This window comes from Medicago truncatula, chromosome 6 (assembly GCF_003473485.1).
Source record: "Medicago truncatula cultivar Jemalong A17 chromosome 6, MtrunA17r5.0-ANR, whole genome shotgun sequence".
Classification (NCBI taxonomy): domain Eukaryota; kingdom Viridiplantae; phylum Streptophyta; class Magnoliopsida; order Fabales; family Fabaceae; genus Medicago; species Medicago truncatula.
Genome location: NC_053047.1, coordinates 31,254,194 through 31,398,372, shown reverse-complemented (window position 1 = coordinate 31,398,372; position 144,179 = coordinate 31,254,194). Strand labels below are relative to the sequence as shown.

At 32.8% G+C, this 144,179-nt stretch overlaps 11 protein-coding genes, 3 long non-coding RNA genes and 2 pseudogenes across 19 annotated transcripts in view; 4 read left to right on the top strand and 12 right to left on the bottom strand.

The window, feature by feature from the left end:
- Positions 1–1,762: 1,762 nt before the first annotated feature.
- LOC11444465 (isoliquiritigenin 2'-O-methyltransferase-like) lies at positions 1,763–6,318 on the bottom strand (annotated as a pseudogene).
- Positions 6,319–26,817: 20,499 nt separating this feature from the next.
- Positions 26,818–27,294, top strand: LOC11446698 (uncharacterized). Its single transcript, XR_003012725.2, has 2 exons — positions 26,818–26,947; positions 27,048–27,294. It is a non-coding gene; the product is annotated as an uncharacterized lncRNA (long non-coding RNA).
- A 7,044-nt stretch (positions 27,295–34,338) lies between these two features.
- On the bottom strand, positions 34,339–35,712 carry LOC11441694 (uncharacterized). The gene is made up of 2 exons (XM_003619584.4): positions 35,555–35,712; positions 34,339–35,239 (listed from the first exon to the last, which is right to left on the bottom strand). Exons 1-2 carry the CDS (start codon positions 35,609–35,611, stop codon positions 34,625–34,627), a joined length of 672 nt encoding a protein of 223 aa, XP_003619632.2. The 5' UTR covers positions 35,612–35,712; the 3' UTR covers positions 34,339–34,624.
- A 10,630-nt stretch (positions 35,713–46,342) lies between these two features.
- Positions 46,343–47,699, bottom strand: LOC11439280 (uncharacterized). Its single transcript, XM_039835109.1, has 3 exons — positions 47,623–47,699; positions 47,516–47,581; positions 46,343–47,246 (listed from the first exon to the last, which is right to left on the bottom strand). The coding sequence occupies exons 2-3, from the start codon at positions 47,570–47,572 to the stop codon at positions 46,638–46,640; spliced, it is 666 nt and encodes a 221-aa protein (XP_039691043.1). The 5' UTR covers positions 47,573–47,581; positions 47,623–47,699; the 3' UTR covers positions 46,343–46,637.
- Positions 47,700–60,305: 12,606 nt separating this feature from the next.
- On the top strand, positions 60,306–64,729 carry LOC25497124 (hypersensitive-induced response protein 4). Its single transcript, XM_013596963.3, has 5 exons — positions 60,306–60,638; positions 62,140–62,260; positions 62,466–62,557; positions 62,884–62,980; positions 64,082–64,729. The coding sequence occupies exons 1-5, from the start codon at positions 60,444–60,446 to the stop codon at positions 64,453–64,455; spliced, it is 879 nt and encodes a 292-aa protein (XP_013452417.1). The 5' UTR covers positions 60,306–60,443; the 3' UTR covers positions 64,456–64,729.
- Positions 64,730–65,878: 1,149 nt separating this feature from the next.
- Positions 65,879–85,139, bottom strand: LOC120575791 (pentatricopeptide repeat-containing protein At3g62890). Of its 2 annotated transcripts, none has more exons than XM_039826821.1 (2): positions 84,954–85,139; positions 65,879–67,854 (listed from the first exon to the last, which is right to left on the bottom strand). In XM_039826821.1, exon 2 carries the CDS (start codon positions 67,507–67,509, stop codon positions 66,658–66,660), a length of 852 nt encoding a protein of 283 aa, XP_039682755.1. In that variant the 5' UTR covers positions 67,510–67,854; positions 84,954–85,139; the 3' UTR covers positions 65,879–66,657. The 2 variants fall into 2 exon arrangements, with proteins under 2 accessions (XP_039682755.1, XP_039682756.1); XM_039826822.1 differs by lacking the exon at positions 65,879–67,854 and adding an exon at positions 83,591–84,433.
- On the bottom strand, positions 67,513–68,439 carry LOC25497125 (pentatricopeptide repeat-containing protein At2g02980, chloroplastic). Its single transcript, XM_039827072.1, has 2 exons — positions 68,161–68,439; positions 67,513–67,854 (listed from the first exon to the last, which is right to left on the bottom strand). The coding sequence occupies exons 1-2, from the start codon at positions 68,437–68,439 to the stop codon at positions 67,513–67,515; spliced, it is 621 nt and encodes a 206-aa protein (XP_039683006.1).
- Positions 71,188–72,223, bottom strand: LOC112422539 (uncharacterized). Its single transcript, XR_003012914.2, has 4 exons — positions 72,131–72,223; positions 71,877–71,969; positions 71,665–71,757; positions 71,188–71,579 (listed from the first exon to the last, which is right to left on the bottom strand). It is a non-coding gene; the product is annotated as an uncharacterized lncRNA (long non-coding RNA).
- LOC112422809 (protein FAR1-RELATED SEQUENCE 8-like) lies at positions 72,274–73,794 on the bottom strand. Its single transcript, XM_024786485.2, has 2 exons — positions 73,271–73,794; positions 72,274–73,036 (listed from the first exon to the last, which is right to left on the bottom strand). Exons 1-2 carry the CDS (start codon positions 73,792–73,794, stop codon positions 72,274–72,276), a joined length of 1,287 nt encoding a protein of 428 aa, XP_024642253.2.
- LOC112422810 (protein PPLZ12-like) lies at positions 74,631–81,130 on the top strand (annotated as a pseudogene).
- Positions 83,235–83,609, bottom strand: LOC11444989 (pentatricopeptide repeat-containing protein At3g62890). Its single transcript, XM_024785627.2, has one exon. It carries the CDS (start codon positions 83,607–83,609, stop codon positions 83,235–83,237), a length of 375 nt encoding a protein of 124 aa, XP_024641395.1.
- On the bottom strand, positions 83,627–84,268 carry LOC112422811 (pentatricopeptide repeat-containing protein At5g19020, mitochondrial-like). Its single transcript, XM_024786486.1, has one exon. The coding sequence runs from the start codon at positions 84,266–84,268 to the stop codon at positions 83,627–83,629; it is 642 nt and encodes a 213-aa protein (XP_024642254.1).
- Positions 85,140–91,403: 6,264 nt separating the features above from the next.
- Positions 91,404–96,218, top strand: LOC11440693 (uncharacterized). The gene is made up of 3 exons (XR_003012912.2): positions 91,404–91,896; positions 92,636–92,766; positions 93,393–96,218. It is a non-coding gene; the product is annotated as an uncharacterized lncRNA (long non-coding RNA).
- A 620-nt stretch (positions 96,219–96,838) lies between these two features.
- LOC11440307 (pentatricopeptide repeat-containing protein At3g62890) lies at positions 96,839–103,237 on the bottom strand. 5 transcript variants are annotated; one of them, XR_005642180.1, is made up of 4 exons: positions 102,264–103,237; positions 99,249–101,739; positions 99,032–99,099; positions 96,839–98,957 (listed from the first exon to the last, which is right to left on the bottom strand). XR_005642180.1 is itself a non-coding variant. In XM_024785626.2 (2 exons), the coding sequence occupies exons 1-2, from the start codon at positions 102,921–102,923 to the stop codon at positions 100,543–100,545; spliced, it is 1,857 nt and encodes a 618-aa protein (XP_024641394.1). In that variant the 5' UTR covers positions 102,924–103,237; the 3' UTR covers positions 96,844–100,542. The 5 variants fall into 5 exon arrangements, 1 of the variants encoding a protein (XP_024641394.1); XR_005642179.1 differs by having other exon boundaries at positions 96,841–98,957; positions 99,032–101,739; XR_005642178.1 differs by having other exon boundaries at positions 96,841–99,099.
- A 22,014-nt stretch (positions 103,238–125,251) lies between these two features.
- Positions 125,252–128,413, bottom strand: LOC112422687 (uncharacterized). The gene has a single exon (XM_024786059.2). It carries the CDS (start codon positions 128,163–128,165, stop codon positions 125,640–125,642), a length of 2,526 nt encoding a protein of 841 aa, XP_024641827.1. The 5' UTR covers positions 128,166–128,413; the 3' UTR covers positions 125,252–125,639.
- Positions 128,414–143,691: 15,278 nt separating this feature from the next.
- The window catches only part of LOC11444467 (damage-control phosphatase At2g17340), a 13,321-nt gene continuing 12,833 nt past the window's right edge, over positions 143,692–144,179 (bottom strand). Inside the window, exon 12 of the mRNA XM_003619594.4 lies at positions 143,692–144,093. Coding sequence (XP_003619642.3) covers positions 144,013–144,093 — 81 coding nt within the window. The 3' untranslated portion in view covers positions 143,692–144,012. The remainder of the gene's footprint in view (positions 144,094–144,179) is intronic.

The window sequence follows — 144,179 nt, the reverse complement described above, 5'->3', positions numbered from 1 at the left end:
TTTAATAATTAAAACAAACAATTGTTTTATGCTCAATGCAATTTCTGATCATTTTACCATAATCATTTAATTTTCATTCAGAGTAACTTTGTCAATAACTCTAATATATCATATAAAATCTTAACCATAGCTGCTAATATCCAACTGTCTGGTAACTGCTCCAAAGCTACTTCCATTTCTATATATGACTGATTTTGTATTTCCGAAGAAATTCAACTTTACCATGCATCCTCCTTGAGCCCTTGGGTAAGGTGCAACACTGATGGCTCACATGTGGCAAAATAACTATCCTGTGGTGGAACTTTTAGGATGCATACATGATTCTATGTTTTGCTGAGAACACTGGTCCAGCCGTCCAGGTAATGCCTTCCATGCTGAACTCTCAGGTGCGATGAGAGCTATTGAGGTGGCAGACTCACAACAATGGAACTTCCTTCGGTTAGAGCTTGACTCAGCTTTGGTAGTTAATACGTTCAAATATAATACTGACATTCCTTGAAGGTTAAGAAATAGATGGAACACTTGTAAATTCTTACTTAGTAGCATGCACTTCTATGTTTCTCATGTATACTATATATATATATATATATATATATATATAAAAGAGTAAATTCAAATATTAAAATAAAAGTGTAACAAACACGATATCAATATACATATGTCTAGTTTTTTTTTTTTTTTTTTTCTTTTTCTTTTTCCTTTTACCATTTAAAAAGTGTGACAAACTAGATGAATATATCTATACTTACTTCTTTTTCATTATCTCAATTATACCCTTAAACAATTTTTTTCTATAATAAAGATTGTTGTTGGTGTCATTAAAAAAAAGAATTTAGATTATATTTTTTGTTGTATTGTTGGTGCCAATGAAATAGATAATCATGATTAGTTTAGTTTTTTTTATAACTTGAAAGCAACAAACATTTATATTTTTAGTTTTAATCAAAATCAAAATTTCATAAAAAAACATCGTTCATAATTTTCAGACGTTAGTGCAATCAAAAGAGAAAAAAAAGAGTATATATAGAAAGGACAATCAATATGCTGACTCTCTTTGCCAATTATGGTTTATTTATGCAACTGTGATCCAAAACAAAATAGGATAGCCTATTTTTAGGTTTGTTTCTTCTTGAATATATATTTTGGGTGGCTGCAGCTCTAGCTGACCCACCTTTTTTCTTAAAAAAATAATAATAAAGTTCTAATCTTGGGACCTCATTTTCGTTGTCTGTGGGATTTACGGCCTTGATAGAAAGGAAATGCACCAAGGTTAATGGTAGCTTTGAAAGAAGTCTTATTTGTTTTTTGTCAGATAGTCTAATGGTTAGAATTCATCTTATAAGATGAATAAGTGGGGTATCTGGAGTTCGAATCCCGACCCCTACATATAATAATGCATTGTCCTACCAACTGAGCTATGAAAACAGTGATAATTACTTAGAAGTTCTCAAAGGTGGAAGTGTGATTAAACTATGACATTTATAACACAACTTTACTACAAAATAAAAAGTTATAACTTTTTATGGCTTTCTGACAACCTGGTGGCCGTCAGGAGTTTTCCAAATCAGCCATCATGTTAAGCATGTGAAAATACACCTTCTAGGATACAATCACGGTGCTTAACAATTATCAAGAATTACTTGGTTCCCTTCATACATTAACAACCCACGAAATTAGCACAAATTATTTTCAATAGATAAAAGTAAATTAACATTCTAAATCAGCCACAATTTTTATTCCTGATTTTGTTTGCATCATTTCATCAGAGCACTCGGGCACAATGTGTGATGGCAGTGCATCCACGGCGATAAGGGTTAACCTGATCTCTGTGGTTGCAATCGTAGTATGATTGTCCCTTAAGACCACATGGGATACTATCAGCCAGAAGGGCATCATAGCTAATGTATCTTCTTCGATTTGATTCAGAATCCATCAACATTTCATTTTCTTCTCTGATTAAATCGCCCACAAGCACGGGACTTGGAAAGCTAAAGTCATGAACTTTAGAAGCTTTAGCAGATACCATGGCGATGACCATGGCTAGGAAGAAGAACATAAGCCATGGCTTGAAGTTTATCATTTTAGATAATATGGGTAAGGTATTGAGACTTTGTTGTTTGTTTGAAATGTAGAGAATAGGGGTATAAATAGTATACAAGTTCTGTACCAAAAAAAAATAAAAAATAATTTGAAGTTAGAAAGTAGGTTTTTTCTTGTTGTGATATTGGGTGAATGTTGATCCCTTGCCCCGTAAGGGACAATCTTTTTTAGGTCACTACTCCGTTGTTTTTGCTTGATATCATCGATCTGCTTGGTAAAACGAAAAAAATGAGCTTATAGCTTATAAGATTGTATGACTAAAAAAGCCTTGTTTGATAAATGTTATTTCATCAGTAGCTTATAGCTTATCATGAACTTATACTTTATTTTCCAGACGTTATTTCAAGTAGCGTTTGAACTTATAGATTATAGCTTTTTACTTTTTCTTCCATTTTTTTCCTCAACTGATGATAATGGTCATCTTTCAATGTAAACATACTAAATTTTGCACCAGGACTGCAAAAGTCCTTCATCCATTCATCATGTTCTTTTTTAGTGGTTACAATCCATTCATCATGTTCGATCAAAGGAAGTTTATTTGATTTAATAAACCAAAATTTCAATTGATGTCCAAGAATAACTATTATTATTATTTTCTAGGTCACGTTTGGTGATTGTAAATCCGTAGTTGTTGCTAAATATAGACAGGTCCTGGTCCTTTTCTAGGTCACTAGTTCAAATGCAAGATGCATGTCCTATCTATAAGTTGAATCCCACATATTTCTCTAACTTATGATAATGGTAATACCATCAATAGGTAACTAAATTTACAATGTAAAGATACTAAATTTGCATTGGGACTCCAAAAGTCCTTCATATCCACTCATCATGTTCGATCAAAGGAAGAGTTTATTTGATTTAATAAACCAAAATTTCAATTGACGTTCAAGAATAACTATTATTATTAATATTATTATTAGCGTTTAAACGGGCATAGAGTGCATGTCGAGTGCATGTCTATCCCATCTTTTTATTATGCTAATTCGTATAAATATAAATAATAGTTTTTATAAATTTTTGATTAAAATAATAGATATTTTGCACTTTCATATTGTAACAAACTATAATTATTATTTTCAATGATACCACATTATAACAAATATAATATCTTTAAAAAATATATAACATATTCTTATCCTTTTTAATGACACCAACAAAATAACATTAAGGGTATAATTAGAATGAGAAAAAGGAAAACCAAAACGGTCTATTTTGTATATATATATATATATATATATATATATATATATATATATATATATATATATACTTGCGGTGAGTACAATAACAAAAACTAGGATTTAACCTGTTTTTCTAATACCTTGAGAATGCTCTCAAGAGGTGTATTTCTATCCCTCCGTTGGCTTGTTTTTTCGTGACTTAAGCCCCAAGCAACCTGGGCCTTAAACCCTAGTTTAAAGAGCTGGGCCTGGTGATTCTCGTAGGTAGAGGGTCCACGAGGTGTTGTTGGTTATCGATTTTGGTGTTCATGAGGTTTATTTGTTCAGTGCATCTATACCGTCGAAGGAGCACATTTCCACCTTGGGATTACGGAACGGGGGCTGGGAAGGGCCAAAAGGCGTCTGTGGTGAGTAAGGGTTTGAGGGATAGGGTGGGCATGTTTGTTGGACGTAGTTATATTGTGGAGTGGTTTGTGTAGTCTGATAGTTTTGGAATGCAGGTGTAGGCATATCACCAGTAGGAAAGGGTGGCGGAAATGGTGGTTGGGGTGGGTAAACTGTGGTGGCGACCACTGATGGGGTATAGGTGGTGTATGTGAGTGGAGATGAGAAGGGGGTTACAAGAGGGTTTGTGGTGGCGTAGGTGATGATTTGTGGTTCAAAAGATGAAGCGGTAGTTGAGTGAATGGGTTATTTTGAGTGGATAGGGGTTTGTGTGGTGGTGAGGGCTTCAGTGAAATTAGGGTTTGATGGGGAAACTGTGACGGTGGTAAAACCAGGCGGTACAGTGGGAGCGAAGGTGAGCGTTGGTGAGGGTTATAGGCTGGTTTCGGTTGTAGATCTGTCTGTGAGTGCTTCGGCGAGGAGGTTGGTGAGGGCCTCGTGACGGGCTTGTAAGGTGTTGTGGAGTTGTTCATGGCGGCTGTCCATGAGGTGTTGTTGGTTATCGATTTTGGTGTTCATGAGGTTTATTTGTTAAGTGAGGAAGGTCTTGGTGGCTAGAAGACCTTCGCCCAGGCGGTGGTTGGCAGCCTGAATGGCGTCTTCTAGATCTTTGGAGGTGGTGGCGGAGGGTTTGGGAGGCATTTGAGGTAGGTAATGAAAGCACCAATGTTGCTAACGTTCAGATTATTGTATCAAATCTCATGCTATATATGCTAAGAACACAAAACTATAAACTGGAAATTTAAACTAAAAAAATAAACTGCAACTTCATTCATGATCCCCTAATGAGGCAGAGATACAAATATATAGCTAGGTGTTTATATAAATTGAAGTAGATAAGTGTTTATATATTAACATACACTCTAAAGTTGGTTGAAAAACAAACGAATCATGCTAAATTTATGGAGAACACATGATTTAGCGGGAGTCGTTTGAATATCAACCAATTAAAAAGTATGAATTGAAAAGCGCGTTGATTGGTCTGCTCTTATATATTTTACATACCTTAAGTATTATGACATCTCCTTGCAGAACACTTTCAAACATGTTTCCTCCAACATATTGTATACCTACATGAAAGTTGAAAAATATAGAAATAATCATTGAATATAAAATTGAGATGTGATTAAATTAACACATGCGTTGGAAAAAGACGCTTAGTGCTGTCAAATTGGGCTCAACTATGGTGACGACAAGATGTTGTTTGGTTTGGAGGGATGATTTTTCTTTGGGTGGGGTGGTTTTTAGTTTTTTTTTTTGGATGAGTAGCAAGCGATGGATGTTTATGGACTTTTGTTTTTCAGTAGTCGCTTGCAACGGAGTTTTGATTTAGGCGGTGATGTTGGTGTTGGCGGTTGTTTGTTATGGTTGTTGAAGGTAGGTCTTCGTTAGATGATGGAGTTTTGACGTCTTTTTTTGTGTTTCTTTTTTTAATGTTCCGCCTATATACTATATACGATGTCTTTGTTTTGTAGTTTTTAGATGACCAGTCCCTATTCGTCTTGTGCAGGGATCAGATTTTTTAATAAAATTTGCTGTTAAAAAAAAAACATGCATAGGAATAAAATACCTGGAGTTGGTGGTGCATTTTCAATCACTTGTGGTAGGTCAAAATTGATTGCCTTTATTGATGGGTATTTGGCAATAATCATTTAGAGACTTTGTCCGTTGCCTCCTCCTACATCATCTACCACAGACCACAGTTGATACCTCCTCTAGTCCTTTGTATACTTCAATGACTCTTTTCATTTCAACATAGGAGTTTTCAGCCATTTAGTTAAATAGTTTATTTATTTGTTGATCTTTTCTGAAGTACTCATACATAGATATTCCATTAACTTTCTTGAATAGGTCACACTCAGGATTAACTATTATCTCCTTGAAATTCGACCTACAATACAAATATATGATTATTGTATATATCAACATGCATAACCAACACCTATACTATTACAAATGTTACATATATATACACTAGTGGAAAGACTGACACTAATTTACCCCGGACCTTACATATATTATGCATTGTCCATAACAACTGAGCTAAGCTCACGAAAACAAAAACAAAAAAATTAATCTAAATGTTTATTCTTGTTAACTATACTAACTGAATCCAACAATTACCAATACTTTTACCAAGCAAGGTAGAAACACTTACCACATTCCAAACAAAGCCTTGTGACATGTAAATGGTGTGAATGAGCCCAAATAACCACCATCATTTTCATCGTTAACAAAATATTTACCAGAAGGTGTGACCCGATAAACTCTCACAGTCGTACCATCGTCGTTGGTGCGAATGGAAACAGAAAGAAGAGAGTATAGCAAGAACACACAACATACGGTCGAGTCTATTTGGTAAATCGGAGTGTTGAGTTGGTAACTTTAAAGCAATTTCGTAGGCCGACATAAATCCACCATTACTAGCAATGATATCAAATAATTTGAGCTCAATTGCAGCATTAAGAATTGCAGGAAAAACCATAGTAGAACCTAGAACCATAGCAGGAAGTGTATTACTACTGTCATGATCTATTTGTGGAGTGTGAATTTCTACAACATGGTTCTCTTTGCCATTGGAATAGGAACTCATGTTTGTCTTTTTTGGGGATTGTGTGTTTGCTATGCTATGCTATATCTCTCTTGATGCACCGTTGGTTATTGCTAACTATTGTTTCTTTTTTGGCTAACATTTCTATTATATCTTGTACACGAATAACATGTGTTGTTTTTTATTGGCAAATTAATTTAATCTGGCACATTGCTACACAAATTTTGCTTTTCAAATTATTCATGCATCAATTTTGGCACGTTGTTATCTATACATAAATGTTAGCCATTAGAAAATTTTCATTTTAATCTGGCACGTTGTTATATACGAAAACCAAACACAATACTTCACAAAATTTTAACATGTATTCCTATAGTAGTAAATCAATTATATCATTATCTTGAATTATACAATGTAAAGTGTCGTATCTGATTTTCGTATATGTGTCAGTTATTTTTATAGGTATATTTAGCACGTTGCTTTTTTAACAATTCTAGTAGTAGTAGTATAGTCTACTATTTTAGAGGGAGATGAACCCAAACCTTTGAGAGAGCATGATCTCACACATACATACCCGTGTGATCAACATGTCCAACTTGACATCTGGTAGGTGGTAAAATCCCACGAACTCATCACTTAGATAGAAAACGCTAAAAATTGAATAAGGCTTGACTGTTAAATAATTCTAACAAATAAGTATAGGGAATTCGAAGGAACCTAACCACTGCTATTCTGCAATCAAAAACCAGGTTAACTCCTAAACTCTTGCTCAGTTACAAACAAACTAAATTGCAAACCTCTTTACCCTCTTTATCTTTATTTATTTGTTTTTATTTAATTTCTTGTTCCCAAATTGCCTAGTTGGAAAGACAATCCTTGTGGATATTATACTCTACTTAACTTTATTACTTGGTAAACGATTTGGTACATTTGCCTAAATCCGACCATCAAGCATCCCTAGGGGTGTAAGCGGTTAAGAAAAAACCAATGAAACGAAAGTCCAAACTGAACCGAACAAATCTAAACTGACCTTGTTTCGTTCAGTTCTCAATTTTTATTTTGAGATCTAAGGAACCGATGCTAACCCCACTCCCCATTTTACTAACATTATCCCTCCTCTCTCACACACACACACACACACACACACACACACACACACACACACTTATGATTAGGGCCAAAATTAAAGCCCAACATAAATTACTTCTTAATGCATTCACTTTCTGCCATCATCACTTTATTATTGACATTATCAAGTCCTTTTATTTTATAATGTCATTAATCCATTCGCTTATGATTTGAAATTTTTGTGTTTGATGAATGATGAAGGTATGAATCATGGATGATTGAAATATTTGAGTTTGATGAAGTTGTGTTTGATGAATAATGGAAGATTGGATCTTGGATATATGAAATATTTATTTTGAAGACGTGGATGTATGAAATGTTGAGTAAGGTTAGTTATGAAAAGTTGTTTGAAAAATAGAGAACACGAAAAAACACAATATGAAATACAAAGTTTCATAAAATATTTTAGTATGATGTATGTTGTATGCATGAAATACAAGTTTGTGACAATATGAATTTTTTAATTCTATTTTCAAATAAACTGATCAACCGAATTGATCTAAACCACACAAAACTGATTAGTTTGGCTGGGTTGCTTTTTTGAAAAAGAGTAAAAACCGAACTGATAAAGATTTCATTGGTTCAAACATTTTTTGACTGAAAACTAGTCCAAACCGAACCGTTACACCCCTTGGAAGCCCTATCTAGTCTACCTTACCAAGAATAAAGGGTAATTCTACGTAGGTTCAGCCACCGTGTTCCTTGTTACTATAGTTTCTCTAATTCGGATGGCTGCCCACTGTTACCTTATACACTTCCTAATTCGAGTAATTCACCGTTAGATTAGGTATCTCACTTCCCACCATGTTCCTAGTTATTACAGTTTCCCTAATCCTACATGCCCAGGGCACATGGTTCACGCCCGGGGGGTGCATAGAAGCATTTTCTCGCGCGTAATGTCTTCCATATAATTTGTCTTGGGACTTGGAACATAATTTCTCCTTCTTGTAATGTCTTCAGAAGCCTCTTAAAACTTTATTCATTGTCTTCCCAAATCCTCTTGGATGGCTTGGCTTTGCCGATTTGCATGATTTTATCTTGAATTACATCAAAAAACACCTTAAAAGTGCTTGGTTTTAGGAAAACTAGAATTACATGACTCAAAATGTTCCAACAACCATATGCAATTGTTCTAAAACTTCTCTAACTTGGATAAAAACTAAATAAAAATGACTAAAATATATGCGAAAAATAATGTTATAGATGGCATGTCATCAACAACACAGTCACATGTTGCCTTATGTTTATTTTTAATTAGAAGTTGAAGAACTTGAAGGAGAGCCTCAAATTTGGAACAAATTTTTTTTGGTAATATCCAGGATAGGGTCAGATCTACCGAAGAGGTTTTACTTCTTATCCAAAAAAAAAATTCAACTCATGGTCATTTTGATGATTTGCTAGATCAAGGAAAATTGGCTCAGATTAAGCTTGATGAAGCTCTTAACCATTGAAGAAGTTTTATAGCAAGATAAAGCTCGAGTTACTTGGCATGCTCGAGGGGACAGAAATACAAAAAATTTCCATATGCTGACTTTACTCTCATCTTCAAACGAAATTAAAAATGATGTTTATGTCCTCAACAAGGAGAGTGCTCCTGGGCCATTGGGTTTGGTGCCTTTTTCTTTCATACTTATTGGAGCACCATTAAAACTGATGTTGGACATGGTGCGCATAAAGCTAGAGTTCCTTCAAGATGTTGATTTCTTTACTGCAAAAATCATGGGCTCTATGATAGTATGTTTATAGGTTTTCATCACTAGGGTTTGGATCCCAAAGTCCAACTCTCTCTGCAACTTCTTCTAACTGTCTTGGTGACAGTTAGGTTACGGTTGAATTAGTTATAACCGTTGGAACTAGATAGCTTGAGCTAGAAGTTATCTTATATAATGCATTCTTGTGTTAGTTGAATGCATTAGGAAAATTTAGTTTCAAGGCTAATAAACACAAAGAGTGAAAAACAGGAGTGAAATCTAGTGAGTTTGGTGAGATAATGAGTCTCAAGTCTTGTGATTTCACACCAGTGTAAGCATTGATTCGTAGTGGAGTTTTTGCTCGGATTCTGATCTCCGGACGTAATAGTACTTTGCAAATGTTGACAGAGTTGAAAACTACAAACTTATAGCAATTGCTAATTTCAAATTCAAAATAATTAGCAAAATCTTAGTAGACAGACTTGCTTAGATTCTTCCCAACATTATTTCAGAAGAGCAAAGAGCTTTCATGAAGGGTAGAAATATCAAAGATAACATATGTTTGACTTATGAAACTATCAAACCTTATGTATAATAGAAGTTTTGGAGGCAACTTGGCTCTTAAAATTGATATTGCTAAGGCTTTTGACACTCTAAGATGGTCTTGTTTGCTCAAAGTTCTTAGAAAATTTGGTTTTTGTGCCAAATTTTGCAATTGGATAGATACGATTCTAAAGTCAGCTCGCATATTTATATCTGGAAAACAAAGAGGTTATTTTCAATGCAAGAGATGGGTGAGGCAGGTTAGGGATGGCAATAGGTATCCATTGGGTATTGGGTAGGGTACCATAGTGTCCATCCCCATGCCCATGTTTTAAAAAAAATCCTCATACTCGGGCCTATACCCTCGTCGTGGGCAACAAGTTTGGTACCCGTCCCCATACCCTATGGGTATCAAAGTTCCCGTACCTGCACCCATTACCCGCACTTTCCCAACAAAAAGATAATAAATAACAAAAAATATCACAACATAATTAAAATATGATATGAAATCTTCTAAATCAACATATAAAATATTACGCATCATATTATTTAGCCAAATAAAAAGCATCTAAAATATAAAAAACAAGTGCATATTACAATAAATATAAAAAACTTAATTAATTAACTAACTTTCATATAAATAAAATTATTCACATGGTCTATATAATGTGCAAGCATGGGGTGGGGTGGGCACTAGAGTGCCAATACCCGCACCCATACCCGTTCAAATTTGTGGGTAATTATCCATGCCCATACACATACCCAACAATGCAGGTATTTACCCTCTCATCGTGAGTATTTTTTGTGGTATCCAGTGGACTTTGGTCAAATTGCCATCCCTAGGCAAGGTGGCCCCCTTTCTCCCTTGCTTTTCTTTTTGGCTAAAGATGCTCTAAGTAAAGGAATTATCAAACTGGTCCTAGATAAGAAGATCAAGCTCGTAAAATGTTAAAAAATATGACTGTACCCAGGGGTGGCCTTGAGCACGGGCCGAGGGAGCGGCAGTCCAGGTACCATAATTTTAGGGGCACCAAAAATTATATTTTTACTACCTATGTGTATATACTCCTATAAAAGAATTGAAATGCTAGTTGCTGACAAAATTACAGAGGCACTGCAAACTCAAAACTAATAAATAACGTGACTAAATGAAATATAAAATGAAATCAGTCAACGACATGTAATTTTTTTTTCTAATTACATCAATAATTTTAGCAACTAAATCGATGAGTCATGAGGGAAAAGCAAATGAATAATCTAATTGAGGCAATAAAATTAAAATAATGATATGGAGTGTTAAAGAATAATAAAGAGTTAGATTTTTGCTTTTGCATATTAAAAGTTGCAATATTTTACCTAATTGATGAGTCTCTTTACTCTCTAATTCTTATTGTATGTGACTAACCTCTCTATCTCAATTTGTAAACAAAAAACATATCTCCATCTCAATTATGAAACTATTAACACAAGAACAATCAATTGTCAAAAGCATAAGTGTCGTATAACATTGATCATAACTTCATAAGATAGGAATATGTGCCAATTGCAATTACCAAATAATTTATTCATTGCATTTAAAGATAAATTGTTCAGGTGGAGCAGTCTCTGAAAAAGACTCTGAGGCAAGTGCTAGCAATGTCTCCCTTGTTTTGGGAGATGATCATGATCTTATCTAGAAGATAAAGTGTGTCCTTATGGTATTTCCACTATACCAAGCAAAAGGACAAGGTATTGCTAGCGGATTCAGAATAACACACGGGAATTAGTTGGCATTGATGCAAGGTGTGTGATGAGATATGTCGATGGCTGAAGAACTTCCTAAAAGCAAACACGGGAGTTGCATCATAATCTTTCAGCAAGGTTTCGGCGTGAAGAAATTCTTAGAATGGTTCAATTTCATGTGAAGTATACTCTTTATTGTGGAGTATGATTATCGGTATAGACAATGGAAGCGGAAGATGGAAACTCTTACAATCAAGGTGGAGATTGTCAAGTTTCTTGAATAAAGAAGGAGGTTAAAAAATATTAGTTATTGAAGATGTCCCACATTGCTTAGTTTGGTGAAGCAAGAGGAAGACCAAGACTATGGCCCCGTTTGGATTGGCTTATTTTGAGCTTATATGGGCTTATCTACTCCCATAAGCCTTTTTAAAGGTGTTTGGGTAAATAAAAATAACTTATCATAGTTTCATAAGCTGCTTATGCCATATTTTAATAAGCCTAAATTTTTAGCTTACCCTCCGGCTTAACAAGGAGCTTATGAATTTATGTAACCTCCTTCGATTCTCTCTGGGTCCACTTTTTCAAAACATATATTTTAATTTTTTTGTTTTTGTTTTTAGAAACAAACATATATTTTAATTATAATGTTAGTTATCTTTGGCGGTGCATGAGTAACAAAATTGCTATATACTTATCTTACCAAAGTAACACACATAACTAAGATTTTTTTTTTTTTTGAAGGAAGATTTTTATTATTTTTTTGTTACGTAACAAAATGAAACTGAACAAATAAAACAAACTTAACTTGTCTTTTTTTGGTAACAAACTGTACACTATTATCTTTGATTTTTGTGGTTCGATTCTTTGATTTTTTTGTTAAATTAAAAATATTTAAAATTTTGATAATTGTTTATGTAATGTCAGATCCAAACACTTCAATTTATGTAAGTACTTTTTAGTGTACATATCCAAACATAAATAGCTTATCAAGTATAAGAGCTTATGATGTAAGCTCTAATGTTATAAGCCCTAATGCCATAAGCATCTATATAAGTTGTTTATCCAAACGGGGCCTATATATTGAACCTATGTTCTTTGTTTTTAGATGCACTAATCAATAGCACTTTATGCTTATATCTGACTTAGATTAAATATTTTCTTTGTGAGTGTGGTTGTACTGGGGTATTGGTGTAAAAATTTTCACATAGTAATAATTCTCTGATTGTCGGTTTAGACAATCGTGGTTTTTTCTCTGATTTTAGAGTTTCCACATTATATTCTTGTGTTGTGATTGTTTATTTTTTTTCTTCAGCTCTGTTATTTCCTAACAAAGAAAACACGATTTGTGATTTATTAAGAAAAATTGTGAAAAGAGATTCGATCGTGTGAGAGCAATCGTCAGTGGGTGAAGAAGACACGAATGAAAGTAAGAAAGAGAGTGGTAGGTATATGTAACACATCAATGCGTGCGAGGAAATGAGAGAAAATTAACATAGAATAAAACAAATTTTATTTTGATGCAAGTAAAACAAACAAAGTAAGAATGGTGTACTAACATGTAACATTTTCTCTTAATTGTAATAGATCATATCTGGTATAATTTTTGTTCATATTACCATGACATTTTACTAAATATCATTATTAGTAGCGAGCCCATGATGCAAGCTAGATACCAAGTTACACATGTCATAATGAAAAAATCTACCATGTACATTGAAAAGCTTTAGATATTTAAGAAAGAATATAAGAGAGTTGTTGTGCCGTGACAAAAGTCACTGGTTTAAAAGCAAATTTCCGGTGGACTTCCGGTGTAACCTAAAATTCAGTTTTGCTCTCCAAAATTTACACAACTACGTGTTTGAATTGTGCACTCGAGGCCAGCCTCACAAACAATGTCCATAAACATAGAAAGTTCATACATCAGTGTCACTGAGGCATATTGCATGGGTAAGAGCTAAGAGGGATGCCCACAACACTAGATATTTAGAATAATGTTGTCTTGTCAATACACTGTTGAGGAAACTCCATGAGTTTGATCCAAATCTACATGTTCGTCCGATGTTGAAGAATATAAGAGTTAAAATCCTTCATCAACTTAGAGAGACAAATCACCTCTTGTTTGAGATTAACGGTGCCCATAGCCCACATATAACGCCCCAAAATTCTTGTTAGTAATTCTAGTTAATATTCAAGTGATTAATTTTATTTTAAGTGTGTTTGCTTTGATGTGATAATTTTCTATGTGTTTTTTTATTAGTTAATTATAATTATAGATGCTAAATCTATTTTCTAATAGGGGAAAAATATATTATTTTTAGAATGTAACTATAATAAGTATTAATAAAATGGTATCAAACAACTTTAACTTCTTAAAGCCCTTACTTTTAACTTTGTTTTACAAGTAGCTTTGAGATTGTAAAAAAAGTAAGCCCAAACTATGCCTTATACAACTTCTACATTTAATATGTATTAATTTTGATATAAATGTTATAAAAAGATCATGTGATGGTTTATTTGGTAAATAGAAATCCAGCTTAACTCAGTTAGTAGAGATATTGCATATTATATGTAAGGGCCGGGGTTCGAATTCTGGACACTCCACTTCCTCACAATTTAATTGTGTGAGCTCTAGCCACTAGGCTACTTAACCAAAAAAAAAACAAAGTATTCTCACCTCCTCAATATGTTTATACATCTAATTATCATTTACTACTATCTTTTAGGAAAGGCTAAAGTAAATAAAAAATATAATACCTCAACCCCATATTATAAGTAAAAAATTGTTCTAATAAAAATGGTGTATTTGGTCCAAAGTTAGGTCTAAATACATTAACTATATTTGACAAATTATTGGTTATAACTAGGGATGGAGTTATTACAATGAAGTTTAATAAAAAAAAAAAACACATGAGATGAAGGGGTAAGCGTGACATATTGAATAGAGACATTTAACATTAATTATAATTTTACAAGTGACTTCTTGTAACTCTTAAGCACTAAAAATTAGTTAATTGAAGTCAACAAAGCATAATTGTTTTACTTATAAAGCCATCAATTATTTTACTTTGATCATCTTTCTTCCTATTCAATATGTTTGTTTATGTTTTGATCATATTTCTTTCTCTATTTCTTATTGAAGCGTCCATAAAAAGTATGGCAATTTTCATACCATTTTATATTTTTTAATTTTGTCTTATACACAATATATTATCACATTTTAGTAATTTTCTTTTTCTTTGATGATGCAGCTAAAATTGCATGTGTTACTGACAATGATTGTCCAAGGGCAATAAAACCTGTAGTTATGTGGTGTATTAATAACTATTGTCACTACTATTTGTATGGGTATCAATAAGTTAAAACATAATATGTTACCTCTAAACGAATTAATATTATTTGTGCATCATAATATTTTCTCTTTTTTGAGGAAAATATTTTCGATTTTATAATTTATTTCAAAATTGATTTATATTTTTATGGAATTTTAATTTAATTTGTATGCAATGCACTCTCTTTTTTCTTCACCAAATGTTGACGCATTGAGTTTTTTTAGTAAGATTTTTAATGACACAGTTGTCTCTGTACTATATATTCCCTTGGGTTCTAGTATAATCCCTTTAATATATTTTTTTATTTCCTTAATTTTTAATAATATATGTTCATTTGAGGTATTATCTATGCTATATATAAAGAAAACTACCACTTTTAACATTATTGAGCTGGATTTTTCTTTTTAAAAATACCCTTAATTTTCAATACAAATAACACATGTAACAAATAGATAAGAATAAATTTAAATATTAAAATAAAAGTGTAACAAATACAAATGTTCAGTTGTTTTTACTTTTTCATTTAAAAAGTGTAACAGACTATATAAGTGTATTTATACTTACTTTTTCATTATCCCAATCATACCCCCTTAAACAATAAATTTTCTATATGAATGTGTTGGAACAAAATGTGTTTTACCCTTTGAGAGTTTTGATGAAAACAACGTATTAAAAATTGTCAATTGGATATGCTAATATTTGTTCAAGTGTACAGGATCATAGACAAAATTTGACATCTTAAAAAGGTCTTGGAAGAACAATAGAGAGCAAAGAAATCAACAAAAAGGAAGCTTTAAGCGTCTGAAGAAAACTGCTCATGAAGACAAAGTGCTCCTGAAGTAGTGACGTCATCAGAAGCAAGTTCATCATAAGCTGAAAATCACTAGAAGCTGCAGTTCATCAGGAGATGTAACAAAAAGCTTCAAAGGCTGTTCAAGGGATTTAATCTCATCTAAGTATTGCAGAAGACTGGAAAAGTGAAGCAACGACTAGTTTGAAAGGATTTGAAGGCATTGGATGTTTGTTCTTCAAAGAGCGTTGACAAAGTACAATTGTACAAAGTGTACAACCACTACCTCCACTGCTCTGTTTTTGTCTCAGCTACAAGACAAGAAAAACAGCTCTGCCTACAAAGATGTTCCTTCACAATGTGAATGCATTTGAAATTGATCCTTCTTAGGACAATAACCATATCAGGCAAAAGATCATTGGTGATTAATCAAAGCTTCAAATGACTTTATTTTGATTTGCTGACAATTCACAACGTCTCTTTCACACCTCTATATAAAGGAGTGAAGACTTAGAGTTTTGTACAGAACAATACCAAGAATTACAAGTGCCAAAACTCTGCTGAAATTGTTATGCAGTCAAAAGTTCACTTAGAATTTCTTATCAACTTTCATATCTTAGAAATTCTAGAGTCTTAAGAGTTTGTATCTGATTTGTATTGTGAACACCACTGATTGTATATCAAGTGTTCAACCTCAAACATTTTTCTTGTAATTCTGTTTGAATTAAGAAGTCTCTCGCAGTTGTGCTTGAGCATTAGAAGTCTCTTGATTGTGTTCAGGAGCATAGGAAGTCTCTTGCAGTTGTGCTTGAGCAATTTGAAGTCTCTTGCTAGTTTTAGCAGTGAGCAATTGTAATCAGATATTAAAGAGTGAACTCTCGTTGGAAGTGCAAGGGGACAGGACTGATTTCCGGTTTGTGGAAGGAACCTATATAAATTGCTTTGTGTCTTTCTTTTTTCTCTCTCTCTCTCTCTGTTTTATCCGCTGCATCTAGTTTTGAACATCACTTCAGAAGTAGAACTCTATCTGCTTCTGATCAGTGTTTTCAGCTTAGTAGAAAAAGAATAAAAAGGTAACACAATTCAGAATGTATTTAAATATTCAATGCATTTCATTAGCTAAATATGCTAACTACATAACGGTACATCATCTTAAATGTGGAAGCGAGCATCACATTGGGTTACCCTCGCTAATTCATGAGCATCTCCGTTAGCTTGCCTCCTATTAATTTCAGAGTTTTAGAATCTATCTTGGAACAACTGTCTACAAACATTAATAATAAATCCAAATTCCCTATGGTCATCTACGTCTGTGTTAAAAGAGTCGACAACCTTCCTAGAATCTAAAGCAAAATCAACATTATCAAAATTTCCAGCATCTTATATAACCCAACTGCTTCTCCTATTGTAACATCATAAAGACAAGAGAGCCAAGTATGTTTGCAAGCACAAACTTACCACCATCATCACGAATAAACATCCCAATGCTTATTTTTTGAACAATCATCCCAATGCTTATTATGTTTAGAGAAGAAGAAAAGGAGGTATTTATGTTACATTTATAGCGACCTCTGGCTGGCTTTTCCCACCAAATTAACTCTTGCCGGTTTAAATTTGATTGGTGCATTTGTGTATGCACAACACTACAACCATGTATAATTTGAGCCGATCTCCAGTCATCAATAAGGTGTGTTGCTCTTTCCACTACATGAGAATTCTTCTATTGCCAAAGCTTTAAGATTCATCATTTCCATAAGCTCGACAAGACCGTGCAAAAAATTCTCTTTGACTCAAATTGAACTGGTGTAATAAGTTAAAAATCACCCCATCCATGTTCTAATTTTTCCTGAGACCCTATTGATTTTGTCCCACAAATTGGCATCATGCTAAACTTGCATAGCGCTATAACATTCTAAAAGGACATGAATGCTATCTTCGAAATTACTTCCACAAATCACTCGGGGAGGGGAAGAAGGGGAGTGGTCGATGATGCATAAAGCATGACAATGAGCGGCTCCTAACACCTTCTATGCAACCAAATCACATCGGAATGATAGAGATCTTAAGACAGGTATGTGACTACATGGTTGTAGGAAGGCTTATAAGAATTATTTGGTACTACCTATATTAATAATATGCATATTCTTTTCGGTAGCCCATTCAATAAAAACTCTACGGTTAAGAGTGCTTGACTTGGAGTAGTCTTTTATTGGGTGACATTGTGAGAAGTTTCCTAGAAAGCTTGCGAGTGAGGAAAAAACACACTGAAAAGTTTGTGTTGGTTTGTGGGGTCATTCAGCAATCCTGAAAGCATTATGTGATGTTACAAGTGGCATCAGAGCAGACCTCTGTAACGCCCTCTTAATTATTTAATTATTTTATAGAGTTTAGAGTCCACTTTATATGATTTATGTGATTTTATATGATTATGTGATGTGTTGATATTTTATTTAAAGACTTATTTTATTATTTACTAGAATAAGATTTGAAAATAAAATAAGTATTGAGATGTGGGGCTGTTTTGGAATTTAGAAGAGTTTAGCGGAAATAGAAGAAATAAGATAAAGTGGATTGAGGAGAGATATAAGGAGGAAACTAGGTTTAGAAAAGTTTTTACGTGAAACTGCTTTTTGGAGATAAAGGGAGAAAACAAGAGAAGAGGAGAACCAAGAGGGAGAGAGACCGCTGATCATCAATACTAAGGTAAGGGTGAGACTAACCTTCAATAATTTTGAGTATGTGATTCTGAAGATAAATTTAACATGGTTGTAGGTTGAGGTTTTAGAATTTGAGAGATTAGAATTAAAAGATGAAATTGAAAGCTGAGAATTAAGGAAAACTAGTTTAGGTTTCGAATTGAGTTTCTAGTCTTAAAAAGAGTGGATAATACAGTAGGTTGATGAATAATTAGTGTTATAATGATAAGGTAATCATAGGATAATGATTAGGGTCATGTTTGGAGAGTATTGGATCGAAAACGGAGTTGAAAAGATTTCCCCAAAGGCGAAATCGCAGCTGAACTGCGATTTTGCTGTCGGTGTGCAAAACGCATTTTTATTGTCTCAGTTTGACGAGTTTAAATTTCGAACTGGGTTTAGGTGCCTTCACGAAAGTTGTAGATATGGATGTTATCTGTCACTCGGCTTTGGAGGCACTCGATTTAAGCACATAGAACTCAAGTTATGATCAAATTACTACACATGGGTCAGCAGGGATCAGCACAGTCGTCCTCTTTTCCCGAGCATTGGAAAATCAATTTTTCTGGAATTTTCTATTCTGAATTAGGTTTGGGAGTATTCATGAAAGTTTTAGATAATTTTGTTAGCTTTCCAATGGCTTTAGTTTCACTTGAAAATGATTTTTGGTTTTTGAGATATGATGAAAATACTCCAAGGAGGTCTTAGTGAAATCTATGAAAATTCAGCATAACTGTTTCTAAGTTAATCCAAAACTTATGGAATAATTCCAAAGCTCAAAACTAGAAGTACTATGAGTTCAATTAGGGTGTTTAAGAGTATTTAACCTATGTTGTGAGTCGACCCTTGGGGTAGGAATGAAGGTTGTTAATGATTATAATGAGGTTCAGAGAGGATGAATAAAATGATTTATATTGATGATTTACTTTGATGATTAAATGTGAAAATATTTATATATTGTGAAAGACGTTGATATGAAATTGTAATTGTTATATATGATGATTATTATTGATGGTGACTTGCTGCATATGTTTAAATGGTGTTGTCTTGCTGTTGTGATGAATTAATACCATTAAGATGTCAAGTTGTTAAGTTGTAAGATGTTGATCCAAATTATTGGAGTCATATGAGATATCTAAGTTGTTAAGTCATAAGATGTTGAGTCCATTGCATACTCATTTAAGTTGAGGGTTTGATGCCCTGTAATGTATATTTATACATATTATGTTGAGGGCTTAATGCCCTGTAAGTTGAGGGTTTGATGCCCTGTGAGCCTATTTACGCTTATACGTTGAGGGTTTGATGCCCTGGATTAGTACCACATGCATGATTATGAAGTTGAAGTTGCATATGTTGATTTCAAGTTGTAGAAGTCGCATTGTCGTTGTCGTTAAGTTGTCAATTGTCAATGAGTTGTTAATAAAGAACTAAGTGAAGTATTAATATTTATTAATCGTGGTTGTTTATGTTATTATGAGATGGTGATTATATTGTGTTGTTTATATTATTATGAGATGATGATTATGTTGTGTTGTTTATATTATTATGGGACGATGATTATATTGTGTTGTTTATGTTATTATGAGATGATGATTATGTTGTGTTGTTTATGTTATTATGAGATGATGATTATGTTGTGTTGTTTATGTTATAAGATGATGTATATGATGTGATGATTTATGATGTTATATGATGATGGTTATGATTTGATTATTATGTGCTATGTGATGATGTATATAATGCGATGAATATGAAGTTAATAATGATTATAAGTTGATTGAGTTATTAGTGAAATATTATAAGAAGATTTAATGTTATTAATTGATGAAGTTTAAGTTGTTAAATGCTTTTGATGAATTATATGCTTATTATTATTGAATGTGAAATCTCACCCCTTCTACTTGGAAATGTTGCTCTTCGTATGAGTAACTTGCAGGTGATCGAGAATATGTAGTTGTTGATTGCTGTCGTGAGTGGCTATCTCTCACTGTGTCTTTAGGTGCTCTGATACGTAACGGGATGGGAACTTTGTGGCTATTTTCTATTCCTTACGTATTGCTTATGAATATACATCATTAAGTTGTTAATTGGATTTTTATGAGATGTTATGATGAGGCCTTTGTGCCAAAGACTATTTTAGATGTTTAAATAAATTTCGCTGCGAAGTTTTGAATATTATGTTGATTGAACTTTGAAGGAAAATTAGTTAATTATTTCCGTTTATGATTTTTAAGAAGTGTGACATTCCGTTTCGTGATGATTATTCTGATTATTTTATGAAATTTTTATGTTGGAAAAACGGGGTGTTACAACCTCTCCCAGTACGATGTGGTTCGGGGATGAAATAAGCGGAAGCTGGTGGTCGTGCAACACTCGAGGTTGACGAGGGCGAGGGGTGATCGCCGGTGCATAAGGCTTGACAATGAGCGACTCCTGACAACTTTCAGGCAACCAGATCACATCATAATGAGAGGGATCTTGAGACTGTGTAGGTATGTGACTACATGATTGTAGGAAGGCTTATAAGAATTGTTTGATACTACTTATATCAACAAGATGCATCTTCTTTTCGGTAGTCCATTCTATAAAAACTCCATAGTTAAGTGTGGTTGGCTTGGAGTAGCCTTTGGATGGGTAACCTTCAAGGAAGTTTCCAGGAAAGCATGCAATTGAGGACAAAACACGCTAAAAAGACTTGCGTCGGTTTGTGGGGTCAGTTGACAATCCTGAAAGCAGTATAGGATATTATAATAAATGGTATCTAGCAACACATCATTGCTATCCAAGTGACAAGAATGTCAAGTGATCTGACGAAACCTTTTCCATGATAATATTCATGTGTACAATTATTCCTTTGTCATAATATCTATATTTATCACAAGGCATAGATTTTGTCATCCTTGTATAGATCAATATTTATATTTCTTGATCCCGAAATATACTGAATAACGAATAAGTCTATTATCTCATATTGACTTAGTTCGGCATGGCCATACAACTTTACAATCATATTTCATAAAGAGGCCTAAAGATATATCTCCTATTATGAGGAGGGACAAATCTCATCTAGGACACTCATGTCCCTCAACATGATTCATCAAGTACCTATTAGCCAACGTTATGGTTCTCCTTCTATAGATAACATTATAATGACAATAAAGCACTTGAGTCCACATCTAGGGATCATAGTAGTTTTAGGTCTAAGAGTGATATACACTATTATCACTGTGAGAATATCTTATGACATTTTCATAGCATAATATGTAGTATTCTCACGATGGATCAATCCAGTATAAATATTACTCCTAATATTTATACCTATTATAAACTTAATATCTCATATCTATAACACATGAGATGTGGTCATCAGTCTACATACATAATAGTCTCGACGCTTTATTATTATCCCAGTTCTTATTAAAGCTTGACTACAGATACATTTAAGAATAATGTTCTTTATGTTAATGTAATCTCATGATTAAGTCAAACTTAATATACCATTACACGAACTATCTATTCTAGGAACTTTATTAACATTACAACAAATATAATAAAGAGTGGCATATATTATTTAATAATAAAAGTCATGATACATAACATAAGATTAACATAACCTATTGGCCTCTAGGGCATACACCAACAAGTCTTTGATTCGCTGCCAAAGCTCCATATCATGTTGAATCCTTGGATTACTGTGATACGCAATACCAACTTCATGTGTGGCTAATGAATTGTCAATGGGATCCGAGCTAGACACAATGGTCGTAGCTGCTGGAATCACATCAGGTGTCAGCAGAATTTGTGTGCCTAAGTTGTTGTCCACGTGTACTGAGTCTGCAACAAAGACGGGCGGCTGGGAAGGGGTCTGGAACTGAATTAATGGCATAGGCTTGTGTGACTGAACTATCTATCAGTGCTACAGGGAGTGTGTGCACCACAATATGGTGCAGATGCAAAACTATGGCTGAGGGCATGTCTTTAGAAGAGGAAGTGACTTCCTCGTGCACTACAATGTTCAAAACCGGCGAAGAGCTCACCTCCCTAATCGAATCCAAGGTAGCGCCATCAAAATTCTCATGCACGTCAACATGCTCTACATAAGTCAAAAGTGGAGTAGCAGCAACATAAATCTTTGGAACATTGTAGTCTCGAGATTCCAGCTACGTTCTCTACACTTCAAGGGGGTGCACGTCATCATGCACAACATCGGTAACCAAGTCCAAAACAGAAGTTCTCACGGAGAAGAAAAAAAATTAAATGTCGTGAGTGTAGCATTCCTATCAAGTGGGAGTTACTTAGTTGTCTTTCTCTATAAATAGGAGTTATCATGGAGAGAAAAAAAGTCAGATACTTCATTTTTAAAATTTACTCATAAGCATAAATGTACTCAAGCTTTCTCATAGTTAGAATTAGAAGATGAAAATTTTCATAATATTTATAGAATTAGAAGATAAATTTTTTAGCTGGTCATGTTATATTAAAAGTACTTGTGTGATTCTTGTTGGAGTCAGAGGAAGAAAAGGAACATATACTGTGAGAATTAGAAAGTGGCAATAATGTTTCTTTTCATTGCAATAATATTTCAATACATAGAACCTCTAGTTATATTGATGCATAGAAAGTTCTAGTAAATAAGTGAATGCATCCAGTAATATTAAATGACCCTATCTAGAACTTGCAGATACATGAATGAATTCCAAGAAAGTATTTCATTAATCCAACATCTGTCATCTCATATTCTTTCATCATTGCTTTCTTGAATGACTGCACCATATCATGATTTGTTCCTGCATAAATTAAATCATCAACATAGAAACAAACCATCAAGAAATTAGCACCACTTCTTTTCATATACAGAGATGGTTCAGATGGACTTTTAACAAAACCATTTTGCAGAAAGTAAGCACATCAATTTTGTTGTTCCACGCTCTCGACGCTTATTTTAAACCGTAAAGAGCCTTGTGTAGCTTATAGACTTTTCCTTCCTTTCCTTCAACTTCAAAACCTCGTGGCTACTTCACATAAACTTCTTCTTCTAGTTCTCCATTCAAAAAGGCTGATTTCACATCAAGTTGAAAAACTTGTAATTCTAGCTGTGAAAGTAAGGACATGCAATTCTGATTGTCTCCATGCGTACTACGGGAGCAAAAGTCTCATTAAAATCTACGCCGGGCTGCTGGGAATAGCCTTTTGCCACTAAACGCGCCTTATACTTTTTCACACTTCCATCCTCATTATACTTGGTTTTATAGACCCACTTCAAACCAATTGCATCTTTTCCTCTTGGAAGATCTACTAGCTGCCAAGTATGATTCTTTTCATGGCTTTTCATTTCCACATCCATGGCTTCCCTCCATACTTCTTCTTTTATAGACTCTTCAAAACATTGTAGCCTCTTCCCTCCATAATGATGTTGTGATATTAAGATGTAGATATATGAAGATGTTGTATTTGACGATGGTGCTATTTAAAGATCTGTTTTACCGAGTAATTAAATGATGTGTAATGTTGATGTGGTCATTTGACATTCATGCATTTATTGTCGAAGATGTAGTGTATATCTATATCTGAAGATGTAGTATTTGACGATGATTCAAATATAAATCAGTAACATACCTATGATATCCAAAATATTTAAAGATGAGGTGGACAAAATCAGTAACATACCTCTGATGTCCGAAATATTTGAAGATGGTGATAGTTTTGGTACCACATGCATATAGAGCCGAGTTAGGCACATTGCATATATATATATATGCAAGTGTATTGATGATGTGTTATGTGAAGATGTGAATATTTGACAATGTGCAAATCTAACGATGTGTTATACGAAGATGTGAATAATTGAAGATGTGATATCGAATGATGTGCTTTTATTGTAGTAAGTGTGAATCATGTACATTTTGCTACATGTCAACTTGATGTATTTAATTGTCGTTAATGTTTGTATATGTTGATAATATGATGATTGAGACTTATTAATTTTGATGATATTAATATAAACATTTATATGCAGAATGTGAATATTGTCTATTTTTGATGAATATGTTGTTAACGTATACATGATGTTGTTGCTTATCCCTGGTCTATACATTCATTCGTATTATCCTTGTGTTGAATATTTCTCACCCTCTAAATTGTGGTTGCCACCTATGCCTATTGAGGGTAGACTTGCAGGTTGAGGACGCTTAGTTACTGTGAGTTTTTCGAAGATGGTTTTGAAGCCTACTCGTCTTTTATCTCTCATTTTTGGGAATCTGGTCTAATGATGCTATTATTTAGGATGGTTGGGGTTTAATTTGTACTTATTAGATTATTTGCCGAACCTTGAGTTCAATTTGATGATGTATTTTTAAGACATGTTATATGAGTTTATGTTGTCGAGTTTTATTTTCTACTGCGGCGTAATATTTATATAATGAAGTATGTTTGGATTGAATTGATGATGTGTGACACCATGTAATATGTAGTAAATTTAATATAAAATCTTAAAAAAAACCATCAAAAATTATTTTCATTAATAAATAGTGTGCTCACACCTCTTCGATGCGTTTATACATCTATTATTTTTACCATTCACTTCTATCATTTACGAAAGGCTAAAATATAAATAAAAAATATACTCCCGCCATCTCTAATTATATAATAATTGGTCTAATATAATGGATGCATTTTTTTTTTTTTTTGAAAAAGCTAAAATAGAATTTATAGCAATGAATCTTAACCAGCACAAGGAGTGTTAAGCTAGGAGTCTTACAGTAGCAACAAACAAAGGATGGTTGGAAGCCCCCAATGAAAACCCCTACACCCATGAAAATAAAGAAAAATTCAAAAATCTATAAGAAACGCCTCCTAACAAAGGGCTATCTCCGAAATCAATAAATAGAAACACCAAAATATAGCTAACACCACGATCAACAAAACAACATAAACAAAATCCTCAAGCATCGTCACAAGTCACAACTGCCACAAAAAACAACTTCTATCACCCACATTCCGCTGCTCGCACACAACCCTTGAACACCAACTTAAAAACCTACACCACAACCAACAACCTTTGAAAAACAGCCGGGAAAAAAACCTCAAACACCACCATTAGCTCTCCTAAGCACCTTCACCCAAAACACATCTCATAAACAATCGCAAAAGCCAACTAAAAATCCTTGTACCATCACTAAACACCACCACAAAAATCAACACCATTACCACCACCATCACCAAAACTACCATTGACCACCACAAAAATCACCATTAACCTTCACCTAAAAGCAACATCAGCCACCACACGTAACGCCATCCAAAACCACCACGAGCCCCGCCACTAAAGACCCAAAATCAGCACCACCAAGAAAACCACCATGAAGTACCATAAACCAACACAACCAAAGATCCATCGAAACCATATAAGTTCATAACCGAACCTAGATATGATCCATCACCACCATCGTGACCAATCCATCACCACCTATGTTGCGAGCAAACATAACATCCACCACAACCAAGAGAGAAAACAAATCAAATAGTTTGAGACCCACGAAAACCAAACAATAACATGCAAGCATCCAACGACACCCACAAAACCCACCAACGTCTCAGCCAAATGAAGCCAAACGAAACAAATAAAAAACACCAAAAACACAAATCAACCTTTACGATGACAGAGAGCAACCGCCTGTCGGAAAGGTACGGTGGTGCGAAGGATAGAGACCCTCGTCGCACCACCATCCATTTGATCTACATGATGACAGCAGCGGATTTAAAATTTGTGTGAGGAAGAAAGGAGTACAGCGGTTCTAGGTTTAATGATAATTTTGTAAGGAAAAGTATTGCTCAATCTCTCATGGATACATTTGATTCTAGGCTTAATTACACTTTTGGTCCTCGTGTTTTGGCCTACTCACGAAACTGGTCCTGCCCTTTTAAAACAGAACAAAATGGTCCTTCAAATATCATTTTTGTTGCATTTTTCGTCCTACCCCCCATTTTATTCTCCAAAAACGCAGAGAAATGACAGTTTTAGACCTACCCCCTATGCTTAGCCATGAAATAAACAAGGAATAAAGCATGTGGGTACAAAGAATCCACTTTATTCAACACACTAACAAAAAAAAACCCTAATTTCTAAGATATGTTTCAAATTAGGGTTTTTTTGGTTAGTGTGCTGAATAGAATAGATTCCTTGTGCCCACATGTTTTATTCCTTGTTGATTTCATAGTTGAGCATAGGGGTAGGTCTAAAACCGCCTAAAATTGTCATTTCTCTGCGTTTCTGGAGTTTGAAAATAGGAGGTAGGACGAAAAATGCAAAAAAAAAAATGATAATTGAAGGACCGTTTTGTTCTGTTTTAAAAGGGCAGGATCAGTTTCGTGAGTAGGCCAAAACACGAGGACCAAGAGTGTAATTAAGCCTTTATTCTATTTAAAACAAAATAAGTAAAATGATAGACGTGACATATTGATTAGAACCATTTAATATTAAATATAATTTTGTAAATGGCTTGTTACAACTCTAAATTACAACAAAAAAATATGTTAATAGGTTCATATCTTAATCCTAGTTGGCTTTTTATTACATTGGCTGCGATAAAAAAAAAATTCAAGGTACTAACAATTATTTAATTCAAGTCAACAAAGCGTGAAATTTTACTTATAAAACGAACAAAAAAATTTACTTTTATCACATTCAAAGGAGGAAAAGTATGGCTCAATCTCTCATCTTTGTTTATGCTTTGATCATATTTCTTTTTCTATTTCGTGTTGAAGCGGAACATCGTATACCATTTTTCACACCTTCTTATACTTTGATAATTTTTTCTTACACAATATATTTTACCACCTTTTAGTAATAATTTTTTCTTAATTGAAACTGCAGTTAAAATTCGTTGTGTTACTGATGATGATTGTCCAAAAGTGGAAAAGCCTCTATATATGTATTGTGGTAATCATTGGTGTGCTTACAAGTTACACTTTGTTTAGGAATTAGTAAGTTAAAATGTAATGATGTTATATCTAAGTGAATAATATTATTTGTGCGTCCTAATATTTCAATTTCTAGAATTTACTTCAAATTTTAATTTGTACTTTCTCTAGATTTTCAATTTAGTTGTATTTTTTCTTGACTTGATATTATCCCACTTAGTGTTCCTATACTAGATGGAATTTAACATATACCAATGGCAAAAACTCGTTGATATAGCTTAAAAAACCATTGGTATTGGTCATGAAACGTATACCAAAGGAAATTTATTAGTTCTGTCCTTTTTGATTTCCTATACCTACACGATAGATTTACCTACCACGTGTTTGGGTTTAGGGCGACATTATCGGTTGGTATAGGTCATTATCGGTTGCGTTAAATAAATATATTATTTTGAAATAAGAGGTTGTTATTGTTTATAATCTGTACCACAAAATATTTAAAGAAAAATGGGATAATAATTCTATTATATTGTCAAACTAACAAGTCTTGCAAACTTGTGAAATGAACAAGTCTTAGAAACATATAAAATTAACAAAGTAAAGTTTTTTTTTTTTTTTTTTTTACAAAAATAAATGATATTCATTCATTTAAATTGACAGAATACATCGATATTCGATAGAATGCAAATTCGCTAAAAACACAAAGGATGAAAATGCGAACAAACTCATAACATTCATGTTAATAACATACGTCTCCGGATCTGCAATGTTGACGACACCAAAGTTATTGGTTGGATCTACACTAGCACTAGTAGAATCTCTCGAATTTCCTGCGGATTTTCCGGCGGAATCTGGTGAAAATTCCGCAGAAAACACCTTTCCTGCGGCCGAAGATTAGCACTCCCAGGTAATACCTTCGTGGATAGTTGTTTCCTGAGGATTTTAGAAACCGCAGGAAAATTTCCTGCGGAACTTTCCTCAAGAAAAGCGAACAATATCCGCAGGAAACCTTTTGGTCAGAGTGGCAGAAATTCCCCTGCCCGTGAATGATTCCTGCGCATGTAATACTGCAGCAGATTCCTCAGGTAATTCTGCAGCAAAGCTGTTTCGGCAGGAAAATCCTCAGGAATCTGAACTATTCCGCAGGAAAGCTCTTCGTCCACAAAAGCTATATTTTCTTTATTTTCTAGTAATGAATTCCAAAAGCCATAATAAGTATCAAATTTAAATTATTTGTTTGATAAAGAAATTATAAAATGTAAGAGGTAAAAAACCCAACATTTGTCATAAAATACATAAGTCTCCATCAATATGAAGGTATAAAATATGCATAACATACATTTCAACAAACACTAAAATATGACAAAACACTAGTTATATTAAGGAACATGATTCATGTGAAGAAACTACAATGTAATTTTTCCCTATCTTCTACTCTTAGTCTTGCAGCCTTGTAATTGCCCTCTCTTTTGCTCTTTTGCCAATTGTTTCTCAAGCCTTGTAGTCGCCTTCTTCAACTTTTACCCAATCTACAAAACCATATGATTGATGAAACACAAAAAATAATAAGGCCTCTGAGAAGAGTAAAAGAAAGACTATATAGGCACTTCATTGTTTAGGCATCATGTTTTTTAATTGAAAAACATTTTTCCTTAAAAAGAAAAACAGAATTCTGGTAGTAGAGAGTCAGGCTCAGACACAACAATAACACTCATAACTCATAAAGTTTATGCAAGTTAAAGGAACTCACGGTGGGGTCAGGCACTTCATATTTGTAGACTTGATAATGTGGCCCAGAATATAATATCTAATATTCTTACCAACTGAGTTAAGATCAAAGAGTTCTAAGTCAATTTTTTTAATGTACTCATAGAAAATAAATATGTCTGGTAAAATATACAAATATTTGCTCATATTTATTATTTTTTGGGTTTTTTAGATACTTTGTGGCTCATTTTAGATACTATTGTCTCTCCTCGTGAGCTTAGCTCAGTTGGTATGGACAATGCATAATATATGCAAGGTCTGGGGTTCAAACCCCGACCACAAAAAAAAAGATACTATTGTCTAATCACTAACAAAAACAGTTTTCTAACACCACCAAAAAAATATACTATTGTCTAATAAAATATACAAGTGATTACTTTTTAAAAAAAATAGTTAGGTATTTGATTGTATTTTTTAATTATTTTTAGGGTTTTAATATCCTTTTTTTGTATTGTTAAAGACTCAAGTAATATTTCACACATTGTGTCCAATTATTTTTGTCGATATTTATGGTCTAATATTATTTCTCAAAATAATTTGTTTTAAACAAGCTAAATTATTTCACTGAAATTGACATGGAGATAATCGAACATGAGACCTTGAGGAGGAACACACTTCCATATCAAAATCCAATACCACGAAGCCAACTCAAGTGGGTTTAATTTAACAATGAATATGTGCATAAAAATAACCAATTACAATTGACAAAAATAGTTTGACATAAGAAATTCAAAACGTTACTATTTTAAAATTGAAGAAAGAAAAAAATAAACAAAAACGCAGCAAAATCCGTAAGAAAAAACATACGAAAATCCGCAGGAATATCGGGGGAATTTCCTAAGGATTCATGAAAGAAAACGAAAAAAGAAAATAAAAACACTTCCGCAGGAGAAACCAGAGCAAATGTTTTCGTTACCTGCAGATTTTCATGCGGTGATAGCGACCGCATGAAACATGTCCAGAGCAGCAAGAACAGCAAAATCGGCAGGAATTCCTGCGGATTAATTTCCTTAGGAAAATCCGCAGGTAAAGAGAGAGTTTCTAGTAGTGTGGAACGAAGTTGATCTGTTAATCTGAACCGAACAAATACATAAACGAAACAAGAAAGACAAACAACCTCACGATGAAAGCACAAAATAAAAAACAAAATAGATGTGAAAATCATTTATTTCAATAAAAGGGAAAATGAAAGACAAGTTGGAGAGATGATTTTGGGTCAAGATAATTCACTATGACAAAACTATGATTGTCAACAAAAAGTCAAAAATCTAGTCCGGATGCACCAAAACTTGAAGAAAAACTTTGATCTGAAGACAACCTCTGATGGATGAAGTCAACGCTCTGAAGAACATCAAAAAAAAAATTGTCTTCTTCTGATATGGACTTAATATGAGTGGATTTTACTATGATCCATGAACGAAATAATGGAAAATACAAATTGATCATCAAAGTATACTAGGCTGTTGCCCCCAATACACCGTACATGGCATATTCTCACTTATTTCCATCTGAAGAGAACTTGGGGCTTAAAAGTACCGATTGAGGAAAAACCAAATTAGTCACCGCTAACTTTTCTAGTGTGTTTCAAATTACTAATAGAAAACTTTTTAATCATATATCTAGGTATTTCTAATACCTTTAATTCTTAATAAACTTTAGGCTTAATTACTCTTTTCGTCCCTTAAGTTATTATTTGGTATCGCTTTGATCCCTTAAGTAAAAAAAAGATTGTTTTGGTACTTTATCTTTATCTCCGTTACATGTGTTGGTCCCTTCCATTAGTTTTAATCAAAAAAAACGTTAACTGCTATCCACGTGTCATTTTGGCATGGTTGAAAAACTTAATTTATTTTCTTCATCTTCTCCACTTAAATTCTTCATCTTCTTCCCCCATTTTCTGGAAAATAAGAACACCACCAACAACACATTCATGAAAAAGAAAAAGAAAAAAAGAACAACACCAACAACAAGAACAAACAATAACAACAACCCAATAAGTAGCAACAACAACAAAGAAAAAAAGGACAAATCTCCAAACAAAATCAAATCATCTTCAACACCTTCATTCATATTCAAACCTAAAATATAAAACATTTAAAAACTCAAATTCATCATCTCAAAAACACCAACACTCAATCTACCTCAGAACAAATTGGAAATTGGTGCCCTTCTTCAACCTTGGATTCAATTGGGTGTTGTGCTAGTTATCCCAATTGGATTTAGCACCAAAGTCACTTTTCTTGATAATTAATTTTTGGGTTTTTATTGCTGGATTTTTTCAACTGCTAGTTGTAGTTGTTGTGGATGTTTTGAAGATTTTAGTTGATTTTTCCATTGTTATTGAATCTGGAAAAAAAATAAATTAGGAAATACATATGAAGATTTTGGTTGATTTGCTTTAGGAAGATTGAGAAATTGTGTTGTTTAGATTGAAAGAGATGTTTATGAATGAAAAAAATTGGTTATTGATTAAGTTATGAAATTGATTATGTTTATATATTTGTTGAAGATGATTAAGTTATGAAATTGATTATGTTTATATATTTGTTGAAGATTATAATTTTGGGGGTGTGTCAATCCACACTACATGATCTACTGAGATCTAGCTCAGTAAAGTAATTGTCATGATTGTAATCATGTGTCTCTGAAGTGAGAGCTACTTAGTTGCCTTTCTGTATAAGTAGGAGTTCTCAGAAAGAAAATATAAGTCAAATACTTCATTTTTTAAATCAACTCATAACCATAAATGTCCTGAATCTTAATCAAAGTCACAATGATTAAATATTTATTGTATTTTGGATTTGGTTCATTTTCTTATAGACCAAAAATACCCGCAAAAAATAACATAAATTGGGAATATGCAACGTTGACGATCTAGTTATTGATCGAAGTTGATTTGTCAATCTAAAACAAACGAACACTATACCAAGATAGGAAATCACTAAAAAAAATTGTCTACTGAATACAAAAATATTAAGGATCCTAGTTAAACACTGATTTGTGAATTTGTCTATGAGAATTCAGAAAAAATGAAATTACGTATGAGCTCGTATAAAATTGCTTTATATATTTCTATAAATCAGGAAAACCGTTCTAATATTTGGATCGAAAGCTCCAGAGACAAATTTATAGGTAAATTTCATTAGCTTTTTATTTACGATAGAGGATTATACTAGAAACACACACATGCAAATAATTAAACTATATAGAATTGGTAGCCCTAGAGGCATGCCAACACCAAAATAGTTAAAATAAAAGTTTGCATAATATTATTGTTAGAATTAGAAGATGAAAATTTTAGTTGGTCAGGTTATATTAAAAAGTATCTCTTGGAACATTGGTGTTAAGTTTGAAGGAAAATTGGAAGATTAAACATCAAGTAATTATACTTTGATTTAATGTTGTGTGAATTGAAAAAATAGAGTGTGGGGGTCCTACATAAAATAGAACTTACACATTAGTAGTGTTTAAATTGCGGTATTTAATTTTAAATACTTGATAACGATAAAAACAATAGTAATTATTATTTTTATTCGTGAATATCACTTCCCATAAATTTAGCATATGGTTGTTGTGGTAAGAACAAGGATTTAATTGAATTTCTTATATTTCCTTCATTCAAATTCAATAGTTTGTTTCCTCCACTTTTGTGGATTTGTTTCTTTTGATCCTATCCACAAGTGTTGTTGAACTGATTAATGGATAAACTCCATTTTAATCTTATCCATTAGAGTAACTGCTGTCACAATTTTTGCTAAAACAGTTACCAAATCTCTATATAAATAGAGGACTCCACTCAGTTAAAAAATCACACCAAAGAGTTTCATTGAGTTGTCGGAACTCTTTCTCTCTTCTCCCTTTCTTGACTTGCGTTGACGAGTTTTTCTTCTCTTCATCTCCTTTTCTTGTCCCTTCGAAATTAAGAATGTTCTTAAGACCATAGTCTCTTTCCGATATAATGTCCCTTCGGAATTAAGAATGATCTTAAAAACATAGTCCCTTTGATAATATATGTCCCTTCGGAATAAAGAATATTTTTAAGATCATAATTTCCTTTTTAAGGAATAATGTCCCTTCAGAATTACGAACGATCTTAAGAGTATAGTTCTTTTCGATATTTTCTTCCCTTGAAGAAGTTAAAAGTTAGAATGGTGTAAAACCATATTTGAGTGATCATAGTAGTATCATAGTTGGAGAAGTTAAAATTAAAATGGTGGTAACATCTTATTTGAGTGGTGTTAGTACCATATTGGAGTAGTTTTAGTATTAAAAGAGTGGTTTTAGTACCATATTTAAGGTGTAATTCTCGAACCGTTTTCTACGGTGCAGTAGTTAACCGCACAGTTGTAGATGGACTTGTTTTATTCTGGAGGCGGCGTGGTTGATAGTCGGCCTTGCACAATTTTGGACAGTACCATGAAACATGTTAAAGAGGGCGACCTGGTCGTGACTCAACCTAGTAACAACTTTGATAGATATTATCTTTTAAAATAGAATTTGGAAAACCAAAATACAACAATTTAGAAATCCAAAAACAAACAGTATCTGTGTGATTCTTTCTGCTCTAGGAAAACCAAACAGTGATCTAAATCAAATCAAGTTGCTTCCTCTGCCAAAAACATTGACAACAAGGGGAACCCCATGATTTAAATTTTTGTCTACTGGTCTCTATTAATTTCTTAATCTGTCTTATAAGATATATATTTGGTGGACCTCGTGGGAAGGGTGTGGAATCTAACTTTCCATGTTGCTTTATTCTATATATAACTTAAAAAATTAATTTACCTAGTTTCCTTGTTAGCTCCAATGGATCAATTACAAGATTTTAATAAGAAGAAATGAAAAATAAATAAAAAATGAACGTGCGGTTCCTAGAGGGGTACATGCAAGTTACACAAAATATATGTTCAATATAATAAAATAAGTATTATCTCCGTGAACTTAACTTAATTGGTAGGAACATTGTATGATATATGCAGGGGTTGAGGTTTGAATCCAGACATCCTACTTCTTTACATTTAAGATGTGTGAGCTTTAGGCAACTCTTGAATGCTAATTAAATCGTTTGCAAATAAATAATTTATGCAACTAAAGGAATATTATACGTACCTTGCTGCTTGGGGATGTCTTATTAGGTGTTTCTTTCACATGATATTTACTAACACCTTATATTTGTCATCACAAAACTTTGTATCTTACCAAATTACTAATTCAAATAGTAACTAGTCAAGAATCATAACATTCCAATTTTCGAGTTATACTCAATTTCCAATAGAAAAACATGCAAGAGTTTCTTTTCAAGATTTTCATGTACCTTTCTACTCAATATCAAGGAAATTTTTTGTTAGATGTATTTTGTTGTAGACTAGTGGCCCCTTCCATGTGTTACAAAGAAAACAAGGACAATATTAAGTCTATAAAGATTGCATTTCATCTCTTTTAATTTAGAGTATATGCAAAACATGAAGAGAAAAAAATTAAATCAATTTTTGTAATATATATGTCTATAGTTTTCTTTGTACAATTGAATTGATAAGACTCACTCCTGGTTTCCTTATAATAGAACAAAATTGATCAATATTTCCTATTCCCAAAAATTAAATGTAGAATCAGTCGCTGATTTTGAATTCTCTGCAGTCACACCATTACCGATATGAACTGTCAAATCAAGATTGAACAGCTTATGTTCGATCTCGCATTTTGAACACAATTTATCGAATTTGGATTACAATACGTCCGATTTTGATCCAAGAACGAATGTAATCAAGCATAAATCACTTTTCCTTGAGGAAGTCTAACTCTATAAACATGTTCTTCACCAGTACATTTATCAACCTTCACAATCCAACGACTTCGAGGGCTGTTACTGATTCCAGATTCAAATTTAGGACTAATAGCATTATTCTCTCCAAATCTTGTTACCAACAACCCTTGTCCAATAGGAAGCAATTGAGTTTTTGATCCACAAGATCTCCATGACCCTTTAGAACTAAATGCATTGTAACCAACAACAACTGTACCTTTTTGTTTACAACAACCAATTTGAACACATTTAACAATCTCTTCATGATTCATAAGGTTGCAATCAATTAACACAAAATCAGCTTTGTTTAACACCAATAATTCTTGTGCTCCTTTTCCAATCATGAATTGAACTTGATTAGAAGCCGCTCCTAGGATTTTTTTTGATGTGATTAGATCTTCGATGGTAGGAACAATGCATATTACTTTGCCATTTGTTTGATTAGCAGCAGCAACTAATGCAAGTGTTGTTGGATCTGCTGCACCAGCACAAGCTACAACCATTAATTGTGCATTGTTTCCAGCTGCTATTGCTGATATAAATTCAGCTACAGCAGGTTCCTTTGCCTTTTGACCCTATTGAAAAATAACCAAAGATTAGATCAGAAAGAAAGAAAAAACAATGCTGTTGGTATGAGAAAGTCGAGATGAAAATTTATTAATTGTGATTTAGTGACCGATTTAGCGATCAGAGTAGAGAAAAAAAATATCAAATTAGTCGATAACATAACAACTAGTGGTTGGCGACATTTTTCAAATCGCTCTCTAAATTGCTAAATCGATCACTAGAGATGCTGAAACAATTTGGTTATAACATAAGTCGCAAAATAGCGAATTTTATGTAGTAAAGGTAGAAAAAATTGTAACAAGATATTATTGAAGAATACTCACCATTTTCATAGTGCTGAGATAGGCTTTTGTGGCATTTTCTGCTGACCAGTAAGCCATTGTTTTGATTTATGTAACTCTTTTTGAGTCCTCTAAAAATTTTCTTTGATGGTTTTGGAAGATAGGATTTCTTCAAATGTTTGATGCAAATAAATTTGATTTGGGAGGTTACACATATGGGTCTATATATATATATATGAGAAAACATATGCTGGACATATGCATGTGGTGTTCCAATTGGCTAAGAAAGTACAGAAAAATATTATATTATTCATAAAAATAATAAATATACTATATTATAATATAATGGAATTTAATTTAATGTAAAACAAAAAAATACAACTAATTTTAGGTACAACTTGGGCAGGTTTATGTCAAAAGTGTTAATTTGTCAAAAAGAAAATGTAAAAAGTATTAATTACTTAATTAGCTATACTCCAGAATATTCATCCCTTTACCGTTTTTCAACATAAGACTTAACTATGAAGGAAAAAAAAAAGACTTAACTATGAAGAAAAAACAATATATGAGGTAAAGAAAAAGGCTAGTAATCACAAAAAGATAAAAGGAAACTTTTTTATTTGCCATACAAAAATACGTGTCATTTGAAAACTAAGTAAGTGCATAAATATACCTCACTTTATTTTGTCCTCATTTGACAACAAGACTTGAAAAAAAATAATCTGACAAATGTATTTACAGTAAATTCCAAAATGGAAAAGGTGTCATGATTTGCTTATATGTAGATGATATGTTGATCTTTGGTACAAGTATAAATGAGGTAGAAGAAACTAAAGCTTTCTCATCCAAAAAATTTGATATGAAAGATTTAGGAGAAGCTGATGTGATTTTGGGGTTCAAAGAAACAGACATGCATTGCCGACTCCACCATGGCTGCAGAATTTATTGCATTGGCTGCAGGGAGCAAAGAGGCAGAATGGCTAAGAAATTTATTGTATGAGATACCAGTTTGGCAAAAGCCAATGGCGCCAGTATCCATACATTGTGATAGTAGTCAATCCACACTATCAAAAGCTTATAGCCAAGTTTATAATGGGAAATCAAGGCATATTGATTTAAGACATATCTATGTAAGAGACTTGATCTCTAATGAATAGTTGGTTCAAAGCTTGCCTACCATACTATCTGAGAATGAGCGAAAACTTAACTTATTAAGTAATGGTTCAAATCGTAAGATACCATTATCTAAATGCATGGAATTTTCGGATTTATGAGATTTAGTATTTTGAAAATGGTGGGGGATTGTTGGTGATTTCCAAAATAATGGATTCACTTTAGATCAAAAGTTGTAACTCTTCATGAGAACCTTTCATATACATTATAACCTTTAGCAAATGGGTGCTTAATAAACCTTAGCATTGGTTCAAGTGTATATTATTATAACCTTTGACAAAGGGGTGTTTAATGAACCTTAGCATTGATTCAAGTGTATATGGCCATAACCTTTGACAAAATGGTGCTTAATGAACCATAACATTGATTCAAGTCAAATGAGTGTTTTCTCTCATGTGAAAGGTCATCTAATGCACTATAAATACTTGGCATTTAGGCATTAACTTGACACACAGTTTTGGAAAGAATTTTGTTACATTAACAACATAATTCTTCACCATTCTCTTACTATAAGTCATCCATCAATTCTCTGATGCATGAGTGAATTGTTGGAACCATAAATCTGTAAAATACTGTTAGGAGATACGCTTGGTGTGGTTGTGCAATACACGTCAAGGAACTCGTAGTATCCTGAAGGGGATTCGCCGGTCATTCCTATTGCATCCAATATACAGTTATTTGTGGGGGCGAATCGAACCTAAAGGTTAGTATGGCAACCCCATGTGCTTTGAGTTTTACATGCATAATCATTAAACATTTCAGGTTTCAAGTGCAACAGCCTCTCCCAACAAACAAGATATATAACACATCACCACCCTTACGCTACCCTAAAAGCACCATCTCAACCATTGTAACCATCTTGTTATCAGAAAGCTCAAAAAGGGAATTGAATCTATCTTTCAAAGTTACTCCTTCCAACCAAGGACCCCACCAAAATAATATGGAATTACTATCCTCTAATTCATACACAAAATTATCATCAATCCAAATTCTTACATATGTGTCAACACCACGGTCAATACTAACTAAATTGTTTCACCACACTCTATCTCCCCCTCTGCGTGTAAAAAGTGGTCAACCTCCCCAAACTAGCTGTCAATACTCTAAACCACAAACCAACATGCTCCTCCTTCAATCTCAACCACCATTTACCTAACAAAGTCATATCGAACTCCCTTAACCGCCTAACCCCAAACCTCATATCTCTTTATTAGAACAAACAATATTTCAATTTATGCAAGATATTTTCCTAACATCTTCACTTCCCCCTCATAAAAAATAATTAAAAATATATTTGATAGAAAATGATACATGTGGGAGCTTTGAAGAAGGAAAGAAGGCAAACTGAAAGATAAGACAAAACAGACTTTAGAAGAACCAATCGACCACCCAAATAAGATATGTTTCTGCAATTCAACAATCTAGATATAATATGGTCAAGGGGTGGTTGCCATAAATTCATTATATGGGAATCACCACATATAGGAAGCCCCGAAAGGAAAGAAATGTGCCTAGTTTTACATTTCAAAAGAGAAACAACCTTAACAAACCAATAAAAAACCGGGTTAACAGGCCTTTATCCCCTGTAAAAAAAAAATTTTGGATTCGGTCCTTGTAAAAAAAATTTTGTTTTGAAAACTCCCCTAGACCAGCTGACTGTGCATTTTTGCTGATGTGGCATGCTGCGTCAACATTTTGAATGACGTGGCGCGCTGACTGTATAATTTTTTTTCTGGGGTATACGTGGCATTAATGATTATTTTTTTAAAAAAATAAAAAGATTCTTAAAAAATTTAAAAAAACGAAAAGTATTATAAAAAAAATGAAATAAATTCTAGAAAAATAAAAATGATTAAAAAAACGAAAATAATTATGGAAAAATTAATAAAAATCTGGTAAATGAAAAATAATGAAAAAATCTAGAAAATTTAGTAAAAAAATTCAGGAATAATTTAAAAAATCTGGTAAAACGAAAAAAATATAGAAAATTTAATAAAATAAAATCTGGAAAAATTAATATATTTCAAAAAATTCATATTTCCATATTATTTTCAATAGAGGAAAAATTTAAAAATTCTGGAAAAATAAAAAAAATTCATATTTTTTTTCGAAACTAAGAAGTTTTATTTTATAAAAAAAATAAATAATTCAGCAACTTAAAATATTTTAAAATTTATGAATCTAATAAGAATATAATTAAAAATGAAAGTTCAGATTTTTCTTTCGAAATTAAAAAGTTTGTTTTTTATTTTTTATACAGAAAATAAAAAATATTGGAAAGTATATTAATAATGAAAAAAACATAACATTAGATCATGAAGAATAGAATTTTGATATATATTAATTTTTTTTATAGAATTTTGATTTTTTTTTTATAATTTTAATTTATTTCAGATTTTTTTTGAAAATTTCGATATATATTAATTTTTTTTTCCAGATTTTTTTATTAATTTTTCTAGATTTTACTAGAATTTTTAAAATTTTCCAGATTTTTTTCATTTTTATTTATTTTTCCATAATTATTTCGTTTTTTTAATCATTTTTATTAATATTTTTATTTTTCCAGAATTTATTTTATTTTTGATAATATTTTTTTCGTTTTTTTAAATTTTTTAAGAATTTTTTATTTTTATTTTAAAAAAAAAATCATAAATGCAACGTATACTTTATAAAAAATAAAAATAATTATACAGTCAGCGCGCCACGTCATCCAAAAAAGGTGACGCAACATGTCATATCAGCAAAAATGTACAGTCAGCTGGTCTAGGTGGGTTTTCCAAAACAAAAAAAAATTACAAGGACCAAATCCAAAAAAATTTTTTTACAGGGGACAAAATAAAAAATGACCTATATTACAGGGGGTAAAGGCCAATTAACCCTAAAAAACCACATTAACACCAACCAACATACTCTTATTGAAATTAACTTCAAGGCTTGATATTGTCTCAGCCTTGAATAAGAAATTGTCACCTATATTCTATATAAATCAATTTTTTTATCTTATCATGTTCGTTTGTATCTCAGCTCATGTTCAAGATAATTTTTTTTTGTTATAGATGCAAGAAAAATATCTTGAGTTACATTTTAATCCATAAAAAAAAAAATAACACTTTTCAATCTTTGTAAACTTTTGTATCAATATTTTTAATCTCTGTTAAATTTCCTATCATCATTTTTAATCTGTATAAAAAATTTCCGTCAATATTTTATGTCCCTAAAAATGCAAAGGAAAATGATACAGGACTAGGAAGTTAAATTTTTTATAAGAATTAAAAACCAAATTTTAATTTTTATAAAATCATTTACTTAATTAACCATTTATTACTTAAATAGAAAGAAAAAAAGCAGGATCTGAAAAAGTAAATATTGTCGATATATAAATGAGATGACACATATATCTAACGTCTTAAGGTTTTGGAGAGACATGTGATCTTAAAATTCTCTTTTATGATTAATCGGACTCTCCTCATAACCCAACAATATCTTCATGTGATATTTTATCGTGAAAATAATATCAGTGTGATATTTTTTCAAGAAAAATATCTTCATGTAATATTATATTTTGTCTTTGTTTATGATGATAGGTACATATGCCAAAAATTAAGTTTTGCTAGAACACACCCACTAGTTTTTATGCGGGAGTGTTTTAACAAGTTATAACTAAAAAAAACAAGTGAATGTGTTCTAGCAAATCCTATAGACGTTTGCTAGAATACACGCACTTATTTTTTAGAAGGAGTATTTTAGCAAGTGAATAACTAAAAAGTGGTTAAATACACCTTAAGGTATATTTTTTCTAAAACACTCCCACATAAAAACTAGTGGGTGTGTTCTAGCAAACCCCGTATAAAAAACAACATTTGCATTGCATCCTTCTCTTGTTAAAGCCCTTCTTCTTTTAGCCTTGACAATAGATTCACTTTGCTCCTTATCATCCGTCTTATTTGGCAAATAACCCTCTTTCGAGCAAACAAAATACTTCCAACGCTTCACGCCGTTTTTATTTATAGTCGATGATGATGAACGCACACTAAATCCGATAGAGAGTGCGTATTTTTCGTAAAAAAATTTACCTTCTTGTAACGTATCAAATACTTGTCCAATCTTAGGCTTTAATTCATCATCACAGTTTGGCACACATTCATATTCCTAAAATTAACAAAATAAATATCTTCAATAAACATATTTTATTAAGAAGTCATCAACAAGATATAATCAACAACACAGGCTGCAACAGGAAAAAAGAACAATAAGTCATGAGGAATTTAAGCCATACTAATTATAATATACCTGAGGAATTTGAAAAGAAGTTGATGTATCTTTGTCCATGAAGAATGATGAACGTAACTCAATAGAAGTGAAAGTTAATCTCGTGATTTTTTGGAACCCTAATTTGTGATGTCGCAGAAAATGCGATGAAAACAGCTTTGAAAGAGACAAGGATGCAAAGAAGAAAAGACAAGGAAGCAAGGAAGAAGTAGTGATGGTTTTGGCAGAAAGAGAAAGCATTTACGTTGAATGAAGGGAAGAAGATGGAATAAGAAACGTTACAAGGGAAGGAAGCGCGTGTGTTGTTTTGCTCAGCAAAATAGTGTCACGTGAGTTACTAATGTGAGAATTAAATCACAGGCATCTATTTAATCCAATGGCCACTATTTCATGCTCTCACCCTCTCATTTAAAAACTCCTCTCATTTGAAATGCCCTCATATATATATATATATATATATATATATATATAATTTCAACTTTTTTTTTATCGAAAGCTACATAGACCAACTTTATAGCCAGATTCCATTAGCAATTATGCAACCTTTATGTATTGAAACCATATTAGAAATACACATGCAAAGAATTAAACTATATAGAATTGGTGGACCCTAGAGACATGCCAACACCAAGACAATATATCTTCAAAATTTCAAATAAAAGTTTGCATCATTTTTAATTAGGTAAGATAAATAATATTAGCTGGCCATGTTACATTAAATTAAAAATTACAGAATGATTCTGTCTACTATGGGAACACATAGATTTAAATCACAAGAAGTTGCTTCCTCTACCAAAAACATTGATAACAAGGGGAACCCTGTGATTTTATTTTGTGTCTAGTGGTTTTTGATTAATTTCTTAATTCATTTTGCTGGTGAAGATGCAAGCAATTAATTGGTGGACCTCGTGGAAAGTCTTGAATCTAATTTTCATTGTTTTTTTTTCATTTATTTAATTAACTTACAAAATTAATTTCCCTGGTTTCCCTGTTATATCCAGTTGATCAACTACAAATATTAATAAGAGGTAGGGGAAAATAAAATAAAATGTGAACGTGCGGTTCTTAGAGATACATAGTCAAAACGCACAAAATACATAATGGAATAAAATATAGGGCTTTTTTAAAAGATTAAAATGAGGTACATAATTGCAGAGTATCTTCCTAGTACAAGATGTATCAAAAAAGAAAGTCAAAATATACAACAAGTGTTCAACATTAGCCAATACTCAAACATAAAAAATAGTTTTCTTTGCTACGAAAAGTCTATCATTTCTTTCCTTCCAAATCACCCAAGAACTATCAAACCAGATCAAAAACATGAAAGAACACATTGATTATGCATAACCTAAAGAGGTACCAATTTGAAGAAAATGATCCATAAGGATAGATGGATCTGCTGAATAAAATACAGGGTTAATATATGCTTACCCACTGTAATATTAGTGGTTTCTGAATTACCTCTCTATAAAAAAAAAATTGTTTAGATTCCAACCCTGTAATTTGAAGATTCAGTGGTTTTGAACCTTAATGAATTTTAACCGTACAAAATCGATGATATGGTAGATGTGGAATGCCGAAATCTTCTAAAATTACAAGGGGCGAAAGTACCTTAAGTTTTGTAATTTGATGTCATGAACGACCAAAACCAAAAAATCTTCAAATTTAGGGTTGGAATCTAAGCAATTTTATTTTTATAGGGGTAAACCAAAAACCGCTTATATTATAGAAGGATAAACATATATTAAACCTAAAATAAATGAAAATTGTTGGGTTTATTGATTATTGGGTCGATGTTTTTTTTTGGTCTATCCACCAAGAGGGATGAGAAACACTATCAAGAAATTCTACAGTCATAAGCCAAAACCCCAAATAATAATTATTTAGATACACACTAATAAAATACATATCATATAACTATTTTTAAAATCTATTGTTTTGGACCAAGCAAACACTTAAAAGGCCCGATTTTGATAGGCTCAAACCAAACAGACCGAATGGCACATTTAGGTTAATTACTCGTTATGGACAACCTTTCTGCGAGGGGAGGGGGTTCGTTGTATCACTTCGGAATACTCATTCAAACTGAATGGTAACGTCCATCCGCCCTCCCAACACGTTCCGCGAATTTCGCTTAGCGGTTACGATTTTGTAACCGTCGAGTGCCACGGTGTGCCCTACAACGACTCCTGCACTTCACACTATATAAAGGGACATTTTACATTCCCCAAATGTATGATTTTATTCAACTCTAAGCCCCCATTTTCTTTTCTTTACTTACTTGAGCGTCATAGTGTCTGCATGTACGCATCCCATGTCATTCCATAGCTTACATACGCCCAGAACAACTGCAGAGGATGTCATCTTTTTAATTAGGTACGATTAGTGGCGCTGTCTATGATAAACTAGATTATCCCCAACTTTTCTTTACTAAAGATCAAAATTACTCAAAATCCCAAAACACTTACTCATTAGGGTGACTAACAGTGCTTAATCTCAACTCCAGAGTGAGGTCCACCACCTTTGTTGTAAAATTAGGCATAAATTATATCAATAAATAATACTCAATATATAAAATGAAAGAGAAAAAAATATAAACAAAAGAGAGTTCAATAAACTTATCTTTTTTGAGATTGTTGTTGTTGAATAGATCACCGACCACAACTTTATCAACATCTTTGACAACCAAATAAAATCTGCTACCGAATCAATTATCAAGGTCTATAGAACGAACAAACAGTGAGGTAGTCTGAGACGTGCTGATCACACTGTCCTTAAGAATTTTCCACGTGTTTATACGCTAATCCCCCAAGATTTAACAGACCCTTCTCAACGTTGAATCGAGGAATCAGATCTAACAAGCATATATTTTCAGGAAGATGATACCAACTAACTCAATAGTTGGGAGGAGAGGAACAAAAAATTATGAAGAGAAGTGAAACTATTCTTTTGCCCGTGAGGATTGAGTAAAACAAAAAAATATTCATACTAAAGAAAATGGAATTCTATATTTATAAAAGGATAGTGTGAGATTAAGTTATTATAACATGGCAATAATTTCATATAAATAGGCACACGTTAGTGACCGTTTTTAGTGAGAAAAATAAGTCATGGCCAAGCTATAATATAGACACATTCAAGAGATTTAAAGGAAAGACAGTTACAAAAATTTGGAATTAAAACTTGTCTATAAAACCAAGTCAAACATATAATTGATAATATGATAGTAATTTTCTATCAAAATATTTTTATCTATATTTCTCAAATAAAATTATGGGACACAAATTTGAAACTTTTGAAATATACTCAAAATTTACAACAACCTTTAACGAGACGGTCTTACTTCGACTCCAACTCCTATGGAAATCCTAATGGAGGAGCAAAACCGCCAGATTCTGTAGCTAGCAATCCCTCTCTACGGGGCTCTACAATATGGTATGTCGCGACCTAATGAAGAAGTAAGCAATGTGTATGTCTCAGACGCCATGCTCAACATCATCATCCAAAATCTACATCTCCAGACTCAAATGATCGAAGAAATGATCAAAAATGACACATCAAGGAAATGGAGGATGCTCACGCTAAAGTAAGGTCGAAGATCCACGCGCTCCCCTTCCCCCAACGTAGTAGAAGGGGAAGGAGCCCTGTCCCAGAAAGGTCTAGGTCCCCTAGGCACTCTCTCAGCGACCAATGGAGACCTTCGAGGTTGCATCACTCTGAAAGACAACCCAGGCGCTTGCGATCCTCTTCCTCTTATGACGAAGATCGCATTATGTACGGTTTATTTACTCGCATGATTAGAGAGAGCTGGATCGCCACTAGACTGAAGAAACCCCCTCATATGTATACTTACAACTGGACAACAGATCCAAACGAAAACATTGAAAACATATAAGTCATCCTCAACTACGAGAACGTTTGAGGATCAATCATGTGCAAGCTATTTGTGACCACCTTTAGGCGAGGAGCCATGACATGGTACAAAAATCTCAAGAGGAACTTGATCAACTCCTGGGATTAACTTTTTCACGAGTTCACCACGCACTTCACAGCTTCAAGGACTCAACCAAAAACGGTTGCGTCCCTCGAAGCTATAATGTAGGAAAAGAATTAACCTCTTCGAGACTATATCCAAATGTTCAACAAGAAGTTGTGCAAGTTTGAGGAGCGAAAGAAAAGATGAAAAAGTAATTGATCGAGAAAAGCCTTCGATTAGGCATTGACATTAAGAAGGTTATCCAGCTCGACAAGCCTCGATCCCTCAGCGAGTTCCTTATGATATCAAATACATATATCATGTACGAGGAGAAGTTATACGGTGCTAATCTTAATAAAGCGAGGAAGGAAGACCCTCAAGTTGAGTCCTCCAAAAATCCCTTCCAAGAGAAAAAGAATGAAGGGAAACCAGCTAGATAAGGAAAAGGACATGTTGGTCATTTTGTTATGTACACACCTCTCGTAGTGTCAATGGAAAAAATACTTGCTGAGATCACTTCCGCTAACATGAAGGAAGCAAGAATCAAGTACCCTAAGAATTCTCCACCGAAGGTAGGTCCAGATAAAAGTAAATATTGTCGTTTCCACAAGTGCCACGGGCACACCACTAACGATTGCATCCACCTTAAATATACGATCGAAATCCTTAAACAACGAGGTCGGCTGAGGCAATTAAATATAAAATGCCTCACCTGAAAGGAAAGATGTTGAGCTAGTGGCTGATAAGGACCCAACGATTGCGATGGTTATAGATTGACTGGAAGACTTCCCCCACCTCCTAGAGAACGTCGATGTAACCCCTACTCATGAACTTGGGAACAGTTTCCCAACATCAATGTGATCACACGATTGCGATGGTTATAGATTGGCTGAAGAGATGTTGAACATAAATTAGCTAGTCATCACCTCTGCTCAGGCTGCTAAACGACCACCACTTGCATTCTATGACGATGAGCTTTCTGGTGGAGCTCCTAACTCAGCACTCCCCCTGCTCGTCCAAGCATACATGGCTAACTTTGATGTTCACCAAATCCTGGACGACACCGGGCCTTCTTGTCACATCATGTACACCAGCCTATTCAAGACTCTCCAGGTTGAATAATAAAAATCTCTCTCCTTATGTTGGATCCAAACTCTACGGATTCAACAGTTCCTCGACAAAACCCAGGGGGTATGTGGAACTTCTGGTCACTTTCGACCAAGGAATGGCGAGAATGATCGTGAAAATTAAGTTCTTGGTGATTGACTGTTCGTCCCTCTACAACTGCATCATCGGGAGGATTGTTACTTATAACAGAAGGATTGTCCCTTCCGGCTATGGAGGAGCAAGATGGATTGTGAAAGCTTACAAAAAAAAATTAAACCAATTTTTGCAATATATATTTCTATAGTTTTCTTTGTACAATTGAATTGAAATACGAGTCACTCCAAGTTTCCTTATAATATAACAAAATTGTTCACTATTACATTTCCCAAAAAACTTAATGTAGAATCGATTGTTGAGTTCAAAATCTCTGCAGTCACGCCATTGCCGATATGAACTGTCAAATCAAGATTGATCCGCTTGTGTACATTTTGAACATGATTTATCAAAGTTGTAGTACAATTCGTTCGATCTCGATCCAACAACGGTCCAAATCCTAATCTAGTTGACCTTGTGCACCCTAAATAACCAACATGAATGTAATCAAGCATAAATCACTTTTCCTTGGGGAAGTCTAACTCTATAAACATGTTCTTCACCAGTACATTTATCAACCTTCACAATCCAACGACTTCGAGGGCTGTTACTCATTCCAGATTCAAATTTAGGACTAATAGCATTATTCTCTCCAAATCTTGTTACCAACAACCCTTGTCCAATAGGAAGCAATTGAGTTTTTGATCCACAAGATCTCCATGACCCTTTAGAACTAAATGCATTGTAACCAACAACAACTGTACCTTTTTGTTTACAACAACCAATTTGAACACATTTAACAATCTCTTCATGATTCATATGGTTGCAATCAATTAACACAAAATCAGCTTTGTTTAACACCAATAATGCTTCTTTTCCAATCATGAATTGGACTTGATTAGAAGCTGCTCCTAGGATTTTTTTAGATGTGATTAGATCTTCGTTGGTAGGAACAATGCATATTACTTTGCCATTAGTTTGATTAGCAGCAGAAACTAATGCAAGTGTTGTTGTATCTGCTGCACCAGCACAAGTTACAACCATTAATTGTGCATTGTTTCCAGCTGCTATTGCTGATATAAATTCAGCTACAGCAGGTTCTTTTGCCTTTTGACCCTATAGAAAAATAACCAAAGATTAGATCAGAAAGAAAAAATAATAATTGCTGTTGGTATGAGAAAATAGAGATAAAATTTATTAATTGTGATTTAGTGACCGATTTAGCGATCCAGTTAGAGTAAAAAATGTCAAATCGCTCTCTAAATTGCTAAATCGATCACTAGACACACTGAAACATTTTGGTTATTAAATCGGTCGCAAAATAGCGAATTTTAAGTAGTAAAGGTAGAAAAAATTGTAACAAGAAAATATTGAAGAATACTCACCATTTTCATAGTGCTGAGATAGGCCTTTGTAGCATTTTCTGCTGACCAGTAAGCCATTGTTTTGATTTATGTAACTCTTTTTGAGTCCTCTGAAAAATAAAATTGATGGTATTGCAAGAGAGGATTTCTTCAAATGTTTGATGCAAATGTTATTGTGTTGAATTTGGTTTGCAAGGTTACACATATGTGTATATATATATATAGGAGAAAACATATGCTGAACATATGCATGTGGTGTTCCAATTAGCTAAGAACAGACAAATAATATATTTTTTATAAAAATAATAAATATACTATATTAAAATATAATGAAATTTAATTTAATGAATAACAAAAAAAGAGAATTAATTTTAGGTACAACTGGGGCAGGTTTATGTAAAAAGTGTTAATTACTTAATTAGCTATACTCTAGAATATTCAACCCTTTTACCGTTTTTCAACATAAGAAGACTTAACTATGAAGAAAAAAAAATACTTAACTATGAAGAAAATACAATATATGATGGAAAGAAAAAGGCTAGTAATCACAAAAAAGACAAAAGGAAATATTTTGATTTTCCATGAAAAAATATGTGTCATTTGAAAATTAAATTATAAGTGTATAAATATACCTCAATTTGTTTTGTCCTCATTTTAATTTAGAGGAAGTTTTTCTAATAGAGATGTAAAAGTGCTAATTACTTAATTAGCTACACTCCAAAATATCATTCCCTTTACCATTTTCAACATAGAAGACTTAACTTGGAAGAAAGCACAAAATTTGATGGAAAGAAAAAAGGCTAGAAATCATTTTAACTTCACATGGAACACTATGGCGTTTAAATTTTTTTTACAATGAAACTCTGTTAACTATTTTTAGTATAAAGATATATGGAATAATTTTTGTTTTTAGTATAAAAAATATATACGGCATATGAAAACTAGTTTTTACAATTTTTTTCATGGAAAACTTATATCTTAAAAAAGAATTAGTGTTTGTCTAGTGATCGATTTAGCAATTTAGAGAGCGATTTAACATTTTTTACTTTAACTGGATCGCTAAATCGGTCACTAAATCACAATTAATAAATTTTAATCTCGATTTTCTCATACCAACAGCATTTTTTTTCCTCCTTTCTCATACCAAATTCGATTGCATCAAATAATTTTTAATACACACGCTAATTAATTTCTAATATTAAAATTAGTATATATGCTCTTTTTATGAACAAAATTATTGAACCTTCATAATATTCTTAAAGGCTTAAAAGCTCTCTAGAAAGGCTTAAAGCCCTCTAGAAAGGCTCAGACGCCCTCTAGAAGGGCTCCTGAGGCCTATGCGCGCCCTTCCTAGGGAGCCGTCTTTCTTAACTTCTAGAAACCTCTAGAAATCGCCTAAAAGGCCAAAAGCCCAGCTTCCTTGAGGCTGAAGTCACGCTAAAACAAGCCCACAAGGAGGCTATAAATACCACCCTTAGGAGCACTCTCAAGGCATCCGATAATCAGTTTAAACCCTAGAATTCAATACTGAACCCTAATATCTCTATTGTGCTTTTTGCAAGTACAATTATATATACTCTTCCATAAAAAATAAAAAAAAAATAAAAAAAAATTGGTGTACATGTAAACTTTGTTTAACGGAAAATAATTATATACTCATCTTCAAATAATATTTTTTTTAGCAAAAAAATGTTATGTTTGTTGGGTATTTGATGTATTGGCTTCATTATTGCTAAAACAAATACTCTTGTTTGATGTTGGAAATGTTGTTCCAATATCCTATCATCTTGTACGATGTTGGATATAATGTTTCAACATCCTGGCAAGGTTCAGTGTGCCTTGGTTTTGTGGCTTGGTTTTCACGCGCTTTAACTTTTTAAGGAAACCACGCCTTATCTCTTGTTCACCAAGTATCGTATTTTTGTCCAGAATATTCTGGGTGATTTGTTTCTAAAGTATAAATTATATTTTAGGATTCCTTGGTGCTGTTTTTGGTGGTTCCTAAAGATGTTCCTACTTCTTAGGAATTGCTATATTTGTTACGTGGATCAGCTGAAGGATCTACTATTGTTCTCAAGCCCAACAAGCTTATCAAGTCCGTGCTACTTCAGTATATATACATGACAAGAAGACCTAATTATTCGTTCAAGTCGTCATTCTAAAGAATAGAGTTTTAAGGGTTTTGAGTCTTTGTTAATTGTAAACCTTTTCTTGTATCATTTTGATATATGATCAGGACTGTGTTTTAGTTTGTTATTTGTGAACCTTTCTTGTATCACCTGATGCAAGCTTATGATTGTTTATTGAGTTGTAAGTTGTTGCTACACCAAAGCTTTGAAGCAAGGTAGTAGTTTGTGTTTGAAGGTAACTTCACCATATTGAATAGTAATCTGATAATCACAGGGGTTGTGGTTGATTGAGGGAAGTGAGATGAGATCTCAGATCTAAGAGTTCTTAGGTTGAAGTCAAGACGGGTAGGTCCTAGGTCTAGAGTTGTAAACGGAAAGTTTGTTGAGAACTTAGAATAAGGACTACACTAGTGGACTTTCTTCCTGGCTTGGTCGCCCCCAGAGTAAGTGTGTTTGTCACCGAACTGGGTTAACCATTCTCTTGTGCCTTTATTTTCTTGTCTTTTTCTTTTACGTAATTTGTGTTAGTTAGCACGATATTGAAATATTAAGTTCAACACTCATATTTGTTCGTCTGGTTTTGGAACATTACACAGAACATCTTAAACTAACGTGGTAGAATTTTAATATTGTTCTCCATTTTTTATTAATATAAATTCATTTTCATTAAAAATGATGAAGGTCCATCTTTAAATATACCAAAGAATTTTGTTAGTTTCTATGTTAACCAACTGGAACTTAGGTGTGTGCTTCCTGAAATAAAATACATTTTTAATGGTAGCTACTGGCTAGGCTGATAGAAGATTAAACAAAGTTGAGATTTTCTTAATAAAAAGTTAAGCTAATCCTACTCACGTTCAAGATTCATGATGCATGTATGGACTAACATGTATAAAAGGACAAAGACAATTTAGGAGTTAATTAAATGCAAATCTGTTTTAAGCCATTAGGAAACTAGATGGCAGTTTCCAATTTGGATTTTCTACAATATGAATTAGGTAGTTAAGGCATTCTTATTGAGGAAACTCTATTGCTAGTTAAATTTCTTATTTCCATGGTATGACAATTTTTTCTTGTTGAGGAGATAGTATGACGATTTTTTTTTTTAAGAAACTAAAATGGAATTTTATAACCACAATATAGTAGTCTCGAAAGCATAAAGTGTGTTGTAGAGACTACTAAAAGAAACCGAGAGTCTCAGAGTTACAACACAAGCACCAACAGTTTTAGCCGATACCCAAACAAACAATAGGGTTCGACCACCACTGTTGAGTACCATGCACAATAGTATAATGATTCTTATAACTAAGACCATCGGCAAATAAACAAGGATGGTTATGGAAGCACACTCTCTCTCTACTTTTTTGAGTTCTCCTAAATAAATTGTATTAAAATAAATGATTTTTCGTTAAAATTTAGTTATTAATGCGACCAATTTAGTAATTTTTTTGAGGTTATGGGTTGAAGAGATAAATTGCTAATTGCAAAATTGATAATGTATAAATATATGTCTAATTTAAACACCTAAAATGGATGCTCCATTGTAAATGGTCTAAGTATGTGAGTGAAAATATTAAGCTACTATTTCTTGCTTAAAAAAGTGCGGGTCGGTGGCTTGTAGATATATATTGTCTTATAAAGTTCTTGAAAACGTTTGCTAATAAATGATTTTTATTGAAATTTAATGATTTAGAGTTATTGATATGACTAATTTAAAAAAAAAAAAAAAAAGTGAGATTGTGGATTGAAGAGATAGAATGCTAACTGCAAAATTGATAATATATACATATATGATCAACTTAAATACCTAAAATGGATACTCCATTGCAGATGGTTTAAGCATACGAGTGAAAATGTGAAGCTACAACTTCTTGCTTAAAATGGATATTATTATATTTCGATTTTGTATTTTACATAAATCAATATATTTTTTTATGTTACCATGTTGGTTTCTAATTCGGTCCATGTTCGAGATAAAAAATTTGCTTATGCATGCAAGAAAAATATCCCGAGTTACATTTTAATTCTCTAAATCGCACTTTTCAAACTCTCCAAACTTTTCTATCAATATTTTTAGTCTTTAATAAAAAATTTATCAGTATTTTTAATACTTATAAAAAATTTCTGTCAATATTTTTTTCCCTAAAAATATAAAGAAAAATGATACAAGAGCTAGAAAGTGTAATTTTTTTTTCTAGGATTAAAAACCAACTTTTGACTATTTATAAAGATAATTTAATTAAATAACCAATTAATATTTGACTAGGAAAAAGCAGGATCTGAATCACAATTATAATAGTCCCATTATATTCTTCCGTAGTAGTTGTATTGTCCTACTAGTACAAAGACACAACACAATTTAATTTGTTCTTGTTTAGTTTCAGAAATAGTTAAACACCTCATCATTATAGCTTAGGCTTTTTATGTCATGAAACTAATCATTGATTTAGCCATAGAAGCTTAGGCTTTTTATATCTGTTATGAAACTAATCATTGATTTAGCCATAGAAAATTCCGTTTTTTATCAAGATTAGGCTACCTTTTAAATTGACAAGTTCATAAATTAAATCCGGTTTTTTATGAGAATGTCATGTTGTCAACTCTCAACATCATCTTAGTTGTTTCTATTAGTATAATGAATATATAAACCATTATTTACATTTAAGTAGAAGGTAAGCGGACAATAACTATGTCGTTAGACCTTTTTAAATGGTAAAATTAATTCTTTTAAACACAACATTCATAGACTTAAAAGATATAACATTGTTATGCATATTTTCAGTTTAATTGAAAGACAAATTGATTAATGGCCATGTTATTATTAGCATATGCTATACACATTTTTCATATCGAGCTTGAGTAGTAAATCTTATTTACTAGATTTTTCTCCTATACAAAATAGTTATTCTTTCATAAATATACATATTCTTTCATAAATAACTATTTTTACATCGATTATGAATGAGTTAAGAAATTAACTATTAAGATATATATATTAAGAAAAGTGTCATATATACTTGAGACTTTAAGGTTTTCTATGCAGTGTGGTGGTTTCCCTCACTTGTGGTCCTGGATCATTATTCTTATTCAATTACTTCTACTACTATTGTCCGGATTCCCCATAATTATATGTGAAGTATGAGTTAGAAGTCTCACATTTGATGAAAAAGTGAGATGTTTTAAGGTTTTGAATGATCATGCAATTTAAATTCTCTTTTATGTGATTTGTTTTAACTCAATGTAATGATCCATCATGCTCTCCTCATGACCTAACAATATCTTTGTGTGCCTTTCAAAAGAAAAAGAATAAAATATCTTTGTATGATACTTTATCCACAAAATAATCTTAGCGTGATATTTTTCAAGAAAAATATCTTCATGTTATGTTGTATTATATTTAGAAAATTCTATGGTGAAGTCATGAGAATGACTTTTCTGGTGAAGTCAACACTATAGCATCAAAAGTGTAGTGAGTAGCATCCATTGTTTGTTAGTGGCATCAAAAGTTCAGTCCTCATAGTATCATTAATTCATCAGATTAACAAGATTACTTAATCTAATTTTATCCTACTTTGTTTTAAGTGTAACATCCCATAAAGTGTAACACTTAAGATCATCGCATAATATCATCAATTATGTTTGCATGTTAAAGATGTCAACGATAAAATAGTACATGTAAGTCCAAGGTGTTGCAAGCATTACTAGATGAATTACTATTGATCATTAATCAGTAATCAACAATTTAAAAATGAATTGAACATTAAGATCAAAATTAACTTTTTCAAAAAAATCAATTTCCTGACTGCACCGTAGAAGCTCCCATTATATTTTGTCATTGTTTATGATGATCGGTAGATATGCCAAAAATAAATAGAATGTTATAATTTAAGAATAGGATCTTTGTTTTTTTTTTTTTTTTTTTTTGAAACAAGGATCGTTGTTAATATATATATATATATATATATATATATATATATATATATATATATATATCATTCCACTTTTTTAATCGAAACATAGACCAACTTTATAGCCAGATTCCATTAGCAATAATTATGCAACCTTTATGTATTGAAACCATATTAGAAATACACATGCAAAGAATTAAACTATATAGAATTGGTAGACCCTAGAGACATGCCAACACCAAGATAATAGATATTCAAAATTTCAAATAAAATTTTGCATCATTGTTAATTAGGTAATATAAATAATATTAGCTGGCCATGTTACATTAAATTAAAAAGTACAGAATGATTCTGTTTGCTATAGGAAAACCAAACATAGATTTAAATCACATCAAGTTGCTACCTCTGCCAAAAACATTGATAACAAGGGGAACCCCATGATATTATTTTTTTGTCAAGTGGTTTCTGATTAATTTTTGAATGTCCGATTTTGGTGAAGATGCAAACAATTAATTGATGGACCTTGTGGGAAGTGTTGAATCTAGCTTTCATTGTTTTTTTCTTCATTTATTTAATTAATTTCCCTGGTTCTTAGAAATAAAATAAAATAAAATGTGAACGTGCGGTTCTTAGAGATATATAGTCAAATTGCAAAAAACTACATGTGCACTGGAATAAAATATATAAAAACTGTTGGGTCTATTGATTCATGGGTCAATGTTTTTGCGACTAGAGTTAAAAACATACTTTTATTTCATTAAAAAAAAGACACTTTTATGGTGTATAAGTTTTGGATATTTTGGCATACATACATGGGAGGAGGGGGGCTGAGAACTTTTCAATCACCAGATTATTATAATCTTAATTCTATTGTTGGATCAGAAGGAAAAGGTCTTACCATTTCAGTATCATTTTGAGAAGAGATCGGGTCAGGAATTTAGGTTAGAGAGACCGAGTTGAAAGTATAATTTAATGAAGAAAAAATAAATTTGTAATGCACAATATATACAAGATGTTTAAGAAAGTTGAGTATCTTGAAGTTTGTTAAAGAATGGCAAGAATAAAACGATCATTGACACAAGAAAAAATATGAAACAACAAAAATGTTTAAGAAAGTTGAGTACCGAGACTAGTAAATTATTGGTAGTTGTTGAGAGCGTGCATATAAAATCGCATACAATGATTGGAAATTTCTAAGAGCAATTGTAAGAAGGAATCATAAATTGGAATTCTAGTTAAGGACTACGATTCTTCTATGGATTCTAAGAACAATTGTTGAGTGCTCTCATTTGATACACCCTATATATATATATATATTTTAATCAATTGTGACATTAGAAATTATAAATACAATTGTGTAACTATTTAGGGTTATCACTCTCAACTCCAATAACAAACGCCATAGTCATGAACATCCAAAAGCTTCCCCGTGTGAAGTACTCCTGTTCAAATCTCGCAAATTCTCATGAACATCGTCAATCCCCAGTAATTCTCCCGGACGAACTTATTACCGAAATACTATCACGGCTTAACGTGAAATCTCTGATGCGATTGAGGTGTGTAAGTAAGTTATGGAAAACGCTCATCTCTGATCCCACCTTCGTCAAAATGCACCTGCAGGTATCTAAACGAAACTCGTACCTCGCACTTCACATGGACAACGGATATTTCGGATATACATATACCGTTGCACCCATCTCTGTGAGTCTTTTGCTGGAGAGTACGTCGAAGCCCATCACACGTACTGGAAATCATTACAGCCGATTCCATGCCCGTTACTGTTGTGGGATTGTTGGTTCGTGCAATGGATTGATCTATTTGTTGGTTGGTCTGTCATCGTTATAATTGTCCTCAGAATAATCTTATAATCAAGCAATTTGTGATCATCTCCCTTGATTTGGCGAAAGAGACATACAAACAGTTGTTACTCCCTCAATGTTGTGATGAATTTCCACTTGATAATCAAACTCTTTGTGTGTTGATGGATTGTATTTGTTTTTCTCATGATGTTAAAAAAACTTATTTTGTTATATGGCAAATGAAGGAATTTGGAATTGAAGAGTCATGGATTCAATTCCTTAAAATTAGTTATCATAATCTTCAAATAGATACAGGTTATGTTCGTCGATTGGTTCCATTGTGTCTTTCTGATAATGGTGATACACTAATATTGAGAACCAAAAGTGTAGTCCAAGCAATCCTCTATAATTTGAAAGATAATAGACTAAAGAGAATTGAAAGTACCTATGAAATTTGGTGGTATAGTGCTAAGGATTATGTTGAAAGTTTGGTTTGGTATCGACCTGTTGAAAGTAAGTTCCTCTTCGATGATTTACTTGTTTGAATTTGTGTTAATTCATATGATAGTTTCGACTTGATCGTATTGGTGAATGATTAACTATCTTAATTGTTAACTTTTTTCAGTTCTCTTTTTATATATCAAGCATGTCTGTGAGCTTAAAATTGATTATAACCATATGGTTTAACTTAAAATTAGCAAGGATTTGTCAATTTTTATTGACAATTATATCTTCATATTTGTGTCGCAGGCCGTGGGCACTATGCGAAACTCTGTCACGTTGTGTTTTTTAGTAGATGTCCCTAAACTTTGACGTAGTGGCCATAACGCTATAGCGTTTTGGTGGTCGGCCTCTGCGCCCTGCCATCCAAATTCTAAGCTTGAGTGCATTTTATAGTGTAATATTGCGAACATGAACAACAATAGTTTTTCAAAGCACTCATTATCATGAATTTTGTCATATATAGTTATTTATACGCTCAAACTAATAAAGATATTTAATACCAATATGCAAGAGAAAAATACATATAAATGTTTTGAGAGTTTGCACTGTCTATTCCTTATGGGCAATATTTAACCAGCAAAACCAAGGTTGTAGAGTCCAAATGATTTAGGTGCTGAATTCTACTTAAGAGATTCTAGCTGAAGCCCGCAACTTTCACTAATATGGTTAGCAGTAAGATATTAGAAGGATGTTGTTCACACTTCACTCAATGCTAGAAAATACTAGAAATTTATCAATATAACCTCGTCAGCAGCTCTGTTGTTAATAGCGGCCGCACCGGCCACTATAGCGGAGCGGGAAAATCAAGACCACCGCACCAGGCCACGTCGGCGCGTGTGAGAATTGGAAAGCGGCCAAAATGGACCTATAAATAGTAAAACAATAACTTGTACTGGTTGTATATAATTGGTATTAGCCATTTTCGATTTTGCTATCCCTTTTATTTCATATTATGAAAACTTCATGAAATTTTGAGTAACATTTAAGGTATTTTAGTATTTCTTTTTGAATAGTATGGTATCAAGTATTCTTTTTGAATAGTATGGTATCAAGTATTAAATTTATTAGTGGCCGCACCACCGAAATAGCACACGCTACGCGCCCCGCTCCCGCACCGCGCCAATTATTTGGTTGGTTGTGCCGCGCCACATTTCCACATTGACAATAGAGATCGGCAGTTAATTGTCGATGGATTTTAACCGCGGCAGATAACTGTAGATTAACATTTACGTCTTTTTTTGGTGTGTTTCAACCTTGTTAAAAGTGTATACAGAAATTTTCAAGATATTATATGAGTGGCATCTATGAATTCCCATAGTTGACATATGCCACCTCATCTGTTGTCAAAATAAGCATGCCATCATGCACATATGCTATTTTTTCTAAGCTCATACCATAGCTAGATTGATCATGTGAGTTGTGACAACGAATTTTGGACTTTTTGCTGCATGGATGTTATTCGAATATAAAATATTCATTGTATAAATAATAGATGTAATGTACGTGAGTAATGTATAGTAACCTTTACAAAAAAAAAAAAAAAACTATAGTGCATATAACAAATAAGGAGTTTAGAAATTTGGTTTGGAATGAGCATAACTCTTCCCAACGTAAATTGACACAAGGATGAAATTAAAAAGACGTTTAATCTTCTCCTTCCTCTCAAATTTCAGTCTTCTTTTTCCTCTCAAACCTTCCCCAATCTATCCCATACCTTGAGCCCTTGAACCAAAACCCATATCCTTCAACAATTTATTCTAATTCCATTACTCAATCATATTGTGTGTTTTGATTGTAATGTTAAGTTGAAATATTATATGCTACTTAAGTTTGATTAATTTAGTGATGTTTGTTGCAATTGATTGCAAATCCATTCATAAAGTTTATAGATAAGAAAGGCAAGAATACATCTTTTTCATCCCTCTTTTTTTTTTTCTTCCACAATTTCCTCTTATTCTTCCAGATTGCTACAATTACCATACATAAATAGTCCGATCCCTTTTCATCTTTTCTCTCACATTCAAATTCAAACTCTAATTTCTCAAATTTTTGTGTTTGAATTGTGTAATTTTGTGTATTTATATAATTGGTGAAGAGAGTTTATGTTGTTTTAATGTTTTGATGAAGAGTGGGTCTTGTTGTTGTTGATTGATGATTATTAGTTTTGTTTAAAAAAAAAATTGTTTGTTTTTTTCTTTATTTTCCTTGGTTTGGTGTTGATGATTTATGAATATGGTGATGAAGATGAAGAAGACAATGAGGGAAGAAGAAGAATAAGATCTTGATTTTAAATTTGAAATTTTGATTTTACGTTTTTTATTTTAGTCCCTGTGGTAATTTACGTTTTTTATTTTAGTCTCTGTCTCATGCCATCTCATCAAATGTGCCAACTCATGACCTGCCACCTGTGCTCCATTAGCCACAATGGCATTTTTGTTGACAGAAGGTGACGGCAAGGACCATTTTCAAAAGGTTAAGAAGATACAAGGTTTATTTTAGAAAAATAAAACTTACAGGGATGAAAACAAAAAATGCGCAAACTTATAGAGACCTTTTACATATTTAAGCCATAATTTAATTTTTGAACTTAATTCTATGAAAGTAGTGGATAGCTATTATAGTAATCGCATAGATAAATATGATTTTGAAGCTATCATTAGAGAATGTCGTAGAACATTCTCGACTTTTTTTTACAAACTCTTAGGTTGAGTTTATTATGAAACAAGTATATGAGGTTGTTCATAGTTTAGCTAAGGCGGCCACATCTTTACCTAGTTTTCAATAACTTATTGAAATGCATGATTGTATCGAAACTGTTAATGACAATGAAATGAGATAGTTTTATTCTAATAAAAAAACTAACCTTTCATAAAAAAATAAAAAATAAAAACTTTTATAAAATACCCATGTTTGTTTTTAAGGAAACAAACCCATGATATAAGAGATGGATCCAAGACTAAGCTTTTGGTGTGGTTAAATAATTATATAAAAAAAAAATTGGCCAATAAAATTAAAGATCATGTACTATTTCACCAAACTAACAGTTTTAGTAATTTTAGTTCAATTAGTTTTATTAATTTAAGTTTATTTGTTACACTAACAATTATTAAATGAAACAAAATGAATCACCAACTTTCTTGACATTTTATTCCTATAAGATTTAAATAGGTCTTTCATCCTTACAAATATATGTCATTTGAATTTTCGTCCTTGAAGTTATTAATCCTTTCATTTTGTCATTGCAAATATTAATCATTTGAAAAATGGTCCTAATTACATCTGATTAGTAATTTCATGGACGAAAATTCAAATGACTTATATTTGAGGGATTAAAGACCTATTTAAACCAACCACCTCGCCCAATCACCACTTGGGCACCACGTCGCTAATGACAGCCCAACTCAGCATAAAAATCTAATTATGACCAAAAGTCAAATGATTAAATTTTGCAGTGGCAGATTGAAAGAATTAGTAACTTCAGAGACGAAAATACAAATGACCTATATTTGCAGAGACGAAAGACCTATTTAAGCCTTCCTATAAACATTCTTCATAATTAAAAAAAAAAAGTTTTAAATTTTTTTGGTGTAGTCCTATGATAGACCCATGGCACAATATCTTTCTAGTTCTTTCAAACTTAAAATAAACGCTGCAGTGTACTTTAGATATTTGTTATAGTTAAATGATGTCGGTTAGTATGACAAATATGGTAAGGGGCAGTACTACTACCATATCATTCTTGTGATGGTTATTCAATATCCCCCTCAAAATTCTCATATTTTTATAAAAAGTCAATCAAAAATTACAACCAATTGAGATTACACAAAGAAAGAAAAAACAGTCAAAATCTATCTTCCAATCAATTGAACAATAGGTAATAGTTTTGATTTTGCTTGTAACGAATAACAACAATAATTTTTTAATTGTATCTAAATTTTAAATTGTCTCAGATTACATATTTTTTTAGTTAAAATATTCTTTGATGTTTAAACAGTGACTCAATACTGACAATTAGTAGTATATTGAAACATATTAATCAGAGAAATAATAAAGAGTGTTTCTAAGTATTAGTTAAAAAGATAAAAATTGAAATATTGCATTGAAAAATTGTGAAAAATAATAAATTTATCTTTTTAAAGGTTAAAATATTGTTAAATTCAACGAAAATCTACTACTTTTAGTTTCTTTAACAAGTGTCTTAGAACACTCGTTAAAATAACTCTATTAACAAAGTATTTTTAATATAAAAGACTATTTTAATTTGGGCGGCCTGTTCTTGAGTTAATCATTATATTTTTTATTCTTACTCTTCATATATTGAACATTAATCGATTAATGATTATGATAGTAGTTAATTTTTTTTAAAAAAAAAAAACTAATACGATCATGGACTATTTTAAAATATTAATATATTTAATAACTATCGTGTTTACTCGTTAAGCGTTGATTAAGCAACCATCTATGTTTTCCAAGTCTTTCATGTAAGTCGTGTAGGATACAAATCCACAAAACACTCAAACAACGAAATTAAAATTCTATTACCATAAATAGAAACAAACAACAAAAACATAATCATAAACCAAAAAACCGATTCAATTGATCAATCAAAATGGGAAACACGTTCTGTTTATTCTGTGGATGTGTTGAACAATCAAGCGTAGGAATTGTTGAACAGTGGGGTCGTTTTCAAAGAGTTGCTCAACCTGGTTTTCAAATCTTTAACCCTTTTGCTGGTGAATGTCTTGCTGGTATTCTTTCTACCAGAATTGCTTCTCTTGATGTTAAAATTGAAACCAAAACTAAGGTATTCTTTTTTTCTTTGTGTTCTTATTGATATAATTTTTGTTAGAAATGATCCTGGTAATCTCGAGTTCGGTCGGATTTGATTTAAGTTGGTATTTTAGGGGTTGACCGGGTTTAAGTTAAATTTGTTGAATAATTATTATTTTCTAGGTCATTTTGTTAGGGATTATGAAAAAAAAAGTGATTCTGGTACTTAATTAGAATTTAGATATTAATTTTTAGATATTTTTATAGCAATCATAAGTTGCTTTGTGTTTGTTTAACGAAAAAACAGTGATTTTGATACTTAATTAGAATTTAGAGATTAATTTTTAGATATTTTTATAGCAATCATAAGTTGTTTTGTGTTTGTTTAACGTACTGAAAATCAAATTTGTTTAATCAGTTATCAAAAATGATTTTTTTCAGAAGCTAGTTAGCCTGTTTGTTACAAACTTACAACTTCTTTTTTTTTTTATTTTTTATGAAAAAATCACTTTTTCTAAACAAGATAATCACTTTTAGAAGTTTTCAGTAGAATTTATGGATTAGTTTTTAGATTTTAGATATGTTTAAGGCAACCATAAGTTATTTTGTGTTTGATTAACGTACTGAAAATCAAATTTGTTTAGGGCCCGTTTGGATTAGGCTTATTTTAAGCTTTTGAGTATTATTCAGAAGTTTGTCGGTGTAGTTTGTGAAAAAACAGTTATGAAGATGCAATTTTCGTTACTCTGAAAACTTCTAAATTATCATAAAAGTTTATTTATTTGCATAAGTTATTTTTCATATGCTCAAAAATAAGCCAATCCAATTGGAAAAAAGATTTTTGATAGAAGCTAGTAAGCCTGTTTGTTACAACTTTTTTTTTTGGAAAAAAATACTTATCTAAACAAAATAATCACTTTTAGAAGTTTTCATTAACTTGTTACAGATTTTCAAAAAATCAAAATCTGAGAAAAATCAATAAACTCAATAAGAAGGTGTTTTTAATAGCTTCTCATGAAATCATATTCTGATAACTGATATTTTTTAAGTGATTTTCATTATGGTAGACAAACAGTAAGCAGCTTCTGCCTTTTTAAAAAAACTCTAAATTATTGAGTACATAATAACTTTTTTTTATATACTGGAACAAACGAGTTCGAGTTATGTGAAGTAGTTTTTAATTCTATGTTTTGTTTGTTTTTCAGATTCTCATTTTTGAAAATCTATATCAAACTAATGAAAACTCCTAAAAAGTGATTATTTTGTTTAAAAAAGTGTTGTTTTTTCATCAAAAAATTGTACCAAATGGTCTCTGAGATATTGAATGTGGATAAGATCAATTTGATCTTTTCATTAACTGCTTAAACCTGACTTATTTGGTTTTGTGTCTCAATTGGATAGAAGAAGGTAGAATTTGAGCTTAATTGGAACTTATTAATCAGTTGACTTTGATTTGTGTATTAATTTAATTTGTAATTGTCAATGTTTTATTACGTGATAATAATAGTGCGAGGTATTTTTGTGTCTGGCTCCAGGACAACGTGTTTGTGCAGTTGTTATGTTCAATTCAATACCGTGTAGTGAAGGAAAATGCTGATGATGCTTTTTATGAGTTGCAAAACCCACAGGAACAGATCCAGGCTTATGTTTTTGATGGTTCGTGTTTTACTCTTGTCTTTGTTTATAATTTTGGTTGTTTATCTGCGTGCTTATATTTTTTGTAATCATGATCGATGAATATTGTTTATTATTACTTGTCAGTTGAGTAGGTTGAATTCATGACCGATTTATCACTCAGATCCGTGTCACTTTCTCATATCAGTGAGTCACCTTATCAATATCTTTGTTGTTGTTGTTGTAGTGGCTCGTGCTATTGTTCCGAAGATGAATTTGGATGAGCTGTTTGAGCAAAAAGGTGAGGTTGCCAAAGGTGTCATGGAAGAACTTGGAAAGGTGATTTTCACTGCTTTTATCAAATCATGTTAATTATAGTGAAAAATATATGATCCTTTTCATTGAAATATGTAAGCATTGGTAAGTGAAAAGAACCTTTAGACTTCTTACACAAGAGTTTCGTAAATGGTGGGTTCTGCGGTGGACTACCTTAATAGGTTGTCCGTAGTGGATATGTTCTTATAACGCCTCTTGAAAGTAGAAATTCAGTCTTGCTCATGCTTACGGCTGTGATAGTGATTTTATCGGTGTCTGTTTGACAAAAACTAAAAAAATAATGAGTATAAGTATCTCCGCATTTACTCCTCATGAATTTCATGTAACAGGTGATGGGAGAATACGGATATAGCATAGAACACATACTGATGGTTGATATTATACCTGATCCTTCTGTGCGCAGGGCAATGAATGAGATCAATGCAGGTAACCATACTGTTGTTTTAAGACTTTGTTTGATTTCTTCCTCTGCACATATCGAGTAGTAAAATATATGTTGTTTACTCGATTGCAGAATTTATGGATTAGGTTCTGAAAGATTACTCTACATATTCCGATGTTTTGCTACTTTAATTTCTTTCGCGTGATTTTATTTGCATGATATCTGACGTGGGCATCTTAATTATTTGGTTTTGTGGAACCCCTTGGGTGTTTGGGTGTTGATGAAATTAATCATTTTCCATATCATATGCTCTTTTTTCAATAGACAAATGAAAATTGTTTGTAAATTAGTGGTTATGCAAGTTTTTTCAAGGTTTGAACTTTGGGTTACCAATCGAGTTGTCACTTGGGACATCCTTTGTATGCTGGTTATACCTTAAGTTCAGTGTGTGTGTGTGTGTTCACTCCTGCACATGTGTTTATCCCATCTCCTTAGTGTTGTTAAATAGTGTCTATTACACTATAGCATAGTGAAATTTGAACAATTCACTACTGTTCTACGATACGCTATCTTAGAACTCTTATTAGTAAATGTTATTAGTGGTGGTTATTATAATATTATTAGGAGCAGTTATGTTAATTGTAAGTTAAGTTTTATTAGGTGTGTGTATGTAACTATAGATGGTAGTTTGTTATTTGAATTAAGTGCGGAATTTATAGTAAGGGAGAAGGAAGGATCTCGATTCCTGTCAGTTGTGTCATTCAAATAATTGTGTAAAACTCCTCTTAAGAAACTGCTCTGTCAGTTTCGTTCAGAATTGTTGTAACAATATGTATGTAATCTTTGCTCTTTGGAGCATTGTTTCAAGTGTGATTCCCCAATACTAACCTAGTACATTGGGTATATCCTATTAATATTGATACCAGTTCTAACAAGCTACTTAGTGCAAAATGATGTCAAATAGCAGCTATATCGGTGCTAAACCACTTTTGCATAGCGGAATATGAACAAACTGACATTTTTCATGATCGCTGAATGACAACACTGCATCTGTTTGTCCATATATGCAGTCTCTTTATGCGTGTTTATTGCATCCAGATGTCATTTATGTAGCTGAACTAACGAGTTATGATTTAACTTCACAGCTCAAAGGCTGCTACTTGCTAGTGAATTCAAAGGAGAAGCAGACAAGGTGCTTATTGTTAAAAAGGCAGAAGCAGAAGCCGAATCAAAGTTTTTAGGCGGGGTTGGTGTGGCAAGGCAGAGGCAAGCTATCACAGATGGCTTGAGAGAGAACATCTTGCAATTCTCTAACAAGGTAGAAGGAACTTCAGCGAAGGAAGTTATGGATCTTATCATGATTACTCAATACTTTGACACAATCAGAGACCTTGGAAACAATTCAAAGAATACCACAGTTTTTATACCTCATGGACCTGGCCATGTTAGGGATATTGGTGATCAAATTCGCAACGGTATGATGGAAGCATCGTGTGCTCAAGTTACTGATGTTGAGTGATTTTGTAAAATTGCATTTTATCAAAGTACACTCCTGTTTCTTCTATCTTTATCACAGTGTCACATACATAAAATAGTAATTTCTTGGTAATATATGGATATGTCATTTGTTTATTTATGTTGGATTTTATGAAGAACAGTTTTGAACAGTTTGAAGTTGTAAATGAAGATGGTTGAGTTGTCTATACAATCTCTGTAGCCATGCTATATATTCCTTGACATTGTAATCTTATGAGAATTCAAAAGATGATATATAATCTTCTGCTTTATATTAACTTATCTTTTTCCTATAGTATCAAAAGTATAGTTGTTTTTATATATATGGTTGTTGATTTGACAATGTCACCACTAATCATAATTAATAATGTTTAAAACTGTGATTTGTGTTCAATGAATGACTATTGAGTAGCAATATCTTGTTATATTCATTTATCATCCACTGAACGCAATTAACAATGTGTTAGAATTGCGTTAAAACCAACCAAATTGTTGACAAAAATTGTTCCATTTTGTGTCAAAATAACAGTCCGGTACTTTCTCATTTGTGTATGTCTTGAAGTGTTGCTATGTTATTATGCAATCAAATTTCGATAGCATATGACATATTCCAGTAGTCCAAATCCAAGTGTCATCTCTAGAACCAGCTGCAAAATCCACTGCCAGAAATGATAATATGATAAGGAATAATCCAGGAAAACTGTAGCTTCCAAGATATATACTGCTCAACAAGATAAAACTGAAAAGAATCAAATGAAAGATGCTATGCAGATATATTGTGAACACGGATCCTCTGAATCCGTGCAGCCAAATTTCGACAGTTAGATCAAGGTAGAAACCAGATTCAACAGTCTGCTGTATCAACAGAAGAGTATCTGGGCTGATCTGTTGTAGGTGTTAATCTTACCGAAAAGCTATTGGTATAACAATTATAACATTACCAGTTCCAGCAATTGCAATAAAGTTATCTCAACGAGAATTGAAATTGTTACAATGAAAGGGAAACATAATCAAGTTAATAATAAAGGAAACATTGTGAAAAACATTGAGCATAGTCATAGAGTAATATTAACAACCTTGAGGAATCTGATAATCGGAAGTTCGGCTGAAAGGTAAGTGAAACTTGGTTAAAGATTGCTTTACCCAGGGTTCGAACTCATGTACTCCCGATTGATTCAATATTCACTGAAACCCGTAAGAATGAATGATGTCAAACAAAACAAATGCATACAAAAGCCTGTTGATGGGCTCATTTCGTCCAACATGATAACCCTACCTTGCAAACACAGGAAACAATGCTGCTTGTAAGACACTAACTGTACCTACAGATTCCCTTCATGTATAAATTTTATCATTATTTTCCTAAAGGCTCAATTGATTGTTAGTTCGCAACAAAATGCTGACGGAGACCATGAATGACTACGTAATAACTTCAAAGTCCAAAATGATTTCGCTTATTTATCAAAAGATACAGATGATGATTCCTATAAATACAGTTCAACAAAATATTGTGACAAATGGTGGTTTCCTACACCAAGGTTCCCACTAGAAGGTTTCTGCAGTAATAGGAAGTTTGTTAGACTCAAATACTAGTGCAAGCCCGAGCAAGAAAATGCTCAAAACTTATTAAAAATGGAAATCAATGAGTCAAGAAGAGCTAGTATATGCTTGGTAGAATTTATCTTCATTCACACTGATATTTTTCATATAAAACAAAGTTTTGTTTATTTTTCTTCCTTTACATAAAACAAGACCAAGTTAAGGGAGAAGAGTATTACAGTAACAGACAGATGAATTTCTTTCAACCTCATCAATTCCTAGAGAAAATGGACAAGCTATGAGAACATAATATCATAGTCCTAGATCTCCAAAACATACCTGTGATTGGAATCAGAAGCACAAACAGGAAGTAAGTTTTCATTTTACAAAGATATAAGCACAAGATCCACCAAATCTCAGTCTAGTCCAACTTAGTGTACAAACAATCCACATCATGCAGCAGAAAAAACTCACTAGATGCATAAAGCAACAGCGATTTTAGGGCTTTGCCAGTTAACCAAACTATCGAGACACTGGTTCCTCCTCATACACAATGCAGTCAGGGACAAAAGAATTGAAACTGCCTCACAAATATCACTGCAGAGAGAACAGTTCACTTGTTGCAGCTTTTGTATCAGGGATTAGGGTTGAAGAGCACTTTCTTTATCTACCAATAGTCTTTGCAAGAACAAACTCCATTTTTGAAGTGGTGATACCTCATCCTATCTCGTACTATAATTACTCGATCATAAACCTTAGAGATAAATTTTGTCGCATGATGACAATCCGCACAAACTCTTAAATTTTTCACTATGCAAATTGGAGTTCCTGGTGCTGTGTTCATCAGTCCAAAAGCAATAGCCAACTTCTCACTGTGTACAGAAAGAGCAGTCTCTTTATCTTCCTCATCATCAAAATCAAGCAAAACTTCCCCTAACTCGGGAACATACCCGGCAATCTTCAACTTGCTTATCATCTCATCCAAAAATGAATAAATCTCCTTACTCTTAGGATGTGATCGATCACCAACAAGGAATTGATGGAATATCCCATTCAATTCAATTGAGCTGAAACCAGGAATTTTTTTCCTGTCACTGTTGATTTCATTTTTCTCTCTTAGCATCCTTGCTTCATTCCATCTTTCTGATGTAGAATATATATTACCCAGCAAAACATTACAGCCTATATGGTTAGGATCAATTTCTTTAATTATCCTACCTATTCTATATCTGCGCTCCATATCTTTATAGATTCTACAAGCATTCAACAGTGCTCCCCAAATCGCAACATCCGGAGCCATTGGCATGCTCAAAATCATCTCTTCAGCATCCTTCAAGAGCCCGGAGCGACTAAGTAAATCTACCATACATCCATAATGCTCTATTTCAGGATTAATTCCGTAATCGCTACCCATCAATTCAAAATATGATTTTCCCTCCTTAACCATATAGCCATGGCTACAAGCATTTAATAAGGCAATGAATGTTACTTTATTAGGAGAAACTCTTTCAACCTTCATTTTTTAGAACACATTTATAGCTTCTTCAGGTTTTCCATGCATTGCAAACCCACCAATCATGGCATTCCATGGCCAAACCTTTCGCTTCACTTTGTGTTCACAGAAAACACTTGACGCAGATTCTATCTCTCCACACTTTGCATACATGTCAATGAGGCTAGCAAGAAGTCTATCATTCATCTTAATCTCGCCCCTGCGAATGTACACATGGATCCAATTTCCCTGATCCAATGCAACAAGTTTCGAACAGGCTGCAAGAGTGCTTACCATGGTATATTCATTTGGTTTAACCTCGGATTGCAACATTTTGTGGAATAAGTCCAAAGCCTCCATGAAACAGCCAACCTAGAGTATGCATAAAGTAACTTTAGACAGAGTACATATACAATCAAGTTAAAATAATAAAATATAGGCAAAATACATTTTGCGAAGTTGTTTAATTGTACGAAATCAATCCTTTATTTTTTTTTGTTCCTTGATAGGTCCTTTAAGTTCCAAAATGTGGACGTCGTTTCCTTTTCTGTGTTTCAGTTTAGCTGCATTTTGATACTGATGTGTAGATTAAAAAAGCCATTCCTTGGCTCGAATCATATTACCGGATCCAACATACGCACCAATCATAGCGTTCCAACTATACAAATCTCTATATACAGCCAAATCAAAAACCTTCCTCGCATCCTCCACATCTCCCCACTTTCCAAACATACCAATCAACGCATTCACAACAAACACATTACAATCCAACCCAACTTTCACAGCATGTAAAAAAACCTGCTCCCCTTCCCTCACACATAACCCATTTCCACAAGCACCAAAAGCAAACACAAAACTATACCGATTCGGGAAAAACCCTGAATCCCTAGTCAACAATTTAAACACTGCGACGGAATCACGATACGAATGGTTTGACATAGAATGTGCTTTGATCATGGTGTTGTAAATGAATAAATCTGGGTGAGGAATTTTATCAAACAGTTTGTATGCATAAGTAAGAGAAGCTAAAGCAACCTGTTTAACAAATTTGTTGGCTATAACACGGTGTGAGATTTGTGCTGTGGTGATTAAGTTTGCATGGGTTTGTTTAATTTGATTAATAGATTTACATAAATCAATTAAAGAGCTATGTTTTGAATGGTTAACATAATGAAAAAGGTTTAGTGTCACAGCCAGTTTGTTATACCTTTTTTTAAAACAGATTTTTGTAGTGTAATATGTTTTTGTTATAATATTTTTAACAATTATTTTTTGAAGGAAAACTTTAAATAAAAAATTTGTTTGAATAGTTTATCTTCAAATGTCATTCTAAGGTTTTGTTTGATAAAAATAGCGGATAGCTGATAAACTATCTGATAGGTGATAGCTTAATATAAAATGACATAAAAGGACATTCTTAATTTGTATTAAAATTTATAACAATTAATATTTAAGATATATATATTCAGTAATTTAAATTTATTAATTTAATAAATATTTTATATATTATCAAATTAATATTTTGCTAAAATTTTATTTTTTCTATTCCAATTTTTAGACTTTATAAAAAATTAAAGTATGAATGATTTTATTTCAGTTTTTATACTTCAAAAAAATTAAACATAACATTGAACTAAAAGTATTTTGATCATAACAAAGCTCAATGTGTCATCGTGGGCTTAGCTTAGTTGATAAGGACAATGTCATAACATATGTAAGGTCCGGGTTTAAACCCGAGGCACCACCAAAAGCTCAATGTAACACCTTTTCAACAATAAAAATAAACTCTCTAAAAGAACGAGAGGAAGAAGGAGAGGAGAGAAGAATGATGTGCGATGGAAGAAGGAAACGCGATGGAGGAGAGAAGGAGGAAATCTGGAAGAAAGAAAAATATTTCCCTTATATATGTGCCATGTGGGATTTGCCACGTGTGCATCACTAACGGGCAAATGACAGACCAGCTTTGCTATTCAGTACGGATATTTCTGTGCGGAATTTCACGGACGCGTGTGAAATTTAACGATCCACGCGCTGCAATTGCTTAAGTCCTACTTTTATTTTTTAATAAAAATTCAGACAAAATAAATTCTTTTGTTTAATCAGTTTTCAATATCTCTTCTAACAAACTATCAGAAGCGTTCTTCTCTCCTTTCCTTCTCTACGTTGTCACTCATCACCATCCACCATATTTAGTTTTCTGAAAGGAGCAATTTCTCCGTTGATCATTTTCGTCCGCCGTCGCTCAGTCATCGCCAACCACCACAACTCGCCAGGAAACGCCGCCGAAGTTGGTAATCTCCACCGCGATTAAAACATTACGTCGGAGACAGTAAAAGTAATTAAAAATGAAGTGAAACAACTCAAACAAAGTGGTAATTTTATAATTAGAAGATGAAAACATAAAATTATTTTGAGATTGAGATTGATATTGATATTTAAGTCTAGATATAATCTAAATGCAAAGATCATGTAGAGATAATATGTGTATGATGAATATGTATTTCGGTTATGTATTGTTTTGTTTATTCCGCCCATAAGTTATTGTGCTTATTTCTGACCTTTGCAAGTAATGGCTGTCAGTTAGGTTCCAGAAAACAACTGTTGTGTGTATGTATATTAGAGCAATAGCATAATAAAACAAGAATTGCTCTGCATTCAATATATTGTTCCTCTGTTGATTGGTTGTACTTTAGAAGACAATGATAATATTGTTGCTTCTGTCGTAAGGTTATGGTCAAAAGTGAACCAAAAGATTATGATCAATAATTAAGGAACAATTTTGGTTTTATAAAACAACTGTTATTTGTTGGTGTGTATATGATAGCAGTAATCTAAGAAAGGAAGTATAATTCTGCATTCATCATTTTGTTTCTTAGTTATTTGGCTGTACATCAGAATATGACTTCTGCAAGGTGTTAAAGCAGGACTATTCTATGATATAATCTCCTAAAATTTACGTTTCTATAAATTATATTGATTAATTCTCTGTGAATTGGAAGTTTAAGGGAAGTCAAATACTTATTTTGTATAGTTATTTCTTTGATTGCGATTTTTTGCAGCTTTCATCTCACCTTTTCTCGGATCTCCTTGATTCCATTATAGTTGATGTGGCATCAGAGTGTCACAGAGTAGCCAAGCTAGGGCTTGACACTAATTTGGTTGAAGAAGATGAAGAATTGAAGTTATTGTGCAGGATGTCTCTTCCTTTGCTGAAGTGTTCAATGCAGCCTGTAGACCCACACCAGGAATGAATAGCAGCAGAGAGCCTATACCAGAGTCCTCAAAAGGTTGGAAAAGCCCTCCTTTGGGTGTTTTGAAAGATGCGAGATGCTTTGAAGATGGGCACACATGTTGGGGTCTGATCGTTAGAAACCATGAGGGTGCGGTCATTACGGCAAAAAGAAAGATTGAAAATGTGTCCATGACTCCAATCCTAGCTGAAGTTGTGGGACTATGATGGTGCTTTAAATTGGCTTTCAGGAAAAAGAGAAAATTAATATTGAGCATTTGGATTTTAGGAGGTCTGTTAAGACTATCCATGCAATGTAATATTACTCATGTCTATGTTATACATGTCAATGAATAAAAAGTCCATCTAACATCAATTTGTGTACTTCAAGTTTTAATATTCTTTAGTATTTCTTTTGGCATCAATAACATGATATTCCTTCCAAATAAAAGGCTATAGATTTTTTTTAATCGGCAAATTATTCTCGTCGAGATTGTGTAAGGAACACGAAAATCTCGCGGATAAAATCAAACAAGAAGTAACGAGTACACATGAACACTAATACAAACACCTACCAAAACCACCCATAACAAAGCTAAAATCAGAAGCTTTATATTCCAAATTTGGTTGCTGCTAAAGGGTAAAAAACACTGAAGCAGAAACAAAACTGAACCAAAAAGAAAAAAAAACACATAACTAGCACTAAACAACCCATTCCACCTAACAATAATGCTTGACCAAAACAGCCGCACACATGCTCAAAAGTGAATACTGCAGACCCTCATGCCTTGACTACAGAAAAACCAGACAGCAGTTCAAACCAAAAACAGCAGTGTTATGGTTTTGTGACCTGAGAGTAATAAGGAGCCTGCAAAGAATATATAATTAACCACTTATGTTCATTATAAAAATGTCAAATAAAAACAAAACAACACCAAAATCTATATTTGCACCTTGTTTACTTGACCAAAATGTTCTTGATTTGGATTGAAGGAAGCTACAGTATTCACACTACCATTTTCACTGCTACAAACATAGTTATGCTCCTGTTATAGATATTAACATGCAAAAACATAGATAAATAGTATGCAATATCATATTGAATATTTCAAATAACAAAAAGCCAATCATTTTTAATTAAATGAAAGTAAGAAATCAGGTTTACTTGAATATTGTCTTGTGTCCCAGTCCCATCAAAAATTTGATACCTAAGAAACTCTTCATTTGTAGTATTTTGAACTACATGCAATCTTAGTCTCTGTCATAAAAAAAACTATAATTAGACACACCCACATGTACACACACACTACTGTGTTTAACTACATAAATAGTACCATTCAACCATTTAAAACTATGTTCACACTAAAATATTTACATAGAAATATTTACACTAAAATATTTAGTATATGCTTTGTTTACTTGAATGCTCTCTTGTGTGCCAATTCTATCACCAAGTTGAGATTTGTAAAACACTTCGTCTTCAATTTCTTGACCTCTAGATGTACATTGGCCCTGCCATAAAAATTATTAAATTAGACATCTCAACTATTATACCTATAATATCAACAAATTGCTATAAATTTCATACTCACCTCTTCTTGAACTTGAATATTTTTACTACTTTGGTTGCTTTTTTTAGTTTTCTTTTGTGCAAGCTTCTTCTTCACAATCTGATCAACTATAGAAGTCTTCCTTTTTGAAGGAGGACGCCCTTTACTTCGAGCTAGTTTAGGATCAAGAATGATAGCTTGATTTTGAGCTGAACAATCTTCTTCTACAATTCTAGGAGATGTTTCATTACATGGTAACTCAATTTTCATGTTTTGAATCAAGTTCATCACTTTCACTAAATCATCTTCACTATTTATCCTCGTTGAAGCAAACTCATAAAAGGCATCACAAGCTTTACCCACACGTTGCAATTCAGTTTTTCCAGCCAAATTATCAAAACCGCATTTAATAAGTGTATACCTCCGCTTTATATCCTTCCTCCACCGTGCCAAAATATAATTAGATGGCACAAAATCTGTTTTCCCTATGAGCTTAAGCACGCAAAGGATGTGCCTACATAAAATGCCTTTAAATTCAAACAAGCAGCAGGTGCATTTTAACACAAAGTCTTTTTCATTGAAGAACACCATCAACACAATATCTTTCATCGTGTCATATACTTTCTTACTTTCTGTAACAGAAAATATTGAATCCAAACCCTCCAATCTGTTGAAACATGCATGACAGTACATCATAGAAGCTATTTCCAATTGGAATTCCTGAAACTTTGCATTGGTAAATGCTTTTTGGAATTGGAACTCAAAACCAAAGTGACTAATACAAAAAATAACTGTATTAAAAGAACGAAAGTCAGCAATTTTTTCCTTTTCAATTTTGTCTTTCAATGCATTATCATATTTCTCAACAAATTGCTTCAATGTTGTCTTTGAGCTTACATATCCATCAAAAAACGAGTTCATACTTTCACTTCGTTGTGTAGTTGACATTCCAGCCTAAAATGTGTCCCTTACATATGCAGGGACCCAACGATGTCGCTCAACAAATAACCCTTTCAACCATTCGTTATCCTGTAGTTTGTAACACTCAATCATATTTTGCCACCTCGTCATAAAATCACTTTTGGTAAAAGAATCATATACAATATCATGCAAAAGTGTTTTGATAGACTCGTAGTCAGAGTGGCTACCAAACTTTTCTAGAATCTTTTTCATTAAATGCCATAAGCACCACCGATGACGAGCTTTCGGAAAGACAATCTCAATTGCATTCTTCATTGCTCTGTCTTGATCAGTGATTATGTCATTTGGAGAACTTCCATGCATACATTCCAACCATATCTTAAATAACCAAGGAAAAGTTTCAGTATCCTCGTTTGACAACAGAGCACAACCCAACAACATAGACTGACCGTGATGATTTACTCCAACAAAAGGAGCAAAAGGCATGTCATATTTATTTGTTAAGTAAGTGGTGTCGAAAGTTATGACTTCACCAAAATATTCATATGCAACCCTACATCTTGCATCTGCCCAAAACACATTTTGTAACCGAATTTCATCATCCACATCCATCACATAATAAAATTGACTGTTTTGCTTTTGTATCCTCACAAAATAATTTTGTATTGCTTCAGCATCTCCTGTCCCAAGTCACAGTCGTCTTACTTTGTCTATGTAGTTTTTGCAGTCTTTTTCTCCAAATGTGAGATTTTCATACCCATCTGCTTCAACAACAAAGGATCGGAAATTTCTACTTACATTAATCCCAGCTTGGTCATTGAGTTCTAACCTCCTCTTCATTTGTGCCCCTATATTCTTGTTCGATCTAAAATACCTTGCTTTCCCTGGACTTAGATCATGATTATGCTAAAAAAAAAACACTTTTAATTTTAGTTGTTCCGTCTAAAGAAATACACGCATTCAATCTAGCCTTACACTGCGTTTGAGTTATAGGATTTGGCTCTAACATATTCTTTGGGCGACTCACATACTTTCTAGCTCGACTACATGCTAAGGTAAAATACATTTTCCCCTCATCTCCTTTTTTTGAACTTATTTTTTTAACTCCAAAACCCACCCGTTCAACATAATTCTTGTAATACTCAGTAATTTCCTTTTCAGATCCGAATGACATCCCATCACAAGGTGTTTCTTCTTCACAAGTACCATTTGCTTCTAAACAATCATTAGTTTCCAATTCATCACAAGACTCAAATCCTTTTTGCACTAATACAACAAATTAGAAGAAAAAAAAAACCTATATTAATTGACTAACACAATAAAGTAAATGAAAAATCAATCGATCAGCACAAAATTCCTTCTAATAATCTATAAAAACAACAAATACACAAAATACTTACTTGTAGGTAAATTAAAACTGAAATACTCTGCTTGAGTGCTATGAATCAATGGAAGCTATGATGGTAAGCAAAAACAGAGTTACATGAGAATGAATATGAGACCTGATTCAAAGAGACGAGCGTGAAAAAGAGAGCGACGACCCTATATCACAACAATTGAGATTGAATGTCAATCAGATTCTTTGATTAGCGGAAAAGAGGAGATAATTGCAGCGGGAGTGGTGAACGTGGGTTCTTTTTTGTATGTTTTTGTTTTGGTGAACGGTGGGTTTCACTTTCATTTCTATTAAGGGATTTTATTATTTATTTAATTTAATCTTGTTTTTTTTTTTGACAAAGAAACTGCAGCGCGTAGCACTAACACGTTTTCACGCGTCCGTAATTTTCCGTATTCAAAGTTTTCGTACGATATATCATTTTCCATGACAGAAAGAAAGGACCAAGTGTAGTTACGGAGGTGTACGTATAAAGTTATGGGACTAAGGTACCGTTTGCCCCGGCTTTTTTTTTTCAGTTTTTCTACGTTTTTAAGGAGAAGCTAGGCCAAACACAATATCAATAAAGTACCTTCGAAAAAAAGTATCTTTTTTAGAATGCATAAAATTGAATGGAATGAGCTTTAATCAAAAGTTGTTGAATGCTACTTCAAAAAACTATTTCTCCCCAATTTATTTCACGAACACCTCTCTTCAACTCCCGCCGGCGACCTTTTGTTTTATTTTTTCAATACACTTTTTTCTTCCATTTTATTTTTTTTAACTGGTCCATTTAATTTTTTAATGAGGTTCCATTTAAGTTTATTATCTATTTTTTTAAGGAATTTTATTATCTTTTTATCACTTATATATTAATTTCAATATCTTTTGATCATCACAACCACGCAAATATTTGTATTCATGCTGTCAATGAATGACACCGAATATTTTTATTCCCTTTCTTCAACCACGGAAATACACACACACATTAGTGTTTAGAGTAATATTTTATGTTCCTCTTTCTGTTTTTTTTTTTGTTATGCTAATGCGTATAATTTTTGTTAGTGTTGTGTAATGCGTATAATTATTTTTATAAAATTTTGATTTTAATTAAAAGTACAAGTGTAGTTGCCTAAAAAAATTATACTTATATATAATTTACACATTTGTATTGTAACAAACTATGCATATCTTTTTCTTATTAAAAAAACTAAACATATCTTTTTCAATGACACCAGCAATGTAACAAATATAATATTATATATATAAATTCTTATCTTTTTGACCAACACTAAAAATATGGTATTCTTATAACAAAATTTGTTATAGAGTATAATTGGAAAAGAAAAAACCAATTATTCTCATTATATATACACACATATACATATTATAGATATGATTGAGCGTGACGAAGAAAGCAATATAAATGAAGAAATCAGTTCATATAATCCAGGAAGAGTGCAAGATGGAGGCTACATGAATAAAGTTAGAAATCAAATAGGAGTTGCGTTGATGGAGAGTAGAAATATTTGAGTTTGTGATGATTTATGTCTTTAAAAAAAAATGATTATTGTTTTTAATTTTCCAAACTACTTTGATATTATTTATGTTATTATTTGAGCCTCCTTAAATTATTTATCCTATTCAAATATTTAACAAGTCGTTTATATGATGATACAAATTTGTATTCATGTTACACAAAATAAACGTCATTGAGTAAATATAGTATTGGTAAAAATATATCGTTTATATTTTAAACATTTTTTCCCTTCAAAAAATATTTTAGACATTTTTTTATTTATTATGTTAATTCATAATGAATTCAAAGTTTTTTTATTTATAGACAATGCATAAATATATGCAAGGTCCCGGGTTCGAACCCCAGACACCACAAAAAAATAATAAATTCAAAGTTTTGTACAATATTTTGCCAAACAGCTTTTAACTCAAAAATAACTTTAGAACTAAAAAAAAATAAAGAAACCAAACAGCCTTAACCTTTTTCTTAAAGAGCTTTATTTTAACTTTGTTTTAAAGTATTTTTTAGACCGAAAAAAAGCCTGGCCAAACGGTACCTAAATCGGGAACAACAAATAAGTTAAGGGAGGGATCATGTAATTAATTAAGCCTATTTTTCACAAAGAATTGAAACCGTGCAGCTTTAAAAAAGCAGTCTCTCGAATATCCAGCATAAGAATGAGATTAGGGTGAGCGACGAGAGCATTAGAAAAGAAGAGAAGAGAAGAGAGTGATCGTATCTCAGTCACCGAAATCGATATCGGATGATGAAAATGATTCTGTTGAAGGGTTAGGGTTTGGGTTTCAAGCTTCCATTCAGGATAGATGCTTTGGACAACAACTCATCTTCAACGGTTTTCAATAGAATCATTTTCATCTTCCTATTATTGATTTCAGTGACTGAAATTACTTTAATCAGTTCCTTAATAGAACACATACTGATGGTTGATATTATACCTGATCCTTCTGTGCATATGGCAATAATGAATGAGATCAATGCAGGTATTAAAACTGTTTTTAAGACTGTCTTTTTTCCTTTTGACATTTTTTTTTGTTGTTGAAAAAGAAAATACGTATGTAGCAGTAAATGTATGCATGCAGTATACTCGGTCACCAAATTTAGCGATTTGGTTCTGAAAGATTACGTCGTATATTCTGAAAGAATCCGGTACCAAAATACAATTTAATTGTAGAAATTGACTTTTATTGATGGAAGAAATGTTTACAACAGAAACTGATTTACATTATAGACACATAAACTAAGGAAAGAGATTTGATCAATTTCATGGGAATGAGAGGCTTCCTAAGGCTATGTTGCCTTACTTTATTGCTTTGATCCCTAAAGTTAGTTTGCCCATGGAGTTGAAAGATTTCCGGCCTATCTCTTTATTAGGATGTCTTTATAAACTCTTGGCAAAGGTGCTTGCTAGGAGATTGGCCAAGGTGATGAATTTCATTATTTCTCAACATCAATCGGCTTTTTTAAAGGGGAGGAATTTGGGGGATGGAGTATTGGTGTTGAATGGAGTTGTGGATTTTGCTAAGAAATCAAATTCGGAATGTCTCATTCTTAAGGTGGATTTTGAGAAGGCTTATGATTCTGTGGATTGGGGTATTTTGGTGTATATGATGGAGAGGGTGGGTTTGTATCCTAAGTGGATAGCTTGGATGAAAGCGTGTGTATGTGGTGGTAGTATGTCCATTTTGGTTAATGGTAGTCCAACGGAAGAAATTAATATTCAAAGAGGATTAAAACAAGGTGATCCCTTAGCACCTTTTCTCTTTCTTTTGGTGGCGGAGGGTTTTAGTGGCTTTGAATTTGTTTGAAGGATTTAAGTTGAAGGAAGAAGGGAAGGTGTACTCGCATCTTCAATATGCCGATGATACTATTTGTGTGGGACAAATAACGGTGGAGAATTTGTGGACCTTGAAGGCTTTGCTTAGGGGCTTTGAGATGGCTTCCGGGTTGAAAGTTAATTTTTATAAGAGTTGTTTGAAGGATATTAATGTGGAGCCGGGCTTTATGGAAATGGCGTGCAATTTCTTGAATTGTAGTCAAGGTTTCTTTCCGTTCAAGTATTTGGGGTTACCGGTAGGAGGAAATCCGGGTAGAATTACCACTTGGGATCCTTTGATAGATCAATTGTCTTGGAGGGAGGATTGTTCTTCTTAATTCCGTTTTGAATGCAATTCCTATCTTTTATCTTTCCTTTTTCAAAATGCCGGTTAGTGTGGTGAAGAAGGTGGTTAGAATTCAAAGAGAATTTCTTTGGGGTGGTTTAGAGGGAGGGAGGAAGATTAGTTGGGTTAGTTGGAAGGTGGTGTGTCAACCGAAAGAGGTGGGTAGACTTGGAGTTAGGGATGTCTCTTTGGTGAATTTGAGTCTTCTCGCAAAGTGGAAATGGCAGTTATTGCAAGGGGACAATACACTTTGGAAGGAGATTCTAGTGGAGAGATATAGTCCTAAGGAGTTTTTGGAGGAAGGGGTGGGCGTGTGGCCGGTCAATGCTTTTAGGTGGTGGAAGGATTTGGTGTCCTGAGCAAAAGGTAACGAGGTAGATTGGTTTTATGAGGTGGTTAGAAAGGTGAGTAATGGAGCTACAACGAGTTTTTGGAAATTGGCATGGAGAGGAGGAGAACCATTTATGATTAAATTCCATAGACTTTTTTTGATTTCAACTTTCCAAGAAGCAACAATTCAAGAGATCTGGATTCCGGACTTAGGCGGTGGGAGGTGGAGTTTTAGTTGGAGGCGTCAACTATTTGTTTGGGAAGTTAATCTCCTTGATGAGTTGTTGGGGGTGTAGGAGAGTTTTGTGTTGGGTGGGGTGGAGGATGAATGGCGGTGGAAGTTGGAGGAAGACGACACCTTCTCGGTGAAATCTATGTATCTCAAATTGGAGGGGAGATGGTTGGCGGAGGTAGTGTGTCCAGAGGGCGAGAGGAGAGTGTTTAGACAAATTTGGAAGACCGGGGCACCGTCCAAGGTGAGGGCCTTTGTTTGGAAAGCTCTTCTTGATCGGATTCCGACGCGTGTTAATTTGGGAATTCGGAATTGTTTACCTCCCGGTGTTGGAAGTAATTGTGTTCATTCTACGGATTTCTCCGAGTCTACCTCACATCTCTTCCTTCATTGTGATTTGGCCCGGAATGTTTGGTTGAGTTTGATGTCTTGGTTGGATTTGAATTTTATAATGCCTTCGAACCTTTTTATCCATTGGGAGTGTTGGAGTGGGGGTCCTTTTCATAAGAAAGTTCGGAACGAGTTGCGGATGATTTGGAGGTCGGGATTTGGGTGATTTGGAAGGCTAGAAATGAGTGCAATTTTAATAATGCTATTGCTAGATAGGATGAGTTAGTGGAGGAGGTTAAAGTGATGTCTTGGAGATGGTTGCTAGGTAGATCAAATTCTACGGTTTGCTTGTTTTATGAGTGGAGTTGGGGTCCTCGAGAATGCCTTTTGAGGTAAGGTTGCGGCTGTCCTTTGGTGTTTGTGCGTGTCTGGCTGTTGGGGGGCCTGTGGCTTCGGTTTTTGGCCTGCTGTCATGACAGAACAGCAGCTGTTGGTGCTGTTTCTGTCGGATGCGCAGCTGGTTTTTGGGCCTGTTTTGGCCGTGGTAGGTGCTGCCTGCTTGGGGTAATTGCTTGGGGCTTTTCAGGAGGCGTAGTGGCTTAGCTATGGGCTTGAATTTTGGTGCTGTTATTAGATTTCAAAGTCATAGCAGTAGCCATGCTATTTGGTTTTGTTCGTTATGGGGCTTCTTCGCCGTCTTCGTGTTGGAAGTGGTGGAGCAGTTTTATTTTGGGTGGATGTTATGCCTATAGGCGGCATTTTTGTATTGTTCCTTTTGCCACCTCTTTGCATCTTGCGAGAGCTTCGGCTTAGTAAATTTTGCCGATTAAAAAAAAAAACTAAGGAAAGAGATATAATACACCATTACTATCCAAGAAATTCGGAAGTCTTGTATGTTGTTTATACCTTAAACTCTATGTACGTGTGTAGCACCCCTGCATATGTTTATCCCATTTGCTCAGTTTTGTTAAAGAGTGTCTATAACACTATAGCGTAGAGAAATATGAACAAATCACTATTGTTACTGTTACATGCGATACCTATTTATCACAAAATATCGTCAATTAACAGCTATTGCGGCACTATAACACTGTTGCATAGCGGATAATGCATAAACTGCTATTTTCCATGATCCGTGATTGACAACACTGCATTTGCTTGTCCATTTATGCAGCCTTTGTATGCTTGTTTATTACATTTATATGTCCTTTATACAACTTGACTACAAAAATATTTTTGAGATCAAAATTTTGATGTCAAGCAGTGTCCTATGGTTTTTGTGTGTGTTTTTTTGAAATGAGTGTAAGTTGTAAAAGATCAAAAGTAAGTGAGAGATAGAGATAAACACATATTGTGTCACACGGTGTCTGTATTTTGATGTTCAAATATTACAACTGCTTAACTAATGAGTATTTGTTTAATTTCACAGCTCAAATGCTGTTACTTGCTAGTGAATTCAAAGGAGAAGCAGACAAGGTGCTTATTGTTAAAAAGGCAGAAGCAGAAGCCGAATCAAAGTTTTTAGGCGGGGTTGGTGTGGCCAGGTAGAGGCAAGCTATCACAGAGGGCTTGAGAGAGAACATCTTGCAATTCTCTAACAAGGTGAAGGAACTTCAGCAAAGGAAGTGATGGATCTTATCATGATTACTCAGTACTTCGACACAATCAGATACCTTGGAAACAATTCAAAGAATACCACAGTTTTTATACCTCATGGACCTGGCCATGTTAGGGATATTGGTGATCAAATTCGCAACGGTATGATGGAAGCATCGTGTGCTCAAGTTACTGATGCCGAGTGATTTTGTAAAATTATATTTTATCAAAGTACACTCTTGTTTCTTCTATCTCTATCACACAGTGTCACATGCATAAAATAGTAATATATGGATATGTCATTTGTTTATGTTGGATTTTATGGGATTTTATGAAGAACAGTTTTGAACAGATTGAAGTTGTAAATTAAGATGGTTGAGTTGTCTGTGCAATCTCTGTAGCCATGCTATGCATTCCTTGACATTGTAATGTTGTGACAATTCAAAAGATAATATATAATCTTCTGCATTATATGTACTTCTTTTTTTCCCAAAGCATCAAAAGTGTAGTTTTATTTTTCTGTTTTATGAGTGTATGTGTAAGCAATTGGACAAACTGTGTGGTATGTGGTGCCAATCTTTCGGTAAGTTTTAAACGTATCTATGGTTTCTCATCGGATTTATTTTTACAGGGAAATGTTAGTATATTAGTTGTTATATTAGTATTTTTTTTCTTCCTTTTATCAGTGTTTGAATCTCAGTCTTTACTCCTTCCACTCTTGGTCCAAATTCTATTTGGAAATTTGGAGGCAATTTGGGATTATATTTTCAAATGCAAAGATGAACCAGACACTGATCAAATCAAATATAATGTTTTGTGATGCATATATATTTAACAATAGTACACTTCTATAACTGAATTTCAACAAATAATTCTCCTTCATAATTATCATTGTCATATATGTCATATTACACTCTTATGTCAATGTAAGAATCTTAAAAAAAAAAAAAAAAAGAATGAGCGAGTACATCATCCTGTTTTTAGCTTCCAGTCTCAATTTATTTTCTTCTCAAATTGATTTGCTTGTTCACATTTTAGTCTGACATATTCCAGTAGTCCGATGTCATCTCCGTATCCGCCTGCAAATTCCAATGACAAAAATTATGATATGAGAATGCAGGAAAACATTTTATGTCATACAGATATATGTTGTTCCCCAAGCTATGATTAACCGAAAAGAATCAAATGACAGACCCTATGTTGATCTATTGTGAACACGTGGATCCTCTAAATCTGTGCAGTTTCTCTCCTGCACTCTCTGCTTCCCTTTTATGTTCCTATCTCTCACATGATTTCCTTCTCTCTCATCATTACTTCTTCCTTTTTTATTTATGGTTTCTCTCTCCTCACACACAAAATCACAACAGCAGCATGTGCTGCTGCTGCAGAGGATCCATATCCTTTCCTTCTCTCTCATCATTACTTCTTCCTTTTTTATTTATGGTTTCTCTCTCCTCACACACAAACTGCTGCTGCAGAGGATCCATATCCGATTGAATATATGACGACAACACGAAAGAAAGAAAAAAAGTGGTCTTCACATGGATATCTTTGCCATGCGAAAGTGGCAGAGAATGCTGTTTGTAAGGTCACAAACCTTAGCTAAAGATTCCCTTCACATATAAACTTCATCATTATTTCCCAAAAGGTTTAAACAGATTGTTAGTTTTCAATAAAATGCCGACGTTGAGCATGAATGTCAACATAACTTAAGTCCAAAATGAGTTCTGTTAAACTACACAAGGGATCCCACCAGAGGATGTGCCAAAAAGGCTCTGCAGTATTATAAAGTTTGTTTGAAACTTTGAATCAAATACTTAATGCAGCCAACGCAAAAAATGCTCAAGCTTTATCAGAAATGGAGATCCATGAGTATATAAGCTTAGTAGAAGTTTTCTTTATTAACATTCAGATATTTTTTACGTTAAACAACAGATTTTGTTCTTTACTATTCTTCTACAAAATACAAGACCAAGTCGAGGGGACTCGATTTATCAGAGTATTACATCTAATTTACTTTCAACCTCATCAGTATCTAGAGAAAATGGGCATGTCATGACTACATAATGTCCTAGATCTCAACATCATACCTGACGAATCACTGGAGATTTGGAAGCGAAAGTGTAACCAATAAGGGATAAATGTGTTTGTGCCAACAAGGACCAAATTGTAGGGAAAACACAAAAAGGAACTACATTTTTTTTTTACAAAGATTTACAAGCACACACTCCACCAAAACTCACAATGATCCGACTCAGTGAACAAACAATCCACATCATGCAGCAGAAAACCTCACTTAGATGCACAAAGCAACGGCGGTTTTAGGGCTTTGTCAGTCAATCAAACTCTCGAGACACTGGTTCCTCCTCAGACACAATGCAGTCAGGGACAAAAGAATTGAAACCGCCTCACAAATGTCACAGCAAGGAGAACAGTTCACTTGTTGCAACTTATGCATCACGGGTTAGGATTGAAGAGCACTTTCTTTATCTACCAGTAATCTTTGCAAGAACAAACTCCATCTTTAAAGTGGTGATACCTCATCCTATCTCGTACTATAATTACTCGATCATAAACCTTGGAGATGAATTTTATTGCTTCATGACAATCCCCACAAACTCTTAAATTCTTCACTATGCAAATTGGAGTTCCTGGTGCTGTGTTCATCAGTCCAAAAGCAATCGCCAACTTCTCACTGTGTACAGAAAGAGTAGTCTCTTTATCTTCCTCATCATCAAAATCAAGCAAAACTTCCCCTAACTCGGGAACATACCCGGCAATCTTCAACTTTCTTATCATCTCCTCCAAAAATGAATAAATCTCCCCTACTCCGAGGATGTGATCGATCACCAACAAGGAATTCATGGAATATCCCATTCAATTCAATTGAGCTGAAACCAGGAATTTTTTTTCCTGTCACTACTGATTTCATTTCTCTCTCTTAGTATCCTTGCTTCATTCCATCTTCCTGATGTAGAATATATATTACCCAACAAAACATTACAGCCTATATGGTTAGGATCAATTTCTTTAATTATCCTACCTATTCTATATCCACGTTCCATGTCTTTATAGATTCTACAAGCATTCAACAGTGCTCCCCAAATCGCAACATCCGGAGCCATCGGCATGCTCAAGATCATCTCTTCAGCCTCCTTCAAGAGCTCAGAACGACTAAGTAAATCTACCATACATCCATAATGCTCTATTTCAGGATTTATTCCGTAATCACTAGACATCAATTCAAAATATGATTTTCCCTCCTTAATCATATAGCCATGGCTACAAGCATTTAATAAGGCAATGAATGTTACTTTATTAGGAGAAACTCTTTCAACCTTCATTTGTTCAAACAGACTTATAGCTTCTTCAGGTTTTCCATGCATTGCAAACCCACCAATCATGGCATTCCATGGCCAAACCTTTCGCTTCACTTTGTGTTCATGGAAAACACTTGATGCAGAATCTATCTCGCCACACTTTGCATACATGTCAATGAGGCTAGCCAGAAGTCTATCATTCATCTTAATCTTGTCCCTCCGAATATAAACATGGATTCACTTCCCTTGATCCAACGCGACAAGATTTCAACAAGCTGCAAGAGCGCTTACCATGGTATATTCATTTGGTTTGACCTCGGATTGCAACATGTTGTGGAAGAACTCCAAATCCTCCATGAAACAGCCAACCTAGAAAAAACATGAAGTAACTTTAGACAGAGTACATAGACAATCAAGTTAAAAACAATAAAATATAGTCAAAATTGCACCAAAGGTCCTTTGAACTTAGTTTAGAAGTTTCAAACAGCTCCTATTTTTATTTTAAGTTAGTCCCCTATGTTCTAAAATGACAAAAATAATAAACCAAACTTCATTTTTCATCTAAGTAAGTTACCAAAAGTCTTACTTAATCAATCAAACAGGTAAATCACATCTTCAATTCATCAAGATAACATCTAAATTATATAAAAACGATTGTTACAATATCTAAACTATCAAAATTAACAAGATGTTTTTTATATTTATCTACGATTGTAACCTCGTTGTTGTCAACGATGGTCTAATTCTGGTATTGAACGGTGAGACATACTATACAGCATAACATTCAATGACCATGTACACAGCTAGTACAGTTTACGTTAAATGTAATATACCTTCAACTGTTAAATATGTTAATAACATTATTTATCTATTTTACTTTCTAAAATACCTGAACATAACCAGCTATTATAGTACTCCATGACACAACATCCCTCTCATGCATTTCATCAAACAAATTCTTTGCTTGAATCATGTTACCGGATCCAACATACACACCGATCATAGTGTTCCAACTATACAAGTCTCTATCTATAGCCGAATCAAACACGTTCCTCGCATCGTCCATGTAACGCCCACTTTCGTTTAATTATTTATTTAATCGAGTTTAAGCAATTATATTATATTTTTATAATATATGTGTGAGTTTTGTTGAATTAAGATGATTTAAGTTGATTTGGATGATTTGTTGTGTTTTGGTGATTTGATAAGATTATGAGACTTATTTTATTGTTAAATAAAATAAGATTTGATAAGAAAATAAAAATATTTAGTTGAGGGCTGTTTTGAGATTTTAGATAGTTTTGGGGGAGAAAGTGAGATAAGATAAGATATTAGGAAGATGTATATAAGAGATAGACCTAGTTTTAGAAAAGTTAGTACGTACGACTGTTTTTGGAGAAAAGAGAGAAAAAGCTAAGAGAAGAGAGAACCAAGAGAAGGGCTGCGATTTTCTTCATACAAGGTAAGGGTGAGACTAATAATTCAGTAATGTTAGTTGTTGTAATTCTGATGATTAATTGACAAAGTTAGGATTGATTTAGAAAAGTTTTGGAATTAGGTCAAAACCCTAAAAATTGATGATCAAACGGTAAAATTGTGTTAGATTGATGTAGAAACCGTCCTATAACCTTAGAATAAGTTTAGGATGAATTCTGGATTTGAAACTAGGCGTAGAACTAAGTTAGATGATGATTTTCGTGTAGAAACTGCATTCTGTCCGAGCCAAAATTCATCGCTCGCCATAGCGAGCTATGATCCTTGTAACACCCCGTTTTCCCAATATACAAATTTCATAAACAATTATCAGAGTAAAAACCATAAACGGGATATCACATAGAAACGTAATCCAAATACAGTTAAATAATAATTTAACCTTCACAGTTTTCTTTAACATAGCAGCGGAATTATTAATTCAAAAATCATAAATCAGTTTGGCACGTAGGCCCCATCAAAATAGTTCATATTCCATGACATAATAAAATAACATATTATCCACGTAAGAGAATGAAGCATGTTATAGCTTATAACCCCATCCCGTTACGTATCAGAGCGACCTAGACGACACAGTGAAGGCAAGGCCACTCACGACGGCAACTGCACACTAAGCACGATCACCTGCAAGTTACCCATACGAAGGGCAACATTTTCAAGCAGAAGGGGTGAGATTTCATAATACAATAACATTAATCAATGTAATTGAGAATCATAAATTAACATCATATTCATTCCATTACTAACTTTGCATAATTGCTAAACAGTTAACACGTAATCATATATCCAATCATTAGGAATAACATATCATAATCAATAAACACATATCACGTAATCACATAATCAATCATCATCAACAAGGCATCTTAATCATGACAATGTGACAATGCTCTTAGACTCATTATATGCATGTGGTACCAATCGTCATCATAAGTATTAATATACTTTAATCGTGCGGAGGACAAAGCTCCTATAAAACGTGCGGAGGACAAAGCTCCTAATTTTCGTGGTGAGGACTAAGCTCAATGATATGCTATGCATGGACACATATGGACAAAACTTCGTAATCACTTATCAACATGCATCCAATAATTTGGAGCTAAACTTCATCATATACTTATGCACTTAGTTAAATAACGAAAGCAGCATAAACAAGTCACATAACAAGATGATATCATTATATCAATGGCACATAAATTGCATTATTATCAAACCTTCATATCTTGCATGAATATACAATACATTAATTCATATTCAATTAATATCAATATAACTTGAACAACTCTACAGGCTGCATTAAACGTCACCACTAGGTCTCAATACCAATTAGGGGTTCACTCTTGATCAACTCGTGCGACACAGATCGCACAACACTCAAGCAACTACATTCTGGTTGTACTCGCGAGGCGAGAGTACTTACTCGCCATGGCGAGTAACACTAATCTCCCAAACTAATGTTGTTCTGGGTTCAATCCTGTCCTAAAATCATTCCTAATCATCTCTAGGTATGTTTAGGCACTTAAAGGCACTCAAGGTCCAACTAAAAAGTCGAAAATACAAAATATGACATGCACTCTGCCTAAGCTCGCGAGGCGAGAAAGGGTTGCTCGCCATGGCGAGTTGGACCAAACAACTCGCGAGGCGAAGGAAAGGGGCTCGCGTGGCGAGCGATGAAGTTCATCACTCGCGAGGCGAGGATCATCACTCGCCGTGGCGAGCGATGAACAGAAGCACGGGCAGACTAGGGTTTTTCTCAAAAATCCATCACACAACATGGTTCAAAGCCTAATTTTGATTCCAGAATTCATCCTAAACATATTCTAAGGTTAAAGGACGGTTTCTACATCAATCTAAACAAGTTTTACCGTTTGATCATCAATTTTTAGGGTTTTAACCTAATTCCAAAACTTCTCTAAATCAATCCTAACTTTGTCAACTAATCATCAGAATTACAGTAATTAACATTATTGAATTATTAGTCTCACCCTTACCTCGAATGAAGAAAATCGCAGCACTCTACCTTGATTCCTCTAGACTTGGCTTTTCTCCCTTCTTCCAAAAGTTTTCACGTACAATGAGTTTCTAAAATATTAGGTCTTCTCCTATTTATACCTCTTTCTAATAACTTATCTTATCTCACTTTCTCCCCCAAAACTATCTAAAATATCAAAACAGCCCTCAACTAAATATTTTATATTATTTTCAAATCTTTATTCTATTTATCAATAAAATAAATCTCATATCATAATCAAATCCTCCAAAACTCATAACTTATCACGTCATCAATCAAATCACCAAAATCACCACAATCATCAAAACATATCAAAATCATGCATATATTATATAAATATAATATAATCACCTAAACTCGATTAAATAAACGATTAAACGAAAGTGGGCGTTACAATCCTCGCCTCGCGAGTGATGATGTTCATCGCTCGCCACGCGAGCCTTAACCTTTCGCCTCGTGAGTTACTTGGTGTAGCTCGCCACGGCGAGCAACCTTACTCGCCATAGCGAGCTTGACCAGAGAGCATGTTGAATTCTGAGTTTTTGACTTTTGAGTTGAACCTTAGATGCCTTTGAGTACCTTTAGGTAACTACTATTGATTAGGGAATGATTTTAGAACAAGATTGAACCTGGAAAAAACTTAGTTGGAATTCTGGCTTGTACTCGCCATGGCGAGCTGATGCTCTCGCCTCGCGAGCACTTCCATAACTGACTGTTTTTTAGGATTGTGAGACTTGAGTTGTTTGGATTAGTTAGGAAAAGAACTTTAGGTGCTAATGAGACCTAATAATGATATTGACTTAGAACTGTGAAGCTTTTATGAATTGTTAAATGATTATGAAGTGAATTATGGATTGAAATATACTTGCTTGAATTATTGTTGAATGATCAAGAAACTATTGAGAATGATTTGTTATTTAACCTGATGTGATTTGATTATGCTGCAATTGTTATTAAACTAAGCTGCATGAATATGAATAAGTTGATGATGAACTCCAAATTATTGGAAGTATAAGTGATAAGTCGATTGAGGTGTTTTGTTGTTAGAGTCCATGCATTAGCATTCATTGAGCTTTGTCCTCACCATGATAGGAGCTTTGTCCTCTACACGTTTTAGGAGCTTTGTCCTCCGCATGATTAAAGTATATTAATACTTATGATGACGATTGGTACCACATGCATATAAGTGTCTAAGTTGCATTGTTGCATTGTCAAGGTTTAAAGGTGTTTATGTTATTGATGAAGATTGAAGTTGTGATTATGTGATACTTGTTTATCATAGATGCAAAGTTGATTAAGACATATTATGTTAGTTATGATTTTTGAATTATAATGATTGATATTATTGTATTATGAAATCTCACCCCTTCTGCTTGAAAATGTTGCTCTTCGTATGAGTAACTTGCAGGTGATCGTGCTTAGTGTGTAGTTGCTGTTTGTGAGCGGCTTTGCCTCACTGTGTCGTCTAGGTCGCTCTGATACGTAACGGGATGAGGTGTTTGATATGCATGCTTCATTCTCTTACGTAACTATTATGTTATTTTTATAATGTTATGGATTGACTGTTGAAATATTTTGATGGGGCCTACGTGCCAAAACGTTTTATGGATTATGAAATAATTTCCGCTGCAATGTTTAAGTTATATGGTTAAATTGTTATTTAACTGGTTTGGATTATGTTAAATGTGATATCCTATTTGTTTATGTTGTTTACTCTGATAAATGTTTAAGAAATTTTCATATTGGAAAAACGGGGTGTTACAGTCCACATGTCCCCACTTTCCAAACATACCAATCAACGCATTCACAACAAACACATTACCATCCAACCCAACTTTCACAGCATGTGTAAAAACATGCTCCCCTTCCCTCACACATAACCCATTTCCACAAGCACCGAAAGCAAACACGAAGCTATACCGATTCGGAAAATAACTCGAATCCCTTATTAATGATCGAAACACCGCAATAGAATCACGATATGAATGGTTTGACATAGAATGTGCTTTGATCATGGTGTTGTAAATGAATAAATCTCTTTGAGGAATTTTATCAAACAGTTTGTGTGCATAAGTAAGTGAAACTAAAGCAACGTTTTTGAGGAATTTGTTGGCTATAACAGGGTATGAGATTTGTGCTGTGGTGATTAAGTGTGCATGGGTTTGTTTAATTTGGTTAATGGATTTGCATAAATCAATTAATGAGCTATGTTTTGAATGGTTAACATAATGAAAAGGTTCAGTGTTATGAGCCGTTTGTTATATTTTTTTTCAAATATATTTTGTAGTGTAGGTTCTGTTTGGGAAACCAAAAAAAGAGCTTTTAGTTTTTAGCTTATAGCTTATAAGCTCGTTTGACAAAAAAAGTTCTGTTTGGTAACACTTTTTCACCATGAGCTTATAGCTTATTTCACGAGCTTATAAGCTATTTTTCAGAAGCTATTCCAAGTAGCGTTTGAGCTTATAGCTTATAACTTCTCACTTTTTCTTCCAATTTTACTCTTATTATTTCATTTAAATTGTATTTTTATCCATTATAATTTTTATAATAAGCTACGTAATAAAGACTATTATCCCTTTATTCCAATTTTTGTATATATATCAGCTGGTCTTTTTTTTTTTTTTTTTGAAAAAATATATACCTTCGTTTTTTTTTTTACGGAACAAAATACTATTATTCTATTAGTGTTACTTTTTATTTTTATTTTTTTGAGGTAAGTAAGCGTTATTTTCTTTATTCTCTGTTATTAGTATTACTCTATTAGTGCTACCTTTTTTTTTGTTTTTGAGGTAAATGTTATTTTCTTTATAAAGTAGAAACACTTAAATGATAATAAATATAAGATAAAATTTTAGTGAATAAAATTTAATTTAATTTATAATACATAGGATATATTAAATTAATAAATTTAAAGTATTTTTTTTAAAGAAAAATTAGTATACAAAATTACAAATACTTAAATTAATGATATAATTTTTATTATGAATTAAGAATACCCTTTATATCATTTTACATTTATCAGCTAGTTGAACCGCTATTTTTACCAAACACTTCAGTTAGCTTAACAGCTAAAAGCTATCCGCTATATTTTTGTAGTGTAATATGTTTTTTTATAATATTTTTAACAAAAAATTTTTCAAGGAAAGCTTCAAATGAAAAATTTGTTTGAGTAGCTTATCTTAAAATGTCATTTTAAGACTCTATAAAAATAACGGATAACTTATAGCTTATAGTAGATAATTGATAGTTGATGACTTATAGCTGATAAGCTAATTAAAATGTTTGGTAAAATTAGCGGTTTAACTAGCTGATATTATACAATTTATACTTTTGGGTGGTTTGCCCCTTGCACATCTTGTGCGGGTGAATCATTGTTGTTAATATTATACCTCATTTTAGTTTGTTAAAAAAAAAAAAAAAAAACTAGTTGATAAATGTAAAATGATATAAAAGGACATTCTTAATTTATATTACAATTTATATCAATTAATATTTAAAGATATATATTAGTAATTTAAATTTATTAATTTAATAAATATTTTATATATTATCAAATTAATGTTTTGCTAAAATTTTATTTTTAAATTTATTCCATTTAAATTTTTAGACTTTATGAAAAATTAAAGTATGATTGATTTTATTTCAGTTTTTATACTTCAAAAAGATTAAACATATCATTCTTTAAAAAAAAATAAAAAAAAATTAAACATAACATTGCACTACAAATATTTTGATCATTACAAAGCTTAACTTTTCAACAAAAAAAATAAAAATCTCAAAAAAATAAAAATAAACTAATGTAGCAACATTTTTTCTATTTTCTTGACAGGATGTTATTTTATACAAAGAATTGAAACCGTGCAGCTTTAAGAAACAGTCTCTCTCTCGAATCCAGCATAAGAATGAGATTAGGGTGAGCGATGAGCGATGACCGTTAGAAGAGAAGAGAGTGAGCGTATCAAGGAACTGATTAAAGTAATTTCAGTCACCAAAAATTGATTATCGGAGGATGAAAATGATTATGTTGGAGGGTTAGGGTTTGGGTTTCAAGCATCCATTCAGGATAGATGTTTTGGACAACAACTCATCTTCAAGGGTTTTCAATCGATTATCGGAAGATGAAAATGATTGAAAACGCTTGAAGATGAGTTGTTGTCCACAGCATCTATCCCATAATGGATGCTTGAAACCCAAAACCTAACCCTTCAACATAATCATTTTCATATTCGGATAATCGATTTCGGTGACTGAGATTATTTAATCAGTTCCTTAATACGCTCACTGCATAGAACACATACTGTGCGTAGGGCAATGAATGAGATCAATGCAGGTATTAATACTGTTTTTATTACGTTGTATATTGTGATGTTTTACGACTTCAGTTTCTTTCCCATGATTTTATTTGAATGATATTGATAGAATTCGGTACTAAAATACAATTTAATTGTAGAAATTGACTTTTATTGATGGAAGAAATGTTTACAACAGAAACAGATTTACATTTTAGACACATAAACTAAGGAAAGAGATATAATACACCATTACTATCCATAGATACATTCCAAACTAAGGAAAGAGATAGTCTATAACAATATAGCTTAGAGAAATATGAACAAATCGCTATTGTTACTGTTACATTACATATCACAAAATATTGTTAATTAACAGCTATTGCGGCACTATAACACTGTTGCACAGTGGACAATGCATAAATCGCTATTTTCCATGATCCGTGACTGACAACACTGCATTTGCTTGTCGATTTATGCAGCCTTTGTATGTTTGTTTATTACAGTTATATGTCCTTTATACAACTTGACTAGAGAAATATTTTTGAGATCAAAATTTTGATGTCAAGCAGTGTCCTATGGTTTTTGTGTGTGTTTTTTGAAATGAGTGTGAGTTGTAAAAGATCAAAAGTAAGAGAGAGATAGAGATAAACACACAGTGTCGCATAGGGGTGGACAAAAACCCGTGGCCCGGAATGTCACACACGGTTTCTGTATTTTGATGTTCAAATAAGACAACTTCCTAACTAATGAGTATTGGTTTAATTTCACACCTCAAAGGCTGCTACTTGCTAGTGAATTCAAAGGAGAAGCTGATAAGGTGCTTATTGTTAAAAAGGCAGAAGCAGAAGCCGAATCAATGTTTTTAGGCGGAGTTGGTGTGGCAAGGCAGAGGCAAGCTATCACAGATGGTATGTGGTGATATATGGATATGTCATTTGTTTCTGTTGGATTTGATGAAAGAACAGTTTTGAACAGTGTGAATTTGTAATTAAGAAGGTTTAGTTGTACTCTGTAACCATGCTATACATTCCTTGACATTGTAATGTTATATGAGAATTCAAAAGATGATATGCAATCTTCTGCTTTATATGAACTTATCTTTTTCCTTAAGCATCAAAAGTATAGTTTTGTTTTTCTGTTTTATGAGTATATATGTAAGCGATTGGACAAACTCCATGGTATGTGGTGCCAATCTTTCAATAAGTTTGGAATGTATCTTTGGTTTCTCGTCGGATTATTTTTTCTTTTATAGGGAAATGATAGTATATAACTAGTTGTTATATTAGTATTTTCTCTTTTATCAGTGTCCGAGTCTCTTCTATTTGGAAATTTGGAGGCAATTTGGGATTATATTTTCAAATGCAAAGATGAATTTGTTGGCTATAACAAGGTGTGTGATTTGTGTGCTGTAGTGATTAAGTTTGCATGGGTTTGTTTAATTTGGTTAATGGATTTGCATAAATCAATTAAAGAGCTAAGTTTTGAATGGTTAACATAATGAAAAGGTTTTGTGTTAATCATGTTTTTGTAACAGGTGATGGGAGAATATGGATATAGCATAGAATACATACTGATGGTGGATATTATACCTGATCCTTCTGTGCAGAGAGCAATGAATGAGATCAATGCAGGTAATAATACTTTGTGGTTTTTAGACTCTGTTTCTCATCTTCCTATGGCCATATCAAGCAGTAAAATGCATGTATGCAGTATACTCAATCACAAAATTTAAGTATTGGGTTCTGAAAGATTACTCTGCATGTATGCAGTATACTCACTTTGTGCGCATTCGCCCCTGCACATGTGTTTATCCCATCTCTTTAGTGTTGTTAAATAATGTCTATCAGCATAGAGAAATATGAACTAAATGCTCTTGCTCTGCAATACACTAATTAGTACAAATGTTGTCAAATAGAAACTATAGTGACACAATAACACTGTTGCATAGTGGAACATGAACAAACCACTATTTTCCGTGATCTGTGATTAACAACACTGCATCTGCTTGTCCATATAGGCAACCCATGTATGTTTGTTTATTGCATTTGTATGCCCTTTATGCAGTTTGACTAAGAGAAATGATTTTTTCAGATAAAAATTTTAATGTCAAACACTGTCATTTGGTTTTTGTGTGTATTTTTTAAATGTGTGTATGTTGTAAAAGATAAAAAGTAAGAGAGAGATAGAGATGAACAAATGGTGTCACACGGTGTGTGTATTTCTTTGTAGCATCGACACTTTGGATCGAAGGCATGTCCGGTGTCCGACATGTGTCATCGTCTGACACGAGACCGGCACATGTATTTACACTGAACTATGTTATTTTTTCTCATGTCAATGAATGAATGTTAAAATCAAAAAATGAGTAAGTCAATCATCCTACTTTTTAGCTTCCAATCTCTATATATCTACTTTTTTTTCTCTCTAAAATTGAGTTGCTTGCCCTCATTTTGCTGAGCTTAGGGTTTCAATGCCATATCTTGATCCGCCTGCAAGATTCAATGCCAGAAATGATGATATGAAAATATGAATAATGCAGAAAAACTATTGCTTCCATGTTTGATAAGGTGTCAACTTCTTGTCATATGGATATATGCTGCTCACCAACCTATAATTAACAAAAAGAAAATCAAATGACTGACCTTGTGCTTATGAAGCACGGACACCTGGCACGACACTGTCACGTCGACACCGATAAAATTTTGAAAAATTAACATAATCTAAGGTAATCACAAGTGTCAGTGTAGTGTCATGTCAGACACAGGACACACTTTCAATCAGAAGTGTTGGTGCAACAGAACCCTGTGCAGATCTATCGTGAACACGGATCCTCTCTATCTTTGCATCTAAATATCGGCTATTAGATCAAGGAATAATCCAAATTTTACGGCAGATAGTTGGCTGTACCAGTAGAGGATCTGAGTTGATGTATTGCAAGTATTAACCTTACAGAAAAGCTGTTAGCATAGAATCCAGATTAAAGTTGAAATATTTTGGAAAAATAAGACGTTTGATGATGGTAAAGAAGAGCTGCACATTTATTTTTCCACAACAATTATACATTACTAGTTCAAGCATGTAGGACACTTTTTTCACAAACTAAAACTAAATATGATAACTTCAATCAAATTATAGAGAAAAATTCTAAGCAAATTATTGCAATAAGTGATATTATTACAATGAAATCATAGTCAAGTACATAAGTTTTCATGATTGACGGTTTACTTGGTAAATGATAAAGGAAAAATTATGAAAGACATTAAGCATAGAGTAATATTACAAGCATTCCCCAAATCGCGACATCCAGAGCCCGGACCGACTAAGTAAATCCACCATAACCTAGTTTTCATAAATTTTTCAATACTTCTCCATGGCCTATCAGAAACAACACCCTTAGAACTTGAAAAGAAAGAAATTGTTTTTATCAAGCCACTGATCACGGTTTCTCCTTGTACTTTTTCTGTCTATACTGGATTGTAAAGACATTAATAATAACCTTTGTCAAACTGTTACATGTTTACCGTGTTCGTGTTTACCGACGATCTTCATTGGAGAATCATGATTCGGGTTTCAACTTCTGTGTTATTTTTTACAATTAACACAAAGCCTTTGAGAGTACTTCTGTGTTGTTTCAGTGAGGATTGTCGGTATACATGAACAGTTTGACAAAAGTTATTGTTAATATCTTTACGATCTAGTATAGACAAAGAAATAGTACGAGGAGAAAGGTGATCAATGGTTTGAAAAAACAATTTCTTTCTTTTTCAAGTTTAAAAGTGTTGTTTTCTGTCAAGCCTAGAGAAATATTAAGAGATTTAAAAAAAAAACAAAGTTATGTTTCACATGCAAACTTTTGGAGTTCAGAAATGGTTACAACAAGATCAGCTTAAAATCTCAGATTTGAAGTATCATGAAGTGGGTTTGCAAGGTTGTAGTGAAGCAGTGAAGAAGTTGAATGCTTTCTGCTAGACAAGAGAAGTTCAAAATAGGGAAGATGAGAAAGAAACTAGTGATAAGAATCCAAGTGATAACTTTGAGAAAGTGATAACATAGGCATGCATTCATGATTTTATTGAATCAGTTCATGCTTTTTGAGTAATAAATATTGATTCAGAGGAGTATGTGATTAAACTTGCTGTGAATCTGGTTAAAAAGATCTCCAAAGAAACTAAATGGCCATATATCAAGACCGTTCTCTTTAATGTTTTGTTTTTCTCAATATACTATCAAAGTTTCATGATTGATAATTTACTTGAGATGTAATGGTTCACTTAAATTATGAGAAATGCTCTGATATCAAGGTAGTTTAACAGAAAAATTAGTGCAGATAAGCAATGGCATGTGCTGGTGGTAACATAGAGAGAGAGAGAAAAACATTCAATTTGAATACAATTATGAGTTTATAACTTTGGACACAAGCAGTGAATTAATTGCACAGGATAGCTGGAATCAAATCTCGTCCACGAAAGTTGTGTGTATGACGATAACGTGAAAGAAAATAATATTGTGGAAATATTTTAGAAAGTAATATAGTAAAGTGACATCATAATATGATTTAATTGAATATATGACGACAACACGAAAGAAAGAAAAAAAGTGGTCTTCACATGGATACCTTTGCCATGCGAAAGTGGCAGAGAATGCTGTTTGTAAGGTCACAAACCTTAGCCAAAGATTCCCTTCACATATAAACTTCATCATTATTTCCCAAAAGGTTTAAACAGATTGTTAGTTTTCAATAAAATGCCAACGTTGAGCATGAATGTCAATAAAATGCACAATCTTTATCAGCAATGGAGATCCATGAGTATATGCTTAGTAGAAGTTTTCTTTATTCAGTAAAGTATTTATTTACACAAACTTGATACAAGAAATAGCCTTAAAAGCCTCCCACAAAGCAACTATTCCTATAACCTGATACAATGAATAACAGACAGACCTTGCCCAAAGAAAAGTAAATTGCAGGGCCTATACTGGCTAGGAACAAACAGAAACAAGACTAGACATAAGCTCTATTAACCCAGCTGAACTCAGACGACGCCGCAGAAACTTAAAACCAAGAAATGCCGAACTATGGGAACGCCTAAGCCAACTGATCAGCACTAGATTGAATAAAACAAGCAGCAGTAGCCACACACCAAGTGATTCCGATAACTTTGACAAGCCTAAACAGTGACACCGAAGCTTGAAAGGCTAATAACGAAACCCTTTTATCAGCAAGTAAAACACTAAAACTCCATATTATAAACATGATCTGAAGCACCAAACCTTCAACTGATCTAGATGTGCCCAACCTTCCTTCTGGAACACCGATGATATCCCAAGCCATTGACGACCTCCAATCAGTAGAAAAAAGAGAAAATCCACGTAAGAACTAACAGGCCACCGTCAAAACTAAGTAACCTCTGAAACAAATTATCCAACTTCCAGCAAAGACGATAAACTTATCTCTGGTGAGATCAAAATACAGTCCCAACAAACCTGAAGCAGCTTTTGTACATCAGCCTGCCTGATTTACACAGAAATGGAACCTCAACACACAGGAATAATACACGAGATGAAAATGCTGCTGCAATTTGATATCCTGTAAAATATCTGAACCTGTCCTCTCGCTGCAGAATACTCCAGAACTCTATCAAGATGACATTTATCCGAGTCTGGCCCATCTCCAAACGCGCAAAACACACCTCAACCTCAGACTTGCGATTCCACACAGCCGAGACAAGCTCTGGGATTCACGAACCATTGATTCAGAATGTACTCCAAGCAAACTTCCTTGTTTTTTAATAATTTGTCATTCCTTGCCTTACAAATACTCCAAATGCAGGCAAACCAAATCACACCAAGTCTACTAGCGAATACTCTCCCATTACCAATCAAACCTTGAAATTGATCTAAATGAGGCAAATCGTCATTTTGAAAAGCTGTAGAAATTCCAAGCCAATTTCTGATCGCATACAATGTACCTGCAAACACCAGACTCTCAAAGAAAAGGTGAGCGATTGATTCTTCAGCACCACACTCCCCGAACTAAACAACTCGTTGTGCCAAAAAGGCTTCTGCAGTATTACAAAGTTTGTTTGAAACTTTGAATCAAATACCTAAGGCAGCCAACGCAAAAAATGCTCAAGCTTTATCAGAAATGGAGATCCATGAGTATATGCTTGGTAGAAGTTTTCTTTATTAACATTCAGATATTTTTTACACAAAACAACAGTTTTTGTTCTTTACTGTTCTTCTACAAAATACAAGACCAAGTCGAGGGAACTCAATTTATCAGAGTATTACATCTAATTTACTTTCAACCTCATCAGTATCTAGAGAATGGGCATGTCATTACTACATAATGTCCTAGATCTCAACAACATACCTGACACATCAATATTGATTTGGAAGCAATTGCAGAAATCACTACCATTTTCAATTAATCAAGTAACAAAGAGCAATGTCGTAGGTAGGGAAGATGAATGTGGCAGAACGTGTTTATTTAAGCCAAAGATAAAATCCAATACTTGAATATTCATTGAGTAATAACCTAATTTTAAATAATATGTTAAAACCTTTCTTGCAACCGGTTGCTTTTCTTTGTCCTTGTATTTTTCTCACTTATGACATTTTGCTACAATGGTTTAAATACTAGAGATTGAGACTTCTTTTTTCACATGCCCAACTGTTTTGTTAAAATGATGGCTCACTTTTTTTTTTGGTACGTCAGTTTTTTTTTTTAAAAAAACAAGAATAAATTAAATTAAAATAAGAGGCATAAGATATGCCTATAACAGTACAAAGAGTTCGCCCAAACAGACACAAACTAGATACAAGAAACAGCCTTAAAAGCCTCCCACAAAGCAACCAGCCCCATAACCTGATACAATGAATAACAAACCTTGCCTAAAGAAAACAAGACTAGACATAAGCTCTCTTAACCCAGCCGAACTCAGACGACGCCGCAGAAACTTAAAACCAAGAAACGACGAACTATGGGAATGCTTAAGCCAACTGATCAGCACTAGATTGAATTAAACAGGCAGCAGCAGCCACACACCAAGTGATCCAATAACTTGGACAAGCCTAAACAGCGACACCGAAGCTTGAAAGGCTAATAACGAAACCCTTAATCAGCAACTAAAAAACTAAAAATCCATATTGCAAACACAATCTGAAGCACCAAACCTTCAACTGATCTAGACGTGTGCAACCTTCCTTCTTGAACGCCGATGATATCCCAAGCCATTGATGACCTCCAATCAGCAAAAAAAAAAACAGAGAAAATCCACTTAAGAACTAACAGGCCACCGTCAAAACTAAGTAATCTCTGAAACAAATAATTCAACTTCCAGCAAAGACGATAATAGATCTCTGGTGAGCTCACAACACAGTCCCAACAAACCTGATGCGGCTTTTGTACATTAGCCTGCCTGAATTACACAGAAATGGAACCTCAACACACAGGAATAATACACGAGATGAAAATGCTGATGCATTTTGATATCCTGTAAAATATCTGAATCTGTCCTGTCGCTGCAGAATACTCCGAAACTCTATCCAGATGATATTTATCCGAGTCTGACCCATCTCCAAATGCACAAAACACACCTCAACCTCACACTTGTGATTCCACACAGCCGAGACAAGCTCTGAATTCACGAACCATTGACTCAGATTGTACTCCATGCTATTTGTCTTGAATCTCAGCCAATTCCAGCAACTTCGTTTCACCGATTCAACAATATTTTCCAAGCAAACTTCCTTGGTTTTGAATAATTTGTCATTCCTTGCCTTCCAAATACAGGCAAACCAAATCACACCAAGTCTACCAATCAAACCTTGAAATTGATCTAAATGAGGCAAACCGTCATTTTGAAAAGCTGTAGAAATTCCAAGCCAATCTCTAATCACATACCATGTACCTGCAAACACCGGACACTCAGAAAAGGTGAGCGATTGATTCCTCAGCACCACACTCCGGAACTAAACAACTCATTGTGCCAAAAAGGCTTCTGCAGTATTACAAAGTTTGTTTGAAACTTTGAATCAAATACTTAAGGCAGCCAACACAAAAAATGCTCAAGCTTTATCAGAATTGGAGATCCATGAGTATATGCTTAGTAGAAGGTTTCTTTATTAACATTTAGATATTTTTTACACAAAACAACAGTTTTTGTTCTTTACTGTTCTTCTACAAAATACAAGACCAAGTTGTGGGGACTCGATTTATCAGAGTGTTACATCTAATTTACTTTCAACCTCATTAGTATCTAGACAAAATGGGCATGTAATGACAACATAATGTCCAGTATCTCAACAACATACCTGACGCATCACTTGTGATTTCGAAGCGAAAGTATAACCAATAAGGGCTAAATTGGGCAAACATTAAAAGGAACTACATTTTCCTTTTACAAAGATATACAAGCACATGCTCCACCAAAACTCGCAATGATCCGACTCAGTGAACAAACAATCCACATAATGCAGCAGAAAACCGCACAAAATGCACAAAGCAATGACTTTTTTGGGCTTTGCCAGTCAACCAAACTCTCGAGACATTGGTTCCTCCTCAGACACAATGCAGGCAGGGACAAGAGAATTGAAACCGCTGAACAAAATGTCACTGCAGGGAGAACAGTTCGCTTGTTGCAACTTATGCATCAGAGATTAGGGTTGAACAGCACTTTCTTAATCTACCAGTAGTCTTTGCAAGAACAAATTCCATCTTTGAAGTGGTGATACCTCATCCTATCTCGTACTATAATTACTCGATCATAAACCTTGGAGATGAATTTTGTTGCTTGATGACAATCCCCACAAACTCTTAAATTCTTCACAATACGAATTGGAGTTCCTGGTGCTGTGTTCATCAGTCCAAAAGCAATAGCCAACTTCTCACTATGTACAGAAAGAGCGGTCTCTTTATCTTCCTCATCATCAAAATCAAGCAAAACTTCCCCTAACTCGGGAACATACCCGGCAATCTTCAACTTGCTTATCATCTCATCCAAAAATGAATAAATCTCCCTACTCTGAGGATGTGATCGATCACCAACAAGGAATTCATGGAATACCCCATTCAATTCAATTGAGCTGAAACCAGGAATTTTTTTCCTGTCACTGTTGATTTCATTTTTCTCTCTTACCATCCTTGCTTCATTCCATCTTCCAGATGTAGAATATATATTACCCAACAAAACATTACAGCCTATATGGTTAGGATCAATTTCTTTAATTATCCTACCTATTCTATATCCGCGCTCCATATCTTTATAGATTCTACAAGCATTCAACAGGGCTCCCCAAATCGCAACATCCGGAGCCATTGGCATGCTCAAAATCATCTCTTCAGAATCCTTCAAGTGCCCGGAACGACTAAGTAAATCTACCATACATCCATAATGCTCTATTTCAGGATTAATTCCGTAATCACTAGCCATCAATTCAAAATATGATTTTCCCTCCTTAACCATATAACCATGGCTACAAGCATTTAATAAGGCAATGAATGTTACTTTATTAGGAGAAACTTTTTCAACCTTCATTTTTTCGAACACATTTATAGCTTCTTCAGGTTTTCCATGCATTGCAAACCCACCAATCATGGCATTCCATGGCCAAACCTTTCGCTTCACTTTGTGTTCATGGAAAACACTCGATGCAGAATCTATCTCGCCACACTTTGCATACATGTCAATGAGGCTAGCCAGAAGTCTATCATTCATCTTAATATTGTCCCTCCGGATGTAAACATGGATCCACTTTCCCTGATCCAACGCGACAAGATTTGAACAGGCTGCAAGAGCGCTTACCATGGTATATTCATTTGGTTTGACCTCGGATTGCAACATTTTGTGGAAGAAGTCCAAAGCCTCCATGAAACAGCCAACCTAGAAAATACATGAAGTAACTTTAGACAGAGGACATGCAAAGTCAAGTTAAAAACAATAAAATATAGGCTTCAATGTTTTTTGTCCCTACAAATAAACCATTTTTTAGTTTTAGTCCTGTAAAAATAATTGTTCGTTTTGAATCCTTTCAAATATACAACTTGTTCCCTTTGGTAATTTGGTTCTTGTTTTGTTTCAGTTTTTGTAAAATTTGCTTATATTGGAATCGGTCCCAATATTTTAAAGGGACTAAAACAAGTATTTCAGGGATCAAATGTTCTACATATTATCGAGATAAATTTCAATGTAATCAACTATTCCAGGGACTAAACCAAAATAACAAGGACCAAATTAAAAAAGTTGTATATTTGAAAGGGACTAAATATATATATTTAAACCTAAAATATAATATACTCCCAACTGTATACTGGTGCAACTCCCAGTTCAGAGCAACCGGACAATCATGTAAAAATGTTAGAATCATCATTAACAATTATTTATTTTACTTTCTAAACCTGCAATACCTGAACATAACCAGCTATTATAGTACTCCAGGACACAACATCTCTCTCATGCATTTCATCAAACAATTCCTTCGCTAAAACCATGTTACCGGATCCAACATACGCACCAATCATAGTGTTCCAACTATAGAAATCTCTATCTACAGCCGAATCAAACACGTTCCTCGCATCCTCCACACGTCCCCACTTTCCAAACATACCAATCAATGCATTCACAACAAACACATTACCATCCAAACCAACTTTCACAGCATGTGTAAAAACCTGCTCCCCTTCCCTCACACACATCCCATTTCCACAAGCACCAAAAGCAAACACAAAACTATACCGATTCGGAAAATAACCTGAATCCCTTATTAATGATCTAAACACCGCAATAGAATCAAGATATGAATGTGGCGACATAGAATGTGATTTAATCATGGTGTTGTAAATGAATAAATCTGGTTGAGGAATTTGATCAAACAGTTTGTGTGCATAAGTAAGAGAAGCTAAAGCAACGTTTTTGAGGAATTTGTTGGCTATAACAGGAAGTGTAATTTGTGCTGTGGTGATTAAATTTGCATGGGTTTGTTTAATTTGGTTAATGGATTTGCATAAATCAATTAAAGAGCTAAGTTTTGAATGGTTAACATAATGAAAAGGTTTAGTGTTAATCATGTTTTTGTGAAGGTTTTGTGTTTGAATATTACAATTTACAAATATCAATAATGCTAAAAACGGTAGTTGCTGAAGGTGCGGAGAATAATGTGGAGGCTGGTGTAATAAATGACTACGCCACCGCGGTCCAAGTTGGAAGGCACAATGATGGAGGAGGGGACGATGCGACTGTCGGAGAAGGGAGGGAGAGTATGCTCAGGCAGCGGAAAAGAGTTCAGTTGGAGTTACAAAATTGAAATATGGCTCAAATATATGACTATTACTTTTTCCAACCTCCTATGTTCTCGCGCACCCCGCAAAAAAGACACAAATATTCTTGTTAGCAAATCCGAAAAATGAAAATTTTGAAATATGATTTTTGGTGTTTTTTTTATGTCAAAGGTCTCTATTAGACCGTTATATAACCCCAGCATAAACTGCAAAGCAATTGCAGAGGTTATATGAAGGTCAACAATGACCATGACATCACAAACACTCCTAAAAAAACTAAAAACAATTGAAGAAAATGTAAGAAAAGAGGTGAAGTAAAGAATGAAGGAATTTGTTGAAGATGGAAGTATATTTATAGTCTAAAATAAGTCATACGTCATAAGTACAATCAATGAAAACGTGTTTGTGGTGCTAACCGTCCAAAAATGCATTAATGGCTCCAACTAACCGGTCAAACCTTTGGTGAAACTGATGGTTTCTAGATTATATAATCCGAAAACAACAAAAACATTCCGGATTATACAATCCAAACAACACCAAAATGCCTATTTGGAGGGTTTTTTTAGAGAGTTTTCATGGAATGTGACATAGAAAATAATTAATAAATGCATAAAAAAAAAAAAAAAAAAAGTAAGCAACTTAAAACAAACATAAACAACAAAATATTCTAGGATGGTGTTCGAAGAGGTGCTTTTGAACTCGATCCAACTGACTTGCCAACTGACATATTTCTATCGGCATGCAAACTGGATCGAGTTCATAAAAACTTTTTTGAATTCAGATCTGCAACATAACGATGAAAGACAGGGTATGTGTTTCAAGAGGATTGTTTTGAGTTAGATCATGTTGTCTTTCCAACTGAGATATTTATATCACCAAGGCACCAAGATCTAACTCATAGCAACCTCTTGGCATTCAAAGAGGAGAGGATTGTTTTGAGTTTTATTTTTGTGTTTTGCAGCAAATAAACCAAGACAGCAAGATCTATCTATATATTTTGGACAGCATGCTGAAGATCTTCATCATGTAGTTAAATAGAGAGCTAACTATTTTCGACCGCATGAGAAAGATCCTCAGCACACTGACAAAAATTTCTATGGTTTCTTTGGCGTGTTTGTGTGTTTTGCCGGAGATGGTAATGAAAACCGAAATCACCTTATTTAAAGAGGTATCTGGACGTTGTGGACCACGAAAATTGTCGGTGCATTGTGGTCCATACAAAAGAATCATATGTTGAAGGAATTCGAATTGTGTAATCCGAATTGCACTTACACCCTATAAAATTGAGTTAAATTCGAATGATTTTGGCATTTAAATGAACATCTTTGACGTAAAGTAACACATAATAAAAATTTAGATAATATATATTATTTAAAACATAATATAACATCTTAGTTGAACAACATATTACTAACACGTAATTAAATAAAACATAACACATCATCACAAATTATCTAAATTAATATCTTCGTGTTGTGTGTCCATTAGAGCCCTGATCTCTTCGTAGTTCCTTGGCCGGATCAAACTTTGTTGAATATGTTCAACAGATCTGACCAACGAAGCGTCCAACTCGATCGGCTCTCTAGTACTGAACTAGCCAAAGATGAAGAACATGTTTCTCACGCCGTCGTCGTTCATGAGCTTCATCTGGGTGAACCGCACACTCCCGAGTGAGTCGGTCGACGGATGTTGATAATCAACACCATCCATCCTTCGTTTGTCTTTGTAGTTGAGTTTGAGATTGATTTGATTCAGCTGACTCTTCAACCCGGGGAGGGTGACATCAATGGAAATCCTGAACATATGGGGTGGTTTCCATGTTAAGATGGTCTTATAGTTCGTATAGTGGTGAAAAAAAATATTGAACGAGAAACTAAGATTGTTTAGAGTTACAAGAGAAGAGAAAGTTCTAAACATATTTTAATTTTTTAAATTATGATTTGAACATATCATACCTGATTAACATGTTTTATTGACGTAAATTTGATTTTTTTGACATGTATCTATTTGATTATTTTTTTTATCTATTGTACCGAACAATTTAAACTATATAAATGCATCCTAATAAAACCCGTGCAACGCACGGGTTATATACCTAGTGACAAATTAGAAGGATACTCTTAAGCTTTGTTTGCGGGTTTAGAGGGGAGGGGAAGGAAAAGATTTGAGGGGTGGAAAATATGAGGGAAAATGGAGAATCATTTCAATTTTTTTTAAAAGAGTAGTTTTTTAGAGAATAATAAATTAATGCATAAGATATGATTACTATATTTTTAATTTTAAAAATAATATAACAACATATATTAAATTTGAAAAATTCATATAAATCCTCTAAAACTCTCATCCAATACAATTTTTTAGTTCCCCCAAACGAGGAGAGTTTAGTATTATGAAGAAAAGTTAACCCCCCAAAGCCCTCCCCTCCCATTTTTCTTTATTTCTTCCACTTGTTCATTCTTTTTTCGCAAGTCTTCCCCTCCCAACTCGCAAACAAAGCCTTAAAGCACAATTAGAGAATCTACGTTAGTAGCTCTCAACTTTGCTAGCATATTGCACAAGCATTTCCTTCACGAAAGGTGTGATGAAGAGATATTGTTCAATCTTTTTTCATGAAAATTCCAATAATCTCTAGCCATGGGCGGACCCAGACTTTTGATATTGGTGTGGCAACTTTGAAGAAAGTACATATTAATAAAGCTAACTTGGTGACAAAATAAACGCAACAATAAAACTGTTTAAAAGTGTCTATTTTACCAACCTGTCACTGATTCGATTCCCATCAACCATTTTTATCTTAATGATTTTTTAATTAAAAAAAAAAAGTCAAAAACGGGAAATTTTTTTTTTCTGACCCACTTTTCAAAAAAAAATTCCAGTCTGACCCCCTTTTGAAATTTTTTTCCAAAATGACCCACTTTTTTTTTTGTCTTTTAGTGGCGTTCCCGCCACCTGGACTGGGCCGCCGGTCTGACACATGTCACATCGTGACTGGTCAGCTTTTTTTTTAATTTATTTGAGAAAAAATTTCAATTTTGCACCCAGGGGGAATCGAACCAGGCGCATATGGATCATTACCATTTCAATGTTACCACTAAGCCAATATACATTTGATGTTAATTTTTCGCATCCAATATATATACCATTTTTTAAATCAGTTTCACACACCACAAACCATCCAGTTTTTCATTTTTGTTTTTTTAATTGGATAATTTAGGATCTCCGACGAATATATATATAATTTATCGGTGAAAAATTATCCGACGAAATAATTTTTTTCATCGATAAATTATATATATATATATATTATTATTATTATTATCCGACGAAATATATATTTTTCACCGATAAATTATCCGACGAAATGACATATATATTATTTCAAGATATATATATTCAAAATAAAATCTAGATTTTGTTCATATTCGAGTAATTTTTCAAAATAAAATATAGAATCCAATTAAAATTATAAAATCTCCTATATTTTTTTTTGTCAAATAGCCTAGTAGCTAGAGAAATTTACCTTAAAATCTAAGCTCATGGGGACCCTATATTTTTATTTTTTTTATAAGACTTATATTAAAAAAACAAAAATGATTTTTTTTTTTTAGGGAACAAAAATGAAAAATTGGATGGTTCATGCCTCATGGTGTGTGAAACTGATTTAAAAAATGGTATATATATATTATTGGATGCGAAAAATTAACATCAAATGTACATTGTCTTAGTGGTAACACTGAATGACAATGACCCATATGCGCCTGATTCGATTCCCCCTGGGTGCAAAATTGAAATTTTTTCTCAAATAAATTAAAAAAAGCAAAAACCGAAAAAAAAAATAAAAAAATCGGTCCCGCCGTTTCAGGTGGCGGGAACGCCACTAAAAGACAGAAAAAAAAAAAAAAAAAGTGGGTCGTTTTGGAAATTTTTTTTTAAAGGGGGTCAGAGCTGAAATTTTTTTGGCCAATAGGGTCAGAAAAAAAAAAATTCTACAAATATAAGAAGGGAGTTAAACTCAAGATGCACTGCAGGGTAATTGAGCGTTTTCCACTAGGCCAATTTAGTAAACATAATAATCTTTCAACATATATTATATTATATCCAACGCACTATTTAAGATTAGTATATTTAAAAAAAATCATATTTGTTTGCTACTTTCGCAAATATATTACTCACGACATACAACATATTCCTTTCTTAAAAACTGCACATTTTCTTGACGTAAAAAAAATCTAAATTTTGTTTAGATTTATTCATTTAGAGAAGAAAAAATGTTTTTATTTTATGAAATTATCCATCGAAATAATGGATGGCTCCTAATATTACATTTCACACTCCTAATAACAAAACTAACTAGGAATCACTCATCATCCTTTTTCCTAAATTAGACATGTCCTTTAGTGGTGTTTGAGTCGTGAGATTAAAAAGTTTCATTTCAAAAACTAGTTTTGGATGAAGCCTATGCATGTCAAAATAGTTTTTCATTATAAACTACATTTATTGTTTTTTCTCTTTCTTTAGAAATCATATTAAAAGTGTTATTTGAACAACCATTTGGTTGACAACTTTTAGGACAACCATAATTTATAAAAAAAATATTGGTATTTGCACGAAAACCAAAGCAATAGAGAGATAAAGTAAAAAGTAATGTGAGTATGAGAGAGAAAGTTGTCACAAAAGTTGTCATAAAATGGATGTTCAAATATCATTTCTCTAATCAAAATAACTATTTTATTTTCGGTATAAATGTCATTTTCAAAACAAAAAATTACACAGAAACATAACTAAAATATCAAAATTAATTTGGTTTAGTCCCTCCAACATTTTTCTTCAACTTTTGATCCTCAAAAGTTTTTCATCACCATTTTTTGTCTTTACTTTTAAATCAAATCATGTGTATCATTAAAAGATATAAAAAAAATTCGCAATCATGTTCAGAATATTATATCAATCTCTCTAAAAAAAGTCTTAGTTTTTCTTATTAAAACATTAATTAAACATAATTTTTTATGATATTTAGCGCTTAAAAAATCATATTTAATTTATGTTGTGTTAAAGAAAACAATTCATTTTCCAATGCATTGAGTACATTAAGTTTTATGAAAAACTTTCAATTTTAAGTCATTAAAGAATATTATTGGGACACTCATCAACATTTCATTAAAAAAATCGGTAGAATATTTATTGGGACAAAAATCATATTTAACCCTAAAAATAAATCAGAGAAGAATAATTTTGGGACAAACGAGAGGATGAGTCGGTGAAAGCCATTATGGGGTATATAAGTAGCAAGTCCATTTAAACATTTTAGTTATTTTCAAGTCCATTTAAATTTTTAGTATTTTTCAACCCATCAAATTATATGTATGAGTCTTTATGCTATTGTTGCCCGAAAATTTCTTATTGCCCCCCACACTTGTCACGCGCTCTTCGAAAATCCAAAAATACGCCTCCAATTTTCTGTTTTTAAAATTCGAATGTGTTTTTTTGGCCTTTTTCAAAAGACAAAAATTTAGTCACAATCGCTTTAGCCGCAATTCGATTGTGGCTAACTGATTTTTTTAAGGATTTTTACCAATTCAGATTCTAGAATCCAAACATAACAAGTTTTCGAATTTCAGGATCCGAACAACCCTCTTACATGCTTCGAAGCATGTACCTACTTAACAAACTACACATTAATATAACATCTCTCTCCTATGAATTTGAGGATTTTTTTGTTTGAATCGGGTATTCTTTGCACGCAACTGTAGAGATTAGTCCCTCAAGTTGTTATCATATTTATTGGGACAAAAATCATATTTAACCCTAAAAATAAATCAGAGAAGAATAATTTTGGGACAAACGAGAGGATGAGTCGGTGAAAGCCATTATGGGGTATATAAGTAGCAAGTCCATTTAAACATTTTAGTTATTTTCAAGTCCATTTAAATTTGGGTTAAATATGTTTTTGGTCCCTACATTTTACACGATTTTGAGAATAGTCCCTACATTTCAATAAATGTTTTTAAAATCCCTACATTTTTCCTCCGTTAGCGTAAATAGTCCCTGTTGTCAAATTTCTAACGTGATGTCAATGTTGGTGGTTCAATCTCGCCGGAAAACGGCGGGGAACTTCACCACGGTCTTTCTCCGCAACGTCGTAGATGCGGATCGCCGGTGTTCGTGACATTTCCAGTGAAATATGTTGGTTTAGATGGAAAGATTTGGAGGCCGAAAGCGATGATGTTATCGTTAAAAGTGTTTGCTGTTGCGGGTGTGGAAGGTGTTGTGGTGGAGATTTGGTGGGGTGGGTTTGAACTTGTTATGATGGCTTGTGTTTCATCAATATGACACTGAAGGCAGGGACCAATTGCACCAACGAAAGAAAAATGTAGGGATTTTAAAAACATTTATTGAAATGTAGGGATTATTCTCAAAATCGCGTAAAATGTAGGGACCAAAAACATATTTAACCCTTTAAATTTTTAGTATTTTTCAACCCATCAAATTATATGTATGAGTCTTTATGCTATTTTTGCCCGAAAATTTCTTATTGCCCCCCACACTTGTCACGCGCTCTTCGAAAATCCAAAAATACGCCTCCAATTTTCTGTTTTTAAAATTCGAATGTGTTTTTTTGGCCTTTTTCAAAAGACAAAAATTTAGTCACAATCGCTTTAGCCGCAATTCGATTGTGGCTAACTGATTTTTTTAAGGATTTTTACCAATTCAGATTCTAGAATCCAAACATAACAGGTTTTCGAATTTCAGGATCCGAACAACCCTCTTACATGCTTCGAAGCATGTACCTACTTAACAAACTACACATTAATATAACATCTCTCTCCTATGAATTTGAGGATTTTTTTGTTTGAATCGGGTATTCGTTGCACGCAACTGTAGAGATTAGTCCCTCAAGTTGGATAGAACTGTAATTGATGGACAACTCACCCACAAGATGTTTAATATTTTGGCATTCTTAAGATTGTATTTCAACATATAATCTATTGTTAAGTTGGAAGCGATCTTTGACCATCACATTCAAGTGTTCTTGGGTGACTTAAGGGTTAAAGTAAAATAGTATATATTATTGCATTTCAATATATAGGATGCCCTTTGTGTTAATGTTTTTGGTACTTTATCGGTTTTTTACATAAACGTTTCCTGTCCTTGCCATTTTGGAAAAATAAGAGAATCATATGCTCATGGTTTTTTTTTTTGGGTAGTGATATGCTCATAGTTTAAGTGTATGAATATATATATGAAGGAGTGTAATTCTATTAATTATATATATATGCGCTCTAATAAAGGAAAGTTGCAAAAACAAGAGAACACACAATGAATTGATCCAAATGGTAAGGACTTTGGCTCCTTAAACATGCGATGAGAAGTTCGATTTTTGACTCATGTGTATGAAAAAAATACAGTTATGAGGGAAGAATCTACCTTGTGTGTCTCACAAGTTCTCCAACGAAGATCAATCACTATTAAATGATTATGGAAATTTCGTACCAATATCTCAGTAAAAACATAAAGCGAAAGTTACAAAATATCAATAATATAAAATTAGATGATAGAATGCTTAACAAAATGGGATGGAAAGTACAACTAGATCTTTAGATAATATGATAGGAGGTAAAGCAAATTGACCGGAATTTTTTTCCTCTTTGATAAATTAATAATAATTCTTTTGTGATACTACTTTGATATTAATATAATCAAACATCAAGAATAGGTCCTTCAACTGTTCATTACCTCAACAACACTATTTAACCACGCAGCTTTTTTGAATCCAACTATGTATTTTATCAAAACACAAAACAAATACTTTCAATTAAAATAAAATTCTATCCTCAACATTTTTAAATAATTCCCAACCAACTTGGAGCTGATTTGGAATAAATTGTAAAAGAAGTTAGCACAATCAATTTTAAATATTAAATAAAAAACTGTTTACACATGTGCATGCTCCTACATAATATAATTTTTTTTTTTTGAAGGAACGTAATATAAAATTTGTTTGCTAGAGTATTTTACACTTAACAAAAACAAGACAAACATGATATATTATTGCATAATACTACAAAGAAATGATATGATTAACAAACAACACAATAAAGCCTAAGAATCTTTGTCATGTTATTAGGTCTAAGTGGTCCAATGGAATTACATTTACAAATGTGTTTTTTTATTTTATTTTTTTGCTAGTAGTACAATAATAGGTTTTGGTGGACAGTTGTAGGCATTGTTTGGGAGTACAGTAATAATTATGAAACTAGAGGAATACAAGAAAGAAAAAGTATAGAAAAGCTTTGTAATGATCATACACGATAAGCATTATTAGGTAAGGTAAGGTAAAATCTAGATTTGATTGTTGCACTAATTTCTTCTCTATGAGTGTTAAGTTCTAACTAAAACTACAAAAAAAATATTAATTAACATGTTACATTTTAAAATAAAAAAAATTAGCATGTGACTTTTTTTTTCCTATCAAATTTTGAGTATGGTTTCTTTTTCTTTCAATAAAGAAGGTATAAAATTTATTTCGTCCATCCCATAATAAGTAAGCCTTTTGTAAAAAAATATTGTCCTAAAATAACTGATTTATTTCATATAATATTATGTGAAATGAACAATTGCCTCTGTTAAATCTGAGACGGAGGGAGTAATAACTTTGAGCTTGGATACCCTTTTATTACCTTAAGGAAAAAGGAAAAAAAAAGTAAAATAATATTATTAAAAAGAAAACTATAAGCTTTCAAGTGGGAATGATTAATGGCTTGTCACTTTCCAAAAGTAGTGTAATCCAATTGAGTACTAAAAATCTTGCTGATTGGTGCCATTATATATGTTATTCTTCTATTGTTACCTTCCCCTTTCTTTTTATACCAATTATAACTCATATTTTATGTAATAGTCTCTATCTAGTGTCTATTGTCTAATAATACTAGGACCCATCTTCACTTTTTAATCAATGTAATTTTTTTAAAATTTTAGGGTAATAAAACTAATAGTACAATATAATTATTTTTTTCTATTGTTTTCCTTTAAAATTGGGGCCACTAAAATAAGAGCCAATTATGCCATAGATTGGTGGGATAAACAGTGTAAAAAAAATGAGATTTCATGTAGAGAGGATTTGTTTTGGCAAAGATTGTAGGGTCATACATTAAGTGGGAGCAGCAAAAGTAACACACCATGTGATAGAAATTGCTCATATAATTACTTGTACTTAAAGTTAACTTCCTTTTAAGTGTATGCAGTAAAATAACAACCGTAATTAATGTCTAATTTAACAAGGTATTAGTTCTATTTATCATGTGTCATTATAAACAATATGTACATGTCCATTCACAAGTGTTATGGAGGAGCAATGGTAGGAATAGTAAGGTTTAAAGAGATATACATTATCGTTTCTCTCTTTAAATCTAACTACTTCTCTTGATACTACAACATAACGTGTTGTCAAGGATAATATATATATAAGTGAAATTAGATTTTAGACATCTTATAAGTGATAAAAACGCGATCGAAAGGGAATACTTTACTAGTATAGTTAGTTAGATTTTTCGGTAAAAATTAGTTATCGATAAAGTTGATAGATATTTCACATAAATGGTATGGTAAAGAAATAACATTTCAATTCATTTTGATCTTTGACTTAAGTTATACAAAAAGAGATGGTTGGAATTGTAGAAATTATTTATAATCCAATTAATTACAACAAAAATGGTAGCAAATATAATTTTTCAACATATATATTGATTTTCATTTGAAACTAATATCAATCAACTTCTAAAGTTGGATCTAACATAAGAGGTTAAACTCTCGCATCTCAATTGGGAGAAGTACTTGCGTTTAATGTTTTAACAATATCTCGAATTAGATTACTTTCATTGAAAAATATACGAGAAACAAAAAAATAATCACATTTGTCCCGTTAAACTTATGTGAAACCTACAAAGTTTGATGAATTGAATTACAATAAAGCATGTCCTAAATTATGTGCTAGAGAATCAACTTTATATTTACTCGAGCAGAACTGAACTCAAATTCCTTAATTAAGCAAGATCTCGTGTTTAAACTCATGTAGATGGAAAATATGTGGATGGGTGGGGAAACCCGCCATAAGGTAGATGATTAATGATCAAAATAATTGTGAATACTTTGCACCAATAATAAGATTAAAATAAATGTGTTAGAGAACATTTTTTTTTTTTTTAAGTTTTTATAATTGTGTTTAGAAAAAAAAAAAATTAATGCTAATAGTACCTTTTAGATTTTACTGTGTCTCCAACAAATTAGACACCACCCCACTAAACCTTTTGTCTTATGAATGATATGATAGTATTGGCCTTTGTTGTATTATTTGAAATTGATACTTGACCTTTTTGAAACCATATAAAATCAAAATATCTCTAATTCACTTTCAATCTAAGCCTCATAATTGTTATATTTTTGTCCTTTTGATTTGAACATGAAAGTTAAAATAGTGGATTGCAAAGCATCGTAATATACATATTTAAGTGTTTGACAAACTAAAGCACTAGATATTGATAACCTCCATATAAATCACTAAGAGTATAAGTAAATAAATTAATGCAGCATTGTGAAATATATGTGTGTATATATAGTTAGGAACACGCAGATTCAAGAACAATATCTATGAATTAATATGCTTTGATGATAACAAGATTTTTAGTAAAGGAACAATTATTCCAATAACTGTGTGTTCAAGTGTGTATGTTACTATGTTAGTATAAAGAAAAATACAAAAATATACAAAAGGGGTGTTCTCCAACCCTCTTTTCACTTGTTATCGTGTATATTCACTTTTATTTTGTCTTTGACGGTGTATTTAATTATCATGAGTAACGAAACACTTTAGATTAGGATTTTGGAGATGGATCTCTATTGAATTGTTGGATACATGTACATGGAAATTTTCTTTTATTAATTCTATTTGAACTAATAATATTTAATGTATATATTGTTCTTAATGTTTTTCAATTTCTTTGATCTTGAATCAATTTAGGTTAGCATTTCTATAAGGTTAGCCTTTCCAACCAAAACCAAGATATATTAGTTACTAGGGCATTTCGCCGAGAGATCATGAATTAACCTTGTATAACTTTTCTTAATTCACTTTAACGCTCGTGAGAATATAAATTCCATACTAACCCTAGGGGTCAATATTGCACGAATGGGCCTTGAACCGTAATTATAATAGGTCTTACTTTGTTAGACATTTTACTTTTTTTCATCATGTGGCAATTGAGCATAAACCTCCAATAGTAATTGGACTAGGAAGATGTTCAACCCAACAAGGAAATAGAAGAGATTCTTAGAATCCTAATTTCTTTAATCATTCTTTTTCACTTACTTTTATTTTCTTTGCAAAACAACTTTTGAGAAATCCCCCAATTTACTAATTTTCAATAGGTTTAGTTAAATTCCCGAGTCAAAAATAACAATCATTTTGGAGACGATTACTAACTATTTTATTATTTAAAATGATTTGGTGCACTTGTCGAATTTATCATCAGTGGTGTTGGTGGAAGCTGATATTGATGCAATCGTTAAATCCTTTCAAGTGAAGACCACTAACCAATGTAGGTGTTCAAAACAACGCACTTAAAATAATAGATATGTGTTTTTTAATCTCACCCTATCTTTATGTAATTAAGGTATGCTTTTTTTAATCTCACAAAGCAATATATGGTTGCATGTTAGTATATTGATGTGTGCTTGCTTCCTTTAAACAAGCTATTTAAATTCTAATCTTTAAAATTTAACTCGATCATTTATGTTGTATTGCTAGTCTTTTAAGCTTGGAAAAGGATAAAGATAGGAATGTTTGTTTAATTTGGATTAAGTCATTATGCTTAAAAAAGATAATGATGTTAAAATTCTCGGAATAACATTGAAGTGCATAGAAAAACTTCATAATATTAACGTTGCATGCTTTGATCTAATGTATGAACCTCATAAGAGTATTGGACTAAATGGTCTCAAGATATGCTACAACATGCAAATTGAAGTTATAACTACGTTATACTCTTAACTACCCTTTATTAATTGATTCTCAAACAAACTTTTATTTGCATTATTTATTTTAAATCTTTATTTTAAATGTTGAAAACCCAAATGATAATTTGTCTTTTTACAGAAACAAGTCATTTATTTAGGAAATTGTTGAAACCATAAACACCTCAATCTTGAGGGGTCAATCTTTTTACTATTTGTTGAGGTTAAAGAGTCTCACATCTGACGAAAGATGATCTAAACAATAAACATGTGTTTATAAGTAAGGGCAATCATCATCTCTCAAGCCGGTTTTGCGAGGTTGTTTTAGGTCCAATCCAATTTTAAGATGGTATGAGAAGATGGAATCAACAAAGCCTTCATTAAGATCCATTAGGTTATCTGCTATCAGGTTTTTGCTATCGGATCACCCATCATTTATTTCCACGAACCAAGCCCAATAATACTGGTCGTGAGAGTGTATGTTAAAGAGTCTTACATCGGACAAAAGATGATCTAAACATGTGTTTTATAAGTGGGGGCAATCATCACCTCACAAACTGATTTTGTGAGGTTGTGTTAGACTCAATCACAATTACCAACATTTGACAAAGTTGTACATTTATACTTAAACGTTTTAAGATTTCCAACACATCCATTGTTCAAATTCTCAGTAGAAGACACTCTCAAATTTAGTGTCCGACAATTTCACAAATATCCTTTCTACAATACATTTTACACATTACAAATGACCCTGTGGAGGGGCAGGTAGGGCTAATTGATATGGCAAGCAAAACCATATTAGATCTTGATATACAGCCATGTTTTTGATAGAAAATGAATTGATTAATAAGAAATCATTTTCGTCCTTGTTGTTGTGATGGGAGAATAAAAAAAATTGTCAAATAGTCTAGCGGCTATAAATTCACATTTTTACGAACAATAAATGAGGTGTTCGAGGTTCAAGTACCGACCTCTGTATATATTATGCATTGTCTCTATCAACCGACCTAAATTCACGGAGATATGAAAAAATAATTTATTAACATTGTTATAATTGTCAATTTACCATCATCACACACAAATTTTCAAATCTACCAAAATACAATACCAAAGGTTAATTAAAGTTTACAAGGTCAGTTAGCAGATAGGCATAAAAAAGACAAGAAGGGAGAGGGAATATCAACTATTTAAAAAATCAGTACCAAAATGTTCCCTTTTGGAATAAAGTCTATACTTTTTTGAGATTAGAAGTTAATTTTAAAATAAGAACATTAAATTATTCACCATAGTAGAAGTGATTAAAACACTATAGTTTTGGCTAAGAATCTTGGTACATTGTTGCCTACTCTTTACCTTTTTCTTTCAAAAGATATCTTATGTTTTTTTTTTTTTAGGATTTTGCTTTTCAATATGGAGTCTTGATGCAACAGATGAAGAATGTTTTTGGGTCAGAATTAGAATGAAATCACACGTTTCATTGCATGAAAGACGTTGAATACACACACATATATTAAATCAAAATACGTATAAAATAATAATGAAATTTTGCAACATAAATTAAAATAAAACTATTCAAACCAAACAATTATACTCAACTGGTTAATGAGCTCTATCAAATGATGAACTGTTCGTGAAAACCTAAATTTAATTCATGAGTGATACAATTCATGATCAGCGTTTACTTACATGTCGTCAAACTTTAAATTAACGGAGTTCATTTTCCGTGTAAATCGAAGGGTTAATGAAAAAAAAACTTTTGATATTGCAAATCAAAATAAAAGTATAAATCACAAAACTTTTCTTCATTCAATAACCGAGATGTGTTGACCGCAATGACTAAAAAAATCTTATGTGTGCATCCAATCCAAATCCTTAAAATACCAGTCAAAAACACACTAAAATTTTGTCATATCACATATTTAACACAATAGAATGAACTTTTTATTCCCTAAAAAAAAAAAATGAACTTCTTATGTCACATAACTCGCATGATTGTTGCATTGATATTTAACATCTCAATTAGATATCTTAGATACGAGTTTGAATCCACAATTCTCCCATCCTCTACATTTATTATTTAAAGTAACATTTATATGGTTGTCTTTTTATTTATATTCGATCTACTAGTCCCTTAACTTAATTATTTCTTGCAAATTGGTCCCCTAATTATAATTTGTCTTAAATTGGTCACGTAAGTTTTCATCCGTTACATGTTTTCGTCCCTTCTGTTAACATCTGATTCTATTAATATTTTAAATTAGTCTTTGTTTTTGCTTTTGTCAAAAGTTTCTCAATTAGGTCTTTGTGTTTATGTTTTGGTCATATGACGAGTGACCTAATTGATAAACTATTGACAAAAACAATAACTATTTTAAAATATTGGTTAAAATTGTAATTCAAAAACGCTTTATTGTTAGGTTTTGTGCCTTGTTTGTCAAGTAACTACTTTCACTTGTTTTTAGGAAGTTAGTTAGACAGTTAGCACTTACTTCTTATGCAAGCGATAGTTGGAACATGTTGTATATATACTTGGTTCCTCGTTCAATAAAGCTAATGCATTCGGTTTTCTTGATTATCTTAATCTCTTTCTTTTCTCAAACTGTTTCTTATCCTTCAATCACACAAATCACATAAACCCTAGATCAATTTGTTCACCAACAATATTAACATAGTTAAAGATTAATTTGAGAGTGACTTACGAAGACGGAGATCAATTTAATGGTTTAAGTGATCAATTAGTATCTTCAATTATGAAAAGAAAGGACGTAAATGGGAAAAGGGAAAAGTGGATAGGAGGAAATTTCATTTTTCATTCCGTATTATATGCAACATTGTACTAATGGTTAAATCATTTTTACCAAACATTGCAATTTTGACAGATTTATAAGTTTCACTATATTCAAACACCAATTTAATAAAAGGTTAATGATGGGGGAACATTGAAAGTATGAGATTCTTGTAAAAAGATAATCTTGTCCTATACCAATCATCACATTCCTCTCATATACACAACAACCAGACTGGATTGAAAAATGAAATTATACCACACAATATATATACAACTATATATATATATATTGTGTCAACGAATTCGTTGACACCAAATTATTAACCGTTGATTTCGTTTGATCTGAAGGCTTATATTTGTTGAAATAAAAGTATCGTGTGACCATATCTTTGAGATTTCCATGCCATAAATATTCATAATTTTTTTTTGGGAATTAATTAGTTCTATCAATTTCTCTATCTTCTCCGATTGATCATTTTCCATGCTTTGACTTTTCAAAACTATTTTCATGGTGTTCATCTTCTTCTAATCAAAAACGAAAACTTATCTTTTCAAAACAAGTGGTTATATCTGATTAAAAACGAAAGCTAATGATTAGCAAAGATAACTTTTCAAAACGAAAGTTTATCTTTTAATTAAAAACAAGTAGCTATATTTGATCTATGTTATGCTAATCCAAAAAAAATAAAAAATACCACCATTACAATATAATAAAATGGAGGATGAACAATTTTTGAAAAAATTTACTTAGTTGTTCTTTTCCATTTTCATAACAAGAGGACCATCTGGAGAACAAAGGAAAACATGTAGATCAAATTAGGAATATTTATTATTCCAAAAATAAATTAAAAATATTTATGGCATGAAAATCTCCAAAAGATATGGTCATATGATACTTTTAATTGAACAAATATAAACCTTTAGATCAAACGAAATCAACGGTCAATATTTGGTGTCAACGGATTCGTTAACACCTGGTGTCAACGGATCCTGACTATATATATATATATATATATATATAAAATAATAATAATAATAATAATAATAATAACAACAACAACAACAACGACAAGAACTTAGCCTTATTCCACTAAATAAAATCGGTTCTATGGATTAAATTACACTATATATCATTTTTTTATTCAATTCATTAATTTTTAAGTCTTTCCTAATAATTTTCTAATAGTTTTTCTAAGTTATCATCTGCATCAAGGATCTTTCTCTCAAAAAAAATAAAAAAATCTGCATCAAGGATCTAATTGTCCTTCATTTAGTATAGTCTCCTTACTATTAGAATATCACTTATCTTTTCTAGTAAAGGTGTTATCTATAACTCTCTAATATTTTCTTTCAGTCTTATCACACATCCAACACAATATCCTCATCTACGTTATATTTATTTTATTCTCGTGTTAGATCTTCATTGCTCAACACTCTATTTCATAGAACATCGCTGATGGTACAACCGTTTGATAAAAAAGTTCTTTCCATTTGAGTGGTAATTTTGTGTCATATATATATCAAAGAAATGCTGAAGAATATCTTTAAAAAATTGGTTAAAAGTTCTAAAATAGATAAATTTGTATTAAAAAGTAATATAATTATTGTTAAAACAAAAATAAAATCTTGTATTTTTAAGACAAAATTTCTATTAAAAAATTTCTTATCAGTGTTGTTAGAACACTTGAAATGTGTTTTTGTATATGGTTGGTCAGTAGTCAGAAATTGCTTGGAATTGCCGACATGATCCACTGTCACTACACACCAAATTGAGTAGAAAGATACATCAATTCTGAAAATCAGCAATACAGCATCTTACACAACACTAATTACTTCAGTCAGTTCTACAACACTTTTTCATTTACATCTTTCTTTGACTTTTTTGACAGTCCATTAAGGAAATTCAGAAACTTTTCATTATGAACTGCCCTTTGAGGTTGGTGGAGATACATTAATTAAAGCCTTCATTTCATGACAAGAATTATACCAATATGAATCATGATGATTTGATACAAGATCTATAAACTTAGATGCCATGTAACTGTTCTATTTGAATATGTATAAAAAATAAAATCACAAAATTATTTGAGTGAAATATTTTAATGATATTCCAGATTTGTTGCATAATGAGAGCATGAAGAAAATGTGGTAAGTAGATGAAGGAATGTTTAATGACTTATTTTAATGATATTTTAAAATAAATTCAATTGCTCCGTTCAACTGATTAAACCGAGAATCGATCAATTTATTGATTGGTTTGATGTCAATCGTCTTGGTGTCCGGTTGAATGTGATGAAATTAAGTTAAACCACAATTAGATGAACTAGTTTTATTATTTTCCATTTTTATGTACAATCAATAGTCATTGAATCAATATCAAACAGTCCATAATCTAAACTCGATATACTGAATTTTAAAGTAAAATCAAAATCTATAATAGAATTTAAACCATCAAATCTTAACTATATAATCCGTCGATGTGGTAGTAATATATAAACTGAGTATTGAACCACTCACATTTATTTTTCTTTGTTTTTATCGAACCAACATTAATCAAATCATTGTCTCAACTATGAGAACGAAGAGGATCGTAAAATTCTAATATATGTGCTTGGATATTTCAATTTCACGGTCACACAACACATTATTTTACATACTATCACGGTCACACCACACATTACATGTAAAGCTACTATATAGAGCTTCTAACTACCAGGTCGATTTATGCATCGGAACTCGAGAATTACAAGTCTAACGCTAAACCAAGCCAAGACTAAATGATTTTTATGTATCGATCCACATCACATTACCTTCTTGACAGAATTTGCAAACATAAACAATAATAAACAATCATAGGTATTTCCTCCCGTCACATTTATAAGTAAATATTATTTTTTTTCAAATTCATTATACCTTGATGATATAATAGTCAAGATACATTAATTATTTAATAAACTTAAAAATAGAATCTTTGTTTATAAATATGAGTAGAATGAGTGTGTGTATATATATATATATATACGTGTGAGTGTGAAGAGAGAGAGAGAATGTGTATGTATTGTATTGATGTGAAGTAAGGCCAATGAAACCTCATTCTCCTTTGACCATGAACAAAACAGTGACATGTATAACCACTCCCCAGTTGTGGGGACAAACAAATACACCAGGAGATATATGCCAGATGCAGATTATTATTATGTATCATTACAATGCTTGTTATTTCCTTTGTATACACAAAGATTCTTATCTTCATCCGAGGTTGACACACGTCAAAACCATCTTTGGTTTTCCACACCCACCCTACTACTTCTTCAACCCTATTCCAATTCATGCACTATTTAAATTTTGGGACCCTGCTATACTTGTGTCAAAATAACGTGACTCTTATTCAACATGAGCATCTAGTGATCACATAAGTAACCACATGTATAAATTGTGTGCATTCATGCAAGTTAACAACACCGGCGGAGTTTGCTCTTCTTAAGGTATCTGGTTTGATTTTCTACAGTGTTAATTTTGGTGGGTAAGTTCATACATAGCTTTGTTCAGGTTTTAAATGGAAACCCCACAAGTAAGAGTGGATATGGTTCAGTTCGGGATGAAAACTGAACCGAACTGAACTAAACTGTTTGCTAAATCTAAAATAACTGAACTGAACTGTTTGCATTTCGAACTGAACGGAACTGTTTCAAACCGAACTGAACTGTTCCAAACTGAATTGAACTGTTATTATTGATACCTTTGAAAAAAATATGAAAAAAAAAAACAAATGAAATTGAATTTTAGTTACCGAACTGAACTGAACTGTTTCGAATCGAATTGAACTGTTTTGAACTGGACTGAAGTTTCAAAACTGTTAGTAATGGTTCCGTTTTTTTTTGTTCAGTTCAGTTGATATCAGTTTTTGGTTTTTTTGCCCACCCCTACCCACAAGCAGGCGGTGGGATTGGTCTTCTCAGATTAGTCGATTTTTGGATCGGATGCCGAATTTTTTTAAAAAAAAACACATCGACGAACGTATAGTTCAAACTTGATGGTCTAAATTTTATTGTAGATTTTGATTTTACTTCAAAATCTAGTATGCCGAGTTTAGATTATGGACCATCTGATATTGATTCAATAACTATGAATGTAGTTGAGTGTGTGACAACATGACATTGTGATTGTACAAAGTCCAAATCAAGTTTAATTGTATACGGTGGAAATTACATGCATTCAAGCAGCTAGCACATTGATCAAAATCAAATGGAGTAGAAAACATACAGATTTTAATTTTCCTTTTAAAATATAAAATACTGAGTTTAAGTTTTGACCATTCAATCTTGATCTAAAGATCATTAATGTACTGACTACATAAATGAATGATATCTTGATCGCATGCAATTCAAATCCGCCATCGAGTATGCAAGGACATAAATTTGATGAGAATTCTTAATTGGTATAGTTTTCAACGACAGTGTTCTCATTTGTGTGAAACATACCTAGCAATAGAGATATCCACAGCTATGCTTTTTCTATTCAATTATAAAATGTAAATTTGGAAAGAAAGTTATATTTTGGGTTGTGACAAACTGTTGAAAACAGAAAATGCCAAAACATGAATTAACAATAAAAGGTGAGGCCAGATATATATGTCTTCACTTTTCTCAAAAGGCAATCACATGCATCAATAGTAGAGAGATTAAGGAATAACAAAAACTGTTTCAGAAATGCTGTCCTCACAGGTTGGAAGTTGATTTTACATTACATGAAAGTGAAATTAAAGTATTATACCTGTGATGTATATATCATCAGTGATATGACTTTAAAATTGAAATATACTTGACTGTGTGTTTGGTTCAGCTTTGGATAGAATTGATTCTAATTGATTCTGATAGAATTGATTCTTACAGAATTGATTTTGAAAAAATTGATTTATGTTATGATACAATAATGCATAATTGATTAAATAAATTGAATGTTGTTTGAATAATTTTGATCAAAATTGCTTTTGAACATATAATTACTAAAATGGACATAGTTAAATACAAATAAACGGACATAGTTGAATGTATAATTATATCAATAATAATTGTAGATATATTGATTAATTTAAATAAATAAATTTTCTATATATTAATTTCAAAAATAATAAATACGACCATTAAACCAAATATTTTTAAGAAAATATTTGTTCATATATTTTATATTTTTTGATAAAATATATTCAAGTTAAATAATACTATAGTTAGTTGTCAAAATGATAAAATATGGCGCAAAAGAAAGGTAAAAGAATAAATATAGTAAATCTAAACAAAACAAGGTAAAAGGAAATGGCCATAAATATTTTATGGAGGTTAATTTAGTTCGTTAAGTTTTTTGATTAAATTTGGTTCATCAAATTAAATACAAAGCAAAAAGAATGTGAATTGATAAAGAGCAATAAAGGAAACTAATAGGTCGTAATAATCAAAATATAAGATTTATTGGAGAATTGATTATAGTAAACTCAAAAGTTAGGATTTGTAGCTTCAACCAGAATTGCTTTTGGAGATGAGAATTGATTTTGAGAAGCTGAACCAAACATGTTGGAATTGCTAGTTTTCACTTTTGAAGTTATGAGAATTGCTTTTAAAGGGTGTAAAAGCTTAACCAAACGGATACTCAATGTTAACATTTTCATTTGATAGAATAAACACTTATCATAATCGACATTGTGTAGTAATATATGCAGGGGTCGGAACTCGAACTTCAGACATCTGACTTATTCATCTTAAATGTAAATTTCTAGCCAATTAACTACTTGACAGAAAAAAGAAAAAAAAAATAAACACTTTTTTTTTTGACAAAAAGAATAAACACTTATCATGTAAGTTCTTGTATACATGTTAATTCAACAATCAAAGAGTACATTTATTTTCATATTAGCTATGACTCTTTTTTTTTCTTTCTTCCATAAAACTATATTTTTTAGAGCTTATTGAAATTAGATTGAAAAATCTCATAAACATATCATATACTAAGTTCGTTTCATAGGTTCACTCAAATAATCCGACAAATATCTATGCTAATTAATAGTCTCAAATATCTATGCACCTCTAATATATTGTCTACTTTCAGAGATTAATACATGATTTCGCAATTGAAAACAAAAAAGTTTTTTTTATACCAAAGATGCCCTTAACTCGTCAATTTATTTAAGACTAAAAAAATTGAAATCACACGATTTGAATCTATGCAACATCAACACTTTAAATTGAAGGTATATTTAATGTCCGACACTTATCATGTTCAATATAGATACATACATGTAACTTTATTTAATTACTTCTATTTTCTTAAATTTATAACAATAGTTATGTTTGTATTAATGATTCATACATTTGAACAAAGTAGTGAGACCTTGGTTCTTTGGTCAACTAAGCGCTTGTTTGCTTTAACGGTGCGTTTGTCCTTTCAGCGTTGAAAAATTAAGTTGTCGGAGAAGTTTACTTTTGGAGCTTCTTTAAATCACAGCGATAAAGGCCATAAACGTGTGTTTGGCAAGGGAAACACACAACCAAACAGGCCATAAGTCCAAAATTAAACTTGACCAATAAATAAGGTCTTTGGATGTGATAGAAATCAAGTGATCAAACAATAAGATAATTCATTTCAATTCAATCAAACAACTTAGTGTTGCAAGATAAATTTGAGAATGTTTTATGTTATGGCATATCAAGACATGAATTGTCAATTGAGATTTGAGATAAGTGATCAAAATTTCATGGACCATTTTATCATCCTTTTCTTCATTCAAGTGAAGAAATCATGTTATGCCCCACCCAACCACCCCTAATCCAAAACTCCTGCAATAATTACTCTAGAGAGTTACGCAGTAATCAATCTCGATCATTAATTTAAGGTTACACAAATTATAATACATGTCCGTTAAAGTAATTTTATTTGATCTCGACCATCGATTTAGATTGTACGGTCAAAATCAAAAACTAAATCATGCAGTTACTGCACCCAATCTGTTCCCCACACCCCACCCCCAAAAGATGTCATTTTTATTGTCGTTGAAAAACATTGCTCCAGCCATAACCTTTTCTGCTTTTTAATAATTTTTTCATACAGAACCACAAAGATTCACTTTTCTTAAAATTTTCAAATATTTTGCATGAGTGCTTTTTATCATTATCATATCAATGTCCATATCTATTTTTTTTTTTTTTTTTTTTTAACACAAACACATAAACTTAAATATTACTATTAATTAATAAATCGACCACACTGGTTTCGAACTCCGGTCTTTGCAGATGTTGTTTATTGCAGCAGATAATATCATGGCTAATTTTATATATTCATTCCACAAAAAGATAGTAAAGCCACCTTTCTCAGGTTGATAACAAATTAGAACTCAAAACCATTCTCCTAAAATAAATGATTGATGATTCAAAAGAATCAAAACTGATAATAACACAGTCACTAACAACATATTTTATATGAACCCCTTCTAACAGAATAATAGGAGTGTTCTTGAAAGAATCTGATAAATCCTAAAAAATTACACAAATCTATAAAAGTAAAAAAAGGAAACAAGTTACACTAGCGTTTTAAAATGTGGTTGCAGTTATGCTGTGAACCTTTATATTGCATGAAAATGCAGTTGAAACTATAGTTGTGATGCCGTTGCGGAGATTTCAAATTCCGTTATGTTGCATGACCGCAATTTAAAACCATTCGCTACATTAAGATTGCATTGCATCGGCATAGACTTCAGCTAGCATGCTATCTTCATCACTTCCAGAAATGGAAAATAATTCTGCATCTTTTTCTTCCTCACTAGAAAAATCTCTTCTTTCAAGCTTTGCATGAGCTGCAATGTATATCATTTTCTGAGCTCTTTCCAATGCAACTCTAGAGTTTTTGTTTCCAGAAACTTTTCTCATGAAAGACCAATTACTCTTAAATCCACATGAAGTTGCATGAAGAAAAATGAGCCTCACTGCTATCTTCCCTAAAGATTTGAACTCACACAAACATGTTTCCCAAACAAGTCGACTACTGAGAGGATTCGCGACTTTCATCTTCCCGGTGATTGGATCTCTTTGTTTCATCTGAACGGCTTGCGCATAAAGAGGGTCGAGTCCTTCTGATCTCCATTTCATTAGCTCCATCAAAACAACATGAGCTTCTTCTCTCGAAGCTAGTCTTGTAAGTAACTTATCGACGTCTTTCTCTTGTTCGCGCGTCAGAAACTTGAATGGCGGGAGATACTTTCCACTTGTGTCTTTAATCAAGTAAAGTGGATCGAGTATAAATGCCGCTGACCATGCAGCGTGGTAGTTTTTTCGAAACCGTTTTTCGAGTATTTTCTCCACTGGTCCTTCGACAACATTGTATTTACTACACCACTCCTTCACTTTGGTTCTCATCTCTTCCCAAAGAGGCAAACATCGACCGATCAACGGCCTCTCCGCCTCTATATCCTGAACCATTCCTTTAATAATCTTCACAAGCGAATAAACTGCTTCGACCTCGTTCCAAAACACCTCATTCTGAACCATTCCAGCCACTTCTCTAGCATTCGGATCCTCCATGAACATTGCCTTAAAAGCGTCCTCCATCACAACCATTTGAATTATTCTAGCACAGCTCAAAATATCCTCAAGCATCGGAAACACAGATGCAAAGTTCTTCAACGGATCACATTTCGGCGAAGGCACACGAATCAACCCGCCATACTCCATCTCCTGCATTCTATAATTAACAAAAACATTCCTCACCTGAGATTCATTGTCTATAAAATTTGCAACTTTAAGACAATTCTTAGTAACAATACCGAAAAGTTCGAGCTCGTTGTTAAAATCCTTGATTAAACTAACAAACCCTTGAAGCTGACAAGAAGTATTTACCATCCAATGGTTTTGATTCTCCAAATTCCTCAATGCCTTAGCCTTAAACTTATCAGCAACAATTCCTACACATCTTTGAACAACACTACCACTAACACCAGTCACAGTCTCCCACAAAACCTCCTCAGCATACTTCGAATTCACAACTCCTCCGCCGGTAAACACCGCCTTTTCAAAAACACTACTCCCATTTGGTAGATTCACCATAAACTTAACCAAACTCTCACCACCACAACACAAACCATACAAACTCCTATTATTATTAAAATTACTACTACTATTACCATAACTCTTCCAACCATCACTAGCTACTTGAAAAAACATCGCATCCCTAATTTTCGCCTCGGATTCACTCTTAACTTCATTAAACCTAGCATCGAGCCTTGGACCGGAAACCTCGCGTCTCAAACAACTTCCTACAGGCAAACCAACTTGAGAAAGAAAAGCTTGAAACTTTCTATGCTCAATTGTTGACAAAGAAACAGAACCACAACATTCATAAAACCAATCAGCAAGTAAATCCAAAGCAGAATTCACCTGTTCTTTACTCAAAGAAGTACCAGGTGAAGTCTTAGGACTCTTCAACTTCTTCACACTATCTTCAAACATAGCCAATGCACACAAATCATCTTTTCCACCAGACAACATCAAATGATGCTGATTCTGATTCTGATTCTGGTGATTCTGATTCTGATTCTGATGGTTCACCATATTACCATGCACCTGATTGTAGCCAATTTCAACCAATGCCAAGTTATGATTCTGAAAACTTAATGATGATGGTGAAGTTGAAACTGAAACAGCAACTCCCATTTGATCTCTTTTCCGGTTCGAACCGGAGACCGACGAAATAGGAACCGGAGAAACCGGAACTGAACCGGGTTCAGATTTTAACAACAAACCAGAATTGTTAAAATTAGAGCATGTTCCACGTTTGAGATGTTCTGAAGCTGTTCTTGAAGGGTTTGAAGCAGAAAAAACAGAATCACACAAACAACACTTGAGTTTAACAGATTTAGCAAGACCAGTATCAGGATTTCGAACCAGAATAGGTTCAAGGTGTGTCCAATACCATGCACCTTTACCTTTAACAGCTTTGGTTCGAACAGTGACAAGACCCTCGTATCGTTTGTTAACAGCTTTGACAGCAAGTTCTTCTGAACTAGGAAGTGGTTCTGTTGAAGTGGAGTTTGTTGAAGTCATTGTTTTGGTCAAAAGGGTGGTTGAATTTGTGGGAAAGTTTTGGTTTTGTGGTTCTTTGAGATGAAGGGTCAAAATTGGGTGGTTTTTTGAGGGAAAAAGTGTGGTTTTTGTTTTGACATTGTTGTGATTATGGGTTTGGGATTCGTTTATGGACATTTAGCCATAAAGGGTTGGTGAGTTTTGGGTTGGAAGAGGGAAGGGAAGAATGGAAGTAGTGTTTGGAGGGTGGGGGTGTGTGATGAATTGTGGGGGTGTGAAAAAGAAGAAGTAGGAGAAGAGAGTGAGGTGAAGTGAGTGAGTGAGGTTGTTGATTGTTGCTACAAAAAAAGAGAAGACAGGTGAGTGCATATAGAAGGAGGTAGTGAAACAGGGAAACTAGGAAGTAGGGGAGAGAGAGAGAGATGAGTCAACTAAATTTGTATTTCTCAACCAAAAAGGGACACTCTTTTTTGGTTTAACTTATTTTATTTGTTTTCTTCTTTATTATTGAGAAATTAATAGATAGAGAGAAAAAGAAAGAGGTAAAAAGCAAGGTTCTACTATATCTACTATGCATGAATAAGATACATAGTGTATGATACACCACAAATTTTCTCCACCATTAGATTGAAGAGCTATATTATTTGAAGGTTAATTCTATTTATTTTTTGAAGGTCAAATCTATGCTAAACAAGTCTTACATCATCTACATATTTGTTTGCATCTTTAAATCAATGAAATTTATAGTGTGCTTCTTCGAACAACCGTGGATTTCTCCATACGTTTGACCAGATTCGATAATTTCTAAATTCTTTAAATTCACATTAAGCTTGCATAGGGAAGGGAGAATATAGTGACAAACGTCAATCCATACACATAATGTGACGTATTGACTCAATTGTAGAAAACATATTTATGTATGGTAGAAGACTAATTTGTCTTTGCATGTTAGACAAAACCTTATTTAAAATAGTAAACGTTAGTACAATTAATTTTATGTTGACCGTGGAATTGAACCATCGAAATGTTTATAATTCGACTATCTCATTTCCACTATTAAATTAAACTTTATATCCCCTAATTTCATTACTAGCTTGTTTGTTTTTGCGACAAATTGGCAACAAATGTGCATTTGTCTTAAAGCCATTATTTATAGCTTCTATTTTATCATGGTGGAAGAGTTGTCAAACACGAGTAAAGATGGTTGGATGTCAAACCAATCACCGGCTACATCTAATAGTGAATTGATTCATAGAAGGGAAAAACATCATTCCCCTTTGTCTCCCTCACTCGACCATCATTGTAATAGATGAGAAGATGAACACTCATACATCAATGACGTAGGATCTACATGCAATGAAAAACATTAGATTCGAGTGATAAAGAGATCATCGCTAAAATTTATCTATTAAGAAAAAATATGGTCATTCAACAAAATCAGATATCATGTAACCAAAAAAAAAAAATCAGATATCTAATTCATATAAATATTTCCTTAAAAAAAACGCATATAAATGTTCTTTTGGAGCCTTTTCAATAATCAAACCGAATTTTTTTGTGAACCTTTTCATAATGGCATATCGAAAGTTCCCAACACTAGGAAATTTGCAGGAATGTTCACAAAGGGAAAATATTTTGGATAAATGTTTGCTCATAGGGCTCTACAAATTATTAAAGGTCTTATTGATGGTTTAAATTAGGACTTTATTGATTTATCTTTTTTAAAGAGAAGGAATTTATTGACTTAGCATCATTCTTTTTATTGACTTCATTCTTGAACTTGCTAAAATAAGTTATTTCAATGTAAGATAATTAATAAAAAAAAAAAAAAATATTTTCTCTTTTCCCTTTCTCTCTTGTGAGCCGTCACCAAAACCTTAGTTTCTTCTCCTTTATCTACCAAAGAGGGGGTAATTCAAGGTCAATTTTTGACCCAAAATCACCCCTCTAACTCGTTTTTCTCTTTCCCTTTTATTGAAATAAGTGATTTTCACATCTATTTCGTTTTTTATTTTGTGATTTTGTCATCTTCGTGCGACATTGGTTTGTTCGTCGTCTTTGTGCGACGCTGTTTGTTTTTCTTGTTTCTCTCAGATATTTGATCGGTTCAGATTGTCAGATCAACTTCGATCCAGTGCAGATCCAATCAATGACTTCGGCGTCATCCACGTTGCAAATCCAGAAACATGGTTATTCCGGATATTTAAATATAGTCATATTTGTAGACATTTGTACTTTGTCGTTTTATGCTATTAACATGGATGTTGTGAGTCTGTTCTGTTCATATATTCATTCTTTTTGTTTTTAGCGAATTTGTATTATATCGATGTACTATATCAATTTGAATGAATGAATATCTTTTATTTTGTCAAAAAAAAAAAAGTTATTTCAAACGACTACACATTAAGAAATTCACACCTCAATTTAATTAGACAATAATAAAAAATTTATATTATCTAGATTTTTTTTTTTAATTAAACATCAATGATCTACACATTATCTAGATTTTAACATGTTGACAATTTACTATACGTTTGCCTCTCAAAAAAAAATTAATATACGTTTGCATGTATCTTTATTGTTTTTTTATTAACAAATGCTCAATTTTATTCTTAAAATGGTTATATTTGTGTCAAATTATTAAACTATATCATCTCATAGGATTTAAATTTAAAATAATTTATGTTTTTTTTAATTTGACAGTTTTAAAATGTGATTTTTGACAATTAAATAATAAATTATATAATACTTTTTCTTTAAAACCCTTCAAACTGATTTATTATATATTTTAGCTTGTTTTGTAATTTTTCAAGTTACGTGTTATGTAACATTATAATACATATTTCCTTGGAAAATAAATTCATTTGCTAGTGTCTTTTAATGAGTAGTCATGTGGTTGGGTTGGAACACTAAGGGACTTTAACGTAGGAGGTTCATGATTTGATCTCTCTACTACTAACATTTTAGTTCACATGGTAGAGACAATGCATAATATATGCAGTGGTTGGGGTTCGAACCCTATACACCACACTTCTCTACATTTAAAATGTGTGAACTTCAGTCATTAGACTACTTAATCAAAAAAAATCTACAAGTTAAATGATTATTTGGCCGCTCTTGAACATCTAATGGCAGAGGGTTTCAGGTTTTTTTTTTTAGGTTTGGAGTCGGCTCAATGGGGATCAGTCGTCGATGTTTGCTAGTTTGAAGTATTTGACAAAAAAGAAACGCCAAAATTTGAAACGACAATAGAGATCGTGGTATGTCTTATTTTATCAAATATAAGATCCTTATAAGGTGAACGTTATCACAACTTATTAAAAAATGTATTCAAACATAAATCATTTTACATTCTACTCATTTTTAACTAAAACTAATTTTACATATCAATTTTTGTTACATTGGAACTAAACATATACTATGATATATTTTTTAACCTATATAAACTAGCATCAATGATTTCATGTTTATTGTTTTAGTTCACATTCTATAATTAGTAAAAAAGAAGACATAAATCAAATGTAACCTCTCATAAAGCATGGTTTAGTTATAATTAATCAATACACTAATTTAAAAAAGGAGTGGTAGATGAAGAAGTAAAAGTATATGATTGGGATAAAAAGTCAAATAAATAAATACATACATACACTGTTTTAGTGAGGAGGTGTGATGATGAATAATTTCACCTAAAGCATGTGGTTGTTAAGCATAGACTTTACATGTATTATAAGTTGTAATGTCTCATTCACCTTTTAAAAGAGAAAAAAAAAAAAGGGAGGGATAACCACACATTGTAATTGATTCTTTTTAATTATATGAAACTTTTGTAAACTTGGACAGTATTTTATATTGTCATATAATGGATGATGTTTTGCAAATTATGCAGTGATGTACTCAAAGAAGAGAACAACAAAGCAGTTGGATACTTTTTCATTTTATTTTTTCCCTTCAATTTAGGCTGATGTTTTCTATTCCCTTTTTAGAAACCTATTATTAATTTAATGGAGTAGAGTTGAAGCCACTTACATTTTTATAATCATATATTTCTTTAAAAAAAACTAAAATTCTAAATTAAAATATGAGTTTAATTTTGATTCACCTTCATATAATATATTTATGCCCTTCAACTAATTATAAATTTTCACATGATTAAAAAAGTGGACTATAAAATGTATCGAGAAAAAAAAAAAGGACTATTCTAACTACTTTAAGATCACACATAATTAAGAATAGTTGTTATTCTTAATGGTATAATAGATCTTTACATGAACAACACTTACCAATCTTAAATCCATAAAATAATTCTCAAGTAAATAAAACTAATAACAATGGGGAAAACAAAAAACGGGGTCTTTTTTTGTAGCATGAACAATTAAAATGACGTCCAGATCCACTTACCGTATATTTTGGTGGTGGTTGAGGTTTGAACCCGGACCTTGCATATTTTATGCATTGTCCAAACTAACTGAGCTAAGCTCACGATCCACTTACTTTATATTTAAGCGTAACAATTTTTAGTATAATTTCATTTTTTTTTATATAATTAGTAAAGTTCAATATTCAATTATTAAAATAAAAAATTTCCTTAAACGAAATATTTATTTTATTGAATAGATTACATTTTTATCAAATTTAAAAATTGATTGATATTTATTGGCAAAAATATAGGATATTTCACTATACAAAGTAGATCGCATATAAAATGTCAACAATATCAATTTAAAAAAAATCTCAGCAAATCTAAGTGTAACATAAATACTTAATATTATTGTGCAAGTCATGTATATATATGCATAAATTTGTCAAAAAAATGTATATATGCATTAAAAAATAAAAAAATTAAATATCGCAAAGAGAGGCTTAGATTATTTTATGAAAATTCTTGAGTGTTAGAGAAAATTGTGACAAACTTATTAGAAAGAAAAATTGTGAATTCCAAACCTAGCTTGAGAGGAGTGGCCAGACTGTTTTTTAGGTTGAAGCTTAATCGTCCACCATAATATTACTAACATAGAATTTTAGGCTTAGACATTCTTTTATGAAAAAATAAAACTCAAAACATTTTTACACATAACATTTTAATCATATGCAAAAAATTAACCATGAAAAAATATACGTGTCATAACAAGAAAGTGGAACAAATCAATGACAACCAACAATTGAACAATTCAAGTAAGAATAAATTAAACCAAGAACAAATCTAGAACCTATGTGTACAGTGTTGTGTAGTAAGTGTCGTTATAAGTCTCACATTGATAAAAAAAATGGAGGTTGAACATTTTATAAGTAAGAGGACGCATAAATCCAATGTCTTAAGATTCTGGATTAAAAATGTGGTGTCAAACTCATTTGTGTGGTTGTTCTTGGCTTAATGAGGATGATCTCCCGGAATTCCCTTGTAACTCGATAGTGGTATCAAAGTTTTTGGTTCAACAAGAGCTTGACCGACTCCTTTTGCTGAAAGTCTTCCTAAAGAGGCATTTATGATGCGTGTCTCGTTAAGTGCACAACGGAAAATAAGAGAGAAAGCTTACATTCTTCCTCTAATGAAATCTTATTATCCAAGGTGTTTAGAATGTGATTCTCAACACTAACACCTCAGTAAAAAGCACTCGCCCCTTAACATTTAAGTTTCCCTACAAGTTATATATATATATATATATATATATATATATATATATTTGTGAAAATTGGTCTCCTCAAATCTACCAAAAAAATGTATGTTTTTATGATAGGTCGCACACGAGCACCTCATTTCCTTATATCTTTCCAATTGATAGCCAAGAGCCGTTGTTTGTTGGCTTTCACTATAACTTGATTTTGGTGTATCATCCCTCTTTTGGTGAAAGTTCGTCTCCTTGAATACGCCAAAAACTGCTAGTTTTTAAACCTAGTCACACACGAGCGCCTCACGTACACCCTGAACCGCCTTGTGCGCCAGACAACTTCCATAGGAAGTTTTCATACTCTACCTGAAGCGCCATACACGTTATGGAATTCAACAAATGAATAATAGCCTCATTTTCATCAATGAAAAAGTGCTATTACATCCACTATTTATAGGCAACTATGATATTTACAATGCCTTAAGATACATTCTAATGTGATAACTTGTAACTCAAGTAACTGAGTAACTTGTGGCTCAAGTAACCGCACTATGCTTAGTATCTTTCTCCTCATTCTCTAATATCCCCCCACAAGCTGGAGAATGATAACTGTTGAGCATTCCTAGATTGGATAACAAAGTGCTGAATGGTTGAGGAAGCAGAGGATTAGTGAAAATATCTGCTAACTGGTCTTTAGAGGAGACAAGAAGAAACTTTATGATTCCAGCTTGAAGCTTGTCTCTAACCAAATGGCAGATAATCTCAATATGCTTAGTTATCTCATGAAACATTGGATTTGTTCCAATGTGTAAAGCACTCTGATTGTCGCAGTAAAGAACTGGAAGTTTGACAGTTGTGACATGAAGATCATTGAGTAGATAGAGCAACCACTGCAATTCATAAGTTGCTGCACTAAGTGCTCTATACTCAGCTTCTGATGAGGACCTAGAGATAGTCAACTGCTTCATGGTTCTCCAAGAGATGAGGGAGTTGCCAAGGAAGAAACATTGGCCAAAAATTGATCTTCTAGAGTCTAAACAACCAGCCCAATCTACATCTGGGAAAAAAAAAACCTTGACCAGAACATTTCTTCAAATATCTCAAGATTCTAGTGGAAGCTATGTAGTGTTTCTCAGTAGGAGAAGTGAGGAACTAGCTAAATTGTTGAGTGGCAAAAGTAATGTCAGGTCTAGTGTTGGTCAAGTAAATCAATCTCCTTATTAATCTTTTGTATGAAGGCATATCAGTGTAAGGTGCACTATTATCACTATGAAGTTTGCATGATGGATCATATGGTGTAGAAATAGGTTTAGATGCAAGGTAACCTGTATCAGTGAGAAGATCAAGACAATACTTTCTCTGGCACAAAAATATTCCTTGTGAAGAGTGAGCAAACTTTAAACCAAGAAAGTACTTCAACTGACCAAGATCTTTAATTTTGAATGAAGAATGTAAAATATATTTGATGAATTAAAATTCATCAAGTGAATCACCAACAACAATAACATCATCAACATAAACCAGTAAAACTGTAACACCCAAGGCTGACGAGGGCGAGGAGTGGTCGCCGGTGCACAAGGCACGACAATGAGCGGCTCCTGACAGCTTCTAGAGGAACCGAATCACACCGGAATGAGAGGGTTCATGAGGCCGTGCAGGTATGGGACTGCATGGTTGAAGGAAGGCTTATAAGAATTGTTTTGTACTACCTATATCAACAAGATGCATCTTCTTTTCGGTAGCTCATTCCATAAGAACTCTACAGTTAAGCGTGCTTGACTTGGAGCAATTTTGGGATGGGTGACCTACCGGGAAGTTTCCCGGTAAGCGTGCGAGTGAGGACAAAACACGCTGAAAAGACTCGTGTTGGTTTGTGGGGTCAGTCGGCAATCCTGAAAGCAGTATGGGGTGTTACAAAAACTATGAATGAAGTGGCAGTTTTCTTTATGAACAAAGAGTGGTCAGCATTTGATTGGGTATAGTGATGCTGAAGAAGAAGAGAAATGAGTTTCTCATACCACTTTCTGCTTGCTTGCTTAAGAACATATAGTGATTTGAGAAGTTTACAAACCTAATTTGGTTTGGAAGTGGTGATGCCTTGAGGAATAAGCATATAAACATCTTCTTGGAGATCTCCATGCAAAAATGCACTATTAGCATCTAATTTATGAATGTGCCACTGATTTATAGAAGCCAAAGCAATCACAGTTCTAACAGTAGTCATCTTAGCAACGAGTGAATAAGTATCAAAATAGTCCCATCCTTCAACTTGATTGTAACCTTTAACAACAAGACGTGCCTTATACCTTTGAATTGATCCATGCAAAAATGCACTATTAACATCTAATTTATGAATGTGCCACTAATTTATAGGAGCCAAAGCAATCACAGTTCTAACAGTAGTCAGCTTAGCAACGGGTGAATAAGTATCAAAATAGTCCCATCCTTCAACTTGATTGTAACCTTTAACAACAAGACGTGCCTTATACCTTTGAATTGATCCATCTGCATAATGTTTGATTTTGTAAATCCATCTGCACCCTATAGGCTTCACATTGGGTGGTAAATCGACCAGTTTCCAAGTACCAGTATTTTCAAGAGCAGTGATCTCAGCTTGCATAACTTGCTTCCAAGAAGTGAAATTACTAGCTTCAACATATGTTGTGGGCTCGGTTTGGGAAGTAATGGACAAACCAAAAGCACAATGAGAAAGTGAGAGATTGGTATAAGAAATGTAATCAAAAATAGGATAAGAAACAGTAGAAGATGTATGAGAAAGATTATAAACATAATTCTATAAGCGTATAAGTGGGTTACTATTTCTTGTTGATTTTCTTAAAACAGGTGATTGAGAAGGAGAAGTATGTGGGGAAGGTGCATGAAATGGTATCTCAAGGTCTATAAATGGGGTTGGTGGTGGTTGTGGGGTGTTGGAGGTAGCAGGTGATGAATGACTTGTGGGACAAGAAACAGATGGGAAGTAATCCCAATTAGTGGTTATTGAAGATGAATTTGATGGGTAAGGTAAAATGTGTTCATGAAAACTGACATTTCTGGAAATATGTATTTCTCTGGTATAAATATCTAAGAGAACATAACCTTTAAAACCAATTGTGTAACCTAGAAACATAGATTTTCTTGCTCTAGCATACAATTTTGTTCTATGTGCTTGAAGAGAAGTGGAGTAACATATTGAGCCAAAGACTTAAAAACTATGAACATTAGGAATTTTATTATGAAGTAAATGAGATGGTGATTTATTGTGGAGGTGAGGTGATGTGACTCTATTGATGATGAAGGTGGCATGTAAAAGAGCATAAGACCAATAAGATGCTGGCAATTTAGATTTATAAAGGAAGGCTCTGCCTACATCCAAAAGATATTCAAGCTTTCTCTCAACTCTTCCATTTTATTGGGGAGTTTCAACACAAGATCTATGATGTGTAATACCCTTAGAAGCATAAAAGGAAGAGAGTAAAAATTCAGGGCCATTATCATTTCTGATGGTTTTGGGAGTGATATGAAATTGATTTTCAACAAAGGGTAATGAAATTTTTAACATGTTGAGACACCTCAGCTTTGGATTTAAGAAGAACTATCCAAACAAACCTACTAGAATCATCAAGTATGGTAAGAAAATACTTATGATTATGAATAAAAGGTACAACTAAAGGACCTCAAATATCAAAGTGTAAAAGTTCAAACTTATTGGATGCAACAGATGAACTAAGATGAAAAGGTAGTTGCTTTTGTCTTGCAAAATGACATATATCACAAGTGGCATTAGAATCAAAAAACAATTAAAATGGATACAATTGAGACATATGTGCTAATCTTTCGTAAGAGACATGGCCCAACCTAAAATGTCATAAAGCAAAAGATAGAATGGCAATGAGCTTATTAACAGAAACATTATTAACAGATAGAGTTTTATTCAAAGAAGAAGCAAAGAAATCTAAATTTAGTCTATAGAGACCTTCAAATTGTTCACCCAAACCAATCATCTTATGGGATTGAAGATCCTGTAAGAAACATTTATCATTATGAAATGTGGTAAAGCATCTTAAAGAGTCACAAAGCTTGAAAATAGAGATCAAGTTTAGAGTGACTAAAGATGAATACAAGACATTCTCAAGATAAAAATGAAGAGTAAAGTGAATGGTACCATCAAATTCAACTAAAATAGAGGAACCATTAGGTAAATTAACAGATTTAGGGGAAATTTTGTGATATGAAGTGAAGAAACAATATGTTCATTGGCACCAGAGTCCAAAAGCCATAAGTCAGATTTAGATTGAAGTGAACATGAGAAAATGGAAGATATACCTGATGTATTGAAAGAGTTTGAACTAGAAGGAGCATGAATAAGATTGGCACTAAAAGGGGAGGAAGCTGCAAGAAGTGAATTCACTTGTTGTAACAAACTCACAAGCTAATTATACTTTTCTTGAGAAATAGTGGAACCAAGAATTGAAGAAGCTTCACTGCTACTTCCTGATTGTGTCTCAAGCTCATCATTCCTACTTGAGACATTCACATAAGAACTTTGTTTCTGAAAATTAGGATGTCCATGCTTTTGATAGAAAAATTCAACGGTGTGATTACTCTTCCCACAAAAACTACAATGTCTGGGTGGCTTGAAACTATGAGAGTATCCTCTTCCTCTACCTTGTGGCTTACGTGATTCAACAACATTAACAATGGACAAAGGCTCGTCAATAGGAGAAGAGAGAGATTGATTATTACTTTCTTCTTGAACAACCAATGAATAAACCTTGTTGATAGAAGGAAGTGGATCAAGCATAAGCACTTGAGTTTTCACAACATTGAATTGGTCATTCAAACCAGTAAGAAACTGAATGACTTGATCTTCAAGTCTGAAATTTCTAGCTTCTCTCATTGCAGCACAACGACATGGATGTGGACATGTGCAATGAGGCATAGGCCTGTGTGAATTCAACTCTTCCCAGAGAGTTTTTATTTCAGTGAAATATTCCAACACAGTCTTAGAACCTTGTTTCAAGTTATTGATTTTGGAACCAAAGTAGCAATTCGAATTCTAACAACTTTAGCAAAACGTTCCTTGAGATCAGACCAAGCATCAGTGGCGTTTTCATGAAATACAAGAGTTTGTGCAATTTGCAGTGAAATCGAATTGATTATCCATGATTGAATAAGATGATTGCATCGCTCCCATGCATTTCGATTCAAGTCATCTTCATCAGGAATTTCCATGGATCCATCAATGAATTTCAATTTGTTCTTCGCGCCAAAATCTCGAATCATGGAACGACTCCATGCGATATAATTCGAACCATCCAGAGGAGGAGCAACAACAACAAAATTTGGACCTTCACTCGAATGAACGTAGAAAACAGATTCAGTGTCCGGTTGATTTTGGCGAGGCATGGTGAAAAACGAAGAAGATGAAGAAAATTGCAGAGAATAACAAAGAAGACGAAGAGGAAACAACAAGAATAAGCAAGAAAATCTGCGAAGAATTGAAGAACAACGCAAGAATTTTCTGCAAAATCAATGAAGAAGATGAGAAATGAAACCCTAACAAACTTTGTAACTAACTTTCTCCATGGAAATTGGAGAAAAGGCTCTAGATACCATGTTATGGAATTCAACAAATGAATAACTCATTAATGAAAAAGTGCTATTACATCCACGAGTTAAAGGCAACTATGATATTTACAATGGCTTAAGATACATTCTAATGTGATAACTTGTAACTCAAGTAACTGAGTAACTTGTGGCTCAAGTAACCGCACTATGCTTAGTATCTTTCTCCTCATTCTCTAAGAATATGTTTACAACTGAAGCGCCAAGTATTTTGGATATAATAAAACCCGAATTTGTGATTTTAAAGCACACACAACACTTTTCACACCAATTGAGATCATAAATACATCTAAAGAAGCAACAAAGCGAGTTTTTCTCTAATATCTTAGGATATGATAATTAAGATCGGATCACTAAAACTTGATAGTTAAGACTAAATTTAGTTACATCTCGATCTAACTCTAACTTAACATGATATATTTTTTCTTATTTCTTATGGATCTTAGTTGGTAAATCTTTACCTACATCTTGATTGAACTCTAAATTGTCCCTACACATTTCTTCTTAGAACTTGACATTTAAGCCATAAAATCTTATAAAATCAGCTTAGATTGGAAACATTTTTTACATATACATACATCATTGCACGATAAGAAAAGCTATTGTCTTTTACTCTCTAAAAAAAAAAGCTATTGTCTTTTGCAAAATTTGTGGTAACTTTAGAGTTAAATTAGTGTTACCAAATGTATGTCTAAAAAAACTTTTACCAAATGTAAACCAGTTTCGAAACTGATCATATTTCAACTTTTTGCCTACTTATTGAAGCAAATTAATTAGCTAATTAACAAGAATTCATAATTCATCCATGTGACAAAAAAAGGTAAGACCTCTCTCTATCTAGAATGTATAATTTTATGGAGCTAATGTTATCATTATAATTATAATAATGATGATATTTTTTTTTTGAGTAAATATTTATCATGATGATTAATCATTACATAATACATATTACCACATGTGTCTTTTAAATATTGGCCTTATATTTGTTATCAACTAGTGAGGTACAGAAAAAGTTCAAACACTAATCACCCTTTTCTTTCTTGTCAGTATATTCGTCTTTGTAATGTAATAATCAGTGTCTTTAATTCTAAGATAGCTTTATTTATCAACGGACAAAAACATAGCTTGTAGTTGCATATACCAATAATGAAAGTTTAATTTGTAATGTTTATATTTAAAATTAAAATTGTCAGATAATATCATTTCATATCTCCATATGCATTGTGGCCATCATCATATTGTCATAATTTTTGTAAATTATATCATAATATTATGCTTATAGTGAAATTTGTTTTGCTTCAAGATATTCCTCAATCATGTTAAATTTTAATCTAAATTAATGATATTTGGATTAGCATTTTTATTTACAGTAAGATAAGCTTCACTCAAATGTTGAAATAACGAGCGTACAATTAAATTGTCTATAAATTAGATAGTTAGTCATTCATATTTTGAAAGCCAAATACATGTTATAAATACACATCGGCAATTTCAAAATTCAAAAGTACATTGTTGAAAATTCCACCTTAATTGTGGTCCGCCCTTATTGCAGCCAAGATGCCTTTATTGCAGCCTTCAATGCCTTCATTTGATTGTGTTTGAAGGAGTCGATTTAGTCTCACATTGCTTAGAAATATGACTTGTGTAGTGTTTATAAACCTTGGACAATGCTCACCTTACCAACGAGTTTTATAAGGATGAGTTAGACCCAATAAAAAGTCAAAGATGGTACGAGAGTCTATCATAGATCTGTTGTTAGGCTTCCCCGTCGTTTACGCTCGAAACACTTTGAGTCTAAATGAAGGAGTGTGTTGGAAATTCTTCTGCCTTCACTGTGGTCCGACCCTAGCCGCCTAAAGACGACATTGAAGTTGCTTTCATTGTGTTGTGCTTGAAGGGATAAATTTTTGTCTCACATTGCTTGAGAAACTTGGAGACTAATGCATTTCTGGGCGGCAGCCACAAGTTTGAGAAGAAATATGATTTGTTTCTTGGGAAAGAATATTAGAATTTTTAATTTAGAACTGAGTTTTATAAACTTTAAAAAATCAAATAATTCTAATTAATTATGAATAATAATGTAAAATTTAAAAATTGTGACTCACTTCACAATTGAAGGTCGTGTAATTAAAATGTCCACATAGCAGTGCTGATTATAACATCTATTATTATCCAGGCATCATAAATTTTACGATAGGACTAATGTTGCAATCAACGAATATTTGGAAGACTAAAGTTTCAGTAATAATTTGACTGTGATAAGCACTCAATTTCTAAAAACATATTCAACCGTAAATTAGTTTAATATTATATAGTTGTTGACTAATTGGAAGAAAAAAAATTGAGTTTATGGTTCGGATAGGTTCATTCCATTAAAAATGATTGAGTAAATAGTCCATTTTCCCCCTGAAATTGTAAGTTTCATCAATTATCCTCCTGAAATTAACAAAACTTCAATTACCCCCTGAAATTTCACAACGTTAGTCAATTTACCCCCTCCATCAAATTTTTCTGTTAGTGAACATGACGTTTTGCAAATACCCCCTGAAGTTTTGCACTTATATGCAAAATGCCCCCCAAACTTAAAAATTTATATTATTTTTTTCTTAAAAACAAACAATTAATAGTTAAATATTAAAGCTAACTATTAATTTTGGAGTTTGGAAAAACTACATACATATATACATCAAAATAAGGAAAAATGTGTATTTTTAAAGTGACAATAATGGTTATTTCTAATAGACAAATTATTATTTTTAGAGGTTTATAAACAAATTAATAATCAGATTTAAATTTATATTTTCTCCTACACCATCTTAGTCTTTTAACTCCTCCAACTCCTTCAACAATTTGCTCAACCATTTAAACTACACAACCTCCAATATTAATCCACAAATCATCCCATTATTGTCACTTTAAAAAATAAATATTTTTCCCCATTTTGGAGCCTATTTTGTTGTATATATGCATGTAGTTTTCCCAAATTCCAAAATTAATAGTTAGTTTTAATATTTAACTATTAATTGTTTGTTTTTAAGAAAAAAAAATATAAATTTTTAAGTTTGGGGGGCATTTTGCACATAAGTGCAAAACTTCAGGGGGGGTATTTGCAATACGTCATGTTCACTAACAGAAAAATTTGACGGAGGAGGTAAATTGATTAACGTTGTGAAATTTTAGGGGGGTAATTGAAGTTTTGTTAATTTCAAAGGGGTAATTGATGAAACTTACAATTTCAGGAGGAAAATTGACTATTTACTCAAAAATGATCTTATTACTAACCGAGAATATCTTTTTCAGTCAAAATTTAAACATTAATTTATCACATTGTCGGAACCCAAACCCACTTGGTATGTGTGTGGTGATTGTCTTCATATTTATGGACAACAATTAAAATTAATCACCCTTAAGTAACAACCGATATAATTCATATGTATCGCATTAGTTTTGGAAAAAATGAGACCTAAAAAGTTATGATAAAAAACTAAATTCTTCAGTCTCCCATTGTATTTTCATTTGATTGGTTGATAAGTTTTAGTTGGCAATGGAATTAAACAATTGAGTTATACCATGATGGGAGCAATAAGGGCAATCTCAAATCCTATTTCCATTATACAACACTTTAGAATAGAAAAGAATATTGGAACTTTAAAGATTCATTCAATCTTTCAGTAATCATATACATTCATTTATACGATATCCCTCCCTTGTGGAATACGTCTCCTATTAATTTATTGAACCATATGTATATATATATGCAGCACTAACATATGAGCAATATGGGGTCAATGCAAACTATTTTAAATACAAAGGGTGTTAGTCACATGTGTTTCTTCACACTAAAGTTTGGGGATATAAACCAAACCCATTAAAAAATATACTTTTCCTATAAAAATAAAAAGTTTGGGGATATAAATCAAACCCATTAAAACAAAGGAAAATTAAAATTAGTATATTTTTTTATTTTTATTTTTTGGTCAAGTAGCTCAATGGCTAGAATTAACCTTTTTTAAGGTAAATAAGTATGGTGTCCGGGGTTCGAACCACGTCCCCTGCATATATCAAAGGTAAATAAATGGGGTGTCCGGAATTCGAACCCCAACCCCTGCATATAACAATGCATGTCCCTGCCAACTGAGTTATGCTTAAAGGGACTAAAATTAGTATATTTAAGTGATCCTAGAGTGGATATTATAAACAATTGTATACTCTAATTTGTTTTTTCAAATTTTTTTTCTTTTGAACTTGGAGAGAACTTCAACAAAACTTTGGTTATCTCCATTATTCCAAAAGTTAAGATGTAAAAATCATGAACAATTGACCATCTGGAACAGTACATCCAGACTGGTTCGGCTTTGTAAATATGTTAGGGGATTAAAATAGCTTTCAAATGCATTAGATGTTTTCATTTAAGGGAGATGATGCCATGCCCCCAAGTAAGAGGGGTGACACATGTCTAGACCATAATAGACACCAATAATAGTTTTATAAAAAAAATAGAAGTAATTGAATATAGACATCAATCATGTCGGTATCTGACACTAACACATCTCAGACACTCGACATAGCTTTGATCTAACGTATTGGTGCTAAATAGAAGAAGTCATATACATATAACCAATAACATTGTTATTACAAGTAAAATGCCCGGGTTGTATCGCCTTTTTTTAATAATAAAAAGACATTCTAGAGAGAATCTAGCTTCAGGCATATATTGCAGTATCAAATTGAGAGATTAACTAGTGAAAACAGCACATATGCAGCATATTAGTCCAAAAAATTGAACCTTATCAACTTGAAACTTCATTGTATTTGAGTACGCAGTCATATAGACGACCCCCAAGAAATTGTGCAACCTCAGGATGTTTGACCTAGAAAAAAAAGAATACCACGAATGAAATGAGAACAAAAAACTTAGGATTGTTAATTAGAGCTGAAGTTTTCATTGTAATCAGAA

Excerpts from the sequence above, each read along its gene's own strand:
- LOC11441694 (XM_003619584.4), bottom strand. The coding sequence starts at position 35,611 with ATGGCTTACTGGTCAGCAGAAAATGCCACAAAAGCCTATCTCAGCACT. Across the intron at positions 35,240-35,554 it reads ATCTCAGCACTATGAAAATG|GGTCAAAAGGCAAAGGAACC; the intron begins GTGAGTATTCTT and ends ATTTTTCAATAG.
- LOC11439280 (XM_039835109.1), bottom strand. The coding sequence starts at position 47,572 with ATGGCTTACTGGTCAGCAGAAAATGCTACAAAGGCCTATCTCAGCACT. Across the intron at positions 47,247-47,515 it reads ATCTCAGCACTATGAAAATG|GGTCAAAAGGCAAAAGAACC; the intron begins GTGAGTATTCTT and ends ATTTTTCTATAG.
- LOC25497124 (XM_013596963.3), top strand. The coding sequence starts at position 60,444 with ATGGGAAACACGTTCTGTTTATTCTGTGGATGTGTTGAACAATCAAGC. Across the intron at positions 60,639-62,139 it reads AAATTGAAACCAAAACTAAG|GACAACGTGTTTGTGCAGTT; the intron begins GTATTCTTTTTT and ends GTCTGGCTCCAG. Across the intron at positions 62,558-62,883 it reads TCATGGAAGAACTTGGAAAG|GTGATGGGAGAATACGGATA; the intron begins GTGATTTTCACT and ends TTCATGTAACAG.
- LOC120575791 (XM_039826821.1), bottom strand. The coding sequence starts at position 67,509 with ATGAAGGTTGAAAGAGTTTCTCCTAATAAAGTAACATTCATTGCCTTA.
- LOC25497125 (XM_039827072.1), bottom strand. The coding sequence starts at position 68,439 with ATGATCAAAGCACATTCTATGTCAAACCATTCGTATCGTGATTCCGTC. Across the intron at positions 67,855-68,160 it reads GGAAGGTTTTTGATTTGGCT|GTTGGCTGTTTCATGGAGGC; the intron begins GTATATAGAGAT and ends TGCATACTCTAG.
- LOC112422809 (XM_024786485.2), bottom strand. The coding sequence starts at position 73,794 with ATGGATGTGGATGATGAAATTCGGTTACAAAATGTGTTTTGGGCAGAT. Across the intron at positions 73,037-73,270 it reads GATAACGAATGGTTGAAAGG|TCACTTTGGTTTTGAGTTCC; the intron begins GTTATTTGTTGA and ends TTTTTGTATTAG.
- LOC11444989 (XM_024785627.2), bottom strand. The coding sequence starts at position 83,609 with ATGAATTCCTTGTTGGTGATCGATCACATCCTCGGAGTAGGGGAGATT.
- LOC112422811 (XM_024786486.1), bottom strand. The coding sequence starts at position 84,268 with ATGAATGATAGACTTCTGGCTAGCCTCATTGACATGTATGCAAAGTGT.
- LOC11440307 (XM_024785626.2), bottom strand. The coding sequence starts at position 102,923 with ATGATTAACACTAAACCTTTTCATTATGTTAACCATTCAAAACTTAGC. Across the intron at positions 101,740-102,263 it reads TAATAGCTGGTTATGTTCAG|GTTGGCTGTTTCATGGAGGC; the intron begins GTATTGCAGGTT and ends TGTATTTTCTAG.
- LOC112422687 (XM_024786059.2), bottom strand. The coding sequence starts at position 128,165 with ATGTCCATAAACGAATCCCAAACCCATAATCACAACAATGTCAAAACA.